This window comes from Nannobrachium achirus, assembly GCF_963921795.1.
Source record: "Nannobrachium achirus genome assembly, chromosome: 6".
Lineage (NCBI taxonomy): Eukaryota > Metazoa > Chordata > Actinopteri > Myctophiformes > Myctophidae > Nannobrachium > Nannobrachium achirus.
The window spans coordinates 38,774,340-38,918,518 of NC_137815.1; the positions used below are offsets into that span (position 1 = coordinate 38,774,340).

Sequence of the window (144,179 nt, forward strand, 5' to 3'; positions counted from 1 at the left end):
AAAACATGGATGAAGGATGAAATAGTAGGGTAGTGGTTCTCAACCTTTTCAGTGAATAAAAAAGGCAATTCCGCACACAATATAATGCTCTTCCATCTTTCCTTTTATTATTTCTCAAACAAACTGAAAAAGCCCTGCTGGGGAAACGTGTTTGGTTGAGAAATAATAAAAGAAAAGACAGGAAATTATATCGTGTGCGGACGTTGCCTTTTTTATTTACTTGTTCTTGGATCCAGCACTGTATAATGGGTTGCAGGGATGTGCATATCCTATGCCTTTTGTCTGAACCTTTTCAGACTACAACCCCCCAAAACAATCATATTTGAAATGGCGACATTTTTTTTTCTTTGTCACTTTACTGTCATCTGAAGACCTGCCCAAACCGGGCCCACAGGTTGAGAACCACTAGTAGGGTAGTAGGATGGTCTGCTTTCCTAAAATCTCAAAACAGTTGTAATTGTCACAATTCTACAAATGAATCAAAATAGACATATGTTGTATCTTACAAAGAAAACATATTTAATGTTAAATACATGTATAAAAAGTTGGAAATAAAAATGACAATTTCTGCACTTATTTACAATAAACAAAAACAATGAACATGAGTCATTTAACGTGAAAATCAAACAGCTGGTCTTGGTGACCCCTACTGGGCCCTTTCTTCGCCTTTGGTTTCCTTTGCATTGCCTTCGTCAGTCATCGATGGTGGGGAGCCAGAATGCCTGCAGAGGGGACCAGAGAGTGTGCCGTTAGGTTTGTATGAGTTGTGCGAGTTCAAGTCGCATTAGATCAATACGGCCAATGCGGGCGTGTGTGTGCATGCATGACCTCTATATTATTGGCTCACCATGTTTGAACAGGCACTTGCAAATGTCATGAACTTGGGGTTGAATTGTAAGCAGGTGACTGGCCCCGTGTGCTTCCCGTCCAGCAGAGCCACTTTCATACCGCTCTCCGCATTCCAAACGTGGATCTTTCCATCCTCAGAGCCTGGAAAACACAGATGGAATCAATCGATATCATCCAGTCAGAGATTAAGAGATTGCTTTTTTTTGAATACTTTAAATATTTGGCAGTTTATCAGTGCTGTAATACATTTATACCAGCATGCATTGATTATAGCTTGACTCTGAAAATTATTAGGTTTTATTGGGTTATTATTTAATTTAAACCAATATTCCTAAGAAACTTGTGACACAATTACACACATAATAAATCAATGCCGATTTTCTTTTTTTCTCTTTATTACACACAGATGAATAGCAAATATGAAATATGAGTTCAAATAAAAGCATAAAAGCAAAATACTACATTACAAAAGGAGTTTAATCAGTGCTAAAAGTTTCAACCAAGCCAAATAAAAACTTGTACATCTCATTTTTATTTAAGAAATGTTGCACTTAGTTGACACTATGTGTTGTAAGACAACGTAAAAAGCCTATGGACAGACGTATAACTTACATTTGACTTACCAATCATTACAAACTGAGAATCAGGCGTAAATGATGCCTCTAGTGTCACAGCTTTGCTGTTATTGTAGCCCTGTGGGAAACAAAGCATCAAAGCACTATTGTGAGCTCAGCAATAATGGAATTCGTTCAGAATTGATGACTAATTCTGTATACCCTTGGTCAAAGGGAAGGTGCAAGTCTAAATTGTATTTCCTATATCCTATTCTAAGGTCATTCATGACCAGGGGTCTGACACTTAGGTTTTTATACTTACTGCAGATTATCTTCTTGTATTATATTTTATGTATTGGACATTACTTGCCACATTTAACTGCTCATACATGTATGAGTATGTGACAAATAATGTCTTTGACTCTAGATTTGACAGGCCATCAAAGCAACTTGATTTAGCTTGTATGCGGCTATATGTCTTTGCATCAAATAATAAATCTTTCCACTGCCCGTTGAGGTTTTATGTATCACTATAAATGCGAACGATCTCTTACCCCAAAGGTATGTAAAACAGCTCCCTTGAAAGCATCTAAGAGGCGAAGGGCTCCCCCATTGGTAGCCAGAAGAATGAGTTTTCCATCATTGCTGAATTTAAGTCCTGTCCACTCACACGTACGATCATACTGGAGCTTAAATGTTGCAAAGGGACCCTGCAAACAAGACATTTATGTCACATTAGCTCAGTCAGTAGCATGAAGCAATTTGTTTCCAGTGTTACATGTGGGCATGTTAAGCCCCTTGAGACTATAGCTGTGATTAAAGGAGCGCTCCCCCAAATGACTTTTCACCCTGTGATGGCTTGAATACAAGGACATACAAATTAACTTTACTTGTTCTTATAGCCAGGATATGGCTAAAATGATGATCGCTGTATGGTCACAAATCCTTCCTTTCTCACCTTGTCAAAAGACCGCAGGTCATAAAGTTTAACCATTTCTGAATTTATTCCAGCTGCAAAAATGAGACCCTCTGGATCAAACGAGCACACCGGTTTCCCCTGTAGGTGCATCAGACCCTGAAAGTGGCAATGAGAGAGTACAGCTTTACACAAGATGATCACTTTCACAAGTGCTGTCAAAAATAGCAATGGATCGCAATTCAGCCAAGCTCGATTCTGCATTGATGCAGCAACGAGACATAATCGATCAATCAAAGCTTAAATATAATTATATAACATTTTAATTAGTGTTGCCCGATCCCGATCACGTGATCGGATCGGCCGCCGATATGGCCGTTTTTATAAGATCGGAGATCGGGGGGAAAAAATTTTTTTTTCTTCAAAAAAATATTTTCTGGGAGTACTGAAAGTTACAGGTAAGGTGAATGCGATATGAAATGTAAGCTTACCATAATCACAGTAATCCTTAATCATTTTCAATCATATTCAAGGGCTTTTGGAGAAATGAGACAGACAGAGCACTGCCGAGGGAAGGTGATTGTGTCAGACTCTGTGTACAGCTGGCAGCTGATGCCAATAAGTAGTAATTGGCCCCTTGCTAATGGATCAAAGGAAGGCAATTATGTCTCTCTGCACTGTCAACTAGCTCAGTGGTTCTCAACCTGTGGGTCGGGACCCCCAGGGGGGTCCTCAAATTATTTTGGGGGGGTCCCCAGATGATTAACTTAATGTGCAACATTGTTTTCTCTCTCAACAGTAAACAAATCAACATAAAGTTTAAGTGTATAGAGGGTATCTGCACATTTCGAAAGTGAAAAATTAAGGACTTTTTAATACCTCTAAAATGACAAATTAAACATTGGCCAAATTGTCAAATATTAAAGCCAGAAATTGTGAAAATAGCCGATCTACATGCTCACAACTCCTCGCGTTGCGAGGCGTTGTGAGCATGTAGATCTGCTATTTTCACAATAGAACCGTGTTATACAAAATATACTTCCTCAACTCTTCAGGGTCGGGGGTCCCCAGTTAAAATATGATTATTTTGGGGGTCACGGCCTGAAAAGGTTGAGAACCAAGTGATAGAATGAATAGAATTTTTTTTTCTTCTTAATGCCTTGCCAAAAGATCGGATCGGGAAAGATCGGGATCGAATCGGAAGCAATAATATTTGATCGGTATCGGATCGGGAGCAAAAAAACCCTGATCGGGGCATCCCTAATTTTAATGTTATTATACTATATATAATATAATTCTAAATAAAATATGTTGTTCGGTATATCTGACGGTATATTGACTGATGAAAGATTTGCCATGCAGCAATATAGGAAAGAGCGATGCATCGTGATGCACCGTAGAATCGAAACTAAACCTGGTGAACCTAATCAAATTGAATCGTGAGGGCAGTGCAAATGCACACCTCTAATGTTCACTGATGAAACGTTCAGAGATAACAAATCACACTAGAAGGCAACGCAGGGAAAATGAGGGAACTTGCCTGACAGTTGGGAGACCTGAGATCCCATAGCCTGATGGTTTTATCTAACGAGCCGGAGATAAACGTGTCATCCACAGGAGACATGGACAGTGATGTGACTCTAGACAAAACAAAAGTGAACACAAAACAAACGGTGAAACCAAATTCATACTTCTTTGCGTGACTGTGTCAATCACTGATTTATGTTTTGTTTCAATATACATTTGCAGCAAGTGGCTTAGTATATCAATTATGCTTTTATGCATTTAAACGGGATGAACTATATGACAGTGGTTCTCAACCTGTGGGGGTCCCCAAATTATTTTGAGGGGTCCCCAGATGATTAACTTAATGTGCAACATTGTTTTCTCACTCAACAGTAAACAAATCAACATAAGGTTTAAGTGTATAGAGGGTATATTATGCACATTTCTCAAGTGACAATTAAGGACTTTTTGTTAATACTTCTAAAATGACAAATTAAACATTGCCCAAAATGTCAGATATTAGATGCAGAAATTGTGAAAATAGCCGATCTACATGCTCACAACGCTGTGAGGCGTTCTGAGCATGTAGATCGGCTATTTTCACTATAGAACCGTGTTATATAAAATGTAAATGCCTCAATTCTTGAGGCATCGTGCTCGTGAGGGTGGGGGCTCCCCAGTTAAAATATGATTTTTTGGGGGGTCGCGGCCAGAGAAGGTTGAGGACCACTGAACTATGGAACATCACTTAGTACTACTTCACTCCTTACCTTTTGTTATGCCCAGGAAAGTAGCGTATGTATTTGTTGTCGTGCAGGGACAGGTACCGGATAGTGTCTTGAAGAATCACAACAACAACAGAGTTAAGGACGGGAGAGAGAAACTTCACATTGCAAATTGTACATAACACACAAAACTGAACTGGTGTTCAAAATGTTCCCAATAGGTTCCGGGTTGCAGGTCAGAGGAGTGGACTCAGCCCTGGGCAAGGCAGTCACTTGTACAGTTAGCTCCTGTATGGGGCAGAATCACAGACCCTCAAACTGTACAAACAACTACCTCAGACCAAGGCGAGCAGCATGTCGTCCAAAGCAGAAGTCCTCAGGGGTGCAGGGTCCCTCCTGGGTATCGGAAGCATCTTGTGTGAGGTCAACACACTGGTCCATGGTTTGCACTGTTTCAAACTTAACCACCTCCTGACTTTAGTAAAATGAACCTGAGTTGCACTATACTTGGTGCTCTACACCATTGGTTCGGGACCCAAATTATTTTGGGGGGTCCCCAGATGATTGGCTTAATGCGCAACATTGTTTTCTCTCTCAACAGTTAACAAACCAACATAAAGTTTAAGTGTATAGAGGGTATCTGCACATTTCTAAAGTGACTTTTTAATACCTCTAAAATGACAAATTAAACATTGGTCAATTTGTCAAATACTAGAGGCAGAAATTGTGAAAATAGCCGATCTACATGCTCACAACGCCTCAAAATGTGAGCTCACATGTGAGCATGTAGATCTGCTATTTTCACATAGAACCATGTTATACGAAATGTAATGCCTCAACTAATAGTGCCGGTCAGGTTGGGAGTGTCCAGTTAAAATGTGATTATTTTGGTGGTCGCGGCCTGAAAAGGTTGAGAACCACTGCTCTACGCCAAATATCTACAAGCTCACAACCCAATCAGCAAATTTTCCTCCCAGAATGGAGATGCTGGCTGGGGTTCAAGAGGTTCAGAAGTCACATAAGCATCTTTGGCACAAAACAAACTCATAATTTATCATATCCATTGATGCTACACAAAGGTCATGGTGATATAATTAAATCAATACAACATACCATCGATTTTGTTCGAGCTGTAGACCACTGTGTTTGCTGCATGTGTGTATCTGATGAGATCCACTCCATATTTTTTACTGTAGAGGGTTCGTTTGGGCCTGCAGAAGATTAGATTTAGTTAAGAGAAGAGGAAGTTAATGCATTTAATTAGAAAATATGAAATTCTTTATTCATACTCTACCACTAGATTTGCACATACATGGAGCTGCAGGGGCGTTCAAATCAGAAATGGATCAAAAGGATAAAATTAAGGCAAGCCAAAACTTCCTTTCATAAGACCAAATATACGAATACAACGAACACTACTTGAATTAATAACTACATCTTAAATCAAAACATTAACTGTAATTCTCAAAGCACATCAAGTTGAAGAACAAGCAGGCATACAGCGATGATCTTTCCATCCAAGCCGCGGGGCTCAGGTAGAACACAGGCGGGGCAAGGCTATCACCAACTGCGGGCTGAAATTTAACGCAAGACCGGGGCCTCTGCGGTGCAGCGGGCCTCACTGCAAAACTGCAGCCCGTACGATGTGACTCGGCTTTAGCAACAACAAATAACAGATCTACAAGCTATCAACGCACCGCACAGCGACGCGTTGATATCTTGTAAATTTGTTCTTTTTGGGGAGGGGGGAGGAGGGCGATAAAAACGAATCTCACGACGAGGATGGACGATGGGTTTAGCTAGCAAAAACGTGAATGCGGGTGACATTATTTTGGAACGTAATATCAATCCTTACTTTCCCTCCTGGCAGTCGTATAAGACCAGGGAGTCGTCGTCGCTGCTGGATATGATGGTCTCGCCGTTCGAGCTGAAGTCGAAACAGTTGATTTTGTCTGAGTTCTCGCGGAAAACCTTGGCCACCCTGAAGCTCCGCAGCACATTGTCCGTCAGCTTCATGTTGGCCCGCTGTGAGGTGGGGGGAGCAACCAGCCACTACGCTACTGTACTGCTGCACTCCCTCGCTGCGCTAAATGGATCTTTTTATACAAGTATTCGTGTTATTTATGGAAAATAAAAGGTGGCGCAGCAACTACACGTATCTTATGTTGGATTATTTGCCAGTTTGAAGACTGTAACGAAAGCCCGCCTATGGTTTGTACGGGATAATAAAACACAAAAAGAAAAGCACCGCCTTTCTGCAACATTTGGTAACGCGCATATCCTTTTTCCTCTTCGACGTGTTTTCTTTTTTCTCTTCTCGGTCCATCGAGCATGTGAGCCGCGTAGATACCGCCGCCTACTGGACTGGCATAGCATTTGAATTATTCTGTTGAGTTTTATTATTGCTGTAAAGATATACAAATATAGTACTACAAACAAAGAAGTAATTGATACATATAATACAACATTAAAGCCAAAGAAAGGGGAGGAAAACATTTTAACATAAATAGACAGTTGCCTGGGGCTTTCTTATTTTTCGAGTTGTATTATGTTGTATTATTTCGGGTCGGTTGGCATCCGTAAACGTTGCTCTACCGCCACCTACTGGAAACAGCTTCACAGTGCAACAGGTAGACCTACATGTTTTCTCCAGTCCACCCTCGCGATAGGATCTACTTCCGTCATCAATCGGGATCGATTGGAAAAGTTTAGATCAAATTTGATTTGACTATTTTTTACTCTGTTCACATGGCGTTTGCATGGATGGATCGAGCGAGGTGCGCCTGACATGCATGGTGATTTCAAATGAAAATGTGTTGAAGTTGTTGCTTTGGATGTCAGTTGTTTGCAAACTAAGGTCATTTTATGTATGTGATCTACGACTCTACTGTACATGATGTACAGTAGTGTACATTAACTAGTTGTGTAGTGAATTAACTGTAGCCTACAGAATATCGGCCACTCCAGTCAGTGATCAGCTGACTGGCTATACTGTTGATATAGATTTTGATTATTTATTGATTGAATACTTTATTAACAGTGTGCAAAGACAAGCACAGGAAAGTACAGAACAAGGATTTTAAACCGAAGAAAGCCTATGGCAATTGTTTCCTTTACTACAGTTAACAGGTTGGACAGGTAGGTCTTGTGTGGGGAGCGTAGGCCATTCCCTCAGCCCTATGTTCCACCAAAGCTAAAATTCCTAACCCTAGAGTTTAACTGGTCCCTGATCATGCATTTAGAAACATAGCAAAGTGAAGACTGTCTTCTATTTGTATAAAATTATGTGCCATTATAGTTGAGAAACTATGACCTGGTGTTAATGCATACATTTTGTAATTTAGACCTACTTGGAAGTTGGAGGTGAAGAAATTCCACAGAAAAAGGGAGTCTGAATTTCAAGAAGGGGAAGTGTACCAGATTTACTGGTTCAATCATCATTAGTAAATATATAATATCGTGTGGTGCTCGTGTGTGCTTGGCGCTCATACAATCAGTATCAGTTAACATGAGTTTACCACCACAAGTACCAACATTTTAATATAACAACAATAATAATCTTAGCCCATATCCCCATGTCAGGGTGGTAGTCCCTGGTTCACAATCAGTTGAAAACCCCTCCTAAACTGAAGGAACATAGGACTGAGGGAAAATGGGCATGACCCCCATCATGTATATGGTATACCCCAGCCCACAGAGTCTCCAAAGTCAGTCTCACACTTCTTAATTTAGATGCACTTGTACATTTAAACTTCCTGTAATCTGCCAATATTGAACATTTAACCGAGCCTTGCTTGAATGAAGACCCAGATCTGAAAAACAATACCATATGAAGACACAAAAATGCACAGTTGGGCAATGTTTTGCCCTCTGGTCGAACTGAGTCAATCATTACACAGAGGGTACACATCAAGTCCAGTCAGCCTCTGGCCAGACAGTCACCACACTATCATACTGTTGAGTGTTATTATCTCAGAGCATATATCTCTGTTTCCTGACCATTTGCAAAGGTAGGCAACCATCACTGGCTTAAAACTTATTATTTTAGAGTGAAATGTTGATAGCATTTTTATCCACATGACACATCTTAACGTATATGGACGTCTTTTTAGTGTAACTACATCTGCTAACCAGTTGATTCCACCATGATGTTTTCTTTCTATCATTTTGATTGTTTTATTTATTATGTACATGTACAATATGGATTTCCCATTCCTCAGGTGCTTCCTGTAACAACCTCTTAGCCGTCCCCCATGGCTCGTGTTCTCTCCCTGTTTCGGCCTTCATCTCTTCTGGCAAAGAGCTCTCTGTGCTGCAGAAGAATGTCATTGGACTCACGGGCGCGGGAGGTGTTCGGCGCGGCGGTGGAAGCGGTGCAGCCAAACATTGTGGTTCGGCGGAGCATAGAGCGTAAAGAGGACTCCATACTCATCGACGGCCGCTCTTTCACGCTCAGACACAACCTGCACTTGGTGGGATTCGGCAAGGCCGTGCTGGGCATGGCCGCGGAGGCCGAGAGGATCTTAGGGGACCACCTTGTCAAAGGAGTGATCAGTGTGCCACACGGTATTCAGGAGACACTACGGCATCACGGGAAAGAGTAAGAAGAAACCTTATAGCATTGTTTCTCAAAGCTTTTCATGTCAAGTTACATACCCAACAAGGGTCCATTTGAACCCCACTTTGAGAACCAATGCCTCATAGTGGTTACACCTACTTTGTACCCACAACGTTAGCCAGTGAGACAAGGTTTGCCCTAATACTTTTTCTCATTTCCATCTCAGACAGATGCTTTTAAAAAGTGACAGCTCTATCAAAGTAATGGAGGGAGCTAAACACAACTTGCCTGATGCTGATGCCCAGAACGCAGCTGAATGCATCAAGCAGCTTGCCAGTGAACTGACGGAAACAGACTTGCTACTTGTACTCATTTCAGGTACAATAAAAATGTAATCATATTAACAACTTAATTTGAGTTTTAAAGTGGGTAATCGTCATGTTCCCTCTTTACATAAAGTCATATGTTCCAATGTAGGCCGTAATCTCTAACAGGGTTGTTGACATTTCTCATAGGTGGAGGCTCTGCACTCCTACCAGCACCCATCCCACCCATCTCCCTACAAGAGAAACAGGATGTAACGCGTAAACTTGCCGGTGCTGGTGCCACTATTCAGGAGCTGAACACTGTACGCCGTGCCCTGTCCTTGTTGAAGGGTGGGGGGCTTGCACACTGTGCTTACCCTGCTCAGGTAAATGCTTAATGCTTTTTCATTGTTCTGATAAATTAACAAATCCCAACCGCAGTAGTTTAATAAGCATCTGCTAAATGTCTAAATTGTAAATTATAATAACGGACTGGCATCATCTCTACAGGTCATTGCTCTTGTACTGTCTGATGTGATTGGAGATCCACTTGACCTGATAGCCAGCGGGCCCACAGTGTCGAGTCAGGTGTGTTCAGAAGACATCTGGTCGATCCTTGAACGTTACAATGTCGGCCCCTCTCTCCCTGACTCTGTAAAGCAAGTCCTTGGAAGGGGCCAAGAGAGAAAGGAGCAATCGGGCAGCGGCGGGCATGTTCTCAATGCTGTGATCGGCTCCAATAGCATTGCTCTTCAGTGTGCTGGCCGCCGTGCGTGCGAATTAGGTTTCCGCCCTGTTGTGCTTTCACCAGGAGTCTGTGGCGATGTGAGGGCAGTGTCCCGCCTTTACGGCCTACTGGGGCGCTTTGCTTCTTCTGAGCATGCACCTCCTCCTGAACTCGTTGCTGAAGTGTTAAAGTTGGGGCCTGAGGTTGGCGTACAGAGCTGGGACCTGCACCGCGTGATGCGAGTCCTGGACGAAGGGCGTACAGAAGGCTGGGGTGCAACATGCGTGTTGGCGGGGGGCGAGCCTACCGTTGAGTTAACAGGCAAAGGGCGGGGTGGGCGTAACCAGGAGCTGGCTCTGCGAGTTGGGCTGGAGTTCAGGGGCATGGAACTCCCACCGAAGGGTCCTGTATTCCTGAGTGGTGGAACTGATGGCCAGGATGGACCCACCGAGGCAGCAGGGGCCGTCACCGATGGAGGGTTGTGGGAAGAAGCACAAGCACAAGGACTTGACATTGATGGCACCATTTCTAACAATGATTCTTTTACTTTCTTTTCACAACTCTCTGGTGGGCAGCGTCTACTTGTACCTGGTCTAACAGGCACTAATGTGATGGATGTGCACATGCTGATTGTCCCCTCACTTCCCACTAACACATAATTGATTCAACCCCAAAATATATACCAACAAAGCAACCTATATATTTATGCGTAGATGAGGCACTTCAGCACCGAAAGTGGATGAATTTGCAGGAAGTGACATACAGTACATGAATATACGTACACCACAGTGTCCTTTACAATTGCATCAGTTTGTGGCTCATCTATAAACAGTTGGATGAGAATAAAGGATTCCATTTTTGTGGCCCAAAAAGTCCCAGTCTTCAGTTTGTAAAATAGCACTTGTTTCCTAAACATTTGGCAAAATATGTAAAATTACGACGTTTTGATATTATTGTTCCAAACCTATGTTCCTGTTATTAATGAAGGCCAATGCTTTAACCTTTTTTTTAATTAATATAAGACCATTGGGATTTTATGGAATGTGATTACTTATTAAAAATAAATGATCTATTTTTAGTGTAGGGATTAACTTTTCCAAACACATGCTACAGAGCAACAGTGTTAACCAAGAGAATCCAAATGCGTGAAATCAGTCATGGTGACTGAGAACTTTATTCCATGAGGATGCTAACTGTTTACATGAATTAAACATGAAGATTTGTTGCACTCTATAGCAGTGGTTCTCAACCAGATGCCAGTAAAGTGACAATTCAAATGTTTAATACCCCCCCCCCAAAAAAAACACCATTACTGCATCAAAAATAATCAACAAACTATAAAAACTGGTCAAACATTGGCCAAATAGAAAGAGGCAAAAATGTGAAAATAGACATGAGCTTGTAGATCGGCTGTAGAACCGAGTCAAACTAAATGTAATGCCTCAATTCCAGGTGCTTGTCAGGGTGTTGAGTCCCCAGTTCAAATAAGATTATTTTGGGGGTCACGGCGTGAGAAGGTTGGGAACCACTGCTCTAATATGTCTATAATATATTATTTAATTAGTCAATTTTAATACAGAATGTATCAAAACATTTTTTATGGCATCTGAATATTTATAACCGATTAAAGCAAATTGAGAAAATCAAGTGATGGTCTGATTTAATTTATAACAGGCAAATGTTAGTTTACAATGGTGCACCAACCCTTCTCTCCCTCCCCATTACTTACTAGGTTTCATACCCCCCAACATAGCGCTATAAAACAGTAAAGCTGCCACATTTATATATGATAGACTCAAATATTTGTTTTATATTTTTCATTTCTTTGAAGCACCTTGAGCTACATGCTTTGTATAAAAGGATTCATAGGAAAGCTAGGTGTAGCCATGAGCAAACTTTATATCAATCAGGTCATTTGCACAGGACTGCAAACCACAAAACTGCACATTACGTCAGCTACGTCATGACCACCATCATGCAACACAGATGATTGGTACTGCTCTCCCATTGTTGATGACAGTTGCCCTGTCAATGCAAAATAACCCTGTCCACCTCACAGTATTTATCAAAACAAAGCATTCACAGCAGTCACTTTTATATAATTCCGAGCATCCTTAACTAGCTCAAGTTAATTAGTCAAGACTTTTAATGCAAGCTTTCTGTAGTTTCCCCCAGCAGGTTAATCTCTAAGGTGACCACCAGCCAGAAGTGTTATTCTGATCATGTTAATGGTAGTACAAAAATGTATTGTACATTTTTGTGCTACACATTTGTTCTTGCATTAAAATATTCCATACGATTCCATAACTTAACGGTTCTGGACAGCACAATATACATTTCTGCTTCCAAAAGCCAATGTCTAGTTATCTTCACTCCCATTACGCCCAAGTATAATAAACAGCAATGTTAGTCCTGGAAAGCCCTGCTATCCATTTAGCCATTTGGCTACTAGAGATAAGAGTGCAGCTCAACAGATCAGGCTCAGTATCTTGTTCTTAATCCGCCCTCTTGATCTGTTATGGTAAACATGTCTTGGAGAGGCTACAAAGTACTAGATAAATAATGGGCATAGAGATAAAACGTAACAGGTGATATTTTCAAAATAATCACTAGTAAGGCAGATAAATATGTTATTATATCAATATTGTTATTATGACACTCGTTGTTTTGGATAATATGGCATATGTTTCATCTTTTACTGGTTTGATCTTATCTGACTGGTGTAGGTGCTCTATTATTTTCCCGTACCATTTTGTTATATGTATTACTGATGATTATTTATACAAAATCTCAGTGTCTAAATATTTTATGAAAGCACCAATAGCAATCCCCACAATATAAATATCAAGGTATTTGGTCAAAAGTATTGTGATATTTGATTGTGTCCATATCGCCCAGTCTTGGACACCAGCAGGTGCATCCTTCCTTCCTCTGAACTGAAGTTGCTTCATTCTCCAGGAACTTGAAGGCACGTTTCAGGAAAACAGCAAAACTTGAATCAGCTGACATAATACAGAATGTATCTTTGTCAAAGGTCCATAGTCCTGTAATGTGGCATTTATTCTCGGTGAGTCTTGATAGTTTCACCTGCTGCAATGTCCCTAAGAGGATGAAAAAAAGAAAACTAATTCACATAACAGAAAAGAATATCGATTATGCAATTAGTCATTATGCATTGAGATGGCACTGGGTAGAAGACAAGGTTGAGCAATTAAAAATGATATTAGTTAGTATTTAAGCTAGTCAAAGTTACTAAATGCACGGCCAGGGACCACATGCAATACCTTCACAGAATACCAGTGGTCCATAGACCACCAAATTGAAATCCTCTGACTTATAGTATTAATAATTACAAGTTAACTAACATGGACATGTTGATTGTTATTGATTGTAAATAGTAGGGATGGAACAGGAAACATGTAGAGAGAGAAATGGGGAGTGACACGCAGCAAAGGTCGTTGGGATCAGGATTGGAACCTGCAACGTGCTGTCAGGCTGCACAGAGCCTATAATTAAAGGCCAGTTCACCTCTGGGACAACCAGATCTTATTTTATTGTTGTTTGGGACAGGATCAACACAATCCTGAGTTTGTGTTGAATCTGTTTTGAGATATTTTAGTATTTCAGCATGAATGATGATGCATTTTGCATCATATGAATTATGTATCATGCTGCATCATATGATGCAAAATGCATCATCATTCATACTGAAAAATATAAGTAAATAAAATAAGATCTGGTTGTCCCAGAGGTGAACTGGGCCTTTAAGTTGTATGCACCTGGACCGTTAGGTCAGCGGGCACCCCAGCATAATGCAACATTGACCAATATATTTGAGACTGTGGGTCTGAATTTATTCTATCAATACCTGGGGCTGATGCACCCCAAGATGACGACATAGATCCTTTACATGTTTGGGACTACATCTGTAGCTCTCTTTCTCCATAATGAACATGAACATTAACAAATCCAAACTGCTCTAGCAAACAGCATACTGATATCTAAAGGACATTATGACAGGCTGTTTATAGCCAACTTACTAGGTATGTCAGGTGTGTGGAAGCAGTAATTAAAATAATGCAGTGTTCGATGCACTGAGACGTAAGCAAAACGCATCTGGCCCACAAACATTACATGATGTTGCATTTTGACCAGTGTGTCCTACAATGAGTTTGACACCCCTGTATAGACTGTGTATAAAGGGTGGGCCATCTGAAGAGACATGGATGCATGGACACCTACCATCCACTCAGGTGAGGCGCAGTATCAGGTGTGCCTCCATTCTGCCCTGTACCTGAATAGCAAACACATTGTAAGCAGTAAGCATACACACAGTACTGAATAACAATTCAAACATATTGTAAACATACACTTACTGAATAGCAAGCACATTGTAAACACACATACTGTACTGAATAACAAACAAGGTAGGTACTGAATAACAATATCCTAGCACGGAGTAATAACACTACTAAAACACTGTAACACTACTAAAACTAACACACTGTACTACTGAACAATACATACATATAACACTGACTGAATAACAAACGCACAAGTGCTGACCAGACATATTGTTTCTTCTTTCTTTTTTTCCATTCTAGCATTTGCTCAACAGATTGACTGGTTGCTTGATTGTATGCTTTATTAGCAGTATGCAGCATAGGAAAGGCACAGGACAGTGCAGTTTAGGATTTAAACCCAAGAAAGAAAGCACTATGACTTGTTTACATTGGGGTCTTTTGTACTCAATTCATTGAGTACAAAGAGACTCACCTTGTCGGTAGTACATGTCATTCACAGTGTTTCCATAGACCTTCCATGCAAAGTGAATGGCGATCAGACTGAACACCAGCCAGCTGAACAGTATCTTGAATATGGACACTCTCATATCATTAGCGAGCCAGTCGTCCACGAATTCAGAGAGAAAAGACACGAAGCTGTCCACAATGCGAGACAAAAACTCAAAGTCCCACGGCTCCTCCATCGTTGGCAGTTATTCGGTTAGTGTCTTAAATGAAAACATAACGTTGTGTCAATAACATAGATGACTTTGGTGGATATTTTACATTAACCTAGCTTGTTATGCTGCTGTGCTGGAGCTCGCCTGTGTGAAGTGAGCAACACTAACTTAGCAGCAATAAGACTTCCGTTGGCCGATCTCTTCAAAATAAAAGTATCCCTGAGGCAATTGAAAAATGTTGAAAAACAATACATTTTCCCATGAAATGCACATTCAAAATATAAATTAAGCATTTAAAAGAACATACACAATGCTAATTATGTTTATGGGTAAAAAAAAATGTTTTAATAACAAAAGGAAATTATAAATAGATAAATGCAGTTCACTGAAGTGCATAGCCTTTACAAATTGGGCGCTGGACAGGAGTCGGCTCTTTGTGTCGGCACTTTGAACACCCGCACGTGTTCGGGGAGACCTCCTCTTCCACATCACACCCTCCGCTAAGCGGGAGAGGCGGCATTGCAAGTGCTGCTGGCAGTCCAGTGCAGCCAGGCGCACAAAAAGGCCTCAAAAGGCACCATTTTCGGACTCTAGGACAGAGCTGGACAGGAGGCAGCTCTTTGCGTCGGCACTTTTGACCCATGCACACGTTCAGGGACACATCTTCTACCACACCACACTCTCCGCATTTTTCGGTTGTTTAATGATATACATGATAATATTTGTTACTTTTGTCAATTTGTTATCTCACATCTTTCCACAAAATATTAGAAAACGCTCAATAGTGGGCTCACTAAAAAACCCGGCTCAATAAGCAGGATCGATAAGGTGCTAGGGAGGTCATTCCTATTAAAATGTGTATGAATGTGAAAAATGTGTGATCTATCTATGAGCCAGCGATCTCTGTGTGCACTGTTTTGCTTGGGAATATTGCCACTTCAAATATTGAATCAGGACGGTACACTGGAACAGAATTAAAGCAAAGACTATGTGGCTAATGTGAACTTGGTGAAGTGGAGGATGAGACCCCTTATCCCATTAGCTATTGTACACCACATTTTATCATGATTTATGAAAATGCTATTTTATCAAAATGCATTTTATCATGATTTATGAAAATGCTATTTGACAATCCTGACAACTAGACGCAGTGGACGGCCCGCCACTCTGTCCATGATGTGTGAACATGCCCAATGCAAATCACCCACTGGCGGTAATTGCTCATGAGATAAAGGTTGGGGTTGTTTTTATTTTCTTCCATGGGGCCACATGAACAACAGAAAATATTGCTGTGGAAGGCTGAGCCAAAAGGATGAACGGAACTGAATGCTTTTTGAGCGCCTGGCTGCACTGAACAGCCAGCAGCACTCGCAATGCCGCCTCTCCCGCTTAGCGGAGAGAGTGGTGTGGTAGAGGAGGTGTCCCTGAACGTGTGCATGGGTCAAAAGTGCCGACGCAAAGAGCCGCCTCCTGTCCAGCGCCCACTAGAGTCCGAAAATGGCACCTTTTGAGGCCTTTTTGTGCGCCTGGCTGCACTGGACGGCCAGCAGCACTTGCAATGCAGCTTAGCGCTTAGCGGAGAGTGTGGTGTGGAAGAGGAGGTCTCCCCGAACACGTCCGTGTGTTCAAAGTGCAGACACAAAGAGCTGTCTCCTGTCCAGCACCCACTAGAGTCGGAAAATGGTGTCTTTTGAGGCCTTTTTGTGCGCCTGGCTGCACTGGACGGTCATCAGTACTTGCAATGCCGCCACTTGTGGGTCAAAAGTGCCGACACGAAGAGTTGTCTCCTGTCTAGCGCTGTCTAGTGTTTTTGGGGGTGTTTTTTCAGACATTTAACTCCTTAAATCATTGATCATTTACTTAGTAAATTTGACCTTTCACCCTGTACTTGGTCTCCTCTTTTCTTTACCTCTACACCAAACCTATTTGCCAAAAATAGACGATTGATGATCTACAAGCTTGTAGATTTGCTATTTTTGGCTAAAGTTCTCCTCAGAAGTCAGAATAGGGATGAGAGGGTTCAAGTTGTTCTTTTCTTTTTCTTTTTTTTAATGGTCCTATCACACATAGATTTGGTGCGTCCCCCTGTATTAATTCTGAGGACCCCCTAGGGGTCCCGGACCCCTGCCCCTGTCGAAGACCCCTGGTGTAGATACAAACAAGGGGTATTTTCATTAATTACATTAATATAGCCTATAGTAGCCTACCATACATTAATAAACAGATAAAGTAAAATGTATAATTAAAGGCATTAGTAATAGTAACTAGACCTGATTAGGTGTAGCCTACTTGTATCAGCAACCAATTGATAGCTCTTCTATGGATTACAGTAGAAAGAATGGAATTAACATGTTAAGTGGCATTTAATAGCTCGCATACCACGAATTTCAATCTGAAAGAACCTTTATAATGTGTTGAGACACTTAGACGTACACTTGTATAGACTAGAGACATACATCATACATGTATTTTTGAATATGTGTGTCTTTAAAAAAAAGAAGAAAAAAAAACATTATTTACTGTACTTTTATTTTGAAGGCTAGAGCCTGGCTTATCGCTGCTCATTCCCAGGCCGGAAACGTTAGTGCTGCTGACTTCACGCAGCTACCTGGAACGTACGCCTAAGGGGCGGGACTACCGCAAGTTACCCAGCTTCCTGATTGGCTGCAATCCATCAACGTTGCCTGTTTTCTGATTGGTCGGCAGGGCTTGTCATCAGGGATTCCGGATGTCGGCTGCGGTAAGAGAGGAACATTTGTTTTTCTGTGATCTTCTCCTGACTGCTTGTTAAATGTTACCTACCGGCTGCTGTCACGCCATCAAAGTTTACATCAAGGACTAAATATATTTTTCGCTTCAACGTCATTCAAATCGTAAGTTTGTCACTTTATTGTTAACCTTTATTATTATCTGATGTACACATACAGTGCACACCGGCTGCATGCATTCAGACCTAAAGCCGAAGCCATAAAATGGATCTCTTGCATTGCTAGCTGCTGATGTTAGCCTGTTAGCATCTAAGCTTGTTGGGGGGGTTTGCAGATATTCATTGTTGATGGGGATATTTAAAAACAATTTAGTTTGAAGAAGACGTGTCAGGGAATACAATGTAAAGTCAAGTAGATACTCTTGACAGCTGGTTGGCTCAAAGGACATATTTAGCCCCACCGTGTTGGTTTTCGTTGTGCTGTGTTAGTGCAGCATTAATTAACAGCTTAAAATTTAAATATTAGCTACTGTACATGTAACTATTTGAGAGATTAAATGTGTCTTGAATTCCAGTCCTTAAGAGTTGTTGTTGTGGGAGTTCTGAATTCTCCACAGTTTTGCCTCTCTTAATAGCAGTCATGTCACCTGACCACTGATGCAAGAGATCACTACTCCCATTATTAGAGGTTTTGATGTATCCATGACGACCATGCTTTTAGGAGGCCAAATGTGTTGCGCGGGCGCCCGAAAATGGCAGATCTGCAAGCTCACTACGCGTCGCGGGGGTTGAGCTTTTAGTTCTCCCATATGGTCTAGCGGTTAGGATTCCTGGTTTTCACCCAGGCGGCCCGGGTTCGACTCCCGGTATGGGAACAAACGTTTTTATTTTTTAATGAGTACAAAAGGACCCCAATGTAAACAAGCCATTGTACTTTCTTGGGTTTAAATCCTATTAGTAGATCTTGTATCTGAACTGTACCGTCCTGTACTTTTCCTATGCGAACTGCTAATAAAGTATTCAATCAATCAATCAATCAATCAATCATTCAATGCTATGTTGGGCGCGCTACACAGCGGTACAATAAAATGTTAATCAGACTTGCATCAATGTACTGTTTGAATATGCAACGGGTAATAAAAATGTGAGTTTTCTGCTCTCCAGTGACTGTGATGGTAAGATGGAGAGTGAGAGACAACAAAACGAAGAGGCCGACAGCTTGAATACCTCTGATCTACTCTCTGAAAGCTCTGCACCAACTGGTAAAAGGAAATAGTCTTGGTCTACAATATACCCACCCATACATTTGCATTCAAGCCCCAAAGCTCTGCTGCTACAAAAACTGACATTGTCATTCATTTAACAGCCGACACCCTGGCGACGTCCCTCTCCCTGCTGGGAAACCATATGTTTCCTGATCATATTATACAGGCAGCGACGGTGGTGGAGAGAGGATGCGATGGCAGCGTGATCCCAGAGGAGGATCCTCCTGCAGAGGTGCTGCTGCTGTCGGAGGTCACAGAGGAGCAGGGCGACGAGGAGCAGCGGAGTCCTGATTCGGAGGTCGAACCCAACAAGATGGAGGAGCCGCCGCCGGGGAACGTCACTACGGATCTCCAACCGGCTGACGGTGCAGCTGACGAAGAGGAGGAGGAGGAGGCTGTCGGGAAGGACAGCAGCCGTGAGGACTCTGGGGAGTTTGTTGTTACCATGCTGGCCAGGAGCAAACTGGAAGAGCAAGGTGTGGGGCTGAAGGGAAGGTCGTCTCCGCTGTCAGAGACGGGGGCATCTGAACAAGCGCCCGCCTTCCTGTCCCACCGCGAGGAGGACGTGACGTCCGAGAGCTGGCGGCAGCACAGGAAGCACGTTTTTGTGTTGAGTGAAGCCGGCAAGCCCATCTACTCCCGCTATGGCAGCGAGGAGGCGCTCTCCTCCACCATGGGAGTCATGATGGCACTGGTGTCTTTTGTCCAGAGTAGCGACAACATGATCCGCTCCATCTATTCAGGTGAGGGCTCTGTTGACAGTCTGACATTGACTTAAATAATAGTCCTCTTTATAGTTAGTCAGGTACTTATTTTAAGGAATAAAACATTATTTTAATACATCTATATAGAGTACAGTATGTTAATACAATATAATATGCACATCTGTGGTTAAAGGTGTTCTCCCTACTCTTCCATTGAGACATTTAGATCCTGGTGTCAGATAGGAGTAGGACACCTACTGGTTGACAAGGTCAATAAAGTTATTTGAAGTAGATAGACACTAGATGCGGCACATCCCAAATAAGACCTTTTTACGGTCTTTTTTACGTTGGAAGTCCTTGGTATTTAATAAATCTGTATTGTAGTTGGAATACAGGAAGACGGCAGATATAAAACTATAGAATTGTAGTTTTAATCCAACCCAAACAGTAGTATTTATTGTTCTAATCTTTTTTGCCTGTGTGTCTGCCCTCTCCCCTCCCATAAGATAAGCACACAGTGGTGTTCTGGCAGAAGGGTCCCCTGGTGCTGGTGTGCGTGTCCAGCAGCCGTCAGTCCGAGCAGCAGCTGCGCGCCGAGCTCCTCTACGTCTACTATCAGATAATCAGCATGCTCACCCAGGCCAGCATCACTCGCATCTTCGAGCACAAGAAGAACTACGACCTGCGGCGGCTACTGGCGGGCTCCGAGAAGATCCTGGACGGCCTCCTGGACCTGTTGGACTCGGACCCGAGCTTCTTGCTGGCGGCGGTGCACTGCCTGCCCCTGGCCTCTTCTCTCAGGGACTCGCTTAGCCAGATCCTCCAGAAGGCCATCACCCCCAACCTGGTCTTCTCCATCCTCATCGCCAAGAACCAGCTGCTCACCATCGTCCAGGAGAAGACGGTCATCGAGGACGCCAGGCTGGAGCCGGCCGACGTCCACCTCCTGCTCAACCTCATCGGAGCCTCCTCGGCCTTCCAGGCCGGTGAGATCTGGACTCCCATTTGCCTCCCCCTCTTTAACCCGGACTGTTACTTTTACGCGTACATTTCCTACCTGGACCCCCCGGAATGCACTGTTTGCTTGCTGCTGCTCTCGACGGATAAGGAGGCCTTTTATGCCGTGGCCGAGTGCAAGAGGCGGATAGAGGAAGCCATGGTCACTCAGAACTCCCTGAGCCTCATAGCCAAAGCCCACTCGTACAGTGTCAGCCAGGTGGGCGTGTCAGACCTCAGACACTTCATGTACAAGCCCTTTGACGTGCCAGACAATCACCGCCAGCTCACTCAGTTCACCAGGTGTGTTGTGTTATGTTGCTTATTGATCTTGATGAATTATTTGTAACCCTTTTTACTCCCCAATTTAGTAATTTTGCCTATTAATTCCTCCCCACACACTATTGTGTGTTACTGCTGTTGTACCCTAGTCCTCCATCAGGAGGATGTACCATGGTGGATTGATTCAAACCCCTAGTGATCGCCTCAAGCGAAACAAAACATGTGAGCATAGAACACACAGTCACACAGTGACAGTGTGACACACAGAAAGCCTGATATCACTACAGTGTCAACATTGTAATCAGTGCAACAACCGCACCCTACAGTGTTATCAAGAATGAAACACACACGGGTGCAGGAAAGTCGGTGTCAGTGGCCTTGCGGAATTGTCCAAGTCACTGTGATTCTTAACTCTGGTCCATAGCGTTAGGGGGGAGTTCTCCTTACACTATGTAACTCTTTGGGTATTTGTTTCATATCTCCGGCAGCGTAGTCTCTTGACTTTAGTCAAAATAAAGAATACACTTTTGCTACTCTCCACCCAGCCTCCAGTGCGCCATTTACAGTTCTTGTCAATAGAAAAATATCAGTTTGATATAATATAATATCTATATTTCTGGAACCCCAATATACACTGTAAAAGTCTTAGTGTTTTTCTTGATAGCAGTGAACAAATGGAAGTGTCCATTTGGTTCCATTTGTACACTCTCCGAGTTACAGACCAAGACAGTCTTGGTATTTCCAGGAAAGCATATTGTCACTGAACCAGAAACTTATGTTCAAACCCGTACTTTTCAGGACATGGTTATTATTTAGTCACAAGCGCTTAATAATACTTTTCATTGATGCAACATTTATAAAACCCATAGACACACTTAACCACTTTCAATCTGGTGTTCCTACTCTGGGTATGTCATAATAGGCAGACATAGTTTCTTTTACTTTTCACCTGTAACGTCATGACCAAAATAGGGATGCCAGATCACCCTTTGCCAAGTCCCACCTGGTGTCCCGCCCCTCCTCACACCCATTGGTTGCTGTGTCTCGGTGGGACACTCCATCCACTACCATTTTAATTCAGTTGCTTAGTATTGGTATTCTGTGTGTTCAATTCTAATGTCAAACTTGGTTTCAGTAAAATGGAGCTGCTCAGTGGCAGCATAGTGACTCAGCATGTTTTTAAATGTTTTTATTTCTCCAAAAATTATGTTTTAGCAAATTCAACATAAAAAAGGCGGGACAAGGCAGATAGAGCCTGCTGGTTGGTCAGTCAGGGACCAACCAGAAGGCTAACAAAGGGTATACAGCCATCCATAGAACTGTCAAAGGTTGCTGTGTTCTGCTGTGTTGTTGGTTCATTTGTCCTGATAAACTCCTGTCTCTTCTCAGCTGTGAATTGTACCGCACCATCCACACCAATTGTGTTTGGCAGGTGATTTCTGTCATGTTCGACAGGTTGAGTTACTTCTTACCAAGTCTTTTATGGTCACAGTTCAGAGAGTGGCGGCTCTTTAGCCTCTTTGATTGGTCAGCTGCTGTTTAACCCCTTGGGCAGCTATGGAAGCTGAGCAATCACTGTGAGCATATCACCCAATCACACAAGTCGCTAATTGCATGACTGCACAAACCAGGTCAAATTGTATAAACAATCTTAAGTAAAAGGATACAAATGAGAAAATACACAAGTTAATAATGCCATTTGGTTAGTCTGTCAAAGACCAGGGCACCACAGAATGCACGTTATGTTACAGATTAATTAAAACAAACACAACATCTGTATACAATCCCTAGGAGGAAGTTTAACTGTATGTATACTGTGGACTCTTATTTGATATTTATTTAACCGGTTAATATTACATTTATCCACATCAGCATGTATAATTGTAATTGATGTGCGGTTGTAGCACACTGAGAAATGTGCTCTGTCTGAGTTTAATTGGGTTACTGTACAATGTGTACAATATGCTTACAGGTTACTGGGAGAAACAGAACCTGGACATCTGTGACACTTGTAAATACAACATGATGGCATTAACCATTACGAGAATGACAAGTGACTTCAATTATTTAAAACGGATTAGTAGCATAGCATCGAGTGTCCAATTAATTATAGTACAGGGCTACCAGTGAGGCCGGCCTTGGTGGAAATCAAATTATGTCGTGTGTGAACACTATAGAAGCATTATCAGTGGATGGACGGCTCTGTCTAGTCCACATTTTAGTCGTTGTGTATCTACTGTATTTCTGTACATTATGAAAAGGCCTCTGTCTCTCTTTTTGTGCGGTATGTACTGTGTAGTCATGTACGCTTTGATGTGTTCATTGCTTGTAGCCCAGAGATGGAGGCCCCATATGGCAGTGAGGAGGAGAAGATGAGACTGCTGGATCTGTACCGGTACATGCACAGCCGCATCCACAGCTCCTCACGACCACTCAAGCTCATCTACCACGTGGCTGAGAGGGAAACCCTGCTAGCCTGGGTACAGTATATGTAGCAGCAGAGTTTTTACAGTGAACTAAAACTCATTATTGAACCAATTAATGAGAACTAGAATTGGGAGGGGGGAAAAATCATTTTGAGTTTAACAAAATTAAACTGTATTGTGTGTTTATTTATTTTAATAATAATCAAAGGAAATTAGTTAGTTTGTGGAATTATAGAATATTTAGTTTTAGCATTTGTCAAATCTTTTTAGCCTTTGTAAAAAATAGCAGATCTACAGGTTCAGAGCTCGTATGTAGATGTGCTATTTTTCTGACCTTGATGTAATCCAAAAAAACGTACTAAAAAGGTCTAAATCTAAACTAATCTAAAACTCTAATTGAATAACCAAGGTATGTAACTCCCTACAGGTCACAACTCTGCCATCTGTGTGGGTTTGGGTTAGCTTCACATTTTCAAACTATGTAAAAGTTCCAGACAATTAAATTGTTAGTTTCTTGGTTGCAAATGAGAAGCGAAGTCAGTGCTACAAAGGTCCTTTACATACCGGAAGCAACGTGGATCCTCAAATAATTGGCAAAACAATAACTTTTATGATGATATGATTAAAGTGTAAACTGTTTTTTAATTTCATTTTTTTAATTGTGATTCCAATTAATAAGAACTGAAATTATACTACGTTAGTTCCATTGATCCTGGATCAATCTATTAATTGATAATTAAAAATTCCTGTGTGAAAATGCACACGGCAGATGGCTGAGCCAGTGGGCTGCGAACACTTTTGAGATTTTCAAGTGTCCCTGATTCAGAATAGGTGGAGAACTACTGAAATAAACAAATGTCACTTCAAAATATGAATTTTGGTGATGTTCATTAATGTGCATTGTCCCGAAAAAAAATACAAAGAATAAAGTACAGTGTAGAGAGGAAAAAGGCCAAGGATATACACCCTGGTAAACAAAGCTTCAAATGTAAAGTTTGTTAAAAAATTATATTCTTATTAAAATGTTTTTGCCTTTTCGAATGCAGGTCACGAGCAAGTTTGAGCTGTACACCTGCTTCAGTCCCCTGGTCACCAAAGCCTGCGCCATAACTGCTATCACAAAGCTGCTGCGGTGGATTAAGAAGGAAGAGGACCGACTCTTCATCCGATATCCCCCCAAGTATTCCACCACCCCCAACCCCAGCAAGAGCTCTCGTGGAGGGAAGTCTGACCAACAGGACTCCACAGACAACGGCTTCTTGTCCCTCTTATAGGGCTACGTACTGTAGATCTACCCTGCTTTCTCAACAATAGTTTGCACACTGGTGGTTACCCAATGTTTGGAAACCTCCAGACGTTGATACCTGAACTTAACAGACTTTGACTACTGGGACTCAACACTACGTTTCTCCCCCCCACTATTTAAGAAGCAGCATACTCCTTGGTAATTAATAAGATCTTTTTCCCCAACAAGAAAGCATGTAATTGCATTAGGATGGCGCTTTCAGTCAGATACAGTCAGGGGAAAAACAGCATTATGATATAGTACATTTTAAATGTACCTGTGGTAGAATTAATATCACTGCAATGATATTTAAATGTTTTTATATTTTATTAGTGTAACCAGGGAGGTTTTCTTTCTTTTTTTCTTCCTCACAGACAGTGAATGTACCACTTGAAAGATAATTCACATAATGGTCTAACTGTTGCACTCAACATGTGTCATTGGTACATTGTGCAAAATAGGGGAACAGGAACATAAACTACCTTTAACAAACTGGAGCTTCTACAGTCACGATTTGCTTAGCATCATCGTGGAAAAACAGGATTCAAAAACAGGATATGCAGGAATTCCAACACACAGGCTGTTATTTAGGCTTCATAACTGGAATAACCAGAACTTAATTACATTGTGTTGTTCAACAGTGCTTCTTATTCAGTTAATTTAAGCTAAGTTTGTCTTTTTCCATGTTACATTGTACACAGGCAAAATTCTATATGGCAATCCCAGCTCTAATGTGATCATAAACCCAACTCACATGATCAACAGTGTTGCTGTCTTTATTGCTTGGACACAAATTCCTTTAGTCTCGTGAGGTCATCTGGTAAGCTAATGCCCAAGCTAATGCTCGTACGACGGTGTCGAGCGGTCACAAATTGCAGATCTTCAGGATCAAACCGCGTTGTAGATCAGCTACTTTCAGCACTGACACCGCGACTAAGTAAACTGATCTCATGGAAATTATTCTACTCCAGATAAATATGGTCATGTGACGCTTTAGACTAGAGTAATCACTGATTTATACTTGGGACGTGCATCATATCGCACAGCGAAAATAGACGATCTGCAAGCTTATAGATCTGCTATTTATTTTTTTACAAATCTGCTTTAAGATGCTCACATGATACAGAGTACAGAGAACAATGGGACCACCATGTTTTTGGATAGTTTGTGTAAAATTAGAATGAATATTGCCCCATCTTAAGTTACATGATGACTGATGAGTATGCTATCACTTCAATCTTTGGAGAAAATATGTATAGTATTGCGAAATAAACCCAAGGTTGCACAAACCTATTTGCTTGTCATTATTTACTGTAAGAACAGATGTTTCAAAGTGGGGGAAATGGTGAGAGCAGTTGAAGAGGTTCAGGTGCGTTGATCTGATTAAAAAGTGGGGCTACAAAGAATGTAATAATCACAGTATGGTAAATAATCACATACAAGGAGTCCTTTCAAACTGTATTTATTCCTGCATGAGGGAATATTGTCTCAGACAGATTATAGATCTTGCAGTACAATTCATAATGACAAGATCAAAAACCTTCCGTGCCACCAAAGAAAAACAAAAGGTCTGGTAGGCTAGTGCCAACTCACTCATGCCTACATAAGGGTTTTGTGCCGACTGACTGCTAGGGAACATGTTCTGACATTTCTTTAAGTACCGTCACTATTACAAAGAGCTACTGAGCATCTTACATAAATCTTCTCAATATTTACTTTTTTTTTAAATAACACTCTTTCCATCTGTCACACAATATAAATTAAGGTCTAATAATTTGATTTTTTTTTTTTGCATTCCTTAAATTACTTCATGTAAGCTAATATAAACATACATTTACATATGTACAAAACTATACACATGCACATGTACTCAACTGAGTTTTTATATATATACACATAAGGTTTTTTGCCATACATATGGCTTTTCAGGAGTAATCAATTCTTTCAAACAAACCAATTGTGCTTTTCAAGTCATTACTGGTTGGATTCGCTAACATTTACAAGTTATTCAAAAAGTGATTACAGTGGCCTCTTTCATGACTAGAAATTAGCATCCCCTTGGTAGTGACTTCACATCTTTACCGCATTCACCCAAATAGCTGCACCAAGTACTCCAACATTCTAATATATTATAATACAAAAAAAAACAGCTTCACAATATGGAAAAATAAATGGTTTCAAAGTCTCACTCAAAGCAAATCATAACTGAAGGAACATTTCTATAAAAAAAGGTTTAGTTTGAATTTGAATCTGCACACACAAATTGATTTACCATCAATTATTCTTTGAAATGTCCCCAGTTATATAAAGTGAATCAATTGAATCAGCATTTGTGATGACCTTTTAAGATACTATTTCTTTAAATGAAGTGCACAAATAGTATTCCAGCAGCAACACACAGCGGGAGTCGTAAAGTATACCATGACACGGAACTACTTTTCCAAATGTCGTTTGTCCTGGCTGTAATTTATTAAATAAGCCATTTCTTACAGACAAACCATAAGTAATGACCAATGACTTATGAATTATTCATATATAGCAGACAAACAGGCTACTTGACAGAGCAACTAAGAGGAAGACATAAATTAGGGGCGGGCAACTAATTGACTTGTGCAGGTATTTTAGTTTGACTTTCTGTGTATTTGGCACAATTACATTTTATATAAATATTTTTGAACAACAAAACTAGGGATAATTCATGATGAATTTCTTTTGACAATAAACTTTCTAAAAAACAGGTTTGAGACATGATGGCTGTTGCTGAGACTCCATAAGAAATAAAGTGATTTCAAATGGCAAATACAATCTGAATATGCTTTGAATCAAGCTAGTCCCTTTGAGAATAAAATATTTACATTTTGTCACTTTGAAGTCTTGACTCACTTTGGCCTAAAAACAAAACACATAGCACACAGTGGTTGTGTAAAACAAATACAAATTAAATCACATGATCCAACAAATTAAATCACATGATCCGACGAATAATATAATCTTTCAAAAAATCTCTTCAAAGCAGTTTCTTCTGATAAAAACATTTGACTCTTTCATAACCCAAGCAACACTGACTTCGTCAAACTCCAATCAAGGTCTGACGGCTCAAATGGAAACCATAATGCTACTCTCCCACCTATTCTGGAGCTTCATCTTTGAATAGGCTTTTTTAATCCATCGAGCCAGGCAACCTGTGAAGGATGATTACATTTTCAAAATAAAACTATTCATATAAAATTGGAGGGGGTGAAGTCTACGTTCCCTCTCACGTGGTTTAAGTGTACCATGGCCCGGTCGTACGCTGTGTGCACGGACTTGCGCACGCTGGGTTTCTTTCCCTCCATTAAGCGCAGTTTGTCTACAGTGTCATCCATCCCCATTGGCAGTAACTTGTCCCGAGGAAGCCACTGCCTGAAAAGCAAGCAAATCCTTTATATAATTCCACAAAATCTCTGGGTGAGCCTATATCTGTGTATGTGAGTTTGTCTGTCCCAGGGGCGTCAATTGGGTATGGCAGGGGTATGCGGCTGCCATACCCTGGGTCCAGGGGGGAAAATAAAAGTTACTTTTAAATATAAATCCATGAATGTCTTTTTGTCTATCTTCGCTGGTTATTATGTTGTTAAATTACAGTAAAATAACTACAAATGCAAAATTTAACAAAATGTCTCTTTAACAAGGTATTGCATTATTGTTAATTGTGGCATGTTTACCAACATGCTAAGTTTAGCTGCACTTGAAAAACCATTCCAGGCTGCCATATCCAGCCCAAGAAACCGTAGAAACCTGTGTAAACAAGAATTGACACAGTCAATATATAAGCTGGTCAGATGGAAAAAAAAAAGTTTTTTGAAAAAAAAAAAAAAAAAAATGTTTTTTGAAAAAAAAAAAAAGTTTTGGAAAAAAAAGTTTTTTGGAAAAAAAAAGTTTTGAAAAAACTCGGGCGTGCTCAAACAACAGTAATAACTGCGTATTACCTTACTGTACTTTACTGTACTGTATACTGTACCTCACTGTACTGTACTGTACATATTCTGTGTTCTATATCTATGAAGTCTGTGTTCTAGATCTATGAATTTTGTCACTCCCCCCCCCCCCGTGTATGTGTGTGTGTGTGTGTGTGTGTGTGTGTGTGTGTGTGTGTGTGTGTGTGTGTGTGTGTGTGTGTGTGTGTGTGTGACTTTTACTTATAACTGAGTACATCTACAGTGCAGTATTGATACTTTTAAGATACTTTTAAAAAAACAAGTGTAAAACATTTGAGTACTTTTTCCAACAGCTACTTTCCCCCATAGCCTGGAGGACTCCTGCTAAGTTTGCAGTTGCCTTAGAGCCTAATACTCTATAAATCTATCTGTGATGTCTGATTGTACTAAAACTAGCATGCTTATTAGGCAGTAGTGGGAAAAGTACTCGCATTCTTTACTTAAGTATCATGCAATACTGCAATGTCAGTGGAAGTCTTGTATTCAAAATGTAGGATACTTGAGTACAAGTATAAAAAGTATTTGTATTAAAATGTACCAAAAGCAGAAAGTACGCATTATGCAGAACTTAATGTAACCAAGGTGTTCAAATAATTGTATTGATTGTAGGCATTTTCCAAAATCTTGTGGTATTTCACTGCTACATATCGTTCTAAATATATGCTTTCTTGTCATTTAGTACAATGAATGTGTTACCGTGTCTCTAGAAATGTGCTCATTATTGGTGAAGATACTAACTGTAATTCTCAAAGACTCGCATTGGTTCATTCAGCACATCGTTTTTGCTCTGTTTCATTTGATATTAAAATGCAACTCGAATTAATCTACTGTGTGGACACTGATCAGATGACAGGAAGAAGCAGCTCATCAATGAATGTACTTTGTGTTGCTTTTGTAAATTGTGTAGGGTACGATATTTTCATGACTTCACACCAAAGCCCATATCATGGTCATAGAGTTAAATCATTGACAACTTGCATACTCGTTCAGTTCATATGTTAATGCAGATGGTATGCAGATGGTGTGACACATCACCTACTACAGCCTACAACGATGCCCAGGGCAACACTGCATATTGTCTATAAATGGCTCACAGTTTAAATAACGTACGGTTTATTTGGACAATCATCTGTAACAGATGAAGTATAATTAAATACGACGTGATTAACGTTTGTTTGACATCCTCATCACAATTACATTGGATGCATCGCGTTGATTAAAGTGAATGGCTGCTATAGTTTTGCTAGTTTTCATCACCTAATCACCTTCCTTTCATAACCTAATCTCTACGTTTAGAATTGAAAGAAAAATAATGTTAATGTTAGTATGAAGCTAATTATAAAGCTTAAATGGATGATGATGTCAACAATGACTTGTGAAAATCAAAGAATGATAACCGATCTACAAGCAATCATACAAACATTTTGTACTTTGATGCCAATACTTTTGTACTTTTACTCAAGTATAGACCTCTCTTTTCTTCTGTTTCATTTATCACAAGCAGGCTGGCCACAGGCACCGGCTCAGTGTGAAGGAATGGTGCTCCCTGCTGGACAAAATATTTCATTACAGCAGTACAGGTCTGGCTCCCAATCATGAGCTCGGTGACCATGTGACATGGACAGCCAATCGGCAAATAGGTCCCCTAAATGTCTCAGGACAATGTAATCTGTTTAAAGAGCTGGTCCTGCTGACCAGCTAAAAACTGACATTGTTTTCAAACATTGTGAAATAAAATAGCTGATCTACATGCTCACAACGCCTCGCAGCGCGAGGCGTTGTGAGCATGTAGATCTGCTATTTTCACAATAGAACCGTGTTATCCAAAATGTAATGCCTATTTTCCATGAGGACTCCCATCTTTGCCATACCCTAGCTTTTGCTGAACTGACGCCACTGGTCTGTCCTAGAACTATCCAAAAACAACCATCTTCACTTTCGCTGTTAGCAGGGTCGGAAATGTTATGGGTGATTGGAGGGGAAATCTCCTGCTTTATCCCGCCTAGGGCTGTCACGATTATGACATTTAGCATGACGATTAATTGTCATTCAAATAATTGCTATTAACAATTTTATTGTGTTTTTGTCGTTGGCAATTATATTTCTCTTTGGCTTGTGGGCTTTGAAGTTGCACATGGCAGATATGACACATAGCCTAAATATACAAATAAATTACTGACATATTTGACAACTTTATACTTAAAAAAAGAACATTGAGACTTGATAGTTCACAACGTGCCGCGATGCAATGCGTTGTGAGCTTGTAGATCTGCTATTTCCACTATTTTTGAAAATGATTGAAAATGTATAAAACATTTTCAACATGGAAACGATTATGACAAAATAATTGCGATTATGTCAAATAATTGCGATTAGATGATTATGTAATAATTGTGACAGGCCTAATCCCACCTCTGGTTATTCATTTTTATCATGTTTTATCCCTGCTTCTGCTCAGATTGAATTAAATCTGAGAACGAGCCTTTTCTGTACGTGCCCCAAAAAGCTGGAATGCCCTACCCGACGAGCAGATAGTATCACGTCCTTTAAATCGTAGTCTCGCGTGGCCAGACTGTTGCCTCCGCGATTTGGTCAAATGCTCCCGGCATACAGTCTGGCAGACGGAAATAGAAACGGTGAGTGCGAGATAAAGCGGATGTGACGCAACCGCTCCCTTAGTGCAGTAGCAATAACATATCCTACTGGAAGCGTTATGTCTCCTTTCAACATTTCTGGGGGCTTTATTTTGTCTTTCTCTGGTGTTATTGGTGTCACCTTCATGATGTTTTCAAACGTTTCATAAACTATACACTCATAACAATAATAGGCAGCTCGAATGACTTTGTCTGAGCTATTGTGTTTCTGTTATGTTTCCAATGGGACTACAGTTCAGTGCAGCAGTGGCTACTTCCGATACTCGCCGTTCGGGAGCTGCTCTTCCAGACTCTATATAGCATTCGGAGATTGTGGAATAGTTGTCTGGCTACGCGAGACTATTTAAATCGCCTCGGAAAAGCATTCTTGTAAAGCACCCTAATCCCTCTCTTTCCTTGTTGAATTGTTATCAGTTTTAGCTGTTAGAATAGATCCCTAAGTTGTTCATTTTCTATTCTTTTTGTTTTGTTTTCCTTGATTTGTTTTAAATTGTGTACATTTTCTGTGCAGCACTTTGTGACTTCTATCTAGAAAGGTGGTACTGTATAAAATAAAGTTATAATAATAATGATTGTTATGTGTGTGTGTGTGTGTGTGTGTGTGTGTGTGTGTGTGTGTGTGTGTGTATGTGTGCGTGTGTGTGTGCGTGCGTGCTGTGTGTGTTTGTGTGTGTGTGTGCTCGTGTGCGTGTGTGTGGCACGCTCATGTGGCCTAGTCGCTTCTTTTGGGCTTGTTTTCATACACCTGGTGCCTTGTTTCTCTCGCACAATCTGGCAACACCGATTCCGGATCTTACCAAGTCCTTTTGGTATCAAAGAAGAGCACCAGGAAGAGCTTCTCGCCCTCCTCATCTCGTCGCTGCTCGCCCAGTTTGAGCACCTCCACGGGGGGCACTGGAATGGGGATGCCGTTGTGAAGGAGACCCTCCTGGGGCATGCCTGGATCAACGATCTGTATGGATGCATTAATCAGCCATTGTTTAACAGAACCGGTACACTATATTGTGTATCATTATTTTATGCTTTAACTATTGAAAAATAGCAGATATACAAGCTCACAGCGCGGCACCGAGTGCCGCGCTGCGAGCTTGTAGATCTGCTATTTTTGAAAAATCGTGGAAATTTTGACCCGATTCTATAAGTGTTTTTTGAATCCTTCTAAGGTTTTTTTGAAAAACCTATGTTTCTATGTCAGCAATCTGGTTAGCCATCGTCAAAGAAAAGGTCCTTTTCACTTAACTGGAGCTCAGTTAGTCTGTTCTTGAGAGACTACTATGTCAGTGGTTCTCAAACCTTTTCATGTGAAGGACCCCCAAAATGATGGCCACGGACCCCCATCTCAAAATATTTAGTTCCAGGGACCCCCCAGAAGCAAAATTTGAGTTACAAACGTTCGCTTTGAAAATACATATATTCAAAGATTTGCACACATTTTCACGACTTTTTCAAAAACTTGTGAACTTGTATATCTGCTATTTTTCACTGGTTAAAGCATTCAATAATCTCAGGCCTAAATGGGTTTTAGTGCTAAAATTATGTTAGATATCATATAATAAGAGTGAGACAGCACCAGCGAGACATGGTTTGCCGTATACGGCACAAGTTGGAAATATGGTATGAATTTCTCTTATTTTGCACCTTTTAGCATGAAATAGCTTAAAGAACGTACTTATTTTAGATACCTTGGTTTCACTTGGTGAATTAAAATCTCTGATACAGAGCCTACTATATTTAGGTCTGATATACTATAATTTGTATTGTTGCTGCTGCCTTGGCCAGGTCTCTATTCTAAAACAGATCTTGCATCTCAATGGGACTTCGTGGTCAAATACAGGGTGGCGATCTGGTGCAGCAGTTAACACTTGGGATGCCATAGTTTTGTCATAACTAATGTAGATTAACGCTGTGTATTAGAGGTGTAACGATATAGTAACTGTATCGAAATATCGTTTTTAACTGAAAATATCGAAGTAAATCGAAATGAAAACAGCTAAAATCGAATCGTATCGTTTTATTTTGTATCGTATCGAATCGGCAGTGCAAAGAATCGATTGTATCGATACTACCTACTTGTGCATTGTATTTAGCATTTTTAAGAAGAAAACATTTAAAGGAGGGGTTTAATTACTTTTCCTTTCCATATAGCTACTCTGGACTATCGATAAATGTGTGTAATCTCTGGGTTCATGTCAAGGTGCAGGTTTGTCAATATACAATGACCATGTATTTGGCAGATAATCACTGTGTTTACTTATTTATATCCATAACAATACATGTTTCCCTTAAAAACCTGCACTATCCACACCTTTCACACAGATTTAATGTCTTTGCTAAATAGTTACTATATCGATTTTAAATCCTTGAATCGAATCGTATCGTATCGTATCACCATGAATGAACCAATATCGTCCATGTATCGTATCGTCAACCATGTATCGTGATATGTATCGAATCGCTATTAAAATGTATCGTTACACCCCTACTGTGTATCTTATCTTTCCTATTGTTTTTACCAGATTTTCGGTGGCGGCGTGCACGCGGGTTGTGCAAGCGGCGGCACTCGTTCACGGCCGCTCAGTGTCTGCACCGCTGTAATTCTTATGCCGTTCCTGGACGTTTTTTGCGTCGGAAGTGTTAACGTGATGTTTACAATCAGACCAAGGCCAGTCCACATAGAAGCAAGAACTCCTGAAGACCGACTTCTTAGTTACCTCAGTTTAGTTTCGTTTACCAGTGAGACGCCTAAGGGCGAAAAGCGACCTAAAGGGTGAGGTCGCGCCATGTCTTGGCCATCTGGCCAGTGATGTATATCGGACCAGTTACCCATATATGGAGAACCCTGATACCCATATATGGAGATCCATGAATATGGAGATATGCTGTGAGAGCCCAAACATGCTTACTCAGTTATTTGTTATGTGAAAGTCCTATGACGTCTATGACATCTGACATCATACATACAATCCCTTTTATGCCCATATATGGAGATCCCTGTCTGTAGAATCACAGATATGGGCTGTCTTGGCCATCTGTCTTGGCCACGGATTCTGTTAGTGTGGTATGTGGCCGATGTGGCCTCCATATATGGGCATGAAGTCCTGTTAGATATGGGCTTAATATTGATGACATCAGGGATATCTATATAAGGGCATAAAGGGGATTCTGTTCCCCTGACATCTCAGTGATGTCAAGAGGGTGATGTCCGAGCGTCAAACCGAGCGTTACACGGAAATGTGACACGGAGACAAGATGTGACCGTTTTCATAATGTGGCTATACTTTTCCCCAAGATGCTGCATCATCTGTCCTTCCCTACTCAGAAACGTTGCAGTGGCAATGTTAAAAGCAGCCTGCGGTTTCTGTTTAGGATCTATTGTGACTATGTGGCATAACCCCAGTCTCACTGCACGAGAGATAACAGAGATTATGGGTTGGTTGAGTGAACACCAGCTAGTCAGCCCGACATTAACTGCTGCACTGGAGCGCCACCCCATGATTCTCCACTTGCAGCCAACAGCAGACCACACTCCACTGGCACAGCATCAAATGTATTCTCACCATTGCTGGGTATGATGGGTATCCACGGCATTTGGCCCAAACCAGGTCTAGAGGTGAGAGCTCTCTCTCATTATCCAGAAGTGTAGTTCCTGTGCACAAGAATATGATTTGTATATAAGAATCCGTTCTCTGTGTTTGTTGAGTGAATGCCCCTGCATCTTGTTGTGACAAATCAATTGGCAAACCACGGAAATATTAACTGTGTCATGATCATTTGTGAAGCCTTTCTCAATTATTTTGCACTGCATTTGTATTGTCTTCTCTAGAAAAGAGCTGGTATCGGCTATTTTGGCACACTACTAAGAATAATAATCCCTACTGTGAATTGAACATTAACTTAGGTGTGGTGTTCCTGATATGAGTGTGTGAGTATGTAAACGCAAGTTTACGCAAGTGGTTAACTGCGTCTGTGGATTTTATGAATATTGAATGAAAAGTATTAACAGGACATTGGATCCACTGGAATGCAGATTATTTTTTTCCCATTCCCTTGGAAGATGCGTTTATTATGATGATGCAGATGATAATACCCACCGGAGGCAGGCACGTCTCCATTCTCACTGGTGGGGACTTTAACCAGGGCTGGTTTACCTCGACTGCGTTTGGGTGGAGACACACTAGAGCTGAGGACAAAATGTGCTATATTTAAGAGATTTTATTTGCAACGCATAAATTGAATTCCAAACTAAACTAAAGTAATTATGCATAACATACCTACAGTACCTACTTTTGGAATACTCACTTTATTTTGTCATCAATTGTGTGGTCTGCAGAGATCTCTTGGTGCTTTCCCAGTCCATTTGTTAAGCCTAATTGTAAAAATGAATAAACGTATTAGACCAGAAAAGGACTTTCTCTTAATATGTTCAACAAGTGTTAAGTGGAAGGAAAATTCCTTGATATCGAATGACAATACCACTTTAACAAAACTTTACTAATATCTTTCACAATGTTTCATAGCATACAAAATCAAAGACAGTATTTTCTGGTGCACCAGAGGAATTTCATGGAAAACTTCACAGTGTTTTGAGTGCTTCCTGTTTATATACTGTTATGGGCTATAGTAAATAAGCATTTGTCAGTACAAAGAAAGGGCCGATGGGACCCCAATTCTAATTTGTGTGTGTGTGTGTGTGTGTGTGTGTGTGTGTGTGTGTGTGTGTGTACGTGTGCATGCATGCGTGCGTGCGTGCGTGTGGGACACCCCAACCTGACAAGCACTTGTAAGAGTTGAGGAATTTTGTTTGACTAACAAGGGTGAGCTTGCAGATCGGTTATTTTCCCTACATTTGTGTGAAATTATTAGATGATGAAAAAAACATGCAGATACGCATTTCTTCCCAACAGCAACGATACTGTATGTGTGTTTTAACCTTTTAATCCTCTTCACACAAAAACATCCTAAGCAATAACATACAGTACCTAGTTTAAAGATGGGGTGCCAGGAAGAAAGTGTAAAATTAGGTTTTTATGTGGCCACACCCACCAGTTCGTTAGGTATGTATGCCTGGTTGTCAGGTGGGTGGTGACCCAGCTGAAGTTATAACCCCACCCAGTGGTCTATTAGAATAATGTTAACTCCATAGACACATACAAAGCAGAAAAAGTGCCAAACTATGGCACCACCTCTTTAAGGATTTGTCTTACCTTCCTGGCTGGGTAGGGGAAGGGGAAGGGGTTTGTCTGCCTCCCAGCAGTCTGAGCTGGGGCCTCTGGACCTCAGCTGGTGGGAGGAAGGTGACGGAGGGGTCGCGGCGGGGGAGGGGGTCAAGGTGGAAATGGTGGAAATGGTGGTGATGATAGAATTTGGACTGGCGGGGGTGCTGCTGTCCACACCGTTGCTTTTACCCTCCGAGGTTGTCCCGTTCTGCTCCGCCGGGCTCTTTCTTTTCGCCAGCCTCGCGCCGTTCTTGGCCTTCTTGAACAGGACGGACGTGCGGCGGCCGACTCCTCCGACCAAGGGCGGGGGCGGCGGCCTGCCCAGAGGCGTGACCTCGTGGACGGCCTCCGTTTGCGAAGACGGCGTCTCCCCGACCTCGGCTTCCTCCTCGCCCTGGCTTTTGCTTTCGCCGCTGCGCGCAGATCTCTGGCGCTTGTAGGAGCGGCCGGGCGATCTACGCCCGCCGGTCACTATGCCCAGCACCGGGGGTTCGAGTGGGGCGTCTCCCGGCAGCGGTGATGACACTGGGCACGTGAGCTCCAACACGGGCGGAGAGTCATCTGGATCTGAGAGGACTTGAATCATAGAGGGGAGGGAGTTGAATCATAGTAATGATTAGTGCTGTTGAGCAGAAACCTTGTATCTCTGTATTTGTACTTTTTGTGTAAAAACCTTTAAATTAATGTCCCACTTCTTTGCACAAAAGTAGAAAAAATAGCCAATCTACAAGCTCAGATTGGCAGTGTCTGGGTTTTTAATATTGAACCAATGAAAAGCATTAACAAGAGCTTGTGACTAAATAATAACTATTGGATCCACTGAAACACAGGTTCTTTTTACCATTACTTAAGTAATATTTAGACACCCAACAATGACGATGTTACTGTTCAGAATATACAGTAGTTCTAATTTGCTGTGTTCTGTTACCTGTGCCAGGCGGTGTTACTGACATTAAAGGTCCATTATCCACGATGTCTTTCTTTCCCTTTTTCCTTTCCTTTTCCACCACTTTCTTCTTCTCCTCCTTCTCTCCTTCCTCCTCCTCGTCCTCCTCTTCCTCTGTGTCGTTACCGTTGACAGCCTGGGAGTTATGCTGCTGCTGCTGCTGCTGCTGCTGCTGGTCAGCCTTCTGCCGGAGGCCGTTGATCTCTCTGCGCAGCAGCCGGATGCGTTTGGTCCGGCCGCCGCTGGAACGCATCGGCGTCACCATGTCCAGTTTGTCCAGCAAGGCCTTGAGCTGCTCGTCTGTGGTCAGGTGGAGTCTGTTCTCTGGATCCAGGATGGAGTCGACTGCAGAGGACAATGACATGAAAATATTGATGTGTAGAGAAAGTAGAGAAAGAGAAGTAAGAGAAAGGGAGGGAATGAGATTAGGTCAGACGTCAACACTGGTTGATGATGACCAGTGGTGGACAAAGTACTCAACCCCAGTACTTGAGTCAAGTACAGAGTATAGATACTCCTGGTTACAAAGTACAATATTTGTCTCCTAAACGTAGAGGAGTGAAAGCCATAAGCAATCCAAAAATCTAAACACTCAAGTAAAGAACAGTATCAGGTTAATGTACTCGTGTTACTGTCCACCACCACTTTGAGCGCTCAAACTCACTGTCATCCCAGGTGCACTGGTAGAAGTTGTGTTTGTTAGGAGCCTCTGGGAGGTGCAGGCCAGTGTGTGGGTCCAGGCCGATGCTCTGTGCCTGCCTGTGGGCATGGCGGAGAATGGCTCCACCTACTTCATGCAGGCTCTGGGCCATCTTGTGAAACGCGGTGTCCTTAGAGTTGTATTTCAGACAGTTGGAGACCATTAGGTCAAAGTCCTTCTCCAGGTCTGCTATGGAGCAGTAGGCGTGAGCTTCCAGTTTGGCACGCATGGTGGCCAGGTCCATGGGCTGGGATACGAACTCCATGTAATCTGGGACCTTAAGAGAAAATGGTAAAATAAGAATAAGAATTAAGAATAAAACTGTGACAAAATAATCTACGGTACCATAACATAAGAACAAATTCCAGGTGTCACCGCATCAACAGCAGTGGAGATTTGACTAGGTATGAATGAAAATAAAATAATACTGAATAATGTACAATGTAATGAAAACTTCTAGTGAATGGTCTAAACATGCAAAAACACCATATTTTAAAAACATGTTGGCGCCTTTTCACTACTGGCATTCCAAAATTGTCATTCATATTGCAATGTTGTACCCCCCTGCCTCCCCCCAATGCATTTAGAATGAATATGACCAGTCTATCAACTATGAGTATAAGGGTGGATATATGCATGGCATGGTAAGTAAGTAACTGTCTGTCCATCAACACTGAGTATGTGAATGAATGCTACAATGAAATGAATATAAGACTACAAGAACCTCCGCTAGATTGACCGGCTGAGAGAAGATCTGAGCGGTGTCCTTCTCCTGCAGTTGGTCAAGCGTGGTGCGCAGCAGTACTAGAGCAGGGGTCAACTTGAGCTCTAGAGCAGCCTGCTGAATCTTCATCTGAAGATGCCAAAGGACGGAATACATAGAAAAAAAAAGAACAACATTAGTTCTAACTAGAAGCAGTGCTCTTCCGAGCACAGGTCTCCACCAGGCCACACAAATCGGCCTGTTATAGCGCCACCATGAGGCTGATTTAAAAAATGTGGGGCAGAGGTTCTGAATTAGCATCCAGGGAGTGTGTGTGCTCAGTTAGGCAGCGATCGGGCCAACGGCGCCGGAGATTAGCTGGTAACAACCAGGCCACACAAATCGGCCTGTTATAGCGCCACCATGAGGCTGATTTGAAAAATGTGGGGCAGAGGTTCTAGATTGGCATCCAGGGAGTGTGTGTGCTCAGTTTGGCAGCGATCGGGCCAACGGTGACTGAGATTAGCTGTTCACAAACTGCGAGGACGCACGGACGCACGGACGGACGCACGGACGCACGGACGGACGGAGGGGAAAACATACTCTCCCTCAGCCTTCGGCTGGTGGAGACAATAAAATAGAATATGATATATATGAATATATTATCTAAATAGAAACAACAATGCTACACAATCTAAATGAGACATACAGTACTGAACATGACCACCCAAAAAAATAAAAAGAAATCATCCCAAAACCTATACCACTTTGTCATTGGCTAGTACGCTTGTGCAAGGACACGCTGTGATTGGCAAGTAGCCATTTTTTGAGTGACAGTTGGGGCAAACGCTCTCGCCAAAACATTATTTACTATTCTGTCCCTACTCGAATGGTGAATCGGCTCAAACGACCTTCACAACGTTCGCCACGGCAACTCGCTTGCTCTGTGGCTTTTATTTTTCATCTAAAAGAGGCACTTTTGCATTGGCCACAGAAGCAGGGCATAGCTATAGGCAAAGCACAAGCGGTTTTGGATTCAGTATGTCGCGTCTTAACCCCCAAAGAATTTGCACACATCCCCCAATATGCTTCTTTTGGTAATCGCTCTCGTTTTGAGCGACCTGCCAGCACACACCTACCTACTGCACGGTTTGCCAGTCACAGGTGTGTGACTGCATTACTCATTCCACGATTGCACAATCCTTACAAGTTACACCTTGTTGTAAAGGTGACTAATCAACGATAAAAATTATATAAAACACAATACCAATTGGTTATATTGAAGGGGAGAAATAATCGACCAATCTGAACTTTTTGTGGGCAGTTTATTTTGTCAGGAACGGCAACATTTCCATGTTAGTTACATCTTTGTCAAGACATGGTTAAAATCACCTGTTCTCTCTTTAGCCTCTCTCTCTTACGGATGAGTTCCACTAGGAGTCTGGCTCTTTCCAGGTCTTGCCTCAACTTCTGCCAATAGCGTAGTTCCTCCCGTGCAGCACACAGCTTCTCATCAGGCTCTTTCTGATCAACAAAATAAAAGACGCAAGCACTTAGTCTGATTACATTATTCAGCTTGGAAATCTATCAACCCGTCATGTTTTTATTGAGTTCCTCTGTACCTGTTCAGTAGTCTTGTGAGCCTGCAGATGTGAGTGAAGTCGTCGTATTAGTGGCATGCCATTCCGCGACTGTCGTTTCAGTAACCAGTAGTTATGAAGCCTCTGCATGAATTGATTCTTCCTCTGCACTGCAACCCCTGTGCAGATCTTATTGAGCCTGTGGAGAGAGTTTTTTTAACCAGAGAGTAAATCAATATTGTAACAAGACTGATAGTGACAACGCTGATCGTTTGTATTCTTCAGTATTCTTGAATTAATATAAATAAATGTAGCAAAAAAAAAAAACATTCTGATGGACAATTAAAACCAATCACCGCTGTTAATAATCTATCTCCATGCACAGCAGCCATATTGGAAAGAAATCGGGTCTCTTCCTTAATTCCTGGTGTTACCAGTGATACTAATTAAGGCTTTGTTCCATATAGTTTAGCACACTGATAGTCACACTAATGTCAAGGTCCCCCATAACTATGACTGTGTACAAATGGAACCAAATGCACCATGGGTAAACTCTCAGAGTTATTGTACACACCCGTAAGGGGACATTTGAAACCCCCTCAAGGAACCCTGCGGGTCCTTCCTTGGACCACACTGTGAGACCCAATGGTGTAGCAGAGTGTTTCCAGTGAGCAACACAATATCAACATCCTGACACTGAGACACTGTGACTCAAGGAAGCGGCTGCTGCTGTGCATAAAGCCTATTAAAGGGGATGAAAGAGTGTGACTGTCTGACCTGTGAGAGGGGATTTGAGGCACCAGCAGTACAGGCACAGCAGAGCGACGGGTTGACCCTCCCTTCTTAGCCTTCTTCTTCTGGCCCTTGGCGGCCTTCTTGTTCTGCGGCGCAGGGGGGCTTTGAGTATAGGACCGTTGACCCCGGTTACCCCTGCCCCCCACCAGCCTCCCTTCGACCGCCTCGTCTCCGGACCCGTCCCGCCGAGACCCGACTGGAGAGTGGTGCTCACAGAAGGCCGTCTTCTTCACAGAGAAGGTCGTTCCGTTGACCCCCGTCTCCCGAACGGGGTCTATCTTCATGAACAGTCCAGCCTTCTGGGCACAGGTGACATGAAACGCCCTGTAGCAGTTGGCCTTGTGGCACTGGATGGAGGCGCCCCTGCCTTTCTGCTTGCACAGGTAACAGGTGAGCTTCCAGCGAGCCGGGGGGATGTTCTTAACCCCCTCGACAGGCTCAAGGAACACAGTGTTGGCGAAGCAAACCTCGGGGATCCAAATGGCGCAGACGACATGGGCCCAGCGTCCGTCGCTCGTCTGCTTGAAGGCACCTCCCCGGTTGGGACAGAGCACACAGTCCACTGGACGAGACGGGGACTGCAGGCAGCAGCGGCACAGCCACTGGCCCTCGGGGACGTAGGGCACGCCGTAGCACTCCTGGTGGACGGCCAGGTTGCAGATGTCACAGAACAGGATGACGTTGCTGTTCAGACACTCGTCGTCCAGGCAGACGCAGCAGAAGGCGTCCTCGTCGATGGTGCTCTGTGATAGAGCCTGGCTCCGGGACTCCAGGATGGACTCTCTCTCCAGGCGGTCGATCAGCAGCTCGAACGTGTCCGGAGAGACGGAGGCGTGGCCGTCCGACACCCTCTTCTGGTTGACCATCTCCAACCAAGCCAGGTCCTCCTCGTCCATGTCGTACTCCGCCTCCGCCTCCTGCTCTTCCCCCGACTTCTCTATGTAGCGGTAGTAGGCCGTCGGGAGAGGCGGTGCTTCCGAGGGGCAGACGGAGCTCAGCACGCGGAACGTGGGCTCGGGCAGGGGGCTTTGGTGTGAGGGGTGTTGGTGGGTGTTGCCGTGCTGCTGGGAGCCAGATCGGTGGCTTTGGTGCGACGCGTTTTTGCCGTTCCTCCGCCCTTTGAGATTGGGCGGCTTCCTCCCCGGCCTGGCTTTGCTCTGGGTCTGCTCGCTGTTCTCCTTGTTGCTGTTGCACTCGACAATGTCCTGCGCCATCATCTCGTCCTCCGTTATGACCGGCAGAGGATCTGTGATGTTAATCCTGTGGAGCCTTCCATCTAGGTCCACTTCCACTATTTTCTGGGCCTGAGCGTACGTCAGAGTCTCCCTGGACGGAGACAACTGTAGTCTGTAAGGGGAGGGGGGCCGCAGCCCTCCTGATGAACCCCTGCCCCTTCCCCTCCCTCTGCCACGGCCCCTGCCCATGTCCAGTCGGCTAACACCAGTCTCGCATCCCCGCCTCCTCGCTTTCCTCATGGAGGTTTAACACTGCCTCCCTACAATTAACAGAAAAGTAAAGATGACAACAAAACACACATTTAGGATGAGTAAAGATGCAAGTTATAGCCATTATGTAGACACTACAGCAGAGCACCCTACAGCAGATTAAAATGTGTTTGCATTCATGGTATTCATTCATTCCATTCAGCCAAGTCTGTTGTTGCAAGTATCATTATTGTGTTCATTTTTTATGCTACCGGTATGTTGATTAAATTAATATATAGCAGAACAATAGCAACAACTCCCCAGAACTTTTTAGTGTAATCCTTTAAGCCTTAGTGTCTGACTGTACCTGTCCTGTACCACGTGCTGCTTATTGTACATGTCTGACTAATAAATGATTCAATCAATCAAAAGTACATTACAGGTGTTTCTTATAAAACCACAGTTGCTATCTAGGATAAAATGTTTATATTAAAATGACAGCCAAAGCATTTATACCCAATACATCCATAATAAATTACCATGATACACAGGGGTTGACACTAACGTCTCAGAGGCCCTTGCCCGTCGGGCAAGTACAGGTCATGTTCTACTTGCCCAAAGGTCATGCCCACTTGCCCAAAAAAGTAAATTGTCCATTATAAAGTGATAGGTAAGATTTTAATTACCGCTCAATTTAACAGTGATTTCTTCACTTTCTGGGGCTGTGCGATAAAACATGTCATACTGTACCTCAATCCAAATCCAAATACCTACATAGCAGCTATGATTGAATATTTCTATGGTTTCACACTTGTTATTAGATTTTTGAGTGGTGGTGACACCGTCTCCTATACGTGGCCGTGTGTGTGGGTATGTGTGTGTGTGTGCGCGTCTGTCTGTATGTAGCCTGCAGTACCTTTTCTGACCACACATGTTAAGGGAGGGGCGCTGTTGTTCAGGCCAGGCCAGGCCAGGCAAGGCACACTCACTCACTCACTCACACACACGCACGCATGCACGCACGCACGCACACACACACACACACATGCAGCCTCCACCGCTCAGTTCATTGATTCAGTGATTTTTTTATGTTTAGACAGTTATCTTGTGTTGTGTTTATAGATGGTTGTGTCCCCTCTCAAATGAGCACTTGCCCGGTCGGGCAACCTGAAAGCAAACTCCACCTGCCCGAAGGTTTTATTTACATGCCGGGGGCAGGTGGGCAAGCTTTAGTGTCAATGCCTGATACATGATGGAAATATCGATCTACCAAGCTGGATGGCAGTTGTTGTTGTTCAAATCCCCATACAAGCTTAGAAAATATGTATGAGGTTAAGTGAATAATAATTTGCATCATCAATTTCTCTATGAATTGAGTGCAAAAGGACCCCAATGTAAACAAGACAGTACTTTCTTGGGTTTAAATCCTATGTGTAGGATCTTGTATCTGAACTGTACTGTCTTGTACATTTCCTATGCATACTGCTAATGAAGTATTCAATCAATCACTAAAATGTACCTAAAATAAGGACTTTAAAATAGGTCTAAAACCATTCCAACTAACTCTGACCCTGTTTATAACACTACTACCAAGACTAGCTAGTAACAGCTACAGTACTACCAAATGGCTGTTCCTTAACATTATCATATTCATATTATATATTAGGCAGTTCTCCCACCATGCAGTGAATTGTTTAGGTCTTTCCTAATCTAATAGGTGTTTTAATAATACAGGGTGATAAGAGGTTGATAGACTGAAATGTTTACAAACATTCCTCACGTTTAATTAATAACCTGCTGCTGCCTGCTGGTTTATAACTAGTCATAATAACGTGAATTGTTCCTCTGTATATTGTATTTTTACACTGCAAAGCAATGTTCGGTAAAATAATCTAATAATTTATATGCTACAAAAAAATAACAGATCTTCTGCAACGCGCTGTTAGCTTGTAGATCTGTCATTTTGGGTACCCGGCCTAACTTGCTTAGCATCGCCCCTCCCCCGAGCAGTGCCTCTATTAGTCCGATCGGGGGTCAGTCACGGTGCCACGGCACCTTTCAACCAATCACGTGGCAGCATCCTATATTTAATCCCCGCCCTTGTTGCTGCACGTAGTTCGGTTGCGGAGCGCTAAATACCAACCCGAGCCTCTATAACATCTGTCAGCCATTTTACCCGTAACAACAACACAGACAACACACTTGTGTTGCAAGTTGTACCATAGCAGCCCTAATATGCACATACATGTAACGGTAGCAGCCGCTTTGCAAGGTGCACGACCATTGACACTGCACACTTTTTATGCGACGTTTGAACGTCGCTTCATACTAGACCAGAGAGAGAGAGTCCTGCGAAACATACAGCTTCTCTCTCCCTCTCTCTCTGCTGATGTGATAATAACGTTTCACTCGGTCGGACATTTCTCTCCCACCATTTAAGCACACATTTCTAAACAGACCAACAAGGACTGGTGAATATAGCAAGTCGATTCGCTTACCGTGCGAAATGCTGTTCCTGCGCTGGTTGTTGCGGGTGTCAAGAGAATTACGACCGTTTTAAAACAAGCCAAGCCAAATGTCAGCCAGGCTAGTGACACAATATTGGGAGGCAGCAGCAGCAGGCTGACATGCTAGCTGTTGGTTCCTCCACCACCACGGCTAGCTGTTAGCCTCTCCAGCTAGCCGGTGATTTGAGGGGCGACAGCGTCATCTTTAGCACTTCACTCCGCCATTTGGAACGCCCGCCGCGAGCCGCTCTCAAAGCCGCGCTTAGACGCTTTTCAACGTTTTCCACAGCCGCAAAATAAGTCACAAAATATTCCCCAAGATATCAAGTTTGAATGTGCCTTAATGGATATAAGGCTAAATATTCAGTCAAGATGGCTTGAAAAAATAACGCCCCTTTAGAAAAAACGAGCGCAGCCAATTGTAGGCCATCGTTTGAGCTCGCGCACAGTGCGGTCCGGCGCGTGATTGGTCAGCGCTGACCGCGGCGGTCATCGAGCTGCGGCTTGTGGTCAGTCGAGGACACAGCGCGGAGGAAAACAACGTGATGCTCAGTTTGCGCGCCTTATCTTCATTATCGACAGAAACCCACAATGTGACACCTGTTACACATGCACTGTTTACATCCTGACATCACATGTGCACCTGTTACACATGAACTGTTTACATCTTGACATGTACACTTGTTACCATAGGTAATAGGCCTATATACACCTGTTACACATGAACTGTTTACATCTTGACATGTACACTTGTTACCATAGGTAATAGGCCTATATACACCTGTTACACATGAACTGTTTACATCTTGACATGTACACTTGTTACCATAGGTAATAGGCCTAGGCTATATACGTACACCTGTTACACATGCACTGTTTACATCCTGACATGTACACAGTAGGCCTACTATTACACAATTTCTCAAATTCTACCCAAACCCCAACCATACCCGATGTTTTCCGGCCGGGTAGGGCCTAAAATGTTTACTAATTGGTCTAATTATTTTAATACTTTTATAGAGTTCTCTAATTCTGCCCGAACCTGACCCGACGTTATTGAGCCGGTTGGGGCCTAAATATGCTAGTTAGGGCCCAGTTAGGCCGGGCCTTATTTTTCAGGGCCGTTGAGACCTGTTACACATGCATGTACTGTTTACATCCTGATGTGTACACCTGTTACACATGCACTGTCTATTTACATCCTGACATGCACACCTGTTACACACTGTTTACATCCTGACATATTTAGACTACTCCTGTTGCACTTATGACCTGTCTGACATGTTTTTAAATGTTAACCTGTTGTTACGTGCATTAATGTTTACATTATGAGATGGTTAAACCCGTTACTATGGACCCTATATTCACGCCCGCCCACTCAGCAACTTCCTGGTGCTGACTCAGCTTTGAAGGGGAAACTAACACAGAAATTGCTGGACTTAAAGCCAACAAATCATTATTTCGAACGGTAAAGTAAATTATAATGCTTTGTGCCTTTTACTATATTGTGTTCTTGATCATGCTAGCCGTATTTTATACTTTACTATTCGGAAATTGCATTACATTTGCGATTTCTGTGTTAACTCTATGGGCTTTTAGCAGGGTTTACCCTTCAAAGCGTCACTTCAGCACCAGGAAGTTGCTGAGTGGGCGGGGGCATGAATAGGGCTATTACTAGTAAGACTCCCTAATCAGGATATAAGCAACAGTCAGGTAGAAGAGGGGCATGTGAGAAATCAGGGGCGGAGGTTGTGGTTTGCCAGCCAAGGAGTGTGTGTGCAAAGTTTGGCATGGATAGGGGCAACGGTGCCGGAGATAAGAGTAGGGCCAAAAGTGTGAGGTGACGTGACGGACAGACAGCCGGTGGAAGCCATGCAGCTTTTCATAGTAACTTGCGACCTGACGGTGGCAATTACATGTTTACACACTTGTCTCAAGCGCTGTTTACATTATGTTTACACACTTGTTAAAGTGTGCATTATTACATTTTACACACCACAAGCACTGTTTACATTATGACATGTTTACACTCTTGTTACAGTGGTTCTCAAACTTCTCTTTTAATTTAAGGACCCCCATAACCAAAGGATAGGCTCCATTTGTACACTAGTCACAGTTACAGACCTCTATGGGTCCCTCCAGGGCCTCACTTTGAGAACCATTGATTTATATCATGAACTTACAAGCACTGTTGTGTTGACATTTTGACATGTACAGCATGTGTTTTCACTGAGATGATGCAACAATGTATACAATGTCATGTTAATTGTTAAACATGTCATAATGTAAACAGTGCAAGTAACAGGTAATATGCACTGTTTACATAATGTTTTACAGCTGTTACACCCACTGTTTACATCCTGTCATGTCCAAGGCGCAATCACACAAATTAGCAGCCTATAAATGTTTTCAAGAAGGTGACTAGGCACTAGGGCCACCTATTTTCTGTTTTTAAGCACCCTTCCCATAATCCCATTATAACCATGATTTTGCTTTTGCCCCCAGTTCTTTTAGAATACTTACGGTAGTGTCCTGGGGGTCAATATTTTGCATCTAATGCGCACTTGAGTAAATGTAATAGAATTTGTTTCAGAAAACTTGCCACTCTCAATACAACTGTAATTCAACTAGACAGAAATCAAATATAAGTTGCATACTGCATTTCATAGGGTTAAACTTCTAATTACTAAATGTTATTACTTTCTTGCTATAGGCTACATCATGCTCATAGGCATGCTTTAAATCAAATTAGATTCAGAACACACAACAGTATTTGATTAGCACTACTGTAACACTCCCCTTCCCTCAATGACCATACATGAAGCTCGATTTTACTTATTAGGTGCGTGGTCTACCTTTATTGTTTTTCTAGATTGATATTCCTATGCATTGTTATATTGTTTTTGATGTACTGACGCTTATTGTATTGACGTATTAACTGCTTATTGTAAGTCGCTTTGGATTAAAAGCGTCTGCTAAATGCCTACATTGTAAATTGTAATTTGATCAAGTAAATACACGTTTCCTTACTTTTATTACTATCTCCCATAACCCATAATACTGATGTACTAATCAGATTTGAATAGTACACACACAGCATAGGGAACAGAAGGAGCTTTTTCCTCCCCACCCCTCAGAAACTCAGTGTCGTGTTGAATGTCGTTGTCTGTCCTTATTGGCTGAAAAGTACAAACTTGAGTAAATGTAATAGAATTTGTTTCAGAAAACTTGCCACTCTCAATACAACTGTAATTCAACTAGACAGAAATCAAATCTAAGTTGCATACTGCATGTCATAGGGTTAAACTTCTAATTACTAAATGTCATTACTTTCTTGCTATAGGCTACATCATGCTCATAGGCATGCTTTAAATCAAATTAGATTCAGAAGAACACACAACAGTATTTGATTAGCACTACTGTAACACTCCCCTTCCCTCAATGACCATACATGAAGCTCGATTTTACTTAAAAGCGTCTGCTAAATGCCTAAATTGTAAATTGTAATTTGATCAGGGTAAATACACGTTTCCTTACTTTTATTACTATGTCCCATAAGCCATAATACTGATATACTAATCAGATTTGAATAGTACACAGCATAGGGAACAGAAACAGCTTTTTCCTCCCCTCCCCTCAGAAACTCAGAAGTTCTCCACCCACAACAATGTCATTGAATGTCGTTGTCTGTCCTAATTGGCTGAAAAGTATAAACTTGACATGATCCTGCATCACAGTTTAGCTCATTAGGATCATTCTGAAGTGGTGGCCCAGCAGTCACATCTTTGAGCTGTGTTAGGTACAGTAGCATTTATATTTTCATATGCATTTTAACAGACTATAACTTATTTGACTTCAATAGATCTTTAATCCATTCATCTGGTTCAGAAGTTGTATTTTTTTCTTATTCTGATTTGTGTTTTGTTACAGATTTTTTCAAGTACCTGTATATCTGTAGCCTATATTTTGTATTTGATACCCTGTTCAAGCCACTAATGACAATATTGTTAATTGTTTTTTTTCCTAGGATGCAATTAAACAGAATTAGGATGCGGTTTAGCTACACTAGCTGCATTATGGGTCTTCTTCTCAGCGTAGGAACATGTACTGCTGGTAAGTAAATATTTAACCCACCCTCAAACATGCTGCAGACATAATATTAACACATTAACATTTAAAACCCTATATATGTTGCTTAGTTGTCCCCTATTTGGTACCCTCTTTTTTCCCCTTTACTCCAAAAGTCTTTGAGCTTGTAGATCTACAATTCTCACCTCCTAATATCGCTGATGCCTATTATGACATGACTAGAATAGATTAATTGAATTTACAGGACCACAATGGAAACGAGCCCTTAGGACCTATTGTGTTATCCTTTTAGCAATAATATTACCACTGTACCATTTACAAACGGTTAATAAAGTATTCAATCAATCAATCCGGTATGCTAGGGTTCATGTCGCTCAATCAACACACCACATCTAATTAGACTCATGATCGCAGACCAAAATATGACTTAATGTGTTTTTTAGAGGAGCTCACCTATTTGTTGCCTGCCTTTCTTATAATTTCTTATTAAATTAATAGTCATTTTAATCATACTGATGTTACTGATCCTCTGAGTGACAGTATAAGGAAATGTTTGTGTGTTTTCTGTAGCATGATCCAAATCAGTTCATTTATAATTATTCTGATGACAGCATGCTCATTTCAATGCCAGACCCCTCATGTTTTCACTGCTGGACGCAGTAGAAATCTCAAAGGCCTGAAGTGACATAAATAGCTAAACTGTCAGCTGGGCTCCAAATCAAAGTGGAGCGCCACATCCTTCCTGGCTGGCACCCATCATGTCCCACTATGATAGAAAGGAAGCGAGCCGGCTGAATTTCTCACTAAAAATGGTAATAAATCAACTATGCAACAAACAAGGGCCCTGTGTTTACGAGGGGCCAAAAAGTGACAGGGGCCTGACGAGCTTGTAAACGTGTCATCTTCTGAATAGGAGGAGCTGATGGTTGTCAGGATCACCCTGTGGTACTGATGGAGCCCCAAGGCCTTGGCCTGAATCAAGTCTTTCTATAATCTTTGACTGGGCTCCCACCTCACAGCGCCATGGCTTTGTGATTCATAGAATTAACACTCAACTAGTTTAGATTGTAATGTGGCTCAGATCGCTTTCAAGAGGGAGAGGAGAGAGGCCAGATCGTCTAGGATACCACCGGAAACCATTGGTGACCGAGAGCGTGTCAATGCACCCCCGCATTCACCTCAGGGCTTTTGATTCTGTCAAATGTCTTCAGCACTTCAAATGGGCATGGCTTTGGTGGTATTCATCCAGTGCGAATAATGGGTCTCCAATGTCATGCAGAGCGATCTTGCAAACGATTGTGGCGCCTCTTTTATCAGCTAACACGAGTGTGCCAGTCTATAAATATCTTGTTTATTTCTGATGTCTCAATTCTGTTTCCATATTCTTTATAATTACTTTCCTAAGATGCATGTACATAAACTGGTGTTGAATCACTTCTATTGTAAAATACTGTTTTCTGTTCTTTCTGCCTGTCAACATCAGTGCGATCAGAGGTTAGAGTAACAACTATAAAGGTAACGCATCTATTGCATTCAAGCTTGTATCTCGTCCCACTGGAATTATCACAATATTATAGATACAATATATTGTTATTGATTATGTTTTTACTTTGTTTTCTTCCAGCAAGATCCATACACAATGCCCAAAGGTGGACAGCTGGAGGGCTACTGTATGGACTTGCTGTCTGAACTATCTAAGAAGCTAGGCTTCAAGTACAAAGTGCACCTGGTGAGGGACTCCTCATATGGAAGACAGGATGAGAGTGGCAACTGGAATGGAATGATTGGAGAGGTGGTGAGAGGAGTGAGTACATGAAAGCTGACATTTGGAGCAATCAAAGTGCAGAAAATGCATCTGCATGTCAGAGGTTTACATTTGCCAGTTGACTTTTGTGACTTATGAATGATGCATTAAAAAGAATAAACACATTCTTGTTGTGCACGATATCGGCATACTTCAAAAGGATGTCTGCTCAAGCTGAAATTATATATACTGTACAGTCTGTGCATGTAGGATGAATTCATGTAATCCCTGCAGGAGGCAGAACTTGCAATTGCTCCGCTGACCCTTACTGCAGCTCGTGAGAAGGCAGTGGAGATGACCAAACCGTTCATGCAAACCGGAATCAGCATCCTACTGAAGAAGGACACCCCATTGGTGGCAGGCTTCTTTGACTTCCTGTCCCCCTTCTCAACTAACACCTGGGTGGGCATTCTCACTGCCTACCTAGCAACTACTGTTTGCATCTTCATAGTTGCCAGGTTGGTGAATCAACCTATCAATCAATACCCTGAGAGAGGGAAAAAAAAGAAAACACTTTCAAACTGGCTCCCAATTTTGGACACACTGTATTATGTAGCAAAATGTTTACATTATAATGATATGCATAATGTAATTATTTATATTTTCATGCATTTTCATGAATCTTAAAAAATAGCCAACCTACAGATCACAGTGCACCGCAATGTGCCACGTTGTGAGCTTGTAGGTCAGCTATCTTTGCTATGAATACAGGTGTGCCTTGAGATTTTGACTTGCTCATTGTTGTGCTTTGGACCCAAAAAAGTTTGGAAACTACTGTGTTATGGAATGTGACATCTGAACATGGAAGTTGGACACTTATGATGACCTATCTATATTTTTGCATCTATGGTTTTACATATTTTTTACTCCTCTGGTCTCCAAATTTTACTCTTTGTTGAATATTGTAATAAATGTCCATATGTATGTCAACACAGACTCAGCCCGTGTGAGTGGAGTCAACCCCGAAGTGAAGAGAACGGCTTCACCATCCTGCACAGTTTGTGGGTCACAGCAGGAGCTCTCACCCTACAAGGTAAACAACAGGATTCTAACCGTGTTAGCCCTGGCGTCCCTGTTATGGGCTTATTATTATTATTTTTAAATCACATCTTTTTTATAGGTCCTTCATAATTTCACAACCTCATAAGATGTCGCATCATAACACGTTGCAAGCTTGTACTGTAGATCGGTTGTTGTCACTCTTTGTTGTGTGACAAAGTATAATGGACTTAAGTAGTTAACCTTGACTAGAGTGTTCACAGTTTTGTCACTCATCATCACAGCACCAGGCCTTCACACAAAGAGGAGAATTGAAGGTGTAATGTAGACTTTCAACGTGTTTAAAATGAAAATAAGATAAAATACAGATACATTTGGAATAGTTTCCTTCTCTAGTATCTCAGAGTTTCATTTTGTCTTTTTTGTGTTGCCAGGGGCTGGTCCTCACCCCAAAGCTCTCTCAGGACGAGTGATTCTGTGCTGCTGGTGGTTGTTTGTTCTTGTGCTGCTGGCTTGCTACTTCTCCAACTTCAGCGCATCCCAGGACACTGATTCCCATGTGATGGTGAAAGGCTTTGAGGAACTGGCCAACCAGGAGGTGATTGAATATGGCTGTCTGTCTGGCTCTTCCACTCTTTCCTTCTTTAAGGTAAGTCTAAAGCCTGGTTTACGCTTTGGAGACAGTGTTGTGTGTTACAAGAATAACTCCTAATAATGCACAATGTAACATAAATAATGATGGGGGGAGGGTTATTGTTATTTCAGTCAAACATCACATTAGCCTATATGACTCTTTGTAACTGAAGCATGATTGAACAGATAACACTTTTTCAAATCACTATTCACATCGTTCTTTTGCCATCTTCTTTTGTCATCTTTGTTTTCCATCTATCTCTTTTTTTTAGTGGTGCTGCTAAAGCGAGCCCACAATTAACTCATAAATAGCACCACTCACTTCACACTGGGTGTTTTTTTTTAATCAATCTATCTCTTTATCTAGAACTCAAACAACCCGGTCTACCGCAGAATCTATGAAAACATGGAGCGAAAGAAGAGCTATGTCTCGTCAATGGAGGAGGGTGTCCAGCGTGCAAGAGAAGGCAACTATGCTTTTATTGGAGAGTCAGTCTCACTGGACTTGGCAGAAGCTCGCTACTGTGAATTAGTCAGGATCCATGAAGTCGTAGGCATGAGAGGGTACAGCATCGCTGGCCCAATAGGTGAGGCTATGGACTTTGAAATATCTTTAAAACAAAATATTAGCTATTTGTGTTCAGGGGTCATCTCCATGCTGGCTTGTGGTGGACATTTTGGTCAAAATTAAATTTTTGCCACAAACGTACAAAATGAGTGGACAATAATATTACCAGAAACCATAAAGAGCGTATGGTACTCTGAGAGCGTACAATTGGAACCAAATGGACCCTTACGAGTCCATTTGGTTCCATTTGTACACTCTCAGAGTTAAGGGGCTCCTTACAAATAAAACATCTGATAACCACTATAGTACTAGTGGACTCCTAAATATGCCATAGTGTCATAGTAAATCAGTGTCATACATATTCTGAAGAAACCTGGGGACTTTACATTCAGTAATTGGGTCTCTTATGATCAAAATAAGAACATTATAATGCTGTGTAAAAAAGAAAATCAATGGACAAGACCAAGTCTTTGCCACGGACAAATTTGTCCATGTCCGGACATGTTGATAACCCCTGTTAGTGTTTTTTGTCCCAAGAGCTCTATTACCGAACACCACTTGTTTTTCTGCCCCTCAAGGCTCCCCTATGATAAAGAACCTAAGTGTGGCAATTCTGCAGCTGAATGAGGCAGGAGAACTGGCTTACATGCGGAGTAAGTGGTGGGCGACCGGCTGCATGGTAGATGCAGCCAAGGCCGCCACTGAACCCCACGGTCTGAAGGGCATGTTCCTGCTCCTGGCTCTGGGCCTGGGCCTGGGAGTGCTGCTGGCTGTTCTGGAACTCACCTCCAAGAGCCGCAGTAACGCCGGGGACCAGAGGGTGTGTGGATTATTGTTGGCTCTCATACACAGTACACAAGCCCTAGTCTAGGAGAGATTTTATATGCACGCACCCCTGTATTATACTGTCGATTACTTTTTCAACTGATCGAATAATCAAGAAGCATGTTATACATGTACATATTCTTTTTTACATTTTCAATACTATAACAAATAGATTATTTTTAATAGACTAAATCAATTAGTCTGATTAACTACTTAAAGGGGAAGACCACCCATTTTCAATATTGAACTATGTCAGTAATATACCCTAGAGGAGTTGTGTGGAAATAGAAAAAAAGTTCCCCCTCTTCTGTGTTGCCTAGAACTGGAAGATTGATTTGGGGGTTTGTATTGTAAAGTACAATGTGTGATGTCATCAAGTTGTACTTTACAATACAAACCCCAAAATCAATCCTCCAGTTCTAGACAACACATAAGAGGGGGAACCTTTTTTTTTCTATTTCCACACAACTCCTCTAAGGTATTAATGACATAGTTCAATATTGGAAATGGGTGGTCTTCCCCTTTAAGCCCCATTTTATACTTCATTGTACAAGTGTCAAGCAAAAATAACGAAAATAGTCAATCTACAAGTTCACAAGAGCATACATCTGCTATTTCTTCATTTTATTTTGAATTTTTCGGGGGAAAAATACATTTTGAAAATGTCACCGCAAATCAATTATTTGTTTTAGAATAGATTACATCGTTTCGTTTTATTAACTGTTGCACCACTATTAGGCCTACTGCAAATACACTGCACAATCAGCTTGTCATTCTCGCAGCAAGATGTGTGTTGTGATAATTCATTCAATGGAGCTTCTGGATATGCCAGTGTTCAACTTTGTACCAATTTCTGTATGTGTCTCCAACAGAAACCCTGCTGCACTGTACTGGCTGGTGAACTGAGACACCGCTTCTGGAACAGCAATGTCAACAGACAGCAAGAGGTGGCAGAAAAAGATAAAGATAAAGCATGATTACATTACTTTTTATTAATTAAATTGTATTAATACCTGACAGGATCATTGCAGGAATATGATATTCTTAAGTATTAACAAAGTTGAAACAATGTTTACTGTCTAGTGGGTGTGAAATAATTATTTTATTTGATGGTTTTATCAAATCGTTATCAGATGGTTTTTACTTGAAGCCCAATGATTGTTGTAGTAAGTTGTGATTCTGAGATACTGACAAAGCTGAAAAATGTTTACTCCTCAGAGGTTGTGAATTGTGATATGATTTAGTTAATAGTTAACCTTTAATAACAATAATAATTAAGATAAATATCATTTTAGTTTGGAACCTGTTGGCTGTATATAACTAGGCTGAAAAGCTGGATTTGAGTGGAATGCTGTATACAAATATGTGTATTGATTTAGGTGCACAAACTGTCATGTAAACATTGTCATGTAAGAAATGGAATGGAATGTAAGAAATGGATGGAATCTGAATGGAATAATGAATAAAAGTTAAACAATAAAATGTTAAAATGATGCACATTTTTAACAAAAATGTGCATTTGCATCTACGTATATAAATCCCTTTTGTACAGTTGGCAATGGCATCGCACAATTACAATATTCTGATCATATGAAAATATGTTATAATACAGTACATATAAAAACATTATTTCATGCATAAAACAGTGTTCTTTGTAAACATTACAGCAATTTCAAAGATAATAAATTAGTTTAATTCTGTACATTTGTCAGTGTCTTTTTTTCCCAAGTGAGGAAAACATTGCACAAGTGCATTAGCACTGTTCATTGAAATAGAATCTCTGGTTAATTCCTTCCTTGGAGTGGTTCTTCTTCCTTTTCTGCTCGCCAGTATTGTCTTCCTTGTGATCCTTATAGTCTGTGAGCTACAGTGTGGCGTGATCTAACAGTAAACATAAAAGCATAATCATAATCATTATATATTACAATCATGCCGAAAACACTGCAGCTTGTGCAAATGCGGAGATCAATTCTGTTTCTCCCGTGAAAGGCAAAAACTGTCATAACTCACCATCGAAAAGCAGTGGAGATGAACAGCGGATCTCCCTCATCTTCTGGTCAAAAAGAGCATTCATCTCCCTCTGCAGGGTGCCTTCACACTGCTCTCCGCCAGCTGGCACATGGGAGTGCACAAGCTCCAGGCTGTCTACACTGCACTCCTCACTGCTAGATGTACTGTCAGATAGGCAGACACCATTGGATATGGGCTTCATCTGGTTTCTGTAGCTGCCATAATGCTGTGCAGGAGGCATCTGCCAGTGGACAGCAGATCTGTGGTTCACCACTGGTGTGTGTGGAGAGGTAGTTTGTTTCCGTGGGCAACTTTGAGAGCGTACACTTGTGGGGGGACTGGCCGCTCGTGGATTGGTTGCAGTCTGCAAGGTCCTTCTCACCCTGGCAGGCGACGATGGAGGGATCAGTGCAGATGGCTGGGCTAAAGGCTGCGGCTGAGGGAGTGGTTCAGTCTGGCCCTGAGTTTCTGAAACTAATGGAGGTTCAAGGGTAGGTTCATCGCTTGGCTCTGGTCTACCTGATATTTCCTCAAGGGTAGGTGACTCGGGCAATGATGGCTCAAATATTGGTTCTCTGATGTGTTGACTCTCCAACTCAGGCCTGTCTGGAATTTGGTCATCAAAAACGGCACTGCTATAAGACCACCAAGGCGGTGAGTCGAGGTCAGAGTTGTCACATGTCGTAGCTGGGACGGTCACGGCTGAGTCGGAGCCAGTGGAAGACAGCATACTGAGGAGCCTTGTCTTTGGTGGATCCTGCATTTGAACTCTATGAGCACGCCTCACTGGCTCACTCATAGCCTCCCTGGGGAACGCGGCCTTGGCTGCCGGCCCTGGAGCTGGAGGACATCTCTCGCCATTCCTGCCGCTGTCCTGTGAGAAACATTCCACATCCTTTCGGTAGTGCAGCGGATATGCATCTTCTGAGGATTGTACGGAGAAGTCCAGGGACGGGCGCTTTTGAATTTGAGGACCCTTCCTATGTTTCTGGGCTGCTTTCTGGATGTGCTTCTTTGCCACTTTCACAGCATTAGTTGGCTTCACCTATTTCACCAGGAACACAAAGGTTTAAACAGAGTTTCAGCAGAAAGTCGTTGATTTGTGAGTATTTCAGCGAGTCTCTTACCTTTCCTGACATGTCCTTTATAGCAATATGAACAAAGATGGACGCCGCTGTCTGACCCTCCAAATATACATGCCGATAACCTTCAAAAATAAATGTAATATAACAATCATATTAGCCTACATTTTGCACAGTAGTAGATGTTCTTCTGTTTATTTATTATTTTTACCAAGACAGTAGACCTACATTATGTCACTTATGTAATAATCTACCTGGCATCATGCTGATGAAAGCTATGGTCCGCTGTCCGACTAAATTCTGTCCAAAAGGGTCAAGATCCCATATTTGGAAACGCACAAGGGCAATCTGGGGCATCTGCATATTGAAGACCAACGTCTCCTCCCACATAGGGTTGAAACCTGCAGTTGATACACGAAAGGTTGTCTAACAATGAAATTATCTTCATTGAGCCAGTCTCTTGAACTGTTTATTTATACTTGTTTAAACACTCACCATTATCCTCCACTACCCTGGTTCGCTTCGTGGCAGTGTCAACAGGCAGACCAATAATCTCTACTTCAACAAAGGGATCAATATTCTGGAATAAATAAATAAAAATACACTTTTACGACTGTAGGTCACATGGCCGATAGACAAAAACAATTGCTTGATGTTCTAATGCAGTGGCTCTCAAAGTGGGTTTCGAGGACCCATTTGGTCCTTGAGGGGATTCCAGGGGGCCTCCTGTAAAATGTATTAATATATCTATACTATAATTTTGCGAATGTCTGAGTGAGTGTCTGTCTGTCTGTCTGTCTGTCTGTCTGTCTGAGTGAGTGTCTGTCTGTCTGTCTGAAACAGCGTTTCTCCTCAGTGGCTGGAGCAATTGATCTGAAATCGCATCACCATTAGCATATGAACACACCTAACATAACTGTGAAGCCCGTTTGTCACTTTCACAAATCATATACTGTATATTCGCATTTTTATGGTGTATCTATATCTATTTAGCCTACAGTACCTTTTGTGACCACACATGTTAAGGGAGGGGCGCTGTTGTTCAGGCCATGCACAATCACACACAAACCCACAAACCCACACACACACACACACGGGGGGTGGGGTGGGGGGGGGGGGGGGGGGGGGGCTCTGGCCCTGTTACAGATGTTGTCCAAAAATCATGCAGATCGGTACACAGTATCTCTGTAGCTGTTAAATGGAACGGGTATTTCTTACATTGATGCTCCTACATATTAGCATGCAAGCACCAGTTAAAGTTACTTTCCATCCCTCATATACTGTGTGCACAGTGCACATCCCATAACCCACACACTGCACATCATTTCGGAGCTCATATCTTTGAACGGGTAAGGGCTAGTAGAATCAAAATGAGTTTAACTGCCGATCGACAACACCTTGTGATCGCATCGCGACACCTTGTGACAGGGGGGTCCCTGGCACAAAATATTTGTCCGTGGACAAATACATATTAATGGTGGGGGTCTTTGACATGACAACGTTTGAGAACCACTGTTATAATGTTTTGTTGCTGCAATGGATGCCTCACCTCTCCTCTGTCTCCAAGCATAGAGTCTTTGGGTTTGGGCAGCTGCTGTCCACTGATGATTTTTAACACTAACTGAGTCTTTCTGTATCCTGGCTGGGGCTCATCTACCATGGGATTAAAGGCACCTATGGAGGTTCAAGACAGAGTTTACCAGCTACTGGCTAACTTCACATTTCATTTAATCAGCCAGCGAAAGCTTCCATTTGATATTAGTTTAGTTATTTGTGTGTACTGATGCTCACACATACCTTTACACATACACTTAGGCTTCAGGACATATCCGCAGTTGCCATTATTCGCAAACTTTGCCCGGTTCAGCTCAAGCATTCGTCCCTCTGTTTGAAAATTCAGTGCAACTAAAATAAAAGATATAAGATAGATTATAGACAGAAAGACAGACAGTGTATAAAATGTATAGCGCAACACCCAGGATTTAAACCTGGTCCTCCCACACTGGAGCTAGAAGCCATGCATCTATCACTCAGCCAAAGGAGAATGCCCACTTGGTCATAGGAGATATTAGGCCCTAGGCTACTCTGTTCCATTTGACCTCAGGTAGAGCTACTCCATTACATTAACACCCAGTGCAAACTACTCAAAGTTGGGAGAAGCCCTTCTTTCAATGTAATAATGTGACACACTGTCTTACCCATGTGGCATCCTGTATTCCAGTATGGCTGTGGGCAAAAGTTGCTTGAGTCCACTCTGAAAGCGGAGGGGTAAACCCGGATGAGCTGCCGCTGGTTTAAACGGACCAAGTGACCTGGCTGCAGTTGTAAAATCTGATTCATAACGTCCTCATTGAGGGAGGACACCTGCCAACTGGTCAGCAGAGCTGCCAGACAAACAAAAACAGAGTTAGTAAGGGCTCAATTTGACTTATGCCATATGATTGTGTTGCTTGCAAAAAATGAGTGACAACCTGAGCATTCCACATACCCCAAAAGAACGATGACTGTTTTATGCAGATTACCTTGTGTTTCTATGTTGTGAACTCGGACAGCTTTCGTGTACTTGACCAGGTCAGACAGATGTCGGGACAATCTTATTGTTTTGTTTTTTTTCCTGGTCATGGAAATAGAATAGAATAAAATGTTTAGGCCTCAACATTGGCGTCCCCACTTATGGGAGTAGTTCATCCCCAAAATGACTTTTTTTCCTATTGATTACTCATGCCATAGAGACCTGAATGCATGGCCCTGGATGGGGACCCGAATGCATGGCACTGGATGGGGAAACTGTCTGGGTAATTTTACTTTTTTTAAATTGTAATTCCATTTTTGTCTTAGGAATGCAACAAAAAACGAAATAAAAAACTCAAGTCTCCAAGGCAAGAGTAATCAATAGAAAAAAAATCAAACCTCGGTTCGAAGTGGAGCGGTGAATCTGAGCGTGCGTGCGTGTGAGTGCGTGTGCGTGCGTGCGTGCGTGCGTGTGTGTGTGTGTGTGTGTGTGTCTGTGTGAGTGAGTGGTGAGTGTGCCTGGCCTGCACAAAACAGCGCCCCTCCTTTAACTAGTGTGTTGTGTGTGGCCACTCAAGGTATTGCCAGGCTACGGACACGGCCAGCCAGCCAGCCAGCCACCCAGCCACCCAGCCACCCACCCACGGACATACCCACGGACATACCTGTCTATTGGGAGCGCTTTCACCGCTCCAAAAACGTTATTTTGGGGGTGAACTACTCCTTTAAGTTATTGATAGTTAGGAATCAAATGGAGCCTTATCTGTAAATCTGTATCTGTTCCATTTGTACATTCTCAGATTCATGGGAGATTTGTGGCCTAAATGCACACCAAATAACTGGTGGTCTTTCAAATTAAAACGTTTGAGAACCACTATGCTAAACTACTGAGTCCTATCCTTACTTAGGGTGGTAGACAATCTGATCACTGTCCTTGTTGCTGTGAGACTCTGGCCCTGACTCCCCTTCAGACTTTGCTTTCTTCATCACCTCGACTTTCTTTTTCCTCTGGAAAGAAAAACACATGAGTCAGCATTCTTACTACAGAGGGATGTTCATGGAGGACACTGTTGTCTTGCTACAGTCTGTCACTGTGATAAACTCAAGTGATGATGACACAGCAAGAAAGTGTAATGTTTTATTTTATTCAAATAAGGGACACAGTCCCGCCAGACGTCCCTTATTCATGTGATGAAAACTTTGCATCAACATGAGAGGTGGGAACGAAAGAGGAGCTACTCTATGTTGCTCATTTGAATATTATTTGCATAGAGCAAAGCAGTGAACAGGAAGTAGAAGGAAAGCGACAGAGGACTGGTAACAAGGCAACAGACCTACTGACCTTTCTTTTAAAAGTCCTTATGATTCTTTTTCCAAGTCGTCTCTTCTTTTTTGGCTTTTTGGCAGTAATCGCACTGTTCCCATCCTAATTAAAACAATCAAACATGCAATGTAATTCACAAAAAGCGTTATTTATCGATTGCTGCTAACTTACATTACAGTCATTTGTATCTGTAACTGTGTCTTCTGTATATATCATTTATTTGAAAAGTCGTTATCATGTTGTCTTTTTTAAATACAGTAATATCAGAATGAGAAAATTGTTCACTTGTTTGTATTTAGCTAAACACAACCCTGCGTCTGTCTGTCTGTCTGTCTGTCTGTCTGTCTGTCTGTCTGTCTGTCTGTCTGCCTGTATTTCTGTCTCATAGGTCTCACCGTGCCAGCCTGAATGTCTTCATCTTCTTCACTGTCGTCCTCTTCTCCGGTGTCCTCATCCGACACATCACCTTCCTCTGCATTTGGATCAAGGTTTGCTGGGAGCTTTTTCCCCTGAAACATAATAACCAATCATTAATTCACATGAGCACAAGTGCAACAGAGGACAGACGTACTGTAGCGGGCCGTTGGTAGGCCTACACACGCCATTTTTGCCCCATAAAAAACCAATAAGCACTTAAACCCTGTTCATCAAATTATTATTAATTAAATTCATTAACCACTCGTTTTTCCCTCACAACTGGTCGCAACGTGACGAATTGTGAGCTTGTAGATCTGCTATTTTGGGACAGTTTTAAGGCCTGTCCATAGTATCTCCGAAATGTTCGGTGAGTTGGACTTTCCGACATGCACATTTCCGAACTCTAATTCGGTCTAATGCTTTTCAGAAGTCGCGAGTGACGTCATTTTGTAGTCGAACCGGACCTTTTGACCAAAAGGTCTCGATTTCGGTCAAAGTATGGACAGGCCTTTAGCCTGTTGAGACATGCTCAAAAGTGGGATGTGAGGGTTAATGTGGTTAGAACAATATGAGGAACATAATGGTTCATAACAGTGTTTCTTTAGTAGGTGATGGTTCTTTGGGACCATAGCTTTCAAAGAGTGTGTACTGGAAAACTGAAACCTTGACTAGAACTTTTCCTTTCAGGATCTCCGGGGATGGCAGCTTCCGGGTTTCATTCATGTTGACATTGGAAAGGTCCACTTTGTCCTGAAGCACCTCAATGATATACTGGGCCATCTTTTTCTGCTGAGGCACACTGCAATGGTTCTCTATGGATATGATCACTGGATACCTGGGGATGGCACAGAAGGGCCAGTGGTGGAACAAGTAGATTTAGATTTGGGACTTGAGTAAAAGTAGCAATACCACAGTACAAAAACAACCTGTTACAAGTAACTTTGTCTTACTTAAGTCAAAGTACAAAAGTATTAGCATCAAAAGATACTTTAAGTAGCAAAATGTATCATGTTAGTGGACTATAATTATAGACCATTAACCAATTGTTTTGGATATAAAAAATATCTACAAGCAAGCTTTTCTTTGAAAAACTCTGAAGACTTTTGATTAATAATTTGATTAATTTATGAATTATTATCTATCTCCAAAGTAAGCAGTAACTAAAGTTGTCAATATGTAGTGGAATAAAAAGTATAAAATGTTCTACTGAGATCTAGGTTAGAGTAGAAGTATAAAGTATACTCTACTTTACGAAGTTAATCTTGGATACTGTATATGTATTCCAGAGGAGACACTCACGGTGACGTTGTGAAGGCGTATTTGTTAATCGTTTCGATGACATCTTTAAAAAGAATCTTTGATGTCAAGGTGTAACCGTGGTGTATAATGGGCTCTCCATCTGGTCCATCCCAGCAGTCAACTGGAAAATACGTGACACAGAGACAGAAAGAACAAAAGTCAGAAGAAAGGTTTGAAAAAAAGAAATAAAGACAGAACGAAAGTAAAGCAAAGAAGGAAAGAACAAAAGTAAAGTAAAGAAGGAAAGAAATAACTAAAGAAAGAAGTAAGAAAGAAAGAAAGAAAGAAAGCTCATGTGTTGCCAAAAGAGGTTGTGCTTCAAGAATGGTATTCTCAGTTGAGACACAAAATCCAGTGAACATATTCCAAAAAATGTGAAAAAGGTAGCACAGCTCACATTTCAGGTCAAGGAGGACTGAATACTCACATTTCCCTTTTTTTTTTTTTTTTTTTTTTGGCTCTCTATCGAAAAATGCTTACGCCTTTCGGCACAGAAGGTTCAGTGTCAAAAGGCTTAAGTCTTTTTTTTATCGTGACGTGAGCCAAATAAAAAAGGGAAATGTGAGTATTCTATTCAGTCCTCCTTGACCTGAAATTTTAGATACCTAACTTTTTCATATTTTGGAGGATTATTGCTCATTACTGTAATGCTCCCTACTCCGGTCTCAGTAAAAATCGCCTGCAATTGGTACAGAATGCATATAACCCCAGTTTTAGCTGCACTACACTGGCTGTCAGTCACTTCAAGAATTGATTTTAAGGGGTTATAATTAACTTTTCACGGTCTGGCACCTACCGGTATACCTAATGGAATTGCTTCCCAAGTCTAGGTTGGTAACCAAGGGTGACCGGTCCTTCACCAAAAAGGCCCCTACACTATGTAATAGCCTGCCAGAGGACCTCAGGTTAGTTTGCTCACTAAACCGTTTTAAATGTCTTTTAAAAAACATTTTTACAGAAAAGCCTTTTTATCCCCTTAAGCCAGCATGTCAGTGCAGATACTCCTATGGTCTTACTGATCATTAGTGTGGTTGCCCCTGCAGGGCAGACTATAGTACTGATCCGACTTTATTCCATCCATTTTTTTGCCGCTCTATATACTCCTCCCGCAGTATTGGTGGCACGCCACGCACTTGGACCATATGTAAAATCGACCGGCTTCATCGGGAATCAAAGAGATACGTTACATAGTTTAATTTATATAAATGTATTTGTGAATTCATTTATTTACTTTAATTAAAATTTTAACTTTTTCCAAATATGGAGATGACTGAAATCATAGACCACAAGAGACAGTATGTCTATATTTGGGCATTTTCAGATATGGGCTTGATGATATCAGGGATCTCCATATATGGGCATAGATGGGACAAGGACGGAATGTTTTGCACCGCTCAAATAGGGACAAGGACTGACAGATACAGAGTGTGACCCGCGTCACGGAAACCACACTTGCAATTTCCAATTGCATCTTTCTAGCTGTATGTTCATTATTGTATTGCCTCGTCCTCTGATTATTACTGCCTTATTGTTGTGGGCTCGCCTGAAAGGCGAGACCAGTATGTTATCTTCATTATTGCCAGACCCATGAAATGGGTAGGCCTACATAAGCAAATGTCGGTCTGTCCGGGTTTTCTATATAAAGGGTATATATGATGATGACATGATGATGACATGCCTACAAAAGGCATGATGTCATAAATGATGATGACAGACAGGGGGTCTGGCACAACCAGGTTGACCTGGTCTAGTTTATATAATACCGAGTTCCGTCGCAGACAGTACAAAGGCAGGGCCCTTAGCCAATGAGGTGCGGAAAATCTGGGAGTGGTGTTAGCTGGAGTATTGGTTGAGCTTCACATGACAGTTAGCACGCTGCAGAACATAGTCATGAGCGAGCCCACATTGTTTCGTAGGAACGGTATTTCTAGTTTATTTAATGTTATCTTCATTGTACAAGCACTTTGTAACATTGTTAAGGAAAGTGCTATGTAAATAAAGTGTTTTATTATTAGTTAGTAGTTATTAGTAATAATAACATTATTATTGTTATTATTGTTATTATTATGTTGTTTTTGTTGTTCTTGAAAACACTTACATTAGAGTTGGAGTTGTAGTAGCCTACTGTGAATCCTTACCCTCTACACAGCGACAGCCGGCCTGCAGGACATATGCATACATCTCAGCCCTGGACTGTGACATAAACTGGTCTCCTGTCAGGTAGGTGTTGTGAGAGGAGTTTATATAGTAGTGGCTTAAGGGCTGATTCATGTCCTGATTCACCTGGTTGTGAACTGGGTTGAAAATGTCTCCTGCAGGACTCCGCATGTACTTGGTAAAACCTGAAAGAAAGTTCCAAAGAAGGTTTTTCAGTTAGTGGTTGATGTTTATATACAGGTAAAAAAAATCGAACTCTAACTTGACATTCTATAAAACGAGCTCTCCTCACCATCAATGCCCAGTACCAAGCGCTGAAGGTTCTCAGGACATGGCTCAAACTGTGTGACTATCTCAACAAGATGCTCTCTGTTTATCCCCTTCATCTGTGAAATGAAATCATGGACATTGATGTATGAAGAATGTATATGTTATTTTGTTCTTAATATCCACAGGTTGACAAACTAGACATGGCAAATGTTCTGGACACTTTATTTTATATTGTGCAATATAGACATTCTACCTGAAAATACCGCTTGAATTATGAAGTCAAAAATAGCACAATCTAGAAGCTCACAACTATGCTACTTTCGGTGAAGAAATGTGGTGTAGAGGGAGAAAAGGATAGGCTTGTGAACCAGCCTCTCCCGGAAATCTACATTTTCATTTGCTTTCAGGGGAGAAAGCAAATGAAAATGTAGATTTCTGTCGGAGGCTGGTTCACAAGGCTAGGAAAAGGCACCAAATATAGACTTCTTCTGTACCCCGGTCAACAAAGTATATAGTGGTTAAGTGGTTAACAGTTCTGGGACGGTTCTCACCTTCTGTTCTTTTTCCAGAAAACAAGCGAGGTCATTGAGATCCATGACTTCTTTCTGATTGCTGTAGGAGAGCAGTAAGAGGTAGAGGTCCCTGCGCGTGGAGATCATCTTATAGAAGGAACAGAATTCCTCAAATCCCAGTGATCCCTGGTTCTCATCAGTGTCTGCTTCCTGCGGATGGAGACGAAAGCCTTTCACGAGCAGGAAATGAATTACTCAGTTTGTGTGTACGGCTTGTGAGATATTTCAGAGCTTAATACAGGATACCTCGGGGATAAATCTAGTATATCAGCCTCATGGAATGGTAATGGGAGTCACTGCACAGAAAGTGCATTGTTGTGGAGGAATACATGACAGAACTGAGTCACTGAACTCACGCAATATTGCTGTGCAACCATAGCCATCTGTTCACGGGTAGCCATATGGTAATCCTGTAGCGTTCTGCAGTACTGTCCTGCTGGCACACTACGCTGGCGCCGTCGAGATTTCTCTGTCACTGGTTCTGTCTCTGTCAGTATGTCACTCTTTCTGTCTCTGTCAGTGTGTCACTCTTTCTGTCTCAGTCTCTGTCTCTGTCAGACTTGTAGTCCTACTTTAAATGTGACTTGAACATGTGACAATGAAAAAGCGACATGATGCAGAACGACAACAGAGCTCAACGACTTTGAGGGTCAGAGGTCAATTTGTAAAGATCTTTAACCTCCTTACACCTTGTTGCTTACAGTCAGTGCTGTGCATTCAACGTCTTGGTAAATCCATTCACTTTCACTTTTAGGGAACGGAAACCAGTGGCGAAAAGTAACTAAGTACATTGACTAATTTACTGTATTTTAACTTTAACTCATTTCAAGTTACTTTTACTTTGCTTGTGTATTTCCTTTTCTTGATACTTGATACTTCTACTGCACTACGTCTTTGAATGCAACTTAAAGTATTTTAACACTGCGGTATTAGACTTACTTTGTAAGTAAAAAGTGTACTTCTTACACCACTGACAGAAACATGACTATGTTTGGGATACATGCCATGCAATTGTCTGTCATCAGTTTGTCATCAAAGATTGCCATACCATGTTATCTAACTTATATTAAATATTATGGTTATGTAGTTCTTTCTGTTCGTAAGGCAGGAGCAGTTGTAACAACTGGACTTTTTTAAAGACAAATATGACATATTATGGAGACACTAGCCCAGATGAACTGGTGCCAGTTGATTTATACATGGCAATACTGTAAATATAATTTGATATGACATAACTTATGGCAATGGTCCTTAAACCCCAAATCAACATGTACTTGGCTGCGGACCTCCATCTGAAAATATTTTGTGCCGGGGATTTCTTTGGGAAATACAGTAGTCGATCTATTAGCTCACAATGCGTCACATTGTGACCCATTGTGAGCTTGTAGATCAGCTATTTTCAAATAGCCTATAGGGGTAAAGTGGTTGAACATAGGACACCCTGAAACCAACTCAAGCTGGGGGTCCTTGAGGCCGCTATGTGTGGAACACATCCTGAGAACAGCTGACATACAAGCTCAAGTCGCGTCTCAGATGCAACCATTGTGAGCTTGTAGATCAGGGGTTTTCAAAGTGGGTGACGGGGCACCCTGGGGTGCCACGACGGCAGTCCAGGGGTGCCGCGAGATCATTTGATAATATTTGGAATTTATTTGGACACTTGAAGAAATATTTAGTATCATTTTAAACTTGAAGTACAAAGTTATTTTCAGTCAGTTCCAACCAAAATGGCTATTATCTCAACGTTTTCCTCGCAACATAATCACTAAAATATCGTCACTGTCAGGCAGAAACCTCTGTCGCACAAAACGAGTGAAAATGCGAGGCGTTGTGTGCTTGTAGATCTGCTGTTTTCACTAGTTTAGTACATTTTATAGATGATAAATACAAAACGAACGGTTTTGGACATACAAGGTTTCCACCCGACAACGACAATATGCTTTAAATTTAAGGTGCTGGGAGTGAAAATTATAATGTAGGGGTGCCTCGGATTTAAAACATATTTATGGGGTGCCCTGAGACAAAAAAAGTTTGGGAACCCCTGTTGTAGATCACACTCGGCAGCGACGCCTGTACTGCCGTGGCCCACCTTATGCGCAATGCACATTGGGACGTTGGAAACTTGTGGATATGGTCTTACCTGAAACATCGCTCTGACTTTCTGTCTGGGTAAGTTGACGTTGAGTTTGTTGAGCAGCTGATGAACTTCTGATATACTTAGAGTGCCGTCGCCATTTTTGTCTGCCTCTGTGAACGTCTGCTGTAACCATGTATCTTCATAGTTAAGGTTGACAGAGGATTGTAAGGGTTTCATTTGCTGGGGAGGGAGGGGGGCGGTCTGATACCCTGCACACTCTGGTCAATCAGTTTTTATGGCCCTTTAGGGCGAGGTTGTTACTTAGGGCGTCTTACTGGTATTTATGTTTGATAATATCACAATGTAATTGAAAGAAAAACTGAATTAAAATAAAAAATAGCAGATATATTGTGTATTGTGAGCCTTGTGAGAAAGGCTATTTTCGCTATTTGTCATACAAATGAGTATAGCCTATACTCTGCCAGGGCTTTTGTGGTTAAGAAAATTGTGTCGTTGTTTTTTTGTACCTGTACCCTCACTGCCTTCTGCTGCTTTCAGGAAATGGATGGACAAATTGGTGCCACTTCAAAATATTCATCAAGCACTACTGTTTACATGGATTTTGCTTTTTTGATATTGAATCCTAATCATGGAGGGTCTGACTCCATACAGGAATGATAGCCTAGAGCAGAAATGATAGAAGGAAGGATATTGGTCACGTGTGCGCTGCCTGCGGGCGAAGCTGTCCTCGTCGCTGATGCCAGCCATGAGGTACTTAAGGCCGCTGATCCAGGTTCGGGCCTCCTCTCCATTGGCGGAGACCAGGTTGAGAGATTGCAGATGGTTGCCATGGTAGATACTGAAACAGCAGTTGGGGTCGAAGCGGTTCTCTGCGTAGCGATGGAATATCTCCGACTTCTTCCCCTCGCACACTTCATGGATGGAGTCGATCGTTACTGAGAAAAATAAATAATTCCAAATCGAAATGTCATGATTGTTGGGAGTGCTTCACATTCATAATAAATTAAAAATAAATAAACACAAGTCCTGAGATCCAGTAGATACTCCTGGTCAAATATTACTCAATTACAAATTAAAGTTGTTTTGTCAAATACTCGAGATAAAGTATTGGGGTATTTGTCTTGTTTTTTAATATATTAAGTAAACAAAAGTTCAAATAACAATACACATTTCGCTTTAATATCAATGCATTGCCGTATTAAAACTATTAAAATATTTTTCCCCAAAAAATATGATTTTCCAGAAATCTTTGTAGCAGATCTGTAAGATAAAATCAAATGGAATCAAATCAACTGATATAGGGTGGCGTGCTCAGGGGATTGCAATTAATTATAGAACAGAAAAACAGCTGTATTTGGGGACCCTGGGGATCCCTGACCTGGAGTGACCCTGTGACTGTGTGCCTGAGATAGATAAATGCTTCTCAACATCTGCTGAAACACATGACTGTTGAATAGAAACAAGGTTCAACATTCTTCTTCTTTTATTTAAAAAGAATTTCTGTCTATATTTCTAAACTTGACAACATCTGTTTGTTTGACTGGCTGGCAGCCAGTCATTTATTTTCATCCTAATTGTAATTTGTGGTAATAATTGGTAATTGGTTTGAGTGCTCTGCCTTCAGTGCCTTATGGGGAGCATGCTGCATTTGATTTCAGTGGGTTTATGCAAGAAGATGAATCAAACAAAAACATTCTCTGTAAAACCTTAACCAATACACCATAGACCAGTGGTTCTCAACCTGTGGGTCGGGACCCCCAGGGGGGTCCCCAAATTATTATGGGGGGTCCCCAGATGATCACCTTAATGTGAAACATTGTTTTCTCACTCAAAAGTTAACAAATCAACATAAAGTTTAAGTGAATAGTATCTGCACATGTCTAAAGTGGCAATTTAAGGACTTTTTAATACATCTAAAATGACAAATTATACATTGGTCAAATTGTCAAATATTAGAGGCTGAAATTGTGAAAATAGCAGATCATGCTCACAACGCTCACAACGCCTCGCGTTGCGAGGCGTTGTGAGCATGTAGATCTGCTATTTTCACAATAGGACCATGTTATACAAAATGTAATCTTAGTGCTCGTCAGGGTGGGGGGGTCCCCAGTTAAAATATGATTATTTTGGGGGTCGTGGCCTGAAAAGGTTGAGGACCACTGCCATAGACTGCTGAAACCAGACTCACTTTTAGCTTTATCGTGTTTCCTGGAGGGCCGCCAGCGGATGCAGGACTTGTGTTCGTCCAGGTAGAAGAAGCGCACCAAGCCCTTCTTCTTCCCTTTCATTTTGGTCATCTGTGCTCCATTCTGCATCTCATACATACACCTCTCCACTGCAAGGCAAGATCACTTGATTTGTGTAGTGCAGCAGCACACTTCAACTCAGGGGCGTCACAAGGGGTAGGAAAGTGGGACTGAGTTACTGGGGCCCAAGCCGGAGGGGCCCTAATAACTTTATCTATTGAAAAATAGCAGATATACAAGCACCGAGTGCCGCGCTGCGAGCTTTTAGATCTGCTATTTTTGAAAAGTTGTGAAAATGTGTGAAAATCTTTGAATATATGTATTTTTTAAGCGAACATTTCTAACTCAAATTTTGCTTCTGGGGGTCACTGGAACTAAATATTTTGAGATCGGGGTCCGTGGCCAAATGCATATCATCTTGGGGGTCCTTGACATAGGTTTCTTGCACACATTTTCACGATTTTTCAAAAATAGCAGATATACAAGCTCGCAGCGCGGCACTCGGTGCCGCGCTGTGAGATTGTATATCTGCTATTTTTCAATAGTTAACATTCATGGGGGGCCCGCAGTGAATCCTTGTACCCAGGGCCCAGAATTTGGTGTGACGCCCCTGCTTCAACTACAAGGAACTTGAGCACAAAATATTAAAATCCCGGGGGCAGCAGGAGGCTCAGGAGGTAAAGCAGTGGCTTGGGAAACGGAAGGTTACGGATTTGATCCCCATGCAGCTCCCCCAGTGTGTCCTTGAGCAGGACACTTAACCCCCTTTTGCTCCCTATGAGCAGGTTGGTGCCTTGTATGGTTTTCTCTGCCGTTGGTGGGTGAATGTATTGTAATGTACAGTGTAAAGCGCTTTTCTTTCCCCACAAGCATGTTGATGTCACTTTAGATGGCAAGTCACTGCCCATGATTGTTAAATGTCTTGATTTTCATGATCACTATGTTGCAAGTTATGTCCTCATTAGTTAGCACTCTTGTTAATTTGTGTGATAGCCGTTACAATCTGCTACTGAAAAACACATTTTTAAAACCCTAAGACAGGGGTCTTCAACAGGGGGTCCGGGACCCCTAGGGGGTCCTCAGAGTTACTACAGGGGGTCCTCCAAATCTTTGTGTGAAAGAAACTTTTTTTTCCTTCCTTTTTTATATTAACCACTTGAACCCTAGTAACGTCCATATTCTGAGAACTTTAGCCAAATATAGCAGATCTACCGGTACAAGCTCACAACGCCTCGCAGCGCGAGGCGAGGCTTGTAGATCAGCTATTTTCGGCAAAGAGGTTTTGTAGAGGGGAAAAAGAGCAGACCAAGTACATAGTGAAATGTGAACTATTGACAGTTCAAGAGCTTAAATATCTAAAAACACAAATTGACGAATCCAAAATACACTGACAATTGTGCTGTCAAACAGTGAAACTAGGGAATCTACAGTATGAAAGGTTGTGGGGGTCCCTGCTTCATCTCTCTCAACTAAGGGGTCCTTGGCCTGAAAACGTTGAAGACCCTTGCCCTAAGACGATCCACACTCCAGTCTCTGGTGACAGAAACAGCCATGTGGTGGTTTACCAACAAGTACTAGTTGTTTATGAGATTACTGCACTACGTCATACAGGGGTTTAAATAGCTGTTTGGAACTGCTGGAAGAAAACATGCAGAGTCCTTAAAATGTCCATAATGTCAAGAACAAATCACAGCACTGTTTCAAATTGTTTTCTCCAATATTCATGCAAATATCAAATAGATTGGATATCGATTTAACATGTAGTCTAAATAACCAAATATAGTTCCATGGAATTCAATTTGTTCCCTACTAAATGTCTTTTAAGAGTAATCTTCTTCAGGGGAATTGGTGTACTTTTCTGTTTGCCCTGGAATGATTTGTTATCCGCAGTTCTGTGGTGTAGTTTCTGAGAGTGAGAGCATAACCTGTGTTTGTAATCTGAAGCTCAACCCCACGTGATGCACTCTGGTACATCACTCAGTCTAATCCTAGAGGATTGTCTGCTGTCCATATGCCCATTATCTACACTCACACTTCCCTGTATTTCCATTCTATCATACTCTGAAATGTAACATTTCAGAGGCCACTTTAATTGCGTTAAGCTCCATATCACGGATCCCACCACTACAATACAACACCATTTTCTGTCTCATTGGCTTATAACCGGGAGCACAAACAGCTTAAGACCTCCAGTTCTTTCAATATTGAACTGGGACAGTATTATGGCACTCCTGCTAAGCAATTAATGTCATTGTTGTTCCTAATATTCAGTGGTTCTCAAAGTGGGGTCCATGGACCCTCAGGGTTCCTTGGGGGGGTTCCAAAAGGACAGCCAGGTCTGTAACTTAAAGCCAGGTCTGTAACTCGTAAGGGCTCTATTATGATCCAGGTCTTATGCCTTATGCCTTAACTTCTTTGACTTTTTTTTACTATATAGACACATTTCTTTAAATATTTCAAATAGCTGATCTGCAAGCTCACAGCGTGCAGATGTAGATCAGGATTTGAAGTATTTAAAAATGTTTTTCAAAATAGTAAAAAAAAAGCAAAGAAGTTAAGGCATAAGGCATAAGACCTGGATCATAATAGAGCCCTTAAGAGTGTACAAATGGAACCAAATGGACCCTCTCAGAGTTATGGGGGGGGGGGGGGGGGGGGGGGGGGGTCTTTGAAATTAAATAGAGAACCGCAGCAAAATATTAAAAGTAGAAAACTCCAATGTTGTCTCACCAATCTGACCCAGTCTCCATTTAGGCTGAGCCACCACACTGCCGCCGATCCAGAAGAACTCCTCTGCTAGTCTGGAGATGGATTTTTTCTGCCACTGTTTCGGGGACGACATGATGGACTGGCTGGAAGCATAGAGGGGGCTGGAGGCCCGCCTCAGCTGGGAAGACTGGGACGCCCTCCCGGAGAGGGACGGGGAGAGCATCCCGGCGGGTGACAGGGAGCCCAAAGACTGGAACGTAGCTTTCACTGGCGACAGGGAGGACGGCATTGGCGGGCTGGGGATGCTGGTGCCCAGCCCGGGAGATAGTGGTGCCATGGCTGGGATGCTGTTCATTCCTGCACTGTACATTTAGGTTCCCGCTGCTGTCCTCTTCACATGGTATCACCTTGCCATCTGTGGCCCCCCACAGCCGGCTGGGAGCTTCAGTAGAACCGGTGCTGTATCACTGCCTGTAAGCCTCAGCATGTCTCACGCCTTCCCGTGGGCCACACCTTGACATGCCAGCATCTTCCGTACCCACAGCCCATGCATTCCAGGCTGCAGGTTCACACCGCCATCGGACCTGAGCGAGTGGTCCCTTAGAAGGAAGAGCAGTGTGCAACACGTGTCAGCCACTAAAGCTTCCTCAAGCAATCAGCCTAATCCTGGAGCGAGGCAACAGCATTGCTTTCACGGGGGATTTTCACACAACCAATAAGCTTCCGCAGACACAGAAGAGTGTACGACAGTATAGGGTAGAAGTGATCTTTAAATCAGTGGTTTTCAAAGTGGGGTCCGGGGACCCCTAAGGCAGGCTTGCCAACACTCCTGGATTTGGCAGGAGTCTCCTGGATCTTTATCCCATCTCCTGCCATGCTCCTGGATTGGCTTTTCTCCTGGATTTCTCCTGGATTTGATATCAAACTCCCAAAATTCACCAGAACACAGGAAATTACATCTACTATGTTACATATTTTCTGGGGGAGGACCCCCAGACTCCCCCGCTTTAGGTGTGGGGCAATGCATGCAAGATCAAACAGATATTCACTTAGGTGACTTAAAGATGAGAAGTCATTATTAAAGATGTCTTACTTTGCTTTGCGTCATGAAATCTGTACAACTACATTTGGCATTTTAAGCCTGAAATTGTACCCATGCTAGTGTAGCATCACGGCCGGGAGGCGAACCCGGGACCCCGATTTGCCAGGTATGCGCGCTGACCAGTCAGCCAAAGTGCCAGGCACATTGGCGAGAGCCAACGCACATACCGTATAGCCTACAGTCGTCCCCTCTACCTGGAAGCGCGACCACACGCGCCGGCCAGGATCTAAGATCGACTTTGAAACCGGGGGGTTCAAACGCAACTCAGGGGGGGACAGTCGTCGACTACTTAGCCGGACAGGTCTACACCGCCACCGAGGATTAATACTTCCTCTCTGTACCGCTGCCACCAATGTAGCGTCACGGCCGGGAGGCGAACCCGGGACCCCGATTTGCCAGGTATGCGCGCTGACCAGTCAGCCAAAGTGCCAGGCACATTGGCGAGAGCCAACGCACATACCGTATAGCCTACACTAGTAAAGCAAGCCTGATAAAAGTATCAAACATGCAAAACAATTCAACAGAACACAGGGAAATATATATCTGTTAAGATGTTTTGGGGGATCGAGGATCCCCAGACCCCCATTGTGGAGTTCAGTCAGATGTTTGCAAGCCCAAATCCGACACAATACAATCAGGGCTGGGAGACTTGATCTTCCAACTTCTCGTGCTCAAGGCAGTTAATCTATCCATTCATTGAGCTACAATGACACTTTTGTCAAGCAAAATCTGATCAATACAAATTTGGCCGCAGACCCCTATCTGAAAACATGTAGTGCCAGGAATTCCTATAAGAAAGATTTGTATTAAAAGATTAAAAAAAAAGAAGTAAGATGTTGGAGACAAATACTCAAGCAGGGGAATCAAACCTGTGACTTCCTACTCCGCACTGTGTGCTCCTTGCACTACTGTGCTTACTGAGTTTCAAATGCCAAATGGATAATGATATAAAACCTAGAGGATTGTTTCCATTGTGGTTCATAAGGATTGTCTACTGAACTGTGCTATATTATTTATCATCATTCATACTGTATGTTATGCGGGCAGCCTAGGTCATTTCAGGGTATGATCAATAAAGTACAAACACCATTCTATTGTGTAGCCTATTGATTTCCCTCTAGAGGGCAATCATGTTGCATACAAGGTTTTTCTAACACATGTTTCCCTCATAGCCAATAACGTTTACAAACACTTTTCACTTAGTTTTACTTTCTCTTCAATATCAATAAGTATGTGTGAGATCTCCTTCTGCAGTTATGATTCTTATATACTGTACAATAAAAGACAAGGTTTAGGTGGGAATAATCTAAGATCATTTTGCCAGCCTGTTGGACCTCACAGGAACCTGTGGAGTATGCAGTCTGGAAACCCTCATGCCCCGGGGGTCCTTGTGAAACACAGGTACAGTAGGCATAATGTCTTCCTGGCCAGGGATGAGACCTTCCCCTCCCATGGTCTTTCCTTCCTACATAGAAAAGGTAGAAAGGGGCACTTAGTGAAGCCAAGGGCAAATCATTACCAGGAGGCACACTGCAATAATAATACAGTACTTATTCATTGCCATGACGCAGTAAAGTCAAATTATGTCTCTCTATGTCTGGTGCTCGTGCACATTATGTGTGTCATCTTGCAGGCTATTCAAGGACATCTGGGGTGTGTCCCCACTAAAGATCAGTTATCAGTTATGATAACTTATGGTATAGCAGTACAACATATACTATAACCGCATGGATGCGAGCCAAATTATAAGCAGACTTGAGATTGTGACCGCAACTGGCACAGGGTCAATGACATGACGCTCATTTCTTTTGTGTCCATAATATATGGTTTAGATAAAGTACCTATGTCTACATGAAAGCTGGGACATCAAAGGACCCAAAGTTTTTCCCAGTGCATGAAATTCACAGGATACTGTCTGAGGATCAACTGGACACACTCCTTGCCTTCCATGCCCTTACTGGATGTGACAATGTGTCTCAGTTCAGCGGCCACGGAAAGAAGACAGCCTGGCAGGTGTTCGAACAACATCACACTGATCTTGCTGGCCTTGGGAAGGGCACTTCAACAGAAGATATTGTGACATCATCACCAGAAACATTTGTAAGATCTATGGTGTGCCTGATGTTGATTCATGCAACAAAGCATGAGTAAAGTTATTCTGCAAAGGTCGTCCCCAAGAGACTCTGCCACCAACCACAGATGCTGTGAGGTTCCATATCATGCGTGCACACTATCAAGCAACTATATGGAATCAAGCTCACCTGCCACACCCCAATCTTCCTCCAGTGGAGGAAATGGGATGGATGATCAAGGAAGGCCAGTTAGTGCCAGGGCTACTCTCTCTGCCACCTATGCCCAAAGCCTGCAGGGAGTTCACTTCATGTGGGTGTACAAAGGAGTGCCTCAGCCAACACTGCCGCTGCAGGTATGTATGTATAATAGATTGTACTGATGGGATTTGGTAATTTTAGAGAATACTAGCCTACTAGACTGCATACTCTAGACTCTTAGATGTTGACAGATTGATGAACCCTACCCTGATGTACTTGTGCTGGCTATAAACGTTGTATCCCCTTCTCTTCTATTCTATCGATCCAGGAAGAGTCATATGGCATGTATGGAAGCATGCAACTGCATGTTCTGGTGAATTTTGTGATTTTTATAATTTTCTTTGGTTATACTCGCATTGAAAAATGATGGGTACAATTTCAGCGATTAAAACGCAAAAAATAAGCTTACAGAAATTGATTTGATGAATCAACAATGTACCCATGTGTAATAATAACCATTCACTACTTAAGTGAATATTTCTATATTGCATGCACTTCCCATACCCCAGCGGGGGGTCTGGGGGTCCTCCCCAGAACATTTTGAACATAGATGTAATTTCCTGTGTTCTGGTGAATTTGGGGAGTTTGATACCAAATCCAGGAGAAATTCAGGAGAAATGACAATTCAGGAGCACCGCAGGAGATGGGGTTGCCAACCCACCGCAGGAGGGTTGGCAACCCTGAGCTAATCTGCACAAAACGTGAAGTGTAAAAGCAGCAATTTATTGATGGGGGAGAGGAGTGAACTTACCGGTACCATGCTTTCTGCCTCAAATCTTCAAGTTGTTTGCGTCACAGCAGCCTGCAAGGTTAACGAGGTGGGAGGGCACTTGACCAGTCCAGAGCCTGCACTTGACATTAGAAGTGAAACTTAACTGACTGTTGGCAGCCAGCTCATTTAAATTATAATTAGGCTTATAAATAATAATTATGATAGTTTAATTATAATTATTTATCAAATCTTCGTTTTGATTTAAAGGGTCACAGATGTTGGGCAGGCCATTAAACATGGCACACACAGGTGCACGTGCCTGTGTATTTCTAGGTCTATGGTGAATGCACGTTGGCTGTTGTAGCGCCACCATGAGGCCGGTGTGGGTTGGCTGTTATTAGATTTCAAAATGTGTAGATACCTGGACAAAATCAGCAAACCGTTTTTCTCTTCAAAATAAAACTCGGAAAAGGCCAAATTCCCATGTTTTACTTTTAAACCTAAAATGAAAAACAGAAAACAGGACCATAGACCGTTTTTCTAAATGTCTATAAACATTGGAAATAGGGTGGAACAAAGTTGAAAAACGCTCTGTTTTCCTTTAATGCCATTTGTGTTTTCTTAATTTCCCTTCAAAAATAAAAAACAGAAAACAGAACACTGACCCCCGTGTTCCGTTGTTATATTATCCATCTGCACTCAAAGTCAAGTGCAACAGACGGCTTGTTCCATAGTTCGCTTTGATTCACCGTCATTGTCAATGAAACCAACCAAAAGGACGTGGCGGAGGACCTTCAAAATAAAAGTCAAGGGGGCGCCAGCTGAGCTACCAGTCCAACGGCCTTTGCTGCGTCTCTCTCCCCATTTTCTGTCAGTCTACTGTCCTCAGTCAAGCAATAAATAAAGCCATAAAAGCCCCAAAATTAAAAAAAAAATAAGAATTAATAAGGGTCACGTGTTTGATAATTTTACTGTCAGAATACTTTGCCAATTAATTGGTTGCCTGCAGCTTATACTAGGGTGAAGCAAAAGTTAGGCCATAGTTTGTGTGATATATAGTGATATTATTTTAAGAGCCATATTAATTAATAATTAGGTGGGGAATGGTAGGCTTAACCTATTGCATTATGCCAGTGGTTCTCAACCTCCCCAAATTATTTTGGGGGGTCCCCAGATGATGTGCAACATTGGTTTCTCTCTCAACAGTAAACAAACCAACATACATTTTAAGTGTAGAGGGTATCTAAAGTGACAATTTAAGGACCTTTTAATTAATACCTCTAAAATGACAAATGAAACACTGGCCAAATTTGAAATTGTGAATAGCCGAATAGGCTACATGCTATTTTCACAATAGAACCGTGTTATACAAAATGTAATGCCTCAACTCTTAGTGCTTGTCAGGGTGGGGTGGGGGGTCCCCAGTTAAAATATGATTATTTTGGGGGTCGCGGCCTGAAAAAGTTGAGAACCACTGCATTATGCAATATACGCCTACCTTTCCCCTTTTAATTGCTCTCCTTTTTGGGTATAGGTCATATGCAATTTACTTATGACATTATGACATTATATATAGGCTACATAAGACACCCTAAGGGCGAAAAGCGCCCTCGCCCTAAAGGGTGAGGTCGCACAGGATGGAATTCTCACAGGACGGTATTAATTTGCAAGTGTGATTCGAGTTGCGGGTGGTTGTTTAAGTTGGACAAAATGTGGCCAAAATATTTTCCCAAATATGGATATGACTGACATAGACTCCATATATCAAGGATCTCCAATTCTCCATATATGGGCAGGTCAGCTATAGACATTGAGGCATTTGTAAATGAATTCTGTCTTGGCCATATATGGGCATTGCCAAATATGGGTCAACAATGTGATGTCACAACAGGTCAGCTATAGACATTGAAGCGTCAAGCTGCCTTATGCACACACCCACCCACACACACACACACACACACATACACACACACACACATACACACACACACACACACACACGCACACACACACACACGCACGCACACACGCACGCACGCGCGCACACACGCGCGCCACCACTCACTTCAAACTTTTTATTTATTAAAATAGAGATAGAGATGGATGGATGGGGGGACAGACAGACAGACAGACAGACAGACAGACAGACAGACAGACAGACAGACAGACAGACACCACACACTTGGAGAGTTGGGAACCTGGACATATAGGAACTAGGGACATGTGGGAACTTGGAGAGGTGGACACCTGGACAACTGGGTACTAGGGACATGTGGGCACTTGGAGAGGTGGACAACTGGACAACTGGGTACTATAGGGACATGTGGGCACTAGGGACATGTGGGCAGTTGGAGAGGTGGGCACCTGGACAACTGGGTACTAGGGACATTCAAACGTTTCAAATATTCTGTAGAAGTTAATCATGTTCATTGTGTCACATGATAAATGTTTTGCACTAGGACTTTTCCAAACATCATGAAAGCAGAGAAACATTGTGAAGCATTGATCAATGACTTCGCATTTAACAGTAGAGGTATAGATTTTAAATGTAATTTAAAGGTAGGCCTATAAAGGGCCATTCGCACTGATCAGTAGCACTATAACTATATAACTATAAAAAATATAGTTTTTAAATCGTTCTAAGCCAAGTTGATATGGCAGTGTTATCACCAACTATATTAAAAAATATATACAATGGTGAAATAGAGTTATAGTTATCTTTATAGTTATGTGCCCAGGGGGAATGTGATTATAATTGCGACCGTACGGAGCATCTACTATCAAACCCGTCAGAATCTTGACCTTCAGTGAGAGTAAATAGTAGGTAGGTAACGCCTCAATGTCTATATCCGACCTGTTGTGACATCACATTGTTGACAGTGGCGTTTCTGAAAATTGTGGGGCCCCCCTGCGAGGAGGGGGGTGGGGGCCCTTTTGCAAATGATGATGGAGTTATAGCCCCCACAACGAGCGCTCGCGCAGATACTCTACCGACTCGTCGGGTCGAGGGGAGCACATATAAATACACAATTAAGCTTTTAATACCACAACTTTTACACCACCAACAAGCGGAGTATGAACATGATTAGTGCCAACTCTACCAGAGGGAGATTGACACTAGAAACACAGCTGTTAACACAAAGCAATCTGTTGGACATTGAGTTTGATATGTCCATTCTAAACAACTGTTGCAGTGGGCCGCTAGGCTAGGGGGCTGCCCAGTGGCAAAAAAAAAAAAAAAAAAGTTATTTATTTTTTTTATTTTTTTGTGGGGGCCCCCCTCTGCTGGAGGCCCCCCTGCATTGCGGGGGTTGCGTGCCCCTCCCCTACGCCACTGATTGTTGACTCAATGACCAAAGCAGCTTAACGCCTCAATGTATATAGCTGACCTGTTGTGACATCACTTTGTTGACCCATATTTGGCAATGTCCATATGGACGCTCCATATATGGCCAAAACAGAATTGGCCATATATGGCCAGCCTCAATGTCTATAGCTGACCTGCCCATATGGAGATCCCTGATGTCATCAATATATAAGCCCATAGCTTGGCCCATATGGACAACCAACCACAACTCGAATAACAGTTGCAAATGAATTCTGTCCTGTGCAAATTCCATCCTGTGCGAGCTCACCCTTTAGGGTCAGGGCGCTTTTCGCCCTTAGGGCGTCTTACTGTATATAGCCTTTATATAAACATGCCAAAGATGACCTTTAAGGTGGGTTATGGGGGCCTTTGCTGCTGACTTTTACTAGTGTCTTAGGGTAGGTATGTCATAAGTAAATTGAAATTGCATAATGACCTGCCTACCCAAAAAGGAGAGCAATTAAAAGGGGAGTGGTAAGCCTATATAATGCAGGGTTCTCAGTCAACCTTTTCAGGCCACGACCCCCAAAATAATCATATTTTAACTGGGGACCCCCCCACCCTGACGAGCACTAAGAGTTGAAGTATTACATTTTGTATAACATGGCTCTATTGTGAAAATAGCAGATCTACATGCTCAGTGAGCATGTAAATCAGCTATATTCACAATTTCTAATTTTCTAATTTGACAGTTTGGCCAATGTTTAATTTGTCATTTTAGAGGTATTAGAAAGTCCTTAAATTGTCACTTTAAAAACCTGCTTTACACTTAAACTTTATGTTGGTTTGTTGAGAGAGAAAAACAATGTTACACATTAGGTTAATCATCTGGGGACCCCCCAAAATAATGTGGGGACCCCCCTGGGGGTCCCGACCCACAGGTGGAGAACCACTGGCATAATGCAATAGGTTAAGCCTACAATTCCCCACCTAATTATTAATTAATATGTCTCTTAAAATAATATAACTATATAGCTTATATCACACAAACACTTTTGCTTCATCTGAAGCTATCCTGACAGTAAAATCCTCAAACACATGCGTGACTTTTATTTGGGGGCTTTTATAGCTTTATTGATAGGACAGTAGACTGACAGTAGCTCAGCTGGCGCCCCCTTGACTTTTATTTTGAAGGTCCTCCGCCACGTCCTTTTGGTTGGTTTCATTGACAACGACGGTGAATCAAAGCGAACTATGGAACAAGCCGTCTTTTGCACTTGACTTTGAGTGCAGATGGATAATATAACAAGAATTGACACAGTCAATATATAAGCTGGTCAGATGAAAAAAAAATGTTTTTTGAAAAAAAAAAAAAAAAATGTTTTTTGAAAAAAAAAAAGTTTTGGAAAAAAATGTTTTTTGGAAAAAAAAAGTTTTGAAAAAACTCGGGCGTGCTCAAACAACAGTAATAACTGCGTATTACCTTACTGTACTTTACTGTACTGTATACTGTACCTCACTGTACTGTACTGTACATATTCTGTGTTCTATATCTATGAAGTCTGTGTTCTAGATCTATGAATTTTGTCACTCCCCCCCCCTGTGTGTGTGTGTGTGTGTGTGTGTGTGTGTGTGTGTGTGTGTGTGTGTGTGTGTGTGTGTGTGTGTGTGTGTGTGACTTTTACTTATAACTGAGTACATCTACAGTGCAGTATTGATACTTTTAAGATACTTTAAAAAAAACAAGTGTAAAACATTTGAGTACTTTTTCCAACAGCTACTTTCCCCCATAGCCTGGAGGACTCCTGCTAAGTTTACAGTTGCCATATAGCCTATTACTCTATAAATCTATCTGTGATGTCTGATTTTACTAAAACTAGCATGCTTATTAGGCAGTAGTGGGAAAAGTACTCGCATTCTTTACTTAAGTATCATACAAGTGGAAGACTTGTATTCAAAATTTACTTGAGTACAAGTATAAAAAGTATTTGTATTGAAATGTACCAAAAGCAGAAAGTACGCATTATGCAGAACTTAATGTAACCAAGGTGTTCAAATAAGTGTATTGATTGTAGGCATTTTCCAAAATCTTGTGGTATTTCACTGCTACATATCGTTCTAAATATATGCTTTCTTGTCATTTAGTACAATGAATGTGTTACCGTGTCTCTAGAAATGTGCTCATTATTTGTGAAGATACTAACTGTAATTCTCAAAGACTCGCATTGGTTCATTCAGCACATCGTTTTTGCTCTGTTTCATTTGATATTAAAATGCAACTCGAATTAATCTACTGTGTGGACACTGATCAGATGACAGGAAGAAGCAGCTCATCAATGAATGTACTTTGTGTTGCTTTTGTAAATTGTGTAGGGTACGATATTTTCATGACTTCACACCAAAGCCCATATCATGGTCATAGAGTTAAATCATTGACAACTTGCATACTCGTTCAGTTCATATGTTAATGCAGATGGTATGCAGATGGTGTGACACATCACCTACTACAGTCTACAACGATGCCCAGGGCAACACTGCATATTGTCTATAAATGGCTCACAGTTTAAATAACGTACGGTTTATTTGGACAATCATCTGTAACAGATGAAGTATAATTAAATACGACGTGATTAACGTTTGTTTGACATCCTCATCACAATTACATTGGATGCATCGCGTTGATTAAAGTGAATGGCTGCTATAGTTTTGCTAGTTTTCATCACCTAATCACCTTCCTTTCATAACCTAATCTCTACGTTTAGAATTGAAAGAAGAAAAATAATGTTAATGTTAGTATGAAGCTAATTATAAAGCTTAAATGGATGATGATGTCAACAATGACTTGTGAAAATCAAAGAATGATAGCCGATCTACAAGCAATCATACAAACATTTTGTACTTTGATGCCAATACTTTTGTACTTTTACTCAAGTATAGACCTCTCTTTTCTTCTGTTTCATTTATCACAAGCAGGCTGGCCACAGGCACCGCCTCAGTGTGAAGGAATGGTGCTCCCTGCTGGACAAAATATGTCATTACAGCAGTACAGATCTGGAGGGCCTGGCCAATGGACCATGAGCTCGGTGACCATGTGACATGGACAGCCAATCGGCAAATAGGTCCCCTGAATGTCTCAGGACAATGTAATCTGTTTAAAGAGCTGGTCCTGCTGACCAGCTAAAAACGGAACACGGGGGTCAGTGTTCTGTTTTCTGTTTTTGAAGGGAAATTAAGAAAACACAAATGGCATTAAAGGAAAACAGATCGTTTTTCAACTTTGTTCCACACGATTTCCAATGTTTACAGACATTTAGAAAAACGGTCTATGGTCCTGTTTTCTGTTTTTCATTTTAGGTTTAAAAGTAAAACATGGGAATTTGGCCTTTTCCGAGTTTTATTTTGAAGAGAAAAACAAATTATACGTTAGTACCCGGACCTCTATCTAGTAGGAGGCACTAGTATACATTACACACACATACTGCAGCCACACACTTTTACACACACACACAAACATAATATTGTTGTTAAAAACACACAAACACTCAAATAAATCCTGTAGGATTGACTTGATTTTAATGTATATTATACAGGTTTTCTCAAGGAAAAAGAAAACATTGAAACAAGCGGCAAAATGAAACCCCACTTCCAAACCAAAGCTACAACAGCATCAGCTAACACAATGTATATTGCTATTACATTGTACCCAACACATATTCAGCGGGGGTATAACAATGATAAGACATAAAAGTATTCTTTTGTCTAAAATATATGAGAGCATTTAAGGTTTAAACCGTAGAAGGTGAGTCATCTACTCTATCTTACTAGAGACTTTAGCTGGGAAACCTGAATAAGGAGCAGGTACAGACATATCAGTTCCATCTTTTTTATGTTTTTGGTTTGTGGTTTCATAGATATACCTTTTAATACATCAAACAATAAACTTTCTCTCTCTCTCTCTCTCAAAAAGAAAAGGGGAAAAGGTATAATAGTATGTTTGCATGTCTATCTCACAGAAACCTCTGACAGGTCAAGCTAATGACCAATATCAGTAGAAAGTCTGATTTTTACACTTAGTTGTACGATGGTGTCACAGGCCGAACATAGCCGATCTAACTAGCTCCTAGATCTGCTGTTTTAGGCACACAACATCATCGTAGAACTTCTTTGTTCAAGCTCACCGCACCGTCATCCATTCTAATAAATGCCCTTTGTTTGCAATGGTATTCAAGGGTACAACAATTAAACAATATTTGTGAATCCAAATATAGAGTCTCTTTTTTTGGTTTCAAGTAAGAGCAAAAAATAATATTCAATAATCAGTTAAGTCTGAGGCAAGCAAACATATCAACAAATATCTTATTTACATTATAATTGTATTTACTGTACATCAAAGGACATTGAGGGAAAGTGTGTTAAAGTCCAAGTTCATGTTCACTTTTGTTTTGAAAAAATGTCATAGGGAGTAAAATGCACAATGCAAATTTCTTTTTTCTTTTCTTTTTTTAAAAGTGCAATTCCTTTTCTTAAAGTAAAAAAATATATATCCATATTTTGTATACATGTAGAAATGTTGTTCATATAAACAGCATATGTTGATTTAAGAGCCCTAAAACCAGTGACTAAAAATGAATTGCTTTCAGTTGATAGGAAGCAAATTAGTATAGAATATAAATTATTTTTTACAGTACTCAATAGAAAATCAGAAGTACCGGAATTCAACAAAAAAACAAAAAACAAACCACTATTAAAGTTGCTCTCTTTTCTTTCATTTTTTTAGGAGGGCGATGTTAGGTTTACCTGCACAACTCTCTCACTAACATGGACAAGAAGAACATTTTGCCATTTTTCACATGGTTCAATTTTGCAAACACAATATTGGAAAACAACAATGTTCAATTAACGAATTAAGTTGTGTCAGAGTAGTAAAAAGTAACACTTCCCATTAAAATATCTAAGAGTAAAACAAATGGTGGACCTGAAGGCAAGACCACACAATCTCCAATACTTCAGGCTTTAGAAAATACAAAAGGTACTGTAGACAAGCTGGTATACGTGTGTACATGTGTGTATATGGATGTTTTTTTATATGCATGTTGCCGGTGGCATAGCAGAGCTGCACAAGCAATGTTTTTTTAACCACTTTAGCCCTTATTTTTATTGTAATTTTTACAAAAAGTGGAAATAGCCGATCTACAAAGTCACAACGTGTCGTGATGCGATGCATTGTGACCTATGATGATCACCTATTGTCGCTATACATGGTATATGAAAATTCAGGGCGCCAGGGTGAAAGTGGTTAAAAAGTACATCTGCAAAACAATTATAAAAAGCAAGCGGATAATAAAACTACATAGTGGTAAACTGGTGTCCTGTGTTTCCAGTGGTTTGTAATGACACCGTGGAGTGTACCAAGATTCTGTGGCACCAGCAAGAGTTTCATCGTCCGCAGTCATCCTAAGCCAGATGTTGTACTTCAGCCATACGACCGCGACACTCGCCTTAAAAAGGGTTTTTTTAAGTTGAAAATGGGTTATTTCCACTGAGTGACAAGTCGTATGACAAAAGCATACATAAGGCTTTATGAAGCCAAGACGAGACTTGCTTCTTTTTCTACATATTCAAGTAATGTTATGTCGCTATATTTGAACATCTTAGAATAGCTTATACCAACGTTTAAATCCATGAAAAGCGTCCGGGTAATCCGACCGAGGGCTCTGAAGTCACTTGAAGCGGTGTGTTTGTCACTGCAGGAAAAAAAGTCTCTCTCATTTTCACGCTCTACAAACATGCTCATACATCATGCTACTTTCCAGTTCATTTCATAAAATCCATATATTATTACAATAATGTCAGTTTTCTAACACACAGTCGATGTCCGATACTGCGTATTCTCTCTATAAAAGCAGACTTCGCCGATAGCGTTTAGCCGATTTTCTTTTTCCCCTAACGAGGTGCAATGAAGTATGTCCGTGACTGCACACTTTATTCTTCTTTTCTTTTTTTTCTCTTTTCTCTCAAGTCTCTCTCTTTTTTTTCTTCTTTTCTTTTCAGTCCAGTCTGGAGCGTGTGCAACTCTTAGGATCCGTTGGTGTGTTGTTGCTGTGTGATCTGTCTGTGTGTGGCTGTGTTGTATGTTTCCAGGGCCTGGGAGTCCACTCCTCCTCCGTCTGCAGCCTGCAGGGCCAGCTGGCTCTGCAGGTCCTTGACGACGCTCTCCAGGCTCTGCCGCGCCTCCCTCTCCCGCTGGAGCTCCGTCCTCAGCTGCTCGCGGTCAGCCTCCGCCTGCTGCAGCTGCACGTGCAGCTCCTCGATCTGCAGCACGCACACACGCGCGCGCGCACACACACACACACACACACACACAGGAACGTCAGCATCATGACAAAATCTGGCGCTGCAATATTTTATTAAACTGATTTCCTCTAAATTCATTTAATCCATCTGAAAATCGATCATTTGTAATTTTATAAAATAATCAATTCATAATGTATCCCTATTTTGGGCATGCAATTATAGGCAATTATTATAGGGGCCTTGTACTTTTACTCCACAGCATTTATTTGAAAACGTTAGTTACTAGTTACTTTGCAGATATAAATTATAATATTACAAAACATACATTAATCACTTTAGCCCTATTTTATACATGGGCTTTTTGTAAATAGCCTATCTACAAGCACTTAGATCTGCTATTTTTAAACATTTTGTACTTTTCCTTTTGGTACTTAAAGTACATTTTGATGCCAACACATTCGTACTTTTACTCAAGCACATTTTTAATTCCTGGACTTATACTTGTAACAGAGTATTTCTACGGTGCAGTATTGATACTTTTACATAAGTAATAGGGCTGTCACAATTATTACATAAACATCTAATCGCAATTATTTGACATAATCGCGACTATTTTTCATAATAGTCATAATCGTTTCCATGTTGAACATTTTTCATATACATATTTTTTAAGTAAAAAAATAGTGGAAATAGCAGATCTACAAGCTCACAACGCGTCGCAATGCGACGCGTTGTGAGCTTGTAGATCGGCTATTTCCACAATCAATGTTCTTTTTTAAGTACAAAGTTGTCAAATATGTCAGTAATTTCTTTGTATATTTAGGTTATGTGTCATATCTACCATGTGCAACATCAAAGCCTAAAAGCTAAACAGAAATGTAATTGGCAATGACAAAAACACAATTAAATTGTTAATCGCAATTATTTGAGTGACAATTAATCGTCAGGTAAAATGTCCTAATCGTGACAGCCCTAGTAAGTAATCAATGTGAGTGCTTTTTCCACCACTGCTCATACCTGAGAGGAGTACTTGGCTCGAAGACGCTCAGCCTCACAGCCTTTGTCACAGACTCGTAGCTGCCTCTCCCGCTCCAGCTCCCTCTTCAGCCTCCCGCAGGACTCCTCCGTCTCCACCATCTTCCTCTCCCAGTCCGTGCGAAGGCGCTCAATCTCCTTCCGCAGGTTGCGCTTGGCCTCGATGGCCTCTCTGAGACGGCCTTTCTTAGCCACCTTCACGAACTCCAGCTCCTGCGGGAACATCGTTGTTTCACGTTTACTGCATCGTACGCGTTAGCTTAACCACTTTAACCCTGGCGTCCCGATTTTGATCAATAAGCAAAATAACAACAATGATAAGTATGTTGTAGTTTTTAACTTAAATTGGAAAACAAACAAAATCAGCATAGGGTTTCATGGTCCTTTTTTCAGGGCAAAATCATCAGTGTATTTTGTAATCATGTCAATTTGTGTTTTCAGATATTTAACCACTTGAACCTGTACATAGTCTGCTCTTTTTCCCCTCTACACCGAAGCTCTTTCCCCTCTACAAGCTCACAACGCCTTGCGCTGCGAGGCGTTGTGAGCTTGTAGATCTGCATCTGTTTCTATCACACAAAGACTTGGAGGACCCCCTGTAGTAACTCTGAGGACCCCCTAGGGGTCCCGGACCCCCTGTTGAAGACCCCTGATCTAGATACAAGGTTTCTGCCCCAGAGCAACAGAATGCCACATACAGTACAGATGGTATGTGTGTTCAGTACCTGTACATACAGTACAGATGGTATGTGTGTTCAGTACCTGTACATACAGTACAGATGGTATGTGTGTTCAGTACCTGTACATACAGTACAGATGGTATGTGTGTTCAGTACCTGTACATACAGTACAGATGGTATGTGTGTTCAGTACCTGTACATACAGTACAGATGGTATGTGTGTTCAGTACCTGTACATACAGTACAGATGGTATGTGTGTTCAGTACCTGTACATACAGTACAGATGGTGTGTGTGTTCAGTACCTGCTGAAGGCTCCGTTTGGCCTGCAGGGCCAGGGCCAGCTTCTCCTCCTGCTTCACCCTCATCCTGACAATCTCCTGCAGGAGCTTCTCTCTGGCCTCCTTGCTGTCCAGGCCTCCGTGCAGCATCTGCCCCAGGGAGTCCAGTTCTGGGCAGGGGGCCCCCGGCATCCATCCGGGGCACTCCTGCTGTGGCCTGGGCCCGCTCTGTGGGGTCAGGGTCCGGGACACACTGCTGGGACAGGCTGTGGCCAGCGAAGCTGGCACCGAGTCTGGAAGATGACGAGAGGGAGGGGGATGATATATGGTTTGTGGAAGTGCTGTGATGCTGTTAACAACTTAAGCCCCTCTATTCTTAGTGAAACGGACTTGGGTTACGACTGTACGCGTCTACAGACTCTGAGTCTGAAGCCAAATCTCTATCACCAAAAATAGCCAATCATAGATGTGCTATGTTTGGCTAATGTTCCCCCCAGATGCTAGCCTCGCGTAGCCAGGCTTACTCATCTGCAAAGAGAAAAGCCTGGTCAAGATATGAAGCAGAGAGTTCTAGAAGGTGGGGCTGAATTTTCCCGGAGGTTGTCTTTTTTTTTCACGTGCGATGTCCCTGCAAACGTATTCCCCGCTGAAAGAAATCTGTTCTACTTCTACCGCTCTGTTGGTTGCGCTCGCAATAAACAATATACAAACAAAAACATCAATTCGGACAACGTTACACCTATTAAGAGCGAGTTGAGAGCTACAATCTTTGTGTTTGTTTCGCTGGGGATTGTAAACAGACTGGCACCATATGACGTAACTTCCGTTAAACGCAGCACTTCCGCCACTTCAGCTCGAACCAACTGGAAGTCATATCTTGCCCATCCTAACGTTTTTCTGATCAGTATGTCAGTATGTCAAAGATCCCTAGAATTCTATGTATTTGACCGCGGACCCCCCATCTCAAATTGTTTTGTTCCAGGGACCCAGAGAAAGAAGGATTTGACCAAATGTTCGCTTGAAAAAAGATATATTCAAAGATTTGCAAAAAATGGCACGATAAAAAATAAAATAGCAAATCTACAAGCTAAGTGCCGCGCTGTGAGCTGTGTTTTGGAAATGTCATAATAGGCAAGAATTTACAGAACTTTTCAAAGGGGACATTTTGTCACAGACGCACACTGCTGTTAAAAAGCTATGACTTTTATTTTTCACGTATTGTAATGTCAAACCACGCACCAAGATGCACCAATGCGTTGCAAAGTCATTAATCAAATAACGTGATTGCCTTATATCTGTGTACTAGAGCTTGTGAAACCTCTCCGTTCAGCTGTTAGTAACGTGTTCTCTAAGGATCGCTCAACCAGCACAGCTATGGAATTACTGCTAGTACTGCTGCACCAACACAGACATTAAATCCTCATGTTTTCGATTAATACTTTCATAATTATGCATTGTACATAGAAAAAAAAAAGAAAAAAAAACTCTAGTCTGTACTCAGGAATAAGAATAAATAAAATATTTTATAAATGCTTGGAAAAGAAAAAGGTACAACGTCGCCAGAAAAGCAAAGTTGGCAAGCGGCCATTTCTCGTGTATTACTGAAACCAGACACCAGATGGCGAAACTGCACAGGAATCACTCTGTGTATGCTAGCCTCCACTATGTGGCTCACACACAGGCCTGTTTTTCCATGATGGTAAAAAGCCCTGTATTCAAAAGACATTTTAGAAAGCAGCCCCCGTGAGTCTTTTTGGACTTTATTTATATAATGTTACTCTTCGGGAGTATTCAGAGTATACATAATACTCACAATCATCGCAATCATCCACGTCGATCTCTCCGTCTGTGTCCGTCTCCTCGACACCGTTGGCCGCGTTAGGGAGGGTGGATTTTGGTGCAGACTGCGAGTCTCCATTATGCAAGGCCTGTGGTGGCCTGGAGCTGATGGTGGGCCCCCTGCCTGGGGCATGGCTGTCCCTGGGGTGGGCAAGGGGAGAGGGCTCCTCTCCGTGGAAGGCCAGGGGAGTCAGAGCCAGGTGGGGATTCGCCGAGTTCTCTGGGGTCTTGTGCTTGTTGGACCTGTACAGAACATCACATACCATGTTCATCGTTTACATTCTCAATAGAACGTTCCCTGCTTGCTTTCTTTTGTTTTTTGACAACTTATACTTATTTAGTTAGTGTGGTTGCTATAGACAACCAGACTATTGTTCTTGCCATTTTTATTTCACTTATAGTAAACCTTTTTTCTGTAAACATTTATTTCACCTCTAACCTTTCTGTTTTCTTGAATTCAATGGACGTTTTCTGTAACCTTTTCTATAACCCAAAAGACGTTTTCTGTAACCTTTTCTATAACCCAAAAGACGTTTTCTGTAACCTTTTCTTTAACCCCAAAAGTCCATTGAGTTCAATCTATTTCTGTCCCTTTTCTGATTGGACAATATAAGGTACAATCAGACAGGATTGGTCATGCTTAACGTGACATCACAACAGTTCCCAGTGGATTCCTCGCGGCAGTGCAACCACGCTTGCTATTTCCCAGACTTGCACCTTTCCAGCATTCATACTTGTGTACTAGTAAACTGTGTGTAGCTGGCTCACCTCTCCGGCTCATTCTGAGAGGCAGGACTCTCTTTTTCCGTTGACGGCGTTCTGGGGGACCAGGGACGGAACGCAGAGGGCCTCTGTTTTAACTGGACCTGTTTTAGATCCTGCTGCAACAAACAACGCAGTCAGCAAACGTCAGAAAAACATCCCAGTATGAAACCACTAGCGTTAAATCAGCCGCAACGAGGGGAATCAAAAGACCCCTCTTCGTTGAAGCGGTCACACATAGATGATAACATAACATAGGCCCCCCATTTTATGGTCCGCTAGTCATACGATAGTGGTTGGTTGGTTAAAATGATGTTTGATTCACAAACAAAAAAGTGATGGATCGCAAACTTAAGTTTGTCATATGACACAAAACGTCAGTCAGGAAATCGTACACAGAAGATAACATAATTCAAGATGTACAGAAGATAACATATTTCAAGACGTCATACACTGGAAGATAAGATAATTGCTTTGGACAAGGATCCAGGACCATGCGGACCCCTGACCTTTTACAGCAACTGAATATGGACTGAAAGGGACACCGCATTACAAACCTTGTTCGCCGACTTTGACAGGGACTGTAACCAATCCGGCTGCTTTTCTTTGTCGGCTGACGGGGAGTGTAATTTGTCCAATTTGGACCTCTTGGCTCGGACCGGGCTTGGAGACTGTGAAGGGGGAGAAAAAAAAGAGATAGAGGAAAATAAATAAATAAGGATATTTAATTGTCAGCGTCCCGCCCAGGCAAGGCAGATAATGCCCGAACAGCAAAAGAAATGACGTATTCACGTTACACACGAGTGTGGCGGATATTTTAAGAAAGCCTCTGTCCCCGCAGTTTCTAAAAACGCTGCTGAATGACTGCAATTGACATCACTCACCAGCCACCACTGCTATTTGAGGAATGTGTCAACAAGTGACCGATCAGAATACACTGCAGTTACAGTAAGACAGAGGAGTGTCAGAGGAGTGTGAGGACGAGAGACAGAAACATGGGGAGGGCTAGAGCACTGAGTCTGTTTAAAAGGGTTCTGTCTGGGAGCGTGTGCGCACGCGCGTGTGTGTGTGCGTGCGCGTGCGTACTTGTGTTACTATACTTGTGAGGGCCAAATGTCCCCACAAGTATCGTAGAATTAGAGACACAGACGTTGTTTGTTAGGACCATTTTTTTGGGGTCCTCAAAAGAGAAATGGTCGTTTTATTAGTGGTTGAAAAAGGATTTTTAGAGTTGCAATTAGAAGAAAAAAAAATAACATTTATGTTGGGGTCAGGGATAGGACTAAGTGATTTAGAGGTTAGCTTTTTAGGGGGTAGGGTTGGAGTTTATGCTTTTTAGTTGAGCGGCGGCGATGTCGATTGGATTCGATTTTTCGGCTACTTCTGGACATTTTCAGCTATGCCGTCCTAAACATTGGTTTGTCCTCACAGTTATAGTAATACAGACGTGTGTGTGTGTGTATGTGTGTGTGTGTGTGTGTGTGTGTGTGTGTGTGTGTGTCTGTCTAGGGCTCTGAGCTGAGCAGACACCCAGGCTGGTCTGGCTGGCAGCCAGCAGGGCATCATTGTGCCCTGCCAGGCAGGGGGAGGGAGGGAGGGAGGGGAGGAGGCGCCGTCAGGTGGAGGAGATCAACTCCCTAAAACCACAGACATACTGGAGGGGAGAGAGACAGAGAGGAAAAGGAAGAGGGGGTGAGAGAGGGAGACAGATTAGAGAGAGAGGAGAGAGACAGAGAATAGAGAGGCCAGGGGTAGTGAGAGACAGAGAGAGAGAGAGAGAGAGAGAGAGTGGAGGGCGGCGGGGCTAAATGAGTGATGTCACTCAGGTCCAATTGATACGTCATCATACAACATGGCAGTGAGTGGGAGCTTCTACACAGATCGCCTGTTTATAAGACACATCAGGCCTGACTGGCAAGCAGTGGTGGAAAAAGTACTCACATATTAGGTTATTATGATTATGACATTTCACATCACGATTAATTATCAAAAATAGAAAAATACGCACATCTCTTAAATTAGGTCCTGGGTGAGAAATAGCATGATTGAAGAGAAACCCGCACACTCTGCTCCAAATGACTGAATTTTATTGACAACGTTTCGAGCACTAGCTCTTCATCTGGTCAAACTCCTTGGAGTGAAGAGCTAGTGCTCGAAACGTTGTCAATAAAATTCAGTCATTTGGAGCAGAGTGTGCGGGTTTCTCTTCAATCACATCACGATTAATTGTCACTGAAATAATTGCGATTAACGATTTAATTGTGTTTTTTGTCGTTGACAATTACATTTCTGTTTGGCTTGTAGGCTCTGAAGTTGCACATGGCAGATATGACACATAACCTAAATATACAAAGAAATGAAGGACATATTTGACAACTTTACACTTAAAAAAAACATTAATAGTGGAAAAAGCCGATCTACAAGCTCACAACGCGTCGCGATGTGACACGTTGTGAGCTTGTAGAGCTGCAATTTCCACTATTTTTTTAATGTTTGAACGTATATAAACGATTACGACGATTATCACAAAATAATTGCGATTATGTCAAATAATTGCGATTAGACGATTATGTAATAATTTTGACAGCCCTACTCACATATAAGTAGGGTGAACCAATCCACAAAGACATTGCACCTCAGCACACAATGCTGTCAAACTGTCCCTGTACTGAACTGCATGTGAGAGTGAGACATTGCCCTCTTAAACCCCAGCATCCGTTATGCGTATTCTGTACAAAAATCTTCTGCAGAAAACAGCAGATCGGATTTCTACTTCGCCGTAAGGCTGTGTCGCTCGCTCAAAAAGCTCATTATCAACCGAAAAAATGGGAAACGATACAAAAGGTTACTCTTCGCAATTTGGGCAATTTTCAGTTATTTTCTACAATCTTCTGCAATTTTCTGCAGCTATTTGCAGCAAGCGACACGCAGCCGTGTCGTGCAGCGAAGTCTAAACAAGCCTTGCTCCCTGCCTCATCTCCATCTCTCCAAGAAATGCAGGGTCGTCCATGTTTTGGAGGCTCCAGTGTGTGACTGTGTGTGTGTGTGTGTGTGTGTGCGTGCGTGCGTGCATGCATGCATGCATGCGTGTGTGTGTGTGTACACACGCATGTTTGTGCATCAGTGTTTGTCAATAGCCTACTGTACGTGATGTGATTGTGCATGCCTATTTGTGCATCTTTGTGCTTGTCTACTCTATACAAGTATGTCAGTGTTTCCCACACAATGGGTCAGAGCCCAGTTTTGGATCACGGATCACTAGTTTGGGGTCCAGGGAGACATAAAATGTCTCTTTTGGGTCTCGAGCTAAAAAGTTTGGGAACCACTCCTGTATGTGTTGTGCCTGTGTGTTTGTAAAGTACGTGTTTGTGTGTGAGTGTGAGTGTGAGTGTTAGTGTTAGTGTGAGCGTGAGCGTGTGTGTGCGGGTGTGCGTGCGGGTGTGTGTGCGTGCGTGCGTGCGTGCGTGCGTGCGTGTGCGTGTGTGTGCCAGGCTGTGGGAGCGTGTGGTGAGACAGGGGTAACGTAGCCTCCTGTGCTCAGGTCTGTACTTGTCAGACAGAGGATATGTTTACCTAGGTGGTGGCTGAGGACCAGCACGGACCTGCCTGCCTGCCTAGCTGGCAGCTCCGCTCCACTCTGCTACAGGAGAGGACCATGACAATCTGCCCGCAGCAATGACTAATGCTCCCATCCACTGCTCCTCAATGCACCTGATTACTCACTGTGTTACCTTATAGATCCCCCTGCTAAACGCTTCAATGGAAAACACTGGCTGCTGGGTTGTGTGCGCGAGCTTGTGCACACACGTGTGTGCGCGCGCATGTGTTTGTGTGTGTTTGACATTTGACAGACATTTTCCTGGTCCTTACAAGGGATATACAGTGGTTGTTTTAACGTTATAAACGTTTTGAGAAAAGAATGATCAGGCTTACAATTAGGAAAAGACTAAAAAGAAGAGGTTGGGGGTAGGATGGTATTTAGAGGTTATGTTTCAGGGTTAGAATTATGCCAGATTTTTACTTCCCAGCTATTGTTCAGCTAGTGCTGTCCTAAAAAATAAAAAATAAATCCTCACAAGTATAGTAACACAAACGTGTTGTGTGCGTGTTTGTGTGGGCGCGTATACGTGCGTGCGTGCTTGAAAGCTTAATCACCACACAGTGTAATCACCTCAAGGTGCAAATGAATGATAAATGGTATTTAGTTCTTCTGAGTGACAGACTTGGGTGGTTATGATTCATGTCTCGCAGTTTACATTGTCTAAGTCACACTCTGAGTGTGAGTGTGTGTGTGTGTGTGTGTGTGTGTGTGTGTGTGTGTGTGTGTGTGTGTGTGTGTGTGTGTGTGTGTGTGTGTGTGTGTGTGTGTGTGTGCGTGCGTGCGTGTGTGTGTGTGTGTTTACATGTGAATGTTTGCTTGTGTGTCGTGTGTGTGTTCCTGACGCGGTGTGGTGCTCCTCCCAGCAGGACCGTGGTTCTCAACCTTTTCAGGCCGTGACCCCCAAAATAATCATATTTTAACTGTTTTATTTTATTTATTTTTTTTATCGTCACTGTCGAACAGAAACCTCGCATCTTTCACATTTGTATGTTTTTTGTATGTTTTTTTTTTCATAAAGTAAAGCCCTGCTTCATCATACGAGTCTGTCGCACAAAACTAGTGAAAATAGCAGATCTACAAGCACACAACGCACACAACGCCGGCGTTGTGTGCTTGTAGATCTGCTATTTTCACTAGTTTAAATTGGCAAATAGTGCTCCAGGAAAAATCATAACAAATGGCCTCCTAGGCCACAGGGTAGTGGTCCAGGCACCTAGGCTGGTAATCCAGCCCTTGCAGCGTCACAGGTTCGAGTCCCGATCCTAACGACCTTAGATGCGTTTCCTGTCAGCCTACAGTACACCTATCAATAAAGGCAGAAAAAGACTAAAAAATATCTTTAAAATAATAACAAAAAAGCAAGGTTTTGGACAGGTTTCCACCCAACAACAACGGTATACAGACAGTATTGTGGGTGAATGGCCCAAGGCCTCCTCCAGTCCAGAAGCAAGCCCCTCATTTGTGGGGCTGCTGCGCCCTGGACGGCGGCGGGGAGGGCTCTCTCTCTCTAATCACACTGTTAGCGCCGCTCTGGTCTATTATATGTGACATGTCTGTGGTTGTCTGAGTTGAGACGCTCTCATCACGTCTTCACTGACTCACATAATAATGTCTCCCATACCTGTCTAACCGGTAAACACCTTATACTCACTGAACGCACAGGAGCAAGCCCACGCACATGCGAGGACACGGACGCGTGCGCGCACACACACACACACACACACACACACACACGCGCGCGTATATACAGGAAAACACACTCACGTATGGAATATACCTACCACACTGGTTCCCAAACACAGGGTCGGGACCCAGTTTTATGGGTCCCTTAATTGTTTGGTTTCCTACATTTAGTTTTTTATTAGTATTATTTCAAAACGTTTTCCAAAAAACATTCCCAAAACAGAAAAAAAAGAATAATCATGAATAAAAAACAAAATTCCCACGATTTTCTTTTTTCAATAATTTCATGAAAAAAATCTAAGAAAAATCTACGAAATTCCATAAATAAGAAAACTAACGTTTAAGACGTAGTGATAATAACCGTGAGCTTGTAGATCTGCTGTTTTCATAGGTTTGGGTCCCAGGCAAACGTTTAATTTCTCTTTTGGGTCACAGGCTAAAGGATTTGGGAACCACTGTTGTATACAACACACACACACACCACACACACACACAGAGCATTATACACACCCAGCAGCCAGTAGTTCAGTTGAATTGTCACACGTGATGGCGTCATCGCCCTGCTGTGCATTGCTCAGTCCGGGGTGACTCGACCCCCTCACCTGCCCGCCGTACAGTAGTACACAAGGCCAGTGGTTTTCTAAGAACTGCTGGCCTGGTGTAATCAGAGTCTGTAATTACCGAACACAACTGTTGTTTTTCCCGACAAAAGGGATGTCTGTCTGTCTGGTACTATTTCTACCCTGAGGTTTTCAGCATGCTCCAGGAAGGCTTGGGGAGTGCTAGACATAATAGAGTCAGAAAACAGACACTCCCTAGACACCACAAGGGACCTGCTGGCTAAATCTGACACTGATCTCACAGGGAGACGAGCCACAACGGGCTTTACTCACCCACCACATCATAGACATAGCATGGCCACGCAGTCATAACAGCAGCGGGCCTAAACGCACGTCCTGCACTGGCCTGACAGGACGAGGGCACAGTGGGGGCCATGACAGGACACCCCCCCACCCCCACCACACACACACACACACACACACACACACACACACACACACACACACACACCACTACCACCCCCCAATAATCTCTTGAAAATGCAACTTTTTCATGTCAAGGCTCCCTGAATTCATATGCGTTTGCCCGCTGATCGCCGTCTGAAAATATTTCGTGCCACTGACCCCCATTTTTTTCTGTTGTTAAAATGTCTCAAAAATATTCACAATATTTCACATTTTCGTCAGAGAAAGAAGAGCGAGGCCAAGATCAACGCCTTGACGGCGAGCAACACTGTCGTGCAATTGCATATAAATGTAACTTGAAACCGTATATACAGTATATAAGTATGTAGAGTGGGGTCCCGTACCTTTTCCCTCTACAAAATGTCTTTGGCAAAACAAATAGCCCACCTACAAGCTCACAACGAGTTGTGAGCTTGCAGATCTGCTATTTTCGCCACCCTGAATAGGTGATGTGGTTAAGAATGAGGGGGGGAGAGGGAGAGAGGGAGAGAGAGAGAGAGAAGGAGACTTCCTCTCTGTGAGTTTGCTTTGGCCGGTGCCCCTGTGGGAACTGAAGTCCTGAGTGGGAAGGGGGTGGGGGGGTCCAAGGGAAGGGGACCACAGAGGAAGCACTGAAACTCTGGAGGAATGTCTACTTGAAGGCCAAGTACAGCCTCCTCTTTAAGGCTCCATTCAAGCATTGCCCTTTTCAACCGGCTATTGTATGATATTTCTTTTGACGAGCAATAATGAGGCGGACCGTTTCAAAGAGAAACCTGTAGGGCTAAGCTGGGGTCTAATAGCGGCCCGGGCGAAAGCAGACATGCTTTATCTTTTAATTACTCTTATATAATGGAATGGGTAATGCTAAAGGATAAGCCCTCCGACTGCTTTCATGGTGGCCCTGGTTGAGAGAGAATCACATAGGGGGGCTCACTCACAACAACACGTTGCAGACATATCGATAGCTGTTCCCCGCGAGCAGACCATCTCTGACCTGCTTGCTTTGCCGTTTGTCAATTTTTCATGCTAAGTGGAGCGTGATGGATGGGTGGACGGAAATGTTATTTCAACTTTCAGCATAATCAACTGCTAATTGTTTATTGACCGGTGATGGGACAACTCCCGGTCAACCAGCGCTGGCGGGTCAAAGTATATAATCAAGTGAATAAAAAAGTACAAAACTACAATGTACATGTTCAGAAATTGTCAGGAATCAAGCTTACAAATCGTGTTTGCTTGTGTAGATCGGATATTTTCACTGGATCTGAAAAGGGGCTTAAGTGGTTCATTCGGAATAAAAATAAATTACGTTAGAAATGTAGCGAGTAAAAAAAGTCACAAGCTTGCAAAAAAAACAAATACTCCAAAAAGAAAAGAAAAGTACAGTAATCAAGTAAAAGTACTTCCAGAAAGCAATTGCCAAAAAAGAAAAAAGGTAAATGTAAACAGTCTGGATCAAAAACTGAACACTGGCTTTGGCTCACTAGGAAAACAACATGGGTGGGTGTGTGTGAGACTCACTCACTTTACATAATCAATCCGTACTGACAGGCGCCTGAATTTTTCATGTCTTTGACACTGTTTGGCAGTGAAAACCAATGTCAAAAACGCCCAGGTCCTCCAGCATCTGTCATGGGCCGTGCTAAAAAGAAAACTAAAAACTAAAAAAAAAGAAAAGAAAAGAAAACCCAAATTAAATTAACCAAAAACAAAAACACCGGACAGTAACTACAGCTGCTGGCACGACCGAAAATAGTCTCCCCAGCTGAACCTCCTCGGGGCAACACAGTCACACAATACCAACGTATGCTCGCATGATGGCATGGCATTAAGAAAAGTGCACGGCAACAAGACACAACAGTTTCGAGTTTCGGCCTCCTTTCCCCTTCCTAAACCCCTGACTGTAATCCCCAGATCGACATATGCTTAGTGGGGCGCTATCTACCCCGCTCAAGGGCACACGCCAACTGGCACAGCTCGGCCCGGCCCGGCCCCGGGGCGTAGCAGCCTTTGAGCCGTGGGGGACAAAGTAGTCACCCTCTCAGTACTTGAATACAAAGTATGTAGACATATAGGTCAAATGGTAATACAAAGTGAAAGCTGCTCAGTCAAATTTGTATTGAAACTATTCAAAAGTACATGCTTTAAAAAATGAATAAAAAAAATGTCTTCAAAAGCTCATTGACTTTTAAAACACAATGCATTGCGGTATTGAAATGTTCCAAAAAAATAAAAAGAAATCTATAAATAATAATGCATTCCAACATGTTTTGAGTTGTAATTGAAATAGAGCTTACTTATGTGGGTCAAAAGTGCAATATTTTATTTTTGGTATAAGAGTGACTTTTGAAAAATACCAATACCCACGTAAAGCACAGATACTCTGGGCATGTACTTTAGGCATTTAACAGACGCTCTTAATCCAGATAATACATCAAATGCATACTGTAGAAATAGTCATCAAGGATCATACTGTAGGTAAGCCAAGAACAGTACCAACTCGTGTCCACCATTGCCAACTGGCACAGCTCGGCCGTGGGTCTAGCAGCCTTTAGTGGGGAGGAAGTGAGACACTGGTTTTAGTGTGCTGACCTCCTATACGTAGTTTGGGGTGGGTGGTCTGGGGAGGGGGGACGGGACGACTAGAGGTCTCCATTCAGCACTCATTAAATTGTAGGTGGGTCCCATGATTTATATGAAGCCTGGCAGCTACCTCATAACAGCTGGGTTCAACTGATTGGTGTGTGTGTGTGCGCGTGTGTGTGTGTGTGTGTGTGTGTGTGTGTGTGTGTGTGTGTGTGTGTGTGTGTGTGTGCGCGTGCGCCCAGAATATCCATGTAACCCCATCCCCGTTTTATATAGATACTATATACACACTCTCATTTCCCCTCTCTAAATCTCGCAGCTTATCTTTTCAATTTGCTTAGTCCAGAGCTTCTCAAAGTGGGCTCTGGGGACCCCCAGGGGACCTTGGGGAGGATTCCAAGGGGTCCCTAGCAAAATGGAGGAACTGTTTAACCACTTTATTTTATACTACTTATACTAATCAAAAAAACATTTTGAAAAACTAGACTAGACAAAAGCATGTGTATTATTTGGGCACATGGGGGCCTGTGCCCCAAATAATACACATTAATTTGGGAGTATAGCAGGTCAGTGAGCCTGCCTTGCAGAGCCATTGTGGCCCATAGGGCAGGAGCCTAACTCGTGTTTCTGTAGCGTGAGGCGGCATAGACGTACAACCCCCCTGGACATGACGCTAGCATGTCGTAAAGACTTACCCTCAGCACAACCCTTGACGCTGAGTGCCAAGCAGGGAGGCATTGGGTCCCAGTTTTATAGTCTTTGACTTTGGTTTGAACCGGCCGGTGTTTGAACCCGGCCGCTGAATGAACTCCGACCTCCCAATCCTAGGGCGTACACTCTAACACCACAAGGCCAGTAGGCCGCTGAGCGCCTCAACATGGTAGGGTTTGAGAACCACTGGCTTAGCCTCTGGTCGGTGTGTCCATGGCAGGTCAGTGTGTTGTTGGCGTCATGGCTGTGGTGCTGATGGAGTTGCGAGGCTGGATGTGTGGAGGTGAAGTGTGAACCCGTGCCGCTGCTGAGCTGTTTACAGACTGTACGGCGTGACACTGCGGGGTTGCCGTAGGTTCAGCTTTACAGCAAAGCTGATTGGCTTGCCCCCAGGGGACCATGGGGAGGATTCCAAGGGGTCTGTAGCTGTCCCAGCAAGGGGGGGCTAGATGATTATTGAATTTTTATTGTTGGGTTTGCTCAACAATGTGTCTGAGTCCCTGGAGGTGGTGGACACACCTGTACTGGAGCCAGCCCCACCGCCCTCTAAAGTGACACAGCCACCAACCCAAGGCCTGAACCAACAGACGGCGATGAGAAAAGCAAGAAACCAGCAGCAGCACTGGCAAGAAAAGGGAGAAAATGGTTTGGGAGCAGTTACAGGGTCCCTAGCAAAAATGAAGAACAGTTTAAACACTTTATTTTATAGGCTAATCGAAAACATTTTGAAAAACTAGACAAATGTATATGTGTATTGTTTGGGCACGTGGGGGTCTGACCCCAAATAATACACATTTATTTGGGAGTATAGCAAGTCTGCCTTGCAGAGCCATTAGGCAGTTTAAGCTGCCCGTTTCTACAACCGCAACGCGAGGCGGGACTACGACTGCTATGACGTAATCGCCGTAGCGGTCAAAATCGTTAAGCAAAGAGCCATCGGCGACAGGGTCCCACCCCTTTTACTTTACTCTTTGGTTCCCATGGCGACACGTCAATGCAGTAGACGTTGTAGACGCTACGTGGAAAGGGAGCTTCTGGCGTTGTAGAGACGGCTGGTTTATCTATCAAGCGCTGATCTGTAGCGTGAGGCGGCATAGACGTACAACCCCCTTGAACATGACGCTAGTATGTCGTAAAGACTTACCCTCAGCACAACCCTTGACGCTGAGTGCCAAGCAGGGAGGCATTGGATCCCAGTTTTGGGTCCGCGTCAATATGCCGATGGGCCAGTATGCCGACGACCTAAATCTAACCTTAACCCTAACCTTAACCTCAGTAAAACTAACGCTGGCGAATGCTAACCTGGTGAAATGCTAACCTGCCGATGCTGGTGAGCAGCTAACCTGCCGACGCTGGTGAGCAGCTAACCTGCCGACGCTGGTGAGCAGCTAACCTGCCGACGCTGGTGAGCAGCTAACCTGCCGACGCTGGTGAGTAGCTAACCTGCCGACGCTGGTGAGTAGCTAACCTGCCGACGCTGGTGAGTAGCTAACCTGCCGACGCTGGTGAGTAGCTAACCTGCCGACGCTGGTGAGTAGCTAACCTGCCGACGCTGGTGAGTAGCTAACCTGCCGACGCTGGTGAGTAGCTAACCTGCCGACGCTGGTGAGTAGCTAACCTGCCGACGCTGGTGAGTAGCTAACCTGCCGATGCTGGTGAGCAGCTAACCTGCCTATGCTGGTGAGCAGCAAACCTGCCGACCTGTTGAATAGTCTTTGACTTGACCACTGAATGAACCGGCCGCTGAATTAACCCAGAAATCCCAATCCTAAGGCGTACGTACACTCTAACACCACAGGGCGACTGAGCGCCTCAACATGGTAGGGTTTGAGAAACACTGGCTTAGCCTCTGGCAGGTCAGTGTGTTGTTGTTGTCATGGCTGTGGTGCTGATGGAGTTACGAGGCTGGATGTGTGGAGGTGAAGTGTGAACCCGTGCCGCTGCTGAGCTGTGACAGGACAGCGTTTACAGACTGTACGGCGTGACACTGCGGGGTTGCCGCAAGTTCAGCATTACAGCAAAGCTGATTGGATTGCCCTAATTGTCTTTGGGGCAGAGGCTCTGCGAGGTCTGAGCTGGAGAGTGGAGACTGGACAGTCAGCGCCCGCCTGGAAGAGTCGTCGTCGTCTGCTGCCCCTGCGCCGGAGGTGGAAAATGTCTCCCTCCCGCTGGGCTTGCACAGACACACACACACCTTGAAACCACAACACACAGGGAGCCAACCTTTAAAGTGGCGTCGTCAGGGTTTTCAACAGCTCCTAAGTGAGCCATGGAAAGATTAACACTAGCAAAGTATCTAATGACTCCAAACAGTGGTACTAGTCAGGTCCCCCCCCCCCCAGGAGAGGAGGACATTCTCTGACACCTCTATCAGAATTAAGGGTCCTTTTCAGTTCACAATTGATACTCGATTCATTTAATTAAAAGCATAAGCTTTGAATCACAAATTAATTATTCAGTCCGCCTTCGTTCTTGCTAATTTAACGGATTGAGTATATGATGATGGACTGAGTAAATCCTAGTTGCTTTCAAGCACTTAAATGTTGTTGTTGTTGTTGTTGTTGTTGTTGTTTTTTTGCATTCTGTTAACGTGATCATTTACTATACTATGCCGTGTGTTGACTTCCATGTCCTCCATTCCAGCAAATTGTGAGTCACTCTGGATAAGCATCAGCTAAATGTCCACTGTAAAATAAAACTGTAAAATTGTATGAAAAGGAAATTCACCATCTCGGTCGACTGCATCAGTAGTGACTCAACTCTAACCCTGGGGCTCTATGAAAACTGTGCTCTCTCGTCTCTTACGAGAAGTAAGATAATAATTAAATAAAAACAGTCTGCGAATTAGCCTTGTACGATGCAAATTCAAATTCAGGTCAAACGTAGTGATGAAAACTGAGCCTGACTGACATGTTAGTCTGGCCGATATATCTGCCTTTATTAGACTTTTCTGACGACATGTGTAAATGTTTTTTTAACTACTCTCAACCTGGATTGCCTATTGTCAGCATGTCATTGTAGTAAAATTTTTTAAAAATACATAAATCAGTGTAATAAATATCTCTTCACTAAATAAATATCAGTCAAAACATTGCAAATCATTGTTTAGGTATCAGACCCAGAAATCTGGCATCGGTGGGGCTCTCGTTCCTTGGCAATCAGGGACGTGCAGAGAATGTTAGAGAGGCAGGGCCTGAAATTTAGAAAAGGGCCTTTTGGTGAAAATATAAAAAATAGCAGACCTCCAAGCTCACAACACGTGAGCTTGGAGGTCGGCTTTTGTCGTTGCTTGATACCACACTGAACTAAGCATAATCAATGTCTTTGACCATAGTAAAAAATGCATGCATGGTCTGGAGAGGGCACTTTTTACAGACGGATGAAAGGGCAGGGGCTCAAGCCCCCTTTGATGTCTATGCGTGCACGGGATTGTTGGCAATGCTATCCCTCAGAGGATGTCCGACCCCCCTGCAGGAAGGACCCCGCAGTCAGTTATTCCCAGAGTGCGAGAGACGGAGAGAGAGAGAGAGAGAGAGAGAGAGAGAGAGAGAGAGAGAGAGAGAGAGAGAGAGAGAGAGAGAGAGAGAGAGAGAGAGAGAGAGAGAGGGTAACCCCGACTAAAAATGCACAACACATATCAGTGCAGATTACTCTTTATTAGCATGAGCATGTTTGGTATGGTCGGTGAGTCACAGTTATCTTTGGAAATGAAAGGTGCGCCGTGTGAGTGGTGTATTTATAGACACAACATAGCGCCAAATTCACCGGATACTTGTCTGAGCCCCCTGTGCTGCACTGTTGGAAATGGGAGAATTAAACACTACACCAGTGGTGGAAAAAGTACTCAAATGTTTTACTCAAGTAAAAGTATCAATACTGCAATGCAGAAATACAGGTAGAAGTCCCGAATTCAAAATGTACTTCAGTAAAAGTACAAAATTATTGGTATCAAAACGTACTTAAAGTACAAAAGTATGTCCCATTTCACAAGTTTTGCAGATCTGCGACGCATTGTGAGCTTGTGTGATCGATCGGCTATTTTCAAATGGCCAAAATGTATATAGGGCTGAAGTGGTTAATGTAAGCTTTGTAAATAATAACCAATCTACAAAGTAACTAGTGACTAAAATTTTCAAATAATTGTAGTGGAGTAAAAGTACAATATTTGGATCCGAGATGCAGTGAAGTAGAAGTAAAAGCACTGGGAATTGGAAATAGCCAAGTAACATACAAATACCTAAAAATTGTACTTAGGTACAGCACTTAAGTAAAGGTACTTAGTTACTTCTTTACACCACTGCACTACACCCAGACTATATGTAGAACATACAGCACTGTGATCATGGACCAATAAGGGCAGACAGAGACACACTCCCCCTCTCACTCTCTCACTCTCTCACACACTCACTCACTCACTCCCTCACTCCCCCTCGTCGGTCCCACTCGAACACGTGCCCAAGAGCATGCACGCGCATACACACACACACACACACGTACGTATGTATGCACGCACGCACGCACGCACACACACACACACACACAATGCCTTTCTGCTTCTATTCACATTTAGCACACTTTACAATATGGGAGCAGCTGCAGTACTAACCAGGAGGCCGGAGGGGATGAAGGTTAATGAGAAATGAGAGAGAGAGAGAGAGAGAGAGAGAGAGAGAGAGAGAGAGAGAGAGAGAAGAGAGATGACCTATGCATTATGCGGTTACTTTATTCAAGGGAAAGGAAAAGAAATCATAGCTTGAGATGTTGTCACGCATCTTTCCAGCTCTTCATGAAACACACAATAACATTTTGTGAGGAAATTTAATTTACAAGCTAGTTACTCATTTCGATCCGTGTACAAAAAGGGACTGGCTGAAAAGAGTATATACTTGTGTAGCAGGCCTGCTTTAAAAAGGAAAAATACACCCTTTTCTTTTTCATTCACTGCATCACGCAATTGTACACTACAGACAAATGCCCTTAAGGAAGCGGCTGTAGCCGAAGCGTCATTGGAATGCATTGCTGTAAAACCCATTCATTGTCTCTATGTCCCCCTGCACTGAAACACACACACACGCACACGCGCACACGCACACACACACACACACACACACACACACACACACACACACACACACAGTAAAATCCTCAGTGTTTAATTTAACCTCAGAGTTAGGAGTTGGACAATTGCACTCAACTTCCTAGAGCACTGGTTCAATCCCAAACACTGGGTCGGGGACGCATTTTTATGGGTCCCTTAGTTTTTGGTTTCGTGCATTTTGTTTTAATTATTATTTCAAAAGATTTCGAAAAATACAATGATTTTTTTCCTAAGTGATTTCAGTAATAAATAAATGAAAACTGTAAGAAATTCCATAAATTAGAAAAAAGTAGTGAAAATAGCCGATCTACAAGCTCACAATGCAGCGCGTTGTAGAGCTTATAGATCTGCTGTTTTCACCCGGGTTTGCCTGGGTTCCCGGCAAGCTTCTGATCTCTCCTTTTCGGTCTCAACCAAAAAAGATTGGGAACCACTGTCCTAGAGTACTGCTTTTACACTTCACATTTTTAAACGTAGACACTCTGATGTGTTTCAGGTAATTCATTGCAGTTGCACGCCACAATTTCAATGAAAATGTGATAAAAAAAAAGATGTCTTCTCAATACCCATAACTTGCATATTGATCGATACAGAGTACCGATCCGATACCAGTGTGTATATTAAACAAATCTTGGACAGTGGTTCTTAAAGTGGGGTAAAGGGACCCTCGGGGTTCCTTCAGCGGGTTCCAAATGGACCTTTACAGCAGGGGTTTTCAAAGTGGGTGACGGGGCACCCTGGGGTGCCGTGACAGCAGTCCAGGGGTGCCGCGAGATAATTTCATAATAGTTGGAATTTATTTCGACACTTAAATCTTTTTATTTGGTATCATTTTAATCTTGAAGTACGCTATTTTCAGTCAGTTCTAATCAAAATGTCTATTATCTCAATGTTTTCCTCGCAACATAATCGCTAAAATATGCAGTAAATATAAGGTCCTGGGAGTGAAAATTATGAATGTAATGTAGGGGTGCTTCGGATGAAAAAAAAAAATATTTCTAGGGGTGCCTTGAGCCAAAAAAGTTTGGGAACCCCTGCTTTACAGGTCTGTAAAGGTCCAGGTTGAAATGAATGGAGTACAAAAGGACCACAATGGAAACAACTCAACAAGCCATAGTGTTTTCTTGGGTTTAAATACTCTTAGCAGAACCTTGTATCGAACTGTACTTTCCTGTGCTTGAAAAAAGTAGTGCAACAGCAAGCAACAGTGGAAAACTTCAGTGGTTCTCAAAGTGTGTGGGTTCCTTTAGGCCGGGGGATCTAAATTGACCCATACAAGTCTGTAACTCTGACAGTGTACAAATGGAACCAAACGGACCCTAACGGGTCCATTTGGTTCCATTTGTATACTGTCAGAGTTAAGGGGAGTCCTTGAAATGTTTAAATTTGAGAAACACTGGATTATGTGGTATTGGAATGGCATATTCCAGACTGGCATACTCGCCGATAACGATACAGCATTTTAGGCAGTATCTGCAGCTTTTCCGATACTGGTACATCGGTATCGGAACAACTCTGGCAACAAAGGTTAAATAAATGACTCTGCCGGCGATGTGCGGACCATCACAGAGCTCGACTCTGTTTGCAGCCCTTCCAGTTTTGTGTCAATTCCATCTTTGCTACGCTAACTCTATCATATTACACAGCCCTTCATTCAATTTTCCACTGGTGATGTGCATCTAAACCTCCACATATTTAAGTCATCTCTGCCGTGGCCAATTCCCACTGCATGGCTTTGATGCTATAATTTGGGTAAAAGTCGATTAAATTCACATAGTTTGAAAGGTCATGTGAGGTTGTAAAATCCTTAGTAGATCTAAGTGCGGGTTCTCTGAGTCATTTCCACTCGATACACGATGTGTTAAGGTTTATAGCCATTCAATGGCAATAGAAACTATAATGTGTTGACTCGCTAATCTAGGGATTCACTGACAGTTATAAAGTTGGCTGGCTGTGATGAACAAGGAAGCTATTTCAAAGAAATAAAAATTATGACATGGCATGAATGGTGTTTGACCGCACTGAATTATAGCGTCGGAGGGATTGAGAAATCTGGCTATAGGACTTTTTGAATCAAAGTTCCAGTTGGTTTAGAATTAAAGGAAGCTACAATCCGTGAATTAAAAGTTATTTTGACGAATCTAACATTATTTTAACTGTATGGTAGGTTGTTACCATAATTAGTGGAATAGTTACAATATAACTAGCACACACTGCAGCGGTTGGAGGTGTCCTCCCTACTCTTTCAGCGTTTGCTAAATGCCTAAATTGTAAATTGTAGGGATTGAAGCTTTAAGATGTAAGATGTTGTATGGAACGTGTCTGAAAACTCGCAACACAACAAACCGAACTTATACTTCATCACACAATGGTGTCATACAGTATTGTGATTTCCAACAATGTGATGCAACGCGTCTGGGTTGCCTCTACAACAACATTTTGAAAACAGGCGATCTACAACCTCACAGTGTGTCATGTTGTGACACTGTGAATATGTATATCTAGGGACGCTAGGGGTTCATGTGGTAAAGACAACTTTGTGTTGAGAACCTATCATGCTGCAAGAGGTTGTCCTACCATCTCCAGTGTGAGAGTGTATGTTTGTCACAGAGACAGCGGGCTGATCAGCCTATCCCTGCCACTCTAGAGACTGTACTGTCATCAGCAGCAAGCTCCTCTCTCTCTACCGCACTGCGAGACAGTTTAGTCCAGTGTCTGACTAGCGCAATTTTAATCCCACAGATTAATGCTGATGCAGAGGCAAAGAAGGCCGAAAGACGATTAAAATGTCACTGGGAAACCTCTTCCACAACGCAACCGAAACGGTACAGGCTCTTAACACATAAACCATGGGATCTGCTCACAGACAGTACCTGGCACTACAAGCCTCCGCTCCCCTTCTCCCACTCCCCATACAGTGCAGTAGGTTACCTCCCCCACAGTGCACCAGATCAGAGGAAGAGGAGGAGGAGGAGGACTGGGAAAGAGATGAAGGCCACTCGGATATAGCATTCCACCAGTTCTGCTAGTTAGACGGGGAGGGGGCAGAGCAGAGCAGAGATCAGGCCAGCTAGGGGTCTTGTCCTTTATTGTCAGAGATTGACAGGCCAGATGGACCGTCACATCCTCTGAAGCAGACCGGAGTGGCAGCCCCGGAGACCAGCTGACCACAGAGGTTAACGGGGCCCACGCCCTGACCCACGGAAACCGCTTTTAATGGGACCGTTGTACCTGTCACACTATATCTCTCTTCTTGTTAAACCACTTAAGCCAGGGGTCTTCAACGTTTCCCTGCCAAGGACCCCTTAGTTGAGAGAGAGATGAAGCAGGGACCCCCGCAACTTTTTCTCATAGATTCCACATATAGTTTCATCGTTTGACAGCACAGTCATCACATGTACAGTATGTTGGATTCATGTCAATTTGTGTTTTCAGATATTTAACCACTTGAACCGTCAATATTTAATAAACTTGACCTTTCACTCTGTACTCAGTCTGCTCTTTTTCCCCCTCTACAACAAAGCTCTTTGCAAAAAACAGCCAATCTACAAGCTCACAACGCCTCGCAGCGAGGCGTTGAGAGCTGGAGGCGTTGTGAACTTGTAGATCTGATATTTATTATATTATATAATATAAAAAGGAGAAAAAAAAACACTATCACTCAAAGATTTGGAGGACCCCCTGTAGTAACTTTGAGGATCTCCTAGGGGTCCCGGCCCCCCTGTTGAAGACCCATGACTTAAGCACTATCTTATACTTTGTCGCATGACGTTTTTGTGTGAAAATAAATAGCCAATCTAAAAGCTCACAACAAGTTGCGATGATGTGACGTGTGTTGTCGCAAACTTGTAAATCAGCTATTTTCACAATTTCTTTTCTCCTGACATGACCAAAATAGAGGCGGAGGCCAGGTTGAAAGCGGTTATAAGAGTGTAAATGGTGAATTTCGAAAGTCAAGAGTTCTGCTCGGGTGAGAAGCCAACAACAGCCCCCAGTTTCCTGTAAACCCCGGTGAAATGCTTTATTCCCTCATTCCATTCTCCTCACGATGGTTTTCGTCCCGACCATCCTTTTGGCTCCGTCTCTCCTCCTCAGCCACCGATCGATCAAACCCGAGCTTTCTCTGGAGCACAGCTGGACGGAAACAAAGTGCTTTGTCTCCCGCGTTGCGAGCAACACATCCTGCAAGGCTCGACTCAACGGTGAACATGATACCGTCAAGCGCTCTATACCGGCCCGGTCAGCTGACGGTTTTGTCTGTCCTGCCTTCGCCTTCCCTGACCACAAGCCCCCCCCCACCCCACCCACCCACCTCCCCCAACCGGCCAGTCGAGGGGAGGAGGGCAGGTGGCAGGTTTATTTGGAAAGATGAAAAAAGGGGGGATGAATACCAGGCAGAGGTTAAGAGGGAGTGAGGGGAGGGGATGGGACAGGGGGTTTTGGGGGAAGGGGGGCGCCATAAAAACTGTGTGAGAGGGTTGAGGTGAAGTTAGGGTCACTACTCACTCAGGGTCCCATGTGATGTCATTTCAACCGACACAGAATCTGTCCTGGGAACTGACTCGGAGGTAATTGGCTGAACCAAGGTGATAAATCCCGCTGAAATTTATAGGCATCATTCTGGCCATTCTGTTAAAATGCCACCTTCCTGCCTGGTCACCAGGTTAGAATGCCTTCCACTGTGCTCAGCTGTGGGCCGGGGCCTGATGGATATTTGAACTCTTGAAGGATTAGTTCACCCCCAAAATGACTTTTTTCCCCCCCTATTGATTACTCATGCCATGGAGACTTGAGTTCAATAATATTTTTTTGTTTTAGTCGCATTCCTAAGACAAAAATGGCATCACAATAAATTTACCCCCATTGATTCCGCATAATGCATTTGGGTCCCCATCCGGAATCAATGGGAGTGCATTTACTAAAATTGATTTTTTGTCTTAGGAATGCAAAAAATACAAAATAATATTATTGAACTCAAGTCTCCATGGCATGAGTAATCAAAAGAAAAAAAGTCATTTTGTGGGTGAACTACTCCTTTAAAGAACATTGTGGAAGTTGTCTGATATGGCAAGTTATTTTGAATGCGAGCCGTTGTGAGCTTGTACATCGGCCATTTTAGCCATTTTCAAAACTTCTTGACAAAAGTTTCAAAGGAATTACATAAAATAAATGATAAAATAAGGCGTATGTGATTAAAACCAGATAAAGACAACACTTATGCCATATCAAGATATTACGTTATCCGAAATCCCATAAAGATACCTATAGTCTAATATCACAGTGGTGGAAAAAGTACTCACATATTTGACTTAAGTAAAAGTATCAATACTGTATTATAGAAATACTCTGTTACAAGTAAAAGTCCGGAATTCAAAATGTACTTGAGTAAAAGTATGAAAATATTGGCACCAATATGTACTTAAAGTATCAAAAGTACAAAATGTTGAAAATAGCAGATCTACAAGCTCACAACACGTCGCAATGCGACGCGTTGTGAGCTTGTAGATCGGCTATTTTCAAATAGCTTAAGTGTAAAATAGGGCTAAAGTGGATTAATGTATGTTTTAAAATATAATCATTTACATCTGCAAAGTGACTAGTAACTAAAGGTTTCAAATAAATGTAGCGGAGTAAAAGTACAATATTTGGATCCGAGATGTAGTGGAGTAGAAGTAAAAGTATAGGAAATTGGAGTACAAATAACTCAAAAGTGTACTTAGTTACTTTCCAACACTGCGATATCGATATAAATTGCCCAGCCCTAGTCGCCGGTAAACCTTATTTCGTGAGGTCTGTATGCTATACACAGTACACCACAGAGCGTAGGTGTTGGTCTTGGAGTGGACAGCTCAAACAGAAAGGCTATTTGGGAGAAGTGCTAATGGCTCCATTCAGAATCACAGGAAACATTAAGAATGAGAGACCTTTTACTGGGAGCATTAAGGAGCCTGGACACGCAGCTGAATGGATCCACGCTGCCAGGAAAAAAATAAAAAATGACAAGGGAGCCAGTGGGTTTTTTAAGTGTTCTACCGAGCAAGTGCCGAACACATTTTCCAAAATATATTATGGTTTTATAGTCAGCGTTTATCCTGTTCTTCCTCTCTGGTATAGGCTTAAGACGCGTGACGCAAAACGCACGCGGGCCCCACAGCATGAAGTGTGTGTACAGTAACATTTTCGAACGGAGAGAGATCAAATAGCATTTCACTTGTTTCCACTTGTTCGAGGAATTGTCTCTGAGGGAAATGGGGGATAAAAACCACCCACAACATCCGTTCTTCAGATCACACATTCCAACCTTAAACATTGGGTTTGTCTCCCTCCTCCATTCACAGGAAAACAAGATCTGAGCACAGGAATAATTAGGTGAGAGGTTCTCGGGTCTCGCAAGCAAGCCTCCATAAAAATGAACACCAGCATTTCTAAAATGGAGGACTGGAGCCGGCAGGCAGCACCTTTTAGAATTTGAATCCACTGCGAGCTTGCGTCTGTTTCTTGACCCTGAAAATTCTTGGAAATGTCTTTTTCCTGGATGATTTTTATTGCGCTCTTCTAAAACTACTGCCTGTGTTTTGCTCCATAGCAACCACATAACAGCGGAGCCCGACTAAGCTCTGACTCAACAAACAGAGCTGCACAAAATACCCATTTCTGCGCCAGGGTTTTTTCCCCCCCTTTTCGCCCAGCGCTCCCAACACCCTGCCCAGCGCAGCTTTAAAACAAGAGTTCCATGTGATTGCACTGACCATGAATGAAGACACATGTTGGAATAAAACCCGACGGGGGCACATGTGTGCCTCGGCTAGGTGGGATATGAGGGGGGAAATGGCCTCGTCATCTCCTGCTGCTGACGGGGGCCTCAGGTGCCCGGGTTCGAGCCGTAATAATATGCGAGCGGGGACGGAGCGTGGAGGAGGGACGGAGCGCGGTAGGGTGGGCAGCAGCTGGCTGCTGCTACAGTCAACCCCCGGCAGCCTGGATGGTGCCACGGGCTCACTTAACCATTTACACCTTATTTGATGAAAAATAATTTGCCGATGTGAATTTTCTTTTCCACCTATGATGACATTGGTTGTCAGGTAGATCAGTGGTTCTCAACCAGTGGTCCGGGGACCACCCGTGGTCCTTGAGGGGGTTGCAGGTGGTCCCCAGCTGAATGATGGAGAGTTGGTAACCAACTAAGTGGATCCTTATTAGAGCTTTAACTCTCCGGATTGTAAAATAAAAACAAATGGGTCCATCTGGTTTCAGTTTACGCTCTCAAGAGTAAAATTATTGTTAAACATCTGCATTACTTAATTTACAAGAAGTCTACACAATTAGAGAATGTAGAAATGTTTTTATTTTGTTCAGCGTTTTGGCTGTCATCTCTCCTATGCTACCAACATCAATACAGAGAGGAATTGCGGACAAAATCTGATCCAACGATAACAAAATATTCTACGTTTTGGTTCTGAGAGGCTAAATCTCATCAAACGGTGGTCCGCGGCTCAAATACAGAATAAATAATGGACCTTGATGTGAAAATGGTCGAAAAAAAACCACGACTGAAGTGGATCAATAAGCTACAGCAGGTTCACAACAGACGTTCTGCTTAGTCTTTTCATGGATCTCCTTTTAGTAGACCTTGTACCAGTGAACTGTACCGTCATGAAACTGTACCTTTTCCTATGCAAACTTCTAATAAAGTCTTCAATCAATCAATCAATCTGGAGTGGACTGAGCATTGCATAAAATGTGCCTCTCTCTCTCTTGTCTCTTTCTCTCCCCCCCCCCCCCCTCTCTCACTCCCTCTCTGAAGACTGAGCTGTCAGGACAGACGTTTTGTGTCCCTAATGCTGGGGCTGAGAGGCAGGCCATGCAGGGATTAGATCAGAGTGTTGCCGTCAGGCACAGGCCAGGCCTGCAGGAGAGACGCAACGCTGTAACCAAGTAAGCCGGAAAATCCCACTGACCCCTAACCAGCAGGCTGTTGAAGACAGACCACAGATAACTGACAACAGTCGTCCCACATGGGACATCGGTATAAACATAATCTCCGCTACCATAATCGCAAAACGATTAAGTAGTGAAAAAGGCAGAATCTACGAGCTCACAACAACGTGTGGCATTGCGAAGGCGTTGCACCGATATACACATACTGTACACAGTCTGCATATAGTACCGCATTTAGAAAATCACTTGAATGAAATCAGAGCTCCTCCCCTCAAGCCGCCCTTGAATCGTACCCATCACTTAGCGCGGCAGCCAAGGATTTAGTCCAGCGCTCTCTGATTGGTGAACTGTCAGCCTTCCTGTCTTGACTAGTTAAGGCTGTTCCTAAGAAAACAGGACATGTCTGCTAAACTGTAACTTAAGAACAACAGTATGCTGCTATGGGCCGGAGCTTCAGCTGCCGAGAGCAGCTGTACGCCCGCCTGCGTGTCCGTGCAGGGCGGCCCCCTTTTTTTTTACGGAGAAGTTACCCTTTTGCAAAAAGAGGCAACGGAATCAGACAAAATTATCCTTTATTTGTTGCATGTAAGGTCATTGCAAAAGGGCATGGTCGGCTGCCAACTCTCTCCCTCTCTCTCTCTCTCCCTGGCTCGGGTCCGCTCTCCCAGTCTCCCTCGCATTGAAGCAGAGAGGAGTATGCCACAGGGAGGGGAGGCCCTACACAGGAACTCAATAATAACTTTCAGCAGTCTAGCCAGGAGGCTGGAAGCCCAGACTGTGGCTGTTCCCTCCTGCCGTCCTCCCTCCCTCCGCTCAGCCCCTAACGCTCCTCCCTTCACCTCCCTCCCTCCTCCTGCTGGCTTGTGTCTGCTCCACAGGACTGATGCATTCTGCAGACAGGCCAGCGCTCTTAAAGAGACACGCACCCACATTTTTTTCTATGCCCTGTGTGTATCACTGCAGTGGACTAGGACAGTGTTTCTCAAACCTTTACATTTCAAGGTCTCCCCTTAACTCTGACAGTGTACAAATGGAACCAAATGGACCCTAGCAGGTCCATTTGGTTCCATTTGTTACACTGTCAGAGTTATGGACTTGTATGGGTCCATTTAGACCTCCCTAAAGGAACCCACAGAGTCCCTGGAATCCACTTTGACAAACACTGGACCAGGACAACACTTCAAAAAAAGCTTAAGTTTTATACTTCGGGCGTAAATAACAAAGATCTCCTTGAAGGTCAGCTATTTTCCCGCGAGCCAGTAAGTAAAGTATAACTTTAGGCTTAACCGAAAGCACAGCGACTCCCTTTATTTTCCAGGCCCTCTCGCACCAGTACTTCAACTTTTGTTTTCTTCCTTCCTCTCTCCTCCTTCTTCTTCTTCTCGGCGCTCGGGGGACGTTGACACCGACACGAAACTGGAGGGCAGAAGCAGACTGACTGAACTATGTCGAGAGGCCGGCGGTTATTCTCATGCAGGAATTCTCTCGCCGCGGTCCGGACGAGGGAGCCTTTTGATGTTATTCTCTCCGAAAACCAGGAGAGGGGATTGTCAAGTGCAATCAGTGGTCTTGGCCATGAAAACATATTTGATGCCATTATCATGATAATCCACACGTGTGGGGGGAGGGGGGGGGGGTACCTCAATGAGCCAAATAAGAGAGGGGATCATTCTCACCCCTGGGTGCTGCAATGTAGCTTTGCCCCTTCCATAACTCAACGAAGATTACATTATGGACAATTAAACTGCCCTATTGGGGAAGCACCGCCAAAAAAGCATCATGTTAAGCTGTGAGCTAATGTATGGGGCTTTTAAGCCGTGACATCATTTTGTAGGCAGAGGAGAATCTGCCCCCAGAGCATTTTCTGTCCCTCGCTATTTCAAAAAACAACGACTAAAAAATAACGACTAAAGTATAATTCTAACACCTTCCTTTCAACAACAAAGAGAAGAAAAATGTGTAAATAGTAAAAATAGTAAAAAATTCACGGAAACTGGTGGCAGAAATTCTCCTCTGCCTACAAAATGATGTCATACTTAACAGCCCCATGTGGCTAACATTAACACCCGTTTTAACTTTACAGTATGATTGTCTCCCTAGTAGTCCAATATTTCGTTGCTGTCGGGCAGAAACCTTGTATGTCCAATTGTCCATATTTTAACTTTTTATGTTTTTTTGTAAATTAATGCCCCCTACTTCATCATACTATTATTGTCACACAAATGTAGCAAAAATAGTCCGTCTACAAGCTCAAAACGCATCGAAATGAGATATGTTTTTGAGCTCGTAGATTGGCTTTTTCTGTTGTTTTTTTTTTCATTTGAATCCTGAAAAGTAACAGTTTACAGTACGAGGTTTGCACCCGACAGCTAACAATTTAGCAAATTTACCTCCCTTGCACCCTCAAATGTCAAGTTGGTAATAAAACACTTTACAGGCATTAGTGATTAGGGAAACCATAAAGAACCACACAACAATAATCATAACTCGCTTTTTGGCTTTCCAGCCACAAATGATGAGGGTTAAAAAAGGGGGTTTTCGGGGGTTGGTGGAAAATGGTCCCCCCCCCCTCTCCCCCCTCCCTTCACAAACATTTAACCATTCAAACACAACACAAGTTGTCAGAACAACGTGTGACTGAGTGGAGCCATGTTGAGCCCGTACACCACAGCGAGGGAACCGATTAAAAATTTAATAGGGTTGAATGACACAGAAACCTACAAGGGCGTGCCCGCCGAGCACACTCTCATTCTTCTGCTGTCAGCACTTTTCTTCTCTGGATAATACAAACTGTGTGAGAAGGCAAGGGTCTGGAAATCCAACCCAAGGCAGACAAGGGAAAGAGGTCGACCTGACCCCCAGCGAATTCATATAGCGGCATACACGTCGTTGACTTTCCCTTTTTTTCCCATTCTTCAGCAACAGGGGCCATAGGGGAATTGATTGTATACACCGGCAGTAACTGTAAAGGAGAGACACAGGGATCTCCATCATAACAGGTACCGAACTGCATGTCCTGAAGTGAGTCAAACGCCACATACTCTGCAGTACTCTGCATGGTCAAACCGGGAGTTCATTTAGAACCATTTAAACCCTATTATTATACTTAGACAACTTGACCTGAGTTGGCTGTGTGCACTTGGTCTGCTCTTTCTTCCCTCTACACACCAACTCTCTTCGCTGAAAATAGCCAAGCTTGTAGATTCTCGAATTTGAGCATTTCGAATGAATGCTCCCGGTTTCACCGTGTAAAAAAAAAGGATCTAGACCAGGGGTCTTCAACAGGGGGTCCGGGACAGGGGGTCCTCCAAATCTTCCAATTCTTTTTTTGAGAACTGTAGCCAAAAATAGCAGATCTACAAGCTCAACCAGCTCACAACGCCTCACGCTGTGAGGCGTTCAGTAAAGAGGTTTGGTGTAGAGGGGAAAAAGAGCAGATTAAGTACCGAGTAAAAGGTCAAGTTTATAAGGTAATGACAGCTCAAGGGGTTAAATATCTGAAACACAAATTGACATGAATCCAAAACACACTGATGATTGTGCTGTCAAACGATGAAACTATATGGAATCTATGAAAAGGTTGTGGGGGTCCCTGCGTCATCTCTCTCTCAACTAAGGGGTCCTTGGCCTGAAAACGTTGAAGACGCCTGATCTAGACGCGGGGCTAAAGGGTTAAATCATGGGAGCTGCAGCATTACAAAAGATGTCTCTATGGGAGGTATCGGTGCCAGAGTCAGCAGAGCAGTGCAGTCCTCCGCAATGAGAACCCCATTCTGGAAAACCAATAAGCTGAGCCTCCAGCTTCGCATGGGCCAAAGAGTTCCACTCCAGGCTCTTAAAAAGCCGGGACAGAGACATCCAGCAAGCACACACCTGGGACCCACAGGAGTGTCCTTATCGCTGAAAAATCTCCACAAGAGTCCCGCAAGTCCCCCTGTTTTCATGGCCTTGCAATGCTGTTACTTCACTTAGCGAGAGTAAGTCGAAAGAATCGTGCCAGCGAAATATCGCCCCTTCTAGCTTTGGATTCTGTGTAAGCCTTCATGAAACAAAGAGCTGCTCGTTTACTCAGCGGAGTGTGGCGTGCGTCGGGGAGAGTGACGCGTTGCCAAACAACACCGAGCCAACTGAATCATTGGTGTTGTTTACGCAGACACATAATTCTGCACCATCTGTGGGGCTCAGGTCTGATGTTCTGCACGGTGTAACAGGCTGACGGCAACGGCGTAACGAGGGAGAAGAGCGCGCGCCCAAGAGCCACACACACACACAGCGCTCCCCAGGCACGTGCACACATAGACATCAAAAGGGGCTTGAGCCCCTTGCCCTTCTACCCGTCTGTAAAAAAGTCCCCTCTCCGAGACCATTAATGCAGTTTTCACTATGGTGAAAGAAATGTAAAAGCCCTCTTTCCATGCCTGAAGGCAGCATTCAAACTTGAACGCAGCATCTTATGTTGAAAGAATTGCCCTCTCTTTGTAGAAATCAAGCGTCAAAAATAGCCGACCACCAAGATCACAACGCAGCTTGGAGGTCGGCTATTTTCGATATTTTACCAAAAGGCCCCTTTTAGAAATTTCAGACCCAGCCTCTCTAACATTCTCTGCACATCCCTGGCGCTCCCCACCCCCCCCCCCCCCCGCTGTAACAACCGAGCTATAGAAACACACAGCACTGTCTGCCGTTACAGAACCAGCTCTCCTGGATGAAACAATATCCACGGCAGCAATAACAAGTTTCATAGAGACATTCTCTCCTTTGCCCTCGAACTCTGAACCGACCGTCACCTCCCCTCACCTTACAAGGCAGATTGAAGGGAGGGGAAGGGGGGAGGGCAGGGGGGGAGGAAAGGCATTGAACTTCTGACCTGTCATTCAGACGGTGGAGGAAGCTTTGCGGCTCAAGGGGCAACCAGAGTCCACCATCCACTCTGTCTCCCTTCTCCTCTAGCGTCTCACCCCTACCGTCCCATAAACCCCCACTAAAAAATCTCCCGGACCCCCCTTTTTATGGCGGCCAGATGGCGGGGAGGCCTTCTTGCCTCTGGACTTGCCTCTCTCCAGTCTAGTAAAACCAGTTGACCTCGGCAACATAAAAACTGGCATTTATGAAAAGGCCGGGAACAAAACACACAAACATCCTGCCACCGAAACAATCAACGCCATCTCATCTCCCAGAGAGCCCTTTTACAAGATGAGAGAGAGAGAGAGCAGGGACGTGCTGGACATTGGGAAAAGCGGGACAACTCCCGAACGGCCGGTTCATTCTCGGGCCAGTCCAGGCCGGGCCATTAGGAAAAAAATTAAACTGTTTGCACAAAAGTAGTGAAAACAGCAGATCTACAAGCACACAACGCCTCGCGGTGTGTGCTTGTAGATCGGCTGTTTTCACTAGTTTAAATCATTTTTTAAATGATAAATACAAAACAAACGGTTTTGGACATACAAGGTTTCCACCCGACAACAGCGAAATAAAGGCCTAATTCATGTAATTGGCCCACTGGCTTGTCACTGATCTGAAATGGCAAATCTTTGAGTAGCAGCAGCGCTATAGAGAGAGATCTCTCCCTATAGCGCGCAATGAGGGCCTCTCCAACTCTTTTTCCCGGGCTGAATCAGGGGCCCAGCACGTCCCTGAGAGAGACAGAAATGGAGAGAGAGCCGGATATGAGTCTCACGTCACACACACGCAGTGGTTATGTACTACAGCGCTGTGGCGGCGCAGGCCAGATGTAGTGGCTACACCCAGGTACACTTTATATTTTGTATTTTTATGTGAGGGGGTTTTATTTGCGTGCCGTGGGCGTGAGCGCAGGACTCTGGCAGCCTCTAAATTTCTCCCTGAGAAACGGGGAAAACAAAACAAACAGAGCCGTCTGCATTCAGGTTAAAGCTGAACCACAGAACCACAGTCTGGCCCGCGGTTCACAACATTCTGTTCCAGGACTGACTTCACCTAAAGCAAACACTCTCAGGCCGGGGCCCGGTCCACCTCAGCCGGTGGGACGAGAATCTGTTGGAGCAGGCCTGAAATGTAAACGCCATTAACAAAACCAGCATTCATTATCAAGGCCCTGATCAATGGCGGCTGCTCGATCAACTCTCCTTTTCTGCGCTTCACCTCTGGTCGTGACTTTAGGGAGGGAGCACTACGTTTTTGGGGGAACATTCCAAGCGGTCTCTCTGTGTGTGTGTGTGTGTGTGTGTGTGTGTGTGTGTGTGTGTGTGTGTGTGTGTGTGTGTGTGTGTGTGTGTGTGTGTGTGTGTACCAAGTTTAGTTTTGTCTGGGAGGGTTAAAAGGGCACAGATCCCCACTTTATAAAGGGACCGGTCCAATCAATGGCTCCCCTTTTACTGCAAATCAATTGAAGTGATTATCTGCTCTCCCAATAATAACTGACCCCCCCCCCCCCCCCCTTCTCCTCTGCTCACCTCAGATGCCCCTCCTTTCCACCTACTTTATTTGTTCTAGCAGTTGGAAACTAACGTTTATGTCCTGCAATTCAACCTGACCTCCTGGCAACCCCTGGCATGGCTGCCTAAACCATTAGGGTAGCTGTGACTTGGGGTTATTAGCGTGATAAAAGTTTACTGTCCCTCCAGCCACTCTGCAAGGCTGCCGTTTAACGCCTCTGAAGAAGAACAAGTCTATGGGACCTTTCACACTGGCCCGAGGAGCCCATTGGCCAGGGGGCATTTGGTCGATACACAAACACAACTTTGAATTTTTGAAGAGTGAGAGTGAAAACGTTTAATTCAGACATTTGTGAAAAGTGACAGACGCAGTTGAGGTAATAAAGAACAGACAGGACTAGAATGTAGGAAGCATTCGGCAAACCGTGCGCGCCGCGGCCTTCGAGAGCGAGCAAGCAGAGCGTGATGAATTAAACTAGAGCATCCCTGTGATTTGGCCCAGTGGAAATGTGTAGACTTGAGCTCTGGGGGTGGGTGTCTGTGCTCTGTTTTCTCCTGTGCGGTAGCAGGAGTTGTGGGCAGCCAAGCTAACTGCCGCCTCAGCACTTCTCTCCATATTCTCCAGTTTCAAGCCAAGAAGAGAGAACAAAGGCAGAGCAGACTGAAGCTGCTGCAGAGGGAATGAGGACAGAAGGCATGCAGCACATAAGAGAGAGGAGTGTGCCCTCAATAACGAGCCCTGCTGCAGTCTATGAGTCCTCTCGGACAGCGGAAATAAAAATCCATGCAGCCATTCCCAGCAGCCAGCGCCACTCTTTGCTAGTCTACCCACAGACGGCAGTGGGAACCGGCTGACTGGCTGCAGCCAACCCCATTTTTTACACTGCAGCTCTTGTCTGTCACAAAATGGAAACCACAGCGTGGCTGGAATTTGCTTGGAAACAGGTTTAGGGGACCGTAAAATAGAAAGCCATGTTACTCAGAAGAGACAGAGAAGGCATTTATCTGTCCTTGACAAAATATAAACCACGCATACTCCACTGTAATAATCTGGTTAACATACTTAGTGTAGGAAAAAAAGAATCCTACTTACGCACTTCCGGCTTCTTCAACTTACTGCAAATGTTAGCTCTATTAGCTACATTTATAACATTTTTACAACCCTTTTAATAAATGGATTGCACCGTTACAAGTGTCATTAGTCATTTGTTCATAAACAAACACGTTGCAATCCAGATAGGTCGCCGTAGGCTTTTTGTGTCATGGTAAAAGCCTTAAAGCACTATGCATTGATAATGGACAGTCATTTTTCTGATGTAAAATGTGCCGTTAGAAGCGAAGCCACTAATCTTGCACACATTACTTAGATCTAGATTCACATGAATTATAAACATGTAGAGGAGGGTTAGAGCAGGCACGTGCACACATAGACATCAAAGGGGGCTTGAGCCCCTGCCCCTTTACCCGTCTGTAAAAAGTGCCCTCTCCAGACCATGAATGCAGTTTTACTATGGTGAAAGAAATGCAAATGCCCTCTTTCCATGCCATTCCTGAAGGCAGCATTCAAGAGAATCGCCTTGTCCAAACTCTCCTGAAATGTAATGCAGCATCTTATGTTGAAAGAATTGCACTCTCTGTAGAAATACATGCCTTACACCACATCTCCAGTATTGACTTGATAATGGTTAGTTCAGTGTGGTATCAAGCACCGAAAATAGCCGACCTCCAAGATCACAACGTGTCGCAGTTGTGAGCTTGGAGGTCTGCAAGGGGAGGTCTGCCCCTTTAGAGATTTCAGCCCCTGCCTCTCTAACATTCTCTGCACGTCCCTGGGTTAAAGAAGGGCAGAGAACTGAGGAAATCCACCATATTTCTGCTGGTGCGTGCCTGCCAAGGCATATACCCAAATGTCCAAACACAGCAGTTGGAATCAATAAAGTTATTAAGCCTAAGAAGGAAAGTGAACGCCAAAGAGCTTTTGGAGGAAAGACAACAACTTTGAACACCGACATAAAATATCCACGAAACGTGAAGAAAGAGATGAGAAGTATCCCATAAGTCAATTTCTAGGTCTGTGTTTTTGTCACACATGGTTAGAATATGCTTTTGTTGCCTAAACAAACCTAACCACATCCTTATTCTGGGGCATACATTAGCCGAAAAGAAAAAGCTGATATCGGCCATCTGTAGCAAAGAGATGGTGTAGAGGGAGAACACATATAGAGCCCTGGGGGGACTATACAGTATATGTATATGGTTTAAGTTGTTAATATGCTTTAATACATCTAGGCCTACGCATGTGTTAATAATTATTTGAATTTTTTAAATTGTAAACATAACAGTCCAGTGCAAAAACTAATCCGAGCGTTCCAAGGCGATATTTTGTAACGTATCACCGCAAATGTCTTTAATTTGACCATTTGGAGGGGCTCCACAGAAAGGCTGTTTTGGCAGCTCTGTTGCCTGCTGTAAAGCTGTGCTGGATGCTGGTCCATGCCAGCCCCACCCCATTAAGGCCGAACCCTGCACACATCATGTGTTTCCACTTTACCGATAGGGTGGAAATGACCTCAACGCTGTAAAAGATGACAGGGGTGCGAGCGCTGTTCACCAGATGTGAGGCAAAGAGAGAGAGAGAGAGAAAACCATTCGCCTGAAGAATTTACTGCAAACCCCCGAGGAGGCCTGTGATTGAGGGTTCAAATCGAGTTCCAGAGGATCCTGGTGTGTCTCAGCGGCACTCGGCTGTTAGAGGAGAAGATATACCCTACTGGCCTGGACAGATATAACACGCACGCACGCACTCACGCAACGCAAGCACGCACGCACGCACACACACACAACACTAGGGTTTCTCAAAGTGGGTGCCGTGGCCAGGGGTGCCCCAGAATACTTAAGGATTCATCAATATCACTTTAGTTTAACCACTTAGGCCATGCAGTACTTATTAAAATGAACCCGGGTTGCACTGTGCTTGGTGCGTTCTTTTTCGAACTACCATCGCCCAAAATGGACGATCTATTAGATCAGCGATTTTTATATAACGTTACCAGTATTTTTAAACTGTCCAAATGGAAACGGATATTCTCTCAAGTTGTCCCTGTGGATTTACACATTGACATGAATGTATGGTTCTATAAAGTAGCCAGTAAGACTCCCTAATCGGGAGATAAGCGACCGTCAGGTCGCATGCAAAAACTTTAGAAGGCAATGGTAGCCAATCAGGAGGGAATATGGGAAATGGGACAGATGCATGTTGATGACATGACTTTGGAGATATTGTGTACCGCTTTGCATGATTTTAGGGCAAAATCTGTAGGAATAGTGTCCAAAAATTTGTTTTGCGAGAATCGGCCTCATGGTGGTGCTAGAAGAGGGCCATGTGAGAAATGAGGGGTGATGTGACGTGTGACGGACAGACTGACAGACAGCCGGTGGAGGTTTTGATAGTAACTGCGACCTAGCGGTCACAACAATGTAATTCAGGGATGCTGTGGATGAAAAAAGTTATTTACAGGGGTGCACCCCTGAGGCCAAAACGTTTCAGAACAGCTGCTGTTCACGCATAGGCCTACGTGCAGGCATGCATACTTTTGACGTATATGCCTACATCCCAAAAACATCTAAAAAACAGTCACTCCACACTCCGCTGCACCTGCCCGGGCCACACAAAAGCGACTTCCTCCCACTGTGTCCAGCCAAGGCCCTTTATCCTATTTAGTGCGGCCTGCACCACAACAAAAGGCAGAGAAATTAGGGAGCCGTGATGATGATAGGGCGACTAATCCCTTTGGAAGCTCATTCTATCAGCGCGGCCTGTGTACAGTTGAGCGGCTGAAAGAGGGCAAATTAAATATGGACGTGGAGAGATGGGGCGTCTTTGTGAGAGAAGAGTTCACCAACAATGCCCCTGTTATTATCACTGGAATAATTCATACATACCATATGGGATGGAGGCCTTGACCTGCCGATGCACCGCTCCCACTCTGCATATGATTTAGTCTGATCTACTCATGGGGGGGGCAAGTTCATAGGTGAATTGATTACGAGCCAAAATATCAGCTCATGTTACAGTATGTTCACCTTCATATTCTTTAACCACCCGGTTATATATGCTTTGACATGCGATCGTGCAGCGAACAATAACAGATCTACAGGGTCACAGCAGCAGATCTGCTACTTATTGATGAACCAGACCTGTGCCCATGATAATCTTAAAAGCAGCTTTTTGTCTTCTTTTAAAGATGATGATGTGTGGGGGCTAAACTCTTCTCTCTGACACTGGCCATGCCGTGCCTTAAGACACAGAAAGGCTTATAATAGTCTTCCTCATTATAGGATCAAGAGAGCAGCGCCCAGCCGCGTTGCAGCCTCTATTTCAGGCCCGTGGCTGGCTGGTCTGGTGTGTCTGAGCTCGTCGTCGTCTGGCTGCAAATAAAGCCAGTCGGCTGTCAACGACACGAGCACAGGGAGGCTGGCAGCCCCAGGCCAGCACAGCACAGCACAGCACAGCACAGCACAGCACAGCACAGCACAGCACAGCACAGCACAGCACAGCACTGCAGTGCAGTGCAGTGCAGTGCAGTGCAGTGCTGTCCTGCTACTCTCACGACACCTGCACAAGAGCTACCATGCCTCTTCTGTACGCCTGTCTCTCTGGATATGGGCTCTGGGGTACACTTATAAACAGAGAGAGCGATGAGAGGGCGGGTGTGTGTGTGTGTGTGTGTGTGTGTGTGTGTGTGTGTGTGTGTGTGTGTGTGTGTGTGTGTGTGTGTGTGTGTGTGTGTGTGTGTGTGTTTGATGGGGAAGGCGGGGGGGGGGGGGGGGGCACAGAGACCTTTGCTAGTGACAAATAAGGGGTGACATGTTTGCAGCGACACGTGATGTTTTTGAAAGAGGGAACTTCCTGTGAATAGTAAGTAGAACAAAGTCAAAGTGAGAAAGGGCCCAACTGGTCAGACACTGATGTGGCAAAGGGGGGCCGACCATGACAGAGCTGCAGGGGAGGGAGGGGGGGGTTTACTGTAACACTTCATAGTTGAGCCCCCCCCCCCTCCCCCAATGCAGGACAGCTGTGTTGAATTCATTGGACACGGGGCAGTCGCTGACAATGCCGCGTTGCGTGGCCCTGTCTTCTGTGAAGAAGCGGTTGTCGAGCCGGTCCGAGAGGCGCGCGCGGGGGGCTCACCGCTTCTCACCCACACACGCAAATACTTTCTGCTGCTGCCGCCGCCCATAGCTCTGACCCTGGCAAATGACAGCCTATAGGAGCAGACGGCCGCGTCAACCAGGAGACGGCAGGCGGATTCAGTGCGCGCCGCTGGCGGGCTGCGAGACGGATGTCAAGAGGGAAGGAGACGGCGCTATTAGATTATGTATCAGACACACTGTCCCAGAGGCAGAGCAGACACCCAATATGACAGCCGTCCCCTAATAAGGCACAACACAAACAGGACGAAGGAAAATGAGGAGGATGCCATTCATTTGTCCCCCCTCTGCAGGCTCTCGAGTCGAGCCCGGAGACGGAGATGGAGGCTGATTATTAGGTCATCCCGACATCACTAGCACATGCTTCCCTCTCTCTCTCTCTCTCTCTCTCGGTAGCTAGATACAGACACGTGTTGAGCAGAGCAATAGCCTGTAGATGGATGGATGGAGGGGTTGAGGGATGGATGGATGGAGGGGTGGGGTTTTGAGAATATTTACTCAAGAGAATATTTACTCTAAGTACTGTACTTACAATTTTCAGGTACTTTTACTTTACATTGAGTATTTCCATGTTTCAATACTTAGTTCTACTCCACCACAGAGGCAGATATTGTACTTTTTACTCCACAAAAAGTATTTGAGAGCTTTAGTTACTAGTTACTTATTTACATTATTAATACAACCAGTAGGACGCCAGACGGCCATCTGGCCAGTGGTGTGTATCGGACCAGTTACCCATATATGGAGACCCCTGGTACCCATATATGGAGATCTACAGTATGTACTGTGTATGGAGATATGCTGCGAGACCCCAAACATGCTTACTCAGTTATTTGTTACGTGAAGGTCCTATGGCGTCTATGACATCTGACAACATACAATCCCTTTTATGCCCATATATGGAGATCCCTGTCTGTAGAACCAGCCACACAGATATGGGCTGTCTTCGCCATATATGGATTCTATTAGTGGCCGATGTGGCCTCCATATGGGCATTCCTATATGAAGTCCTGTTAGATATGGCTTAATATTGATGGCATCAGGGATCTCCATATATGGGAATGAAAGGGATTCTGTTAGTGTGGTTCCCCTGACATCACAGTGATGTAAGAGCGTGATGCAGAGTGTCTAACCCATAGACCGTAAAAAAACGTGACACGGAGACAAGATGTGCTGTTTCTCATACTAAACTGCGACCGTTTAGATTCCATAACCCAGAGGTACAGACTTAATTGTAATTGGCTACTTGACTATGAAGAACTGCAAGCTAGACCAGGATCGAGTAGTATCATTTTAGGATACGTAACGTTAAAGCTACTATACTTCAAGGGGGTTGAATCCTACTCAGCATACAATTAAGCAAAAAAATTCAATTTATTTTGTGTAATGGTTGCATTTTAACAACTTAACCCCTCAAGAAACTGTACCCGAGTTGTCCCTGTACTTGGACCGCTTTCTTCACCGTCTACACAAAATCTCTTTGCCAAGAATAGACGACCTACATGCTCACAGCACGTCGCAATGCGATGCATTGTGAGGTTGTAGATCTGCTATTTTTGGCTAATGTTGCCCCCAGAATATAGATTGATGCTGAGGTTCAAGTGTTTAAAATTAGAGATGCTGCGATATAGATTTTTCACTTTCGATACAGATACCGATACGATATAGCACATATTTGACAAGTACAATAAAATAAGACTAAAATAAATGCACATATTTATGATCAGGCATTTTCGATCCGATCTACTTATTTTGGCTGATATCAGACCGCTATCCGATCTGAAGATCGGATCGGTGGCATCCCTAGTTAAAATTGCAAAAAAAAGAAAAACTTAGAAACAAAGAAAATGCTCTCAAGTACTCAATATCAGTGAGCAATAAAAATATAATACTCCTACATTGTCAAGAAAAAAAGGGCGTCGAGACGATGCACACCAAATGTTTCTCACGTGTCAGTTTAACTAATATTATTAGGGGTCCCAGGAGCCCAGGCGTCAGGGGGGCCCGGGGTTTGTGGCTGCCGCCCCTGATAACCATGTACACTACAGTGCACAGTATGTAGGCCAGTCTGAATACAGACGCGTACAGTATGTGCTACTGTACAGTACAGTGGAGGTGGAGATCCAAGCGCGCCGCAGGCTACGGGAGGAGCTCAACGGGAGAGCTGACAGCGGAGGAGGGAGGAGGAGAGAGGTCTCTGCACGTGTGTGTGTGTGTGTGTGTGTGTGTGTGTGTGTGTGTGTGTGTGTGTGTGTGTGTGTGTGTGTGTGTTTGTACGTTGTGCGTCTCACATCATTGAGGAGGCGTTAAGTGTAGAAGGTGAACGTCGGCGGTTGGGCATGGGGGAGGTTTCGGCGGAGGAGGGGGGTCTCGGGTGATGAAGTGAGGACTATGCACGCTGGCTTGCCGACCCGGTGCGAGACATGCGTGGTGCAGAGCGGAGCGGGAGGTCTGAGTTCTGGAGCGCCGCAGCGGGACGACGAAGAGGATGAGGAGGTGGAAGCAGAGGAGGAGAAGGAGGAGGAGGGGGAGGGACTGTCGGAGTTAGTCTTATGGAGGTCAGACTCAGAAAGAGGATGGATGCTGAATGGATGGAGGAGGGTGAGGTCTGAACTCTGTAAGACAGTCTGCGTTGCGGTGCATGCGTGCGTGCGCACTCGGCTCTGGCACGCTTCTCTCAGCCCACCAGCCAGAGAGCACACCAAGTTCTTATTTAGCACAGGAAGAGCAGCTCTGCTTAGCAACCGCAGCCGCCCTCCAATCACAGGCGTACGGAGGAGAATCCAGCCCTGCATGCGTGCCGAGAACAAGTCCTTCTTGAGCGCGAGTGCGAGAGAGTGTTTGTGTGTGTGTGCGGTCTGGAAGAGGCCTCTGAGTATTGCGAGGCACGCTCGCGTGCGCACCACAAAACAACGTGCACACAACGAATATCCACCTCGCAGACTGTGGCAGACCCCAAATTGCGCTCTCGAGCGATTATGTTTTGCGGCAGGTGAACGCGCATGCCTCTCTCTTCTCGCTCTCCTGTCTCTCTCTCCTGAACTATGCGGGGAGTTCAAAGTTAAATCTAAACCGACCTAATCCTAAAATAAATTATGCATATCCCGGCGCGCTAGTAAGTGGCATAAATCCCTAAAACATTCATTTCTCCCTCTTCGTAGGCTGCAATGCATGCAGCAATTTGGCACCCGCAACCACTGCAAACATGGAGCTGGAGAGCAGCCTGATTGTGAGCCATTATCCATCGAAACTGGAGGCATGGGATGAGATTCTTTTTGGAACAAAATGCTGTCTGAACACACTGAGCAGTCTGTTTGGTTTAGCCGTGTGAGCTAATCCTCCTGGTAGCTGTGGAGGTGGCTGGCTGGTGGGCGGCCCGTAGGCACCAGCAGAATGGAGGGCTTGTCGTATAGTGCCGGGAGGGCCTGTTTCTTCTCTGGATTAGCTCATTTGTTCTCAAGCTTTTTTCATGTCAGGGACCCCCAAATTGATAAGGCATTTGGCCGCGGCGGACCCTCTTCTGAAAATGTTTGGTGCCAGTGAACCCCACAATAAAAGATTTGTGTTCAAAAAATGCAAAATCATTCAACATTTTCAAATATAGCAGATGTGCTAAGCGCTTAGTGCACGCTGCGAGCTAGTATGTCTGCTATTTTTTAATAGCCAATGTATAAAATATGGATAAAGTGGTTAAATGATTGCGATGCTGTATCAACACATTTTGCTGCAGACCCCGCTAGGACCCCTGGAGGTCCCAGGACCGCACTTTGAGAGCCACTGCTTTATCTAACATTATTATCTACATCTCCAATTGTGGTCTCACAGTATAAGGCTGAGCGATATGACTTCAAATCACAATTAGATCAACTATTTTATTTTTGTATGCCACCAGTGTAAAATGGTGTAAGTAGGCTAAGTGGTTAATCATACTAATCAATTTGGTCAATTATGACTAAAAATGTTGGCGCTACACCATCGTACGGCTCAGTATAAAATACTCTCATCGATTGACTTTCATTGTATAAACACCCTAACCCTTCGAAGTAGAAAACTGTCTTTAAATCCTTATTCTCAATCTCAACCACTTAATAATAGCCGATCTACAAACTCAGAACAAGGAATTTGAAATATTGCTCTTACAATCTGCAGCTGTCTGCTTGTGTTTGCGCCTCCAATAATACATACTCTCTCACGTCCAATCCATGTTCTAATTGCTGAATGCCAGAGGGACGGGGTGATAAATCGCGAGGATGCTGCGAGCGGGCCAGGGGGGGAGGGGGGGGGGGGAAGGGGCTTTGGAAGGTAGTGCACATTTCACCTGGCGATGTAAACGAACAGACATGTTCGTTTAAGGCCTCGTCTGCCTTCGCACGGTCCCCTCCCAACGTAGCTCCTGGAGACGTTGTCCAGGGGTCGGCGATGGTTTTGGAGATATGCGGACTCGGGTTCTCTTGCATTCCAGGGAGTGATGCAGGATTATGAGAGTTTAAACCCTCCCTGGCTGCAGCAGCTTAGTAGCTCAGCAGATGCAGATTCCAGGATTTCCTGTCTCTTACAGCAGATGGGCTTAACTCTTAATCACAAGAGAGAGCTGGAAATCAGGAGGTGATCGAGGGGGAATTGATGATGATTGTGGAATAACGCCGACGCCGACTCGACACGGGGGCATCTGTTCCTCCGCCGGGCTGACTGGCTGGATGTCTGTCTTCACTGCAGTCACAGCCAGGGCTGTTCTCCTCCCAACGTCTCATCACCCTCGGTGATCTGCACTAATCATCATCATCCTCCGTCACTCTCTGCTGCTTATACAAGAACTGTGTCACACAACTGGCACAGCATCACCCATGTTTAACCCCTTAAACCCTACATATCAGTCATTCTCAAACTTTTTCATTTCAAAGGCCCCAACGATGAGTGTACAATTGGAACATTTGTGCACACTCAGAGTTATAGACCGGTAAGGCTGCATTTGGAAATCCCTCAAGGAACCCCCAGGGTCCCTGGTCTGGACCCCACTTTGAGAACCACTGCCCTATATATACTTGGTTGACTTGGTCCCCTTCTCTTTGCCAAAGAGTAACATGATGCATTGTGAGCTGTCTTTGCAGAATTTTGTCTATTTTGACATGCTCAGAATAGGGTACACGATGTGGTTAAAATGATTATGCACAAAGACGTTAACTTTTCATGAGATATCATTATGAACCGTTATATGAGGTTACGAGAGGCGAGACAAGATGGGGTTCGGATTAGAAAATAGGTCTGCACACTTATTAGGAGATGGCACACGCATTATGGTCTGTAAACTAACTAACTGGCAGAAGCACCAGGCACCGTCCACCCCACAACTCTCAGAGCTGAATTAACACTGCAGATTTTCATGAGCTATGAAAAAGTAAGTCAACTTCAATTTCCAAAAAAGGACCATTACAGGTCCGTAACTGAGTTATGGGGGGTCCTTGAAATTAAAAACGTTTCAGAATCACTGGTTTAAGTAAAACGCCATATGTGCCAGACAGACAGACAGACAGCCAGCCAGAGAGAGGGAGACAGACAGAGAGACAGACAGACAGACAGAGACAGACAGACAGCAGACAGACGACATTCAGCACTACTGGCTCCAGTCTGACTCTGTGAGGATGACCAGTGACACAGCAAAAGCATAGAATTCCCACGTGGGGGTGTGGGTGGGGGGCTGCGGTGGGGTGGGGGGTTAGAGACCTGCCCACGCACCACCACCGAGAGAAACAGGACGTTAACAAAGAAAAATGGCTGCACTTCACAGCCCCTGAAAGGCGCGGCTCGCGGACAAAGGAGGCGGCAGGTCTTTAGCACACATCACCCATGACAGAGCCCCAGCTGACACCCTTTTAACATGGGGTCACCCCTGGGAGAATTGAGGGCACAACCCCTGGGAGCTCTGCACGCCCCTTCCCCCCCTGACACGCTGCCCCTGCCCCGGCCTGAGCTCTCGCTCTCTCCAACAGACATTTCACAGATGAGGAGATGCTCCTCTCCGCAAGCTGGTCAGTGGAGGGGTCGGCCGCTGCCCCGCAACCCCCCCCAGTGTCATTTCTACTAGGGCTGGGCCATATGGAAATTCAAATATCACAATATTTTTTTGACCTAATACCTTGATTTCAACATTGTGACGATAATATGACGCTAAAATAGCAGATCTACGATCTCACGACACAACGCATCGCTATGCGTTGTGAACTTAGGTAGGTAGGTTGATAGGCTAATTTAGATATTTTGTCAAGTATAACATAAGGCTTAAGCGATTAAAAGCAGGAAAAGACCAAACGCTTATGCCATATCATAATATTAGGATGTACAAAACCCCAGACGATGTCTCGAAGTCTCATATCGATATAAAATCAATCAGCCCTCATTTTTACCCTTTGCCTCTGAAGAGACACACAGTCACAACGCGACTGGATTCACACAGTGATTGCGACCAAAGGTCGCAGTTTAGTATGTGAAACGGCACATGCTGACTCTGTCTGTCTGTCTGGATGAGTACACTTGTTTGTTTACGGTCTATGGATTTGCTGCTCTGACATCATACTTTGACATCACTGATGTCATGGGAACCACTCTAACAGAATCCCTTTTAAGCCCATATATGGTGTCATCAATATTAAGCCCATATCTAACAGGAGTCTACAGGACTTCATATGGGAATGCCCATATATGGAGGAAGACAGCCCATATCTGTGTGGCTGGTTCAGACAGGGATCCCGATGTATGAGCATGAAAGGGATTGTATGTATGATGTCAGATGTGATAGACGTCATAGGATTTTCACATAACGAATAACTGAGTAAGCATGTTTGGGCTCTCACAGCATATCTCCATATACAGTGAGTACATGGATCTCCATATATGGGTACCAGGGGGGGGGGTCTCCATATATGGTAACTGGTCCGATATAGATCACTGGCCAGATGGCCAAGAAGTGGCGCAACCTCGGTCACTTGTCGCCCTGAGGCGTCTTATAGTAATAATTATACGATCTGTGACGCAGGGGGTGAAAGGGAGAGAGGCGCTCAGTCTGAGTCAGAGTGGTGACTCAGAGTGGGGAAGGTGTGGAGTTGTGGAGGACTCGTTGTTGTAGAGCGGACTGGAGGAGTGTTCTCCTGGCCCGGCGGGGTCAGCACTGGGCAGACAGGGGCCGTCAGGGGCCACAGCGATGCACCATGTGAGCTTTCAGGGCTTCCCAGAGGTCAGCAGACAGATGGGAATGGAAATGAGCCGCCAGTGCGCTCATTTTAATCCCCCTGCACAAGCACAGCTGATCCAGGCATTATACATGCCTCCTCAACACGCACATGCACTGCAAAACAACTCAAATACTCAACATACATATATAGAACACTAGTGAAAATGGCTGATCTACAAGTACACAACACCTCGCACCGCAAGGCGTTGAGTGCTTGTAGATCTGCTATTTTCACTAGTTTTGTGTGACAGTCTTGTATGATGAAACAGGGCGTTACTTTACTAACTTGGAGATACGAGGTTTCTGCCCGACAGTGACGATATGGTCTATAAACTAACTAACTGGCAGAAGCACCAGGCACTACCCCACAACTCTCAGAGTTGAATTAACACTGCAGATTTTGGTGTGCTATGAAAAGGTAAGTCAACTTCAATTTCTAAAATGGACCATTAACAGGTCTGTAACAGGTCTAAAACATGCAGACATAATACACACGCATGTGATCTGGGATAAACGCGTTAATTCGCTCAAAAGCGGAGCGGAAAAGAAAACAACACACACAACCGTTTGCACCTTGTGTTTGACACTTGGTTGATTGGTTTGGCCCCAGGTTTGGGGCTAATTTGATAGAGTGAACAGAACAATGGGATGAGAAATGGCATAAATTGGCCGCACTTGAATGGCTTTAATATCCATTCCATTAAGAAGGGTCTACACGACTCTCCAGAGTACCCTTTCTCTATTCACTCGCTCAAATGATTGATTGCTCTCCCGTCCTAAGATTTATTTTCTTTCCTCTACAGCTAATGCTCAGATGTATTTGACATTGGAAGGAAGGAATACGTTTTCGCAGTTGGGAGATTTTCTTGCTGGGCAGAAAAGTTAACATTTGCATTATAAGGCTATAGTAGTGCCGACACAATTTGGCAAGTCGACCGAATACAATCCGGTTGACTTGCCAAATCTATTGGACTTTGAATTCAAAATTCAAACAAAGTGCAATAAAAATAGCTTTTTGGGGGGGAGGGGAGGCACTGCAGCTAATCCTACAATCCTCCAATATCCCACAAGTCTAAATGCTCCGTTTGAATGCGGTTGTGGTCATTTTAATGCATCATGCTGCCAATTTTTTGTTTTTTCTTTTTTAATCTAACCACTGTATCCCTCTGTTCTTTATCAGATTGCCATCTGGCCAGTGGACTGGACACAAGGACATCTGATTGGATGGTGTGAAAAGAATGGGGGTAGGGCCGGGTCAGTGTCTTTGGAGCCAGGTCAGGGGTCACGGCCCTTTGACAACACATGTCAAGGCCTGGCTCACACACCCTACGTCTTCTGAATGAGAGCCGCCGGCCAGCCTCCCCTCGTCCAATCTGCCCTCATCTGAAAACACTGGGCGAAGGCCAACTGACCCAATGCAGGACTCGATGCAAAACGCAACACAATGGTACCTTCTGATCCGGCTTCTGCTTTTGAAAGCAGGGCTTTGGTATTAACCACAGGAACCCTATAGCGACCATATTCTGGGGGGAACATTAGCCAAAGATAGCAGACGGATTTCACCCACTTCTTTACTTCTGCAAAAACCTGTGATGTGACAAAAAAGCTTGTAGCTTGTATGGTCACAATGTTTGGTGTAGATGGGGAAAAAAACGGTCCAAGTACAGAGCTAACTCAGGTCCAGTTCATTAAGTCTAGAGGGTTTAAGTGGTTAACCACATGAACCCTAGCATCCCTATCCTGGGGGAGAAGAGATGTTGTGTAGATGGAAATGGGGATCTAGTATAATAGACCTCTGGGAGAGTCTCCAACTAAGCATATACTAGGGTGGTTTAAAAAAGACAGCTGGTTCTGTTCTGTTTTCTGCATTTTGAGATGTGAGGACTGAAATAACGCCAAATTACCCATGTTTCTTTTCAGCCAAAAAAAAAAACCTCATTCTCACAGTGTAAACACGTTTTTTCAAAGCAGAGAATCACTAGTTCTCTCCGCCTCCGTCACACCTGAACAGTGTGTGTGTGTGTGTGTGTGTGTGTGTGTGTGTGTGTGTGTGTGTGTGTGTGTGTGTGTGTGTGTGTGTGTGTGTGTGTGTGTGTGTGCGCGTGCCTGCTTGTGTGTGTGTAGTGTGTACACAATTCAAACATGAGTCTAGACAGATTATACATGGGCCAGGAGGAACTACAGTGGGTTCTCTCTGATTAATAAAACACTCTGACATCAGAAGGAGGGCTGAGGCCGGCTGATAACATTGAGTTGTTGTTTCACGGCTATAGTAGGCGAGGCAAAGCGTGGTCTTGCAAAGCAGCCCCTGTCCGGCCTTTCAGCGGCTTCCCCTGTCAGGCTGATGTATGAGGGAGCGCTAGCTGTGCGGCTCCCTGAGGGACCCGCCGCGCCTGTCTACTAACTGGGACACGACTGACAGTGAACCACAGCAGACAGACACACAACCTCCCCCACTCAGGCACTCACACTCACACACACACACACACACACACACACACACACACACACACACGCCCCATGATGCTCAGGCAGGCCTGTGAATGCACTGTAAAGCCCAGAGCGTGAATTTAACTCTTGAGAGTATACAAAATGTATCCGAATGGACCCGAACTCCAAGTTACAAATGGATACCATTAACACTGAGGATTTTTTGCTGTGTACACTCACACACACTGAGAGACTGTTTGGTACAACGCATCACCATTTTGGAAAATATGAAACACGGCGATAATACATCATGTCCCGCTGACTGTAGTTAGAGAGAGAGAGAGCGCGCGTACACACACACACACACACACACACACACACACACACACACACACACACACACACACACACACACACACACACACACACACACACACACACACACACACACACACACACACACACACACACACAGGTGCAAGAGATTTTCCCAAAGACAGATATTTCTTTTTGTCTGGTTTCCATGTCAGTTTCTCAGCATAACACCCCATAAATCACATCCAGTGAGAACTGATAGGAAAAATATGCTGCGTTACTGTAAGGATGTCTCACCCAGAAATGCAATAAATTAATGTTTATCTGATAATTATCATCAAGATCGGAATAGCCTTTGGCACGTTTCTCACAAAGGACAAAAAAGCCACGGTGCGATATTTTCTAGCAAAATTGTATAACCTACTAGTAATCTTCTGCTGAAATACCCCTGTATCACCATCATAATTTTTTGCCAATATTCAGTATAGTACCTCATATGAAATTAAAAGTACAGTATACAATTCACTGAACCATAACCAATAATATCAAAGACTGGCTTCACACCACTTTAAAATACAGTATGGTTTAGTTCAGTTGACTGGGGTCCCCCGGCCCCCTCCACACCAAATCTCATGAACCCTATAGCGTCCCAGTTCTGGACATCTCAAAACATAGGTGAACATTCCGCTGATCTACAAGCTAATGCCATGTTGCAAACAATGCAACGCGTCATAATCCTGTAGATCAGCTATTTTCGGTGAAGAGATTTGGTGAAGAGGGGGGGGGGGGGGGGGGGGACAGTTAGTACACCTGCTCAATTACCGGTAAGTATATTTTGGGTTTAAAGTGATAAATGCAACTCTTGACTTTTAAAAATGTACCCAAATGAAACTGTTGTGGGTCGATTTGTGTCCATTTTCCCCATGCTGAAGAGCTAAATGAACAAGAATTTGACAGTGCGGAGCGGAGCAGCACCATGGTGATCCATAGATGTCCCTCATTAGCACAGTCCCACACAGCAGCTGCTGAGTGACGAGAGAACAGCCACTTGGTCTCCACGTCCTTTGTCAACCGTGGACGTATCTGTCCCACACATGGAGCCAGCATGGTGACACACACATTCACACTCACCCCTGTATGCACACACACACACGCGCACACACACGCGCACACACACACACACACACACACACAAAACACCTTATCCTGCCCAAACAGTAACGCCCCTTCCTCCTCACCCACATCTTGATATCCCCCCCAATCCTCATTAAACTCTTATCCTTTAACCCACCTTGTGGCAGCAGCACCATAATAGATTCCCCCTGCCCCCTCTTCTCTCCCCCCCCCCTCCTCTACTCTCACTCACTAATAAAATACATAATCAGGGTTCCATCATAATGCAGATGCCCTTGGGTAACCCTGGGAGGGTCTGGACCACTGGGCTTCATGACTAAAGAGGATGGGAGGGAGGGACTCCAGGGGGGTGGGTGTCAGGTTAGCGGCTTGGTTAGCAGCTTTGTTGTTCCCTTTCTGAAATTGAATCAGGTGAATGAGACTTTATGAGATGTTTCACATCGCTGAGAACCAGGGTCAGGATATTTATACTGTAGGCTGCCTCTTGAGGGGGAGATGTATGCACTCACTGTAGAGGTAGGTGTCACTGACTGTGACACTGAGGACATGTGTATGTTGTAAAATGTGTGAAATAAACCATTAAAAAATGTAGAATTTTAATCAACAGGGATGATTATATTCCTGAAGCGCTGGTGCAGAAACCAGGTGCAGGGCCTTCTATAAAGTAGCCTACTATGAATAGTAGAGTGAATGCTGTGTGTGAAATTATCGTGGATTCACTGGGCCTGTGGGGGCTCTTGGAGTTTCCACTCGGTCAAACAGAAATACAGTCTCAGTAGACATTTCATGTCTGTCAAAGCAAAGAAAAACAAAGTGCTGTAGGCCCTCTGGTATCCACCCACGAAAAATGACTAAGAGAGGGAATAGTTACATAAATAAAAAGCCCATGGTGAGCTGACTTACCCTGCATGATTTACTGGAGTGCTTGTGGGTCAGATCGAATTTCCCTTTTATTTCTTTCAGGGCCTGCTCCAAGTGACTCTTCTCCTCCTTCCCGGTGTAGTCGGGATCCAGGAGCACGTAGGCCCGCCAGTTAGCCGAGTCGAAGCCCCAGTGGACCGTCCGGTTCTCCAGCCTCTTGTGACTGTGGACCACGAACTTGTGCGGCGGGTACATCAGCCTACAGTCCATGCACTGGATGCACGCCGCGCCGGGCCCGGCGTACAGCTCCGGGACGAACAGACCCCGGCACTTGCCGAAACACTCGTGGTACACCTTGAAGCTCTTCTCCGTCCTCTCCAGCTCCAGGGAGCCGCCGGAGGACAGCTCCTTGTTGCAGTGGGGGGGGTAGGACCCGCCGTAGATGAGCGCGTTGCACAGGCGCTCCGCATCCGTCTGGGTGATGAGGCCGCAGGACGGCGCCGAGAAGGGAAGGATGCCCACCACTTTGAGGATCTCCAGCTGGTCCGCCGTGCACCTGCATGGACAGTGGTGGGAGAAAGTACTCACATTCTTTAGGCTACTTACTGTAAGTAAAAAGTATCAATACCGCAATGTAGAAAACCTTCCTTACAAGTACAAGTCCAGAACCCGAAATTTACCTGAGTAAAAGGACAAAGGTATTGGTATCAAAATGCACTTAAAAGTACCAAAAGTAGAAAGTTCTCATTAAGCAGAACGTCCCATTTCAAACGTTTTCAAATGTATGTGTAACAAATCTTTTCAAAATAGCAGATCTACAAGCTCACAATGGATGTGATGCGACTCATTGTGAGCTTGTAGATGGGCTATTTTCAAATGGCCAAAATGTATATAGGGCTGAGGTGGTTAATATATGTTTTGAAATAATAATAATCAACATTTTTACAGCTCTAGCAGTGATTGATTCCCAACCATTTTAATTTCAAGGACCCCCAGTTTGACATGCATTAGGCTACGGACCCCCATTTAATGGCATTGCTATCTCTGAGACCCCAATCTATATTGTAAAATCAATGTTAAATTAACTGTGAGTGTACAAATGGAACCAAAGGGTCCATTTTGTTCCATTTGTACACTCTCTGAGTTGATAGGCTACCCATATTAAGGGTTCCTAACTATCATTTAGCTGGGAGTGGGGGCCCCCTGGAACTTCCTCAAGGACCCCTTTGAGAACCAATGCTTTTTAACACCATGCACTGTCTGTCACCTGGAGCAGTAGATGTGGAGGTCGTCGCACACCGAGTTGATCTGCTGCAGGGAGAAGTCCCGCAGCACGCTGTTGAGGATCTGCGGCAGACACAGGCGCTTCTCGCCGCCCACCGCGAAGCAGGAGATGGGCTCCCGCTCCAGCACCGTCTCGCAGCGCTCCGTGGAGCGGTCGGACGGGATGAAGAGCGGCCCGGACGCGATGACCGGCGGCACGGCGCTCTGCGGACCCCCGGCGGGCAGGTTGAGCATCAGCTCGCCCGTCTTGCCGTCCTTGCTGAAGAGGACGTCCTGCTGGTGCCACCGGGCGGAGAACGCCGCCGGTCCGCCCAGGGAGCGCATGGAGCTCAGATGGAACTGCTTCAGAGTTTGCTGGAGTCCGGGATGGGGCTGGAAGCTCGTAGCCTCCATGTTGTTAACCGATGTGGGAGTCGAGTTCAAACTTATTCCGAGATGAATTTAGCCTGAATCCCGACCCGAAAAAGAAAAAAACCCAAACAAAGTTGCCTTCAGTTAGTAGCCTATCCGCTACAACACTCGATGCGTCCAGCGAAGCGCATTTCCATGTCACTCGAGTAGATTCCCAAGGTGTCCATTCAGAAAAAAATGAACACTCCCGTAACGTTGGTACACGGACTCCTCTGTCTGGTAGACAGACAGACAGACGCGATTAAAGTCCACAAGTCCACAACTCACACACACAAGTAATAATAAGCGACAACATCCGATCCACCGTGCTTCTAAATAATGTCCTCCACTGCAGTCTATAATGTGAGCCCGAAATATGCTGCTCAGTCTGGCGTACTCTCTCTCTCCCTCGCTGTCTGTCTCCCTCCCTCGCTCTAAGCCCAATGTGTGAATCTCTCTCTCTCTCTCTCTCTCTCTCTCTCTCTCTCTCTCTCTCTCTCTCTCTCTCTCTCTCTCTCTCTCTCTCTCTCTCTCTCTCTCTCTCTCTCTCACTCCGTCTCTCTCTCTCTCTCTGTTTGTTTGTGTCTGGCTCAGTCATTGAATCCCGGCCAGGAATGTGACTGACTCCCCGGGCTGGCTGTTCCCTCAACTAGCCTCCCCCCTCTGCTACATGGCAGCTGCAAAAGCAGCAGAAAAAAAAGGAAAGAAAAAGAAAAGAAATAGAGTAAGATATTTTCAGAACCCTTCGAAAAGCTGAACCAAGGGTTGACTTGTTTTATCTTTCACTGAAATTATAGACTAAACAATGTATTTATAATAATATATTAAGAGACAATAATATTGAGAATTAACTTTTATGCAGGTGAGCTATGTCCACGACTTCACAGCCATATCTACTTAAATATTTACTTAAATAAATAGCTAGGTTTTCACACACATTTTCTCATATCTAACTTTATAAGACGCCAGACGTCTCCCTCAGTCATTATATTAGTGTTCTCTCCTCAGTCTATATGCCCGTTTAAGTTAGTTTATCATCGATCGACCTCTTCAGAGGTTTTTCATACCTAGAACCTACACAGCAGTCAAAGTTCTGTGCAAATAATATACAATAATTATAAAATAAATAACTCTATGGTTATATTTCACATTGGTCTTGCCATTATGCACCACTCGGGGGCGCCAAATATCCACGAATATGTATACTAAAGAGGCGGATGAAGGGAAGTACTTTAGAGTGATGAATATGGTAATAAAGTTGATAAAGGTGCAAGATGATAGATTAGATAAATCATAACTTTAAATGCATACAATGTTCCTTCGAGACCTTGAAAAGTAAACGTGAAATTACATTATATATTACAGTCTACATTGTATATAAAATAATATATTACAGTCTTGGCTGTTGCTGCCACACACCTGAATTTCCCTCCAGGGATCAATAAACATAATGGTATAATTTAAAAGGAATTATAAATAAGTGAAAACTGAACAATAACTTTTATTGCATTAAAAGCATGCACAAGCACGTTAGGCGATAAAAACAAAACAGTAGCGATATTTGTCCTTAGAACCTATGCCCATTATAAGTTACTAAAACTAGCCACAAGGAATACATTATTTTACTGATTTTCCCCTGATTATGCAACTAAAAAATAGCCTTAACAGGAGCCTTACAAATGCTGTAGAAAACATCTATTCAACAGATTCTACAAATATTAATTACACAAAAGGCTTTGGCAAAAGTCTTTGGCAGGCGCTTGTAAGGGAACTCTGTTTAGAAACATTGTCAATTGACAGATAAGTATTGATTTACCCTGGGCTAAAGGATTTTATAGATAGTATTTAGGCATATGTACTGTAGGTGAAATGTTCCAGATTTCCCTTTTAGGACAATTCACAAAACGCTAAATCCAAATCCCTTTATTTCATCATCTGACAGTAGGCTATGTGTGCAGAAGACATCCTATTAGACGTGTTAAAAAAAAGAAGGAAAACAGCATATAAACAAACCAACAATTACTTTAAGAATGCATAAGTATGCCCTCAGTATGTTTCTGTTCACAAAACAGAACTCCTCCCTATACATGTAATTACTACAATGCCTGTACCATTTCATAATTTCCCCAGGTATTTGGCATTTCTCCCAGACGTAAAACATATGATGGGTGTGACAACTAATCACATGCACACCGATATTCATGACAGTGATAAACAATGTATAATGCAGCAACTAACATAATAAATATGGCACAGTCTATGCTTCCACAAATAGCAAAAAAGGCTGTAGCTGGGAAATGGGGGTTCTATGGGGTCCTTGAAATTAAAAAGAATTGAGAACTACTGTAATATACTACATTTGTGGTGTAAGTTGGTAATGAAGACATTCCCAGCCTCGCCTCACACACATTGCAGCATTCCTAGTCATTATTTGGAAAACAGTTCTCCAGATATGTTGTCATTTGTCCCTCTGATCCAGATATAGTGCCGTTGATCAAAAGCAGTTCCCTACTCTAGGCTATAAGGGGTGCTATGCTAACTCTGGCATCTTATCGTCGTACTGCGGTGGCGGAGTGATGGGTTCGATCGTCACAGGATTCTGGGTCGGACTGCGGATGTGGAGCCGGAAGTCTTTCAGGTGCAGTTTGTCTGACTTGATCCTCCGTATCCGGAGGGGGCGAAGTATCCTGCTGGCCCGGCTGGCGCTGCGAGTGGAGCCGGTGTTGGCAGCAGCAGAAGGAGAGGCACCGTTTAGGGCATCGTCAACAGTCGGGCTGGCCGGGCTTGTTGCTGGTTCCACAGGAGGGGCACCGCCAGCAGGGTCGTTCCTGGGCTCTGCCCCCTCGTTTTCCACGGCGGCGATGATGTCCTCATACGATGGCAGCTGGGAGGTGCTATGCCGGAGGTTGCTCTCGCTGACCGGGTACTGACCGCTGCCAACGGCCTCCTCGTAGCTGGGGACGCTGTATGCAGCAGCAGGATTATCGTGCCTGAAACGGGACACACAAGACAAGAACCAGAAAGTAAGGAGTCTGAAGAAAAAAACAACCAGCTTCACAATCATCAGAATCAACTGTCTGTCAGAACGTGACAGTAGTACAACAGCAGAAGCTCAGGAGCTTGTATAAAATCATAACTATATATACACGTACAGTAGAACCCACATTGGCCACTCATTGGAGCAATGCATCTCCCATTGCATGTACAGTACTGTGTCTATTAAAGCAGGAGGTCTTTCCATAATTAAACAACATTTTAGGTTTGTTTTATTACAAACTTGGTTAAATAAAAAAATTTGGGGTTTCATACAAAATACTGTATCTTACTTATATAGATATTATAGATAACATAGTAACAGTAATGGTTATAAAACATAAATAGATAAACGTACAATACGGTGCCAATGTGAGGTCTACGTCTGATGAAAAAGAATCAGCACTCACGTCTCTTCATGATCAGTCACATCCGTCAGAGGGGTTCTTGCTGCAGCTGCTGCTGCCGTTTGCTGCCTTCTGTCTTCCTCTCGTCGCTTATTTCTCACCCCGAGACAAATGGACAGGATCAGCATGGCGACCCCTGCTCCGACAAGCACCAGGGCCACAGATGAGGTGTTTTTGCCATCTAGTTTGGTCCCATCATCCCCATCATCCCCTGGCACTGTCGTAAAGTTGCCCGGCGAAGGTGTGGCCTCTGCAGCTTCAATAGCCAAGGGTACCACGGTCCACACGATCATGACAATGCCCAGGGCAATGAGACCAACCCCTAAGGCGCACAGGGCATAATGGGACCCCGAGTTGCCAGTGTTGGAGGATCTGGATGCACGCTCCCTGTCCCCACATAGACCTCGGTTGGAACACATCCCTGCAGGACACAACCTGAGGAAAACAATGGAAAATGCACAGTAGCTTGTGAGACCCAAGAGAAGTCAACTCGACATTAAGCACATAACCCATTAAAACCTGAGGCTGATTTGACAAAATGCAAAAGTAGCCCCCCCCCCCCCCCAGCACACATAAATACATATACACACACCCCAAATAGAGGGGACTATTCTATTCTATTCTATAACACGTCGCATCACTACACGTTGTGGATTTAGATCAGCTATTTCTGTCATTTTAGTTTTTTAATTAAATGTTTTGCATACTGTAGATAGACATGCCCAAAATAGGGATGCCACTTGTACACAGCATCCATCTTTAAATGACGAACATTTAAATTAAAACAAACACTTCTCTATGACTATGTGTCTTGCTCACCTACTCTGAAATTGCCATCCGATGAGGGAATGGGATGGTGCGTCATTTTCTCAATCTAACCCAGTTTGATTCCTGCTTTTTGAGCGTTGGTCACAACGCTCCTATACGTGGCCGTGTGTGTGGGTCTGTCTGTCTCCGTCCGTCCGTCCGTCCGTGTCTGTATGTAGCCTGGCAGTACCTTTTGTGACCAGACTGACCACACATGTTAAGGGAGGGGCGCTGTTGTTCACACACACACACACACACACATGGATGGATGGATGGATGATGGATATATATATATACAGTATTTGTTTTGCTGTTGCGCAGCCTCCACGACCAACGCTCAGTTCACACGGGTGTGATTTTTTTCAGATGCATTAAAAACTGACTGACCTATAAAACATGGCATCTTGGTGCGTGCGCCTTCAAAGTGGTCATTCTGGTCAATGCTGCATCAATGTAGTACTTTAATTTGTGCACAAGGTGGCGAACTTGAAGTGCTACTGCACAACAGTGTGAGTGGTAGAAATGCACTCATCGAGATGTCACACCTATATTTATTATAGTATTTATGTTAAAGATGCGGTGCCATGATTATTTTCCCCCCTAAAACATGATTATCAGCTATAATGATTTTACTAGGAGGACTTTTTCCAAAAAGTGTACAGAAATTGTTAAAATGTTGTTTCTGTGGTCATTAAATATGCCTGGTTGTCAGTTGGGTGGTGACCCAGCTTAAGTTAGCCACACCCACAGTGTTGGGTGTATGGCAAAAGGGGTGGGGATGATTTTATGATGTCATTAAATCAGTGTTTTTCGATTGACTC

The 144,179-nt window shown here is 43.4% G+C and overlaps 9 protein-coding genes across 10 annotated transcripts; 3 read left to right on the top strand and 6 right to left on the bottom strand.

The window, feature by feature from the left end:
* Positions 1-501: 501 nt before the first annotated feature.
* On the bottom strand, positions 502-6,791 carry wdr82 (WD repeat domain 82). Its single transcript, XM_080727407.1, has 9 exons — positions 6,406-6,791; positions 5,664-5,761; positions 4,596-4,662; positions 3,860-3,959; positions 2,362-2,478; positions 1,958-2,113; positions 1,473-1,542; positions 848-990; positions 502-722 (listed from the first exon to the last, which is right to left on the bottom strand). Exons 1-9 carry the CDS (start codon positions 6,564-6,566, stop codon positions 693-695), a joined length of 942 nt encoding a protein of 313 aa, XP_080583533.1. The 5' UTR covers positions 6,567-6,791; the 3' UTR covers positions 502-692.
* Positions 6,792-7,238: 447 nt separating this feature from the next.
* Positions 7,239-11,752, top strand: glyctk (glycerate kinase). Of its 2 annotated transcripts, none has more exons than XM_080728503.1 (5): positions 7,239-7,345; positions 8,771-9,150; positions 9,335-9,486; positions 9,624-9,799; positions 9,924-11,752. In XM_080728503.1, the coding sequence occupies exons 2-5, from the start codon at positions 8,804-8,806 to the stop codon at positions 10,797-10,799; spliced, it is 1,551 nt and encodes a 516-aa protein (XP_080584629.1). In that variant the 5' UTR covers positions 7,239-7,345; positions 8,771-8,803; the 3' UTR covers positions 10,800-11,752. The 2 variants fall into 2 exon arrangements, with proteins under 2 accessions (XP_080584629.1, XP_080584628.1); XM_080728502.1 differs by lacking the exon at positions 7,239-7,345 and adding an exon at positions 8,464-8,560.
* Positions 11,753-11,905: 153 nt separating this feature from the next.
* Positions 11,906-15,237, bottom strand: tcta (T cell leukemia translocation altered). The gene is made up of 3 exons (XM_080728428.1): positions 14,917-15,237; positions 14,383-14,434; positions 11,906-13,241 (listed from the first exon to the last, which is right to left on the bottom strand). The coding sequence occupies exons 1-3, from the start codon at positions 15,125-15,127 to the stop codon at positions 13,199-13,201; spliced, it is 306 nt and encodes a 101-aa protein (XP_080584554.1). The 5' UTR covers positions 15,128-15,237; the 3' UTR covers positions 11,906-13,198.
* Positions 15,238-17,923: 2,686 nt separating this feature from the next.
* On the top strand, positions 17,924-24,795 carry mon1bb (MON1 secretory trafficking family member Bb). Its single transcript, XM_080727706.1, has 6 exons — positions 17,924-17,976; positions 18,975-19,072; positions 19,177-19,818; positions 20,286-21,078; positions 23,390-23,537; positions 24,530-24,795. Exons 2-6 carry the CDS (start codon positions 18,991-18,993, stop codon positions 24,755-24,757), a joined length of 1,893 nt encoding a protein of 630 aa, XP_080583832.1. The 5' UTR covers positions 17,924-17,976; positions 18,975-18,990; the 3' UTR covers positions 24,758-24,795.
* Positions 24,796-26,425: 1,630 nt separating this feature from the next.
* Positions 26,426-45,582, bottom strand: brpf3a (bromodomain and PHD finger containing, 3a). The gene is made up of 13 exons (XM_080729002.1): positions 45,262-45,582; positions 41,322-42,834; positions 40,587-40,743; positions 40,357-40,488; positions 38,986-39,114; positions 38,226-38,538; positions 37,544-37,906; positions 36,604-37,191; positions 35,699-35,765; positions 35,491-35,579; positions 34,957-35,045; positions 32,197-32,351; positions 26,426-28,170 (listed from the first exon to the last, which is right to left on the bottom strand). The coding sequence occupies exons 2-13, from the start codon at positions 42,812-42,814 to the stop codon at positions 27,987-27,989; spliced, it is 3,759 nt and encodes a 1,252-aa protein (XP_080585128.1). The 5' UTR covers positions 42,815-42,834; positions 45,262-45,582; the 3' UTR covers positions 26,426-27,986.
* A 3,764-nt stretch (positions 45,583-49,346) lies between these two features.
* grik6 (glutamate receptor, ionotropic, kainate 6) lies at positions 49,347-55,165 on the top strand (the record flags this gene model as incomplete). Its single annotated transcript, XM_080728207.1, has 9 exons — positions 49,347-49,383; positions 50,843-50,874; positions 50,984-51,163; positions 51,398-51,621; positions 52,099-52,196; positions 52,597-52,811; positions 53,163-53,382; positions 53,942-54,183; positions 55,061-55,165. The coding sequence occupies 9 exons, from the start codon at positions 49,347-49,349 to the stop codon at positions 55,163-55,165; spliced, it is 1,353 nt and encodes a 450-aa protein (XP_080584333.1).
* Positions 55,166-56,187: 1,022 nt separating this feature from the next.
* plch2b (phospholipase C, eta 2b) lies at positions 56,188-73,238 on the bottom strand (the record flags this gene model as incomplete). The annotated part of the gene is made up of 20 exons (XM_080728208.1): positions 56,188-57,243; positions 57,326-57,405; positions 57,535-57,681; positions 57,776-57,860; positions 58,830-58,954; positions 59,078-59,185; positions 59,479-59,664; positions 59,803-59,894; positions 60,696-60,799; positions 61,134-61,217; positions 61,511-61,624; positions 62,196-62,367; positions 62,832-62,952; positions 64,970-65,173; positions 65,281-65,374; positions 65,810-65,980; positions 67,971-68,104; positions 68,627-68,863; positions 70,117-70,263; positions 72,905-73,238. The coding sequence occupies 20 exons, from the start codon at positions 73,236-73,238 to the stop codon at positions 56,188-56,190; spliced, it is 3,795 nt and encodes a 1,264-aa protein (XP_080584334.1).
* Positions 73,239-86,409: 13,171 nt separating this feature from the next.
* On the bottom strand, positions 86,410-139,478 carry skib (v-ski avian sarcoma viral oncogene homolog b; the record flags this gene model as incomplete). The annotated part of the gene is made up of 8 exons (XM_080728209.1): positions 138,705-139,478; positions 137,480-137,993; positions 91,782-91,895; positions 91,231-91,340; positions 90,437-90,705; positions 88,648-88,916; positions 87,646-87,876; positions 86,410-86,646 (listed from the first exon to the last, which is right to left on the bottom strand). The coding sequence occupies exons 1-8, from the start codon at positions 139,112-139,114 to the stop codon at positions 86,410-86,412; spliced, it is 2,154 nt and encodes a 717-aa protein (XP_080584335.1). The 5' UTR covers positions 139,115-139,478.
* Positions 139,479-141,195: 1,717 nt separating this feature from the next.
* tmem51b (transmembrane protein 51b) lies at positions 141,196-142,970 on the bottom strand (the record flags this gene model as incomplete). The annotated part of the gene is made up of 2 exons (XM_080728211.1): positions 141,196-142,101; positions 142,555-142,970. The coding sequence occupies 2 exons, from the start codon at positions 142,968-142,970 to the stop codon at positions 141,642-141,644; spliced, it is 876 nt and encodes a 291-aa protein (XP_080584337.1). The 3' UTR covers positions 141,196-141,641.
* Between the last annotated feature and the right edge of the window lie 1,209 nt (positions 142,971-144,179).

Bases quoted from the DNA above. Each gene is read 5' to 3' on its own strand.
- wdr82 (XM_080727407.1), bottom strand. From the start codon at position 6,566: ATGAAGCTGACGGACAATGTGCTGCGGAGCTTCAGGGTGGCCAAGGTT. The intron at 5,762-6,405 runs GTAAGGATTGAT...AATCTTCTGCAG, and splicing joins TACGACTGCCAGGAGGGAAA to GCCCAAACGAACCCTCTACA. The intron at 991-1,472 runs GTAAGTCAAATG...TGTGTTTTCCAG, and splicing joins TTCTCAGTTTGTAATGATTG to GCTCTGAGGATGGAAAGATC.
- glyctk (XM_080728503.1), top strand. From the start codon at position 8,804: ATGGCTCGTGTTCTCTCCCTGTTTCGGCCTTCATCTCTTCTGGCAAAG. The intron at 9,151-9,334 runs GTAAGAAGAAAC...TTTCCATCTCAG, and splicing joins CTACGGCATCACGGGAAAGA to ACAGATGCTTTTAAAAAGTG. The intron at 9,800-9,923 runs GTAAATGCTTAA...TCATCTCTACAG, and splicing joins ACTGTGCTTACCCTGCTCAG to GTCATTGCTCTTGTACTGTC.
- tcta (XM_080728428.1), bottom strand. From the start codon at position 15,127: ATGGAGGAGCCGTGGGACTTTGAGTTTTTGTCTCGCATTGTGGACAGC. The intron at 14,435-14,916 runs GTGAGTCTCTTT...TTTGCTATTCAG, and splicing joins TGACATGTACTACCGACAAG to GTACAGGGCAGAATGGAGGC. The intron at 13,242-14,382 runs GTAGGTGTCCAT...TCATCCTCTTAG, and splicing joins GCGCCTCACCTGAGTGGATG to GGACATTGCAGCAGGTGAAA.
- mon1bb (XM_080727706.1), top strand. From the start codon at position 18,991: ATGGAGAGTGAGAGACAACAAAACGAAGAGGCCGACAGCTTGAATACC. The intron at 19,819-20,285 runs GTGAGGGCTCTG...CCCTCCCATAAG, and splicing joins GATCCGCTCCATCTATTCAG to ATAAGCACACAGTGGTGTTC. The intron at 21,079-23,389 runs GTGTGTTGTGTT...CATTGCTTGTAG, and splicing joins CAGCTCACTCAGTTCACCAG to CCCAGAGATGGAGGCCCCAT.
- brpf3a (XM_080729002.1), bottom strand. From the start codon at position 42,814: ATGAGGAAAGCGAGGAGGCGGGGATGCGAGACTGGTGTTAGCCGACTG. The intron at 38,539-38,985 runs GTTCTTGTAGTC...TTTTCTCTTAAG, and splicing joins AGCCGGTCAATCTAGCGGAG to GTCCCAGATTACATGGAGTT. The intron at 28,171-32,196 runs GTAAGATCCGGA...CTTGCTTTTCAG, and splicing joins TTTGATACCAAAAGGACTTG to GCAGTGGCTTCCTCGGGACA.